At 41.7% G+C, this 114,377-nt stretch overlaps 6 protein-coding genes and 1 long non-coding RNA gene across 9 annotated transcripts; 3 read left to right on the top strand and 4 right to left on the bottom strand.

Annotated features, from left to right (window-relative positions):
- Positions 1-9,201: 9,201 nt before the first annotated feature.
- On the bottom strand, positions 9,202-41,343 carry mybpc2a (myosin binding protein Ca). Its single transcript, XM_068727870.1, has 27 exons — positions 41,283-41,343; positions 37,535-37,618; positions 37,243-37,391; positions 35,525-35,642; positions 35,240-35,288; positions 31,979-32,035; positions 31,730-31,899; positions 31,338-31,470; positions 26,862-26,986; positions 24,450-24,555; positions 23,583-23,752; positions 22,655-22,820; positions 22,044-22,150; positions 21,924-21,953; positions 21,250-21,389; positions 20,840-20,999; positions 20,401-20,505; positions 20,102-20,290; positions 19,827-19,961; positions 17,921-18,088; positions 17,501-17,589; positions 15,745-15,940; positions 14,585-14,724; positions 13,353-13,512; positions 11,467-11,603; positions 9,878-10,064; positions 9,202-9,598 (listed from the first exon to the last, which is right to left on the bottom strand). Exons 1-27 carry the CDS (start codon positions 41,341-41,343, stop codon positions 9,564-9,566), a joined length of 3,366 nt encoding a protein of 1,121 aa, XP_068583971.1. The 3' UTR covers positions 9,202-9,563.
- A 33,000-nt stretch (positions 41,344-74,343) lies between these two features.
- emc10 (ER membrane protein complex subunit 10) lies at positions 74,344-80,092 on the top strand. 2 transcript variants are annotated; one of them, XM_068728009.1, is made up of 8 exons: positions 74,344-74,483; positions 74,625-74,691; positions 75,152-75,264; positions 75,444-75,557; positions 76,426-76,610; positions 76,897-76,990; positions 78,935-79,032; positions 79,526-79,616. In XM_068728009.1, exons 1-7 carry the CDS (start codon positions 74,391-74,393, stop codon positions 79,019-79,021), a joined length of 753 nt encoding a protein of 250 aa, XP_068584110.1. In that variant the 5' UTR covers positions 74,344-74,390; the 3' UTR covers positions 79,022-79,032; positions 79,526-79,616. The 2 variants fall into 2 exon arrangements, with proteins under 2 accessions (XP_068584110.1, XP_068584108.1); XM_068728007.1 differs by lacking the exon at positions 78,935-79,032 and having other exon boundaries at positions 79,526-80,092.
- A 6,997-nt stretch (positions 80,093-87,089) lies between these two features.
- On the top strand, positions 87,090-94,353 carry zgc:195001 (uncharacterized protein LOC567531 homolog). The gene is made up of 4 exons (XM_068727869.1): positions 87,090-87,111; positions 91,994-92,059; positions 92,830-92,969; positions 93,943-94,353. The coding sequence occupies exons 1-4, from the start codon at positions 87,090-87,092 to the stop codon at positions 94,351-94,353; spliced, it is 639 nt and encodes a 212-aa protein (XP_068583970.1).
- Positions 94,354-96,623: 2,270 nt separating this feature from the next.
- On the bottom strand, positions 96,624-99,554 carry akt1s1 (AKT1 substrate 1 (proline-rich)). The gene is made up of 6 exons (XM_068727980.1): positions 99,412-99,554; positions 98,173-98,917; positions 97,814-98,081; positions 97,647-97,730; positions 97,385-97,557; positions 96,624-96,789 (listed from the first exon to the last, which is right to left on the bottom strand). The coding sequence occupies exons 2-6, from the start codon at positions 98,563-98,565 to the stop codon at positions 96,652-96,654; spliced, it is 1,056 nt and encodes a 351-aa protein (XP_068584081.1). The 5' UTR covers positions 98,566-98,917; positions 99,412-99,554; the 3' UTR covers positions 96,624-96,651.
- Positions 99,555-100,983: 1,429 nt separating this feature from the next.
- Positions 100,984-109,262, top strand: LOC137885598 (phosphoribosyl pyrophosphate synthase-associated protein 1). Of its 2 annotated transcripts, XM_068727918.1 has the most exons (11): positions 100,984-101,393; positions 101,540-101,592; positions 102,108-102,174; positions 102,298-102,470; positions 102,638-102,753; positions 102,852-102,907; positions 103,011-103,156; positions 103,984-104,025; positions 105,916-105,986; positions 106,408-106,554; positions 107,090-109,262. In XM_068727918.1, exons 1-11 carry the CDS (start codon positions 101,311-101,313, stop codon positions 107,246-107,248), a joined length of 1,113 nt encoding a protein of 370 aa, XP_068584019.1. In that variant the 5' UTR covers positions 100,984-101,310; the 3' UTR covers positions 107,249-109,262. The 2 variants fall into 2 exon arrangements, with proteins under 2 accessions (XP_068584019.1, XP_068584020.1); XM_068727919.1 differs by lacking the exon at positions 103,984-104,025.
- Positions 105,688-110,503, bottom strand: LOC137885599 (uncharacterized). The gene is made up of 4 exons (XR_011104833.1): positions 110,325-110,503; positions 107,507-107,565; positions 107,219-107,308; positions 105,688-106,061 (listed from the first exon to the last, which is right to left on the bottom strand). It is a non-coding gene; the product is annotated as an uncharacterized lncRNA (long non-coding RNA).
- Positions 110,504-111,502: 999 nt separating this feature from the next.
- On the bottom strand, positions 111,503-112,834 carry rasd4 (rasd family member 4). The gene has a single exon (XM_068727949.1). The coding sequence runs from the start codon at positions 112,707-112,709 to the stop codon at positions 112,083-112,085; it is 627 nt and encodes a 208-aa protein (XP_068584050.1). The 5' UTR covers positions 112,710-112,834; the 3' UTR covers positions 111,503-112,082.
- Between the last annotated feature and the right edge of the window lie 1,543 nt (positions 112,835-114,377).

Genomic DNA, 114,377 nt, shown 5'->3' with positions numbered 1-114,377 from the left:
CTCCTGACTCGGCCTGGCAGCTACTGTGGTGGTGGACTCCACAAACATCCAGCCAGACGGAGGTTTGATTCTAATGCAGCAGTAGGTCACCTTAGTGCAAATCAAGTGAGACGCCACAGATTTGCCATATTTGAAGAGGAGTGCTTTTATTGCGTTTTTAATATTTTTTTTTTTGAGTGAGACGATACTAAATATTTATATATTATGTACAGCAAAAACGAATGTAACAGACCTGCAATAAATCCTCCCTTCATGAAGGTTGTAATGTTTGGTTGTTGCGAATGCACCAGTGTCTCTGTTATTTAGTCTACCCTCACTCATATAAATAGGGTGGACAAAATAATATGGTAATGATTTATAACCAAACACTATAACTTTTACTGCAGCACTTTAGTATTTGACTCCATTCGTCTTAGCAAGGTGTACCTAATATACTGTCATTATACATAACAGGAAGTTGAGGGAATGTGTGAATGTAATCAAGCAAATATATTTAATTTAAAGAAAGAGAAAAATAAGAAAGATTTAAAAAAAAAAAAAAAGAGTTGGATGTCAGTGCCATGGATGAATTACAGTACAGGCCCAGACTCAGGGGCCCCTCTGACCTTCACCTTCAAAATGTCACTCAAAGAGACAAGTACCAAACAGGAAGATACTCAAAATGACCACAGAACTACACTACAAAGAGATGCAAAACAGCTGCAAAGAGACACAAATAGACTCACTACTATGAAAATGGGCAAAACAAACACGAAGAGAAATAAAATGACAACAACTGCAAAGAGACACAAAATTACTACAAAGAGACAGAAAACAACTAAATAATAATAAAATAATAAATAAATAATAATAAACTATAAAGTCTATGTGTCTTGCCCCTATGTAGGGCAGTGTGGTGGGGGCCCATCGTCTCATAATCTGGCCCTGGTAAAGACTCCTGCGCATCAGCGTGTTGGTCTGCCTATTTTGCCCACAGACAGTGGACCATAGACTTATAGATATTGTGCTGCAGGATTCCCAGTTGAAAGGGATCAAAACCTACACCATTCCTTTCCATTTGGATCTGTGAATGCGCCAATATGCATCTTAAAAGCCGAAGGTGCACCAGTTAGCATGAGAACCAGAATATGTTGTTCTAGTGAAAGGCAATGCTCATAAAGCAGAGACATTTTGCTTGAAATGCTTGAAAAGATGTCTTTCACTTCTTGTCATATTTATTCCAATAACCAACTCTGATGGATCCTCTTCAGATGAGCCAGGGATGTATATTATAGGATGTCCAGCAGCACAACAATTTGAGCAGCTCGAGGTTGCATGTGAAAATGTACTGGAGCTTTACCAAAAGGAGTTTAACAATAGAAGTCACAGCTTGACTGGACTGCATGACTACAGTGAGCTGGATCTGACTTATCATCTAAGAGCTATTTGAAAGTTGTTTATTTTTATTTTTTTGAGGTACATATCAGAGTAGCTCCATTAACACAGGGGGCTTTGGATGTGACAGTGCTGACTGAGACAAGAGATGTGAGGAAAACATTTACACAGGATTGCAACCAACAACGCTTTGTGTGACTTCTGTTGTGTGCCGAAAAGAGAAGAAAAAAAACGTGCCATAACTGTGAAATTTAATCTGTCCTATTTTAGATCCGTCTGTAATAATTGATATCTCACCACAGCTCTGATGCGACAGAAGCCTTTGATTTTATCTGAAAGATCTAATTGTCAGGCTGTGGTCATACAAGTACAGGGAAACTAATAACATCACTCTCAACACGAAACTTGCAGATAAAATGATTTCCATCCTTAATGATAAAGGAGGGAGAGCAGATGTGTGGAGAGCAATCTGTCTGCGTCCCTTTAATGTTGAGCTGCCCTTATTGTCTTCATCGAAGCAAGCCGTGAAACATGTATAGAGCAGTCATCACTATTCTGCTTGAATCGTGACCATCTAAGAGTTGTGCTCAGCTTCTCTTCTTTCTCACCTCCTTCATTTTCACCTACTTTTTTTTTCTGTGCTTGCAATTTTTCCGACCCTGAGATTCCTTAAAATAAAACATTTCCTTTTTTTTTTTTTTTCTTTAGCAAGTAAAGTGAAATTAGCGTAATTGTTTTAATGAAAAGACCTCAAGGCATTTTTTTTTTCCTCCACCCTGTGATAGCAGATGAGTCCCTCTCACCTAAAGCGCAATGCTGTCCCCAAAATCCAAGAGGAAGCAAAAAAAAAAAACACAAACCACGGTAACAGCAGAAAAATATAACAAATAGTGCAAAAAAAAAAAAAGAATTACAAAAAACAATACCCTAAAATAATAATACTATTACTAAACATAATGCAGATGAAAGCACAGCCATATACACATGACTATTCCCCAAAGACCTGCTCAGGATTTGCTCAGTGGGGGGAAAAAAACAATTACAGTGGCATGAAATGAATAAAAGGTATATTCAGTTATCTGAGTCCTTTGAAGATGGGTGAGGACGAGTAAGCAAATCTAATTCAACAGCGAGAGTTTTCTGTTGCAGAGAAGCATGAGGGGGGGAAAAAAACTCCCAAAATGCAGAGATTAGCTGGTACCAGTTTCTTCTTCTCTGGGGAGTCAGGGTTTGAGGGGGGGGGGGGGGGTATGTGGTGGGGGGGTAGACTGATCCGGTCTGTGACACACTGAGGAGGCAAACTTCAACAGTTGCAGGATTCTTGTGAGTTAATGATGAGGAGCCGGCAGAGGTGAGGACATTATGATCAAACACATGCAGAGAGAACAAAATGAACACATTCGGGGGGGGGGGGGGGTTGAGGAAATAACAGAGGCACCCTGACAATATGTGAATATCAAGCAGCTAATAAGGAGGACGACCACCCTTTGCTGCCTTTCAGAACAGCTCCAGTCCTCACTGCGAGGCTTTCATGTGGTTTCCTGGACGGCGTGCGGCGGCATCTCTGAGCTTCTTTCAAGGGGGAAAGTGAGGGACGAGGGACGGGAAAACCCTCTGATACAAGTTCACTGATGTTTCTGGTTGAGGCAACGCTGCTGTTTGCGAGTTTTTGTTCAAAACATGCTGTTTCCCCATAACAAAAGTGTTTATGTGTGATTTATTTTTCTAGGAAAGAACAGACTGAAAGTGTTTTACAAGTGTCCTGCAGTGTTTCGCTCGCTGTCTGGCTTCCAACGTGGGAATCAGGCCTTTATAAGTTTGTACAGTGGGACAAAGTATGAACTACTTCTGGGCCTTTTTTAAAAACATTTTTTTATTGCAATCGGTATACAGCAGTAGTTCCCAACCATCTTCGTCTGATGTACTCACAGCCTTGTCAAACGATCAGTACCCTTCGGTCGACACCAGTCGTCTGCCAAATGTCTTCATTTGAATTGATTTTACACTGGATGTCGCGTAAAACAATTCATTATATTGAATCGGACCTCAAATTAGTTGAGCTCTACCACAATCTCTTAAGAGTAGGTTAACCCCTTGCTGGTTACTGCAGTAGAACCTGGTTGGGGATCACTGGTGTAGAGCATCATTGTTTCACACTCACTCATGTGATCACAGATCGGGTCACTGTTTATATGCTCTGAACCAACCTGTGATCATACATCACGACAGATCGGGTCACATTATATTCACTAAGTTTCACCGTGCAGCTGTGTGTGTGGAGTGTGGAGACATCATGATGGAGCAGTGTTTGTACCCGAGGCTGCATCTGCCATTTGAAATGGCCTCGTAGTCCTTGTCTGTTACATGACCATGCAGATCAATCACTAGACATGTATAATGCCGGTGCATGACCGACCATAGTTGCTACAGATCCACCATCATGTCCCACAGTGGTCCACTTAGATTCTTTTTTTTTTAATATATATTGGTTCTATTGTTAGCCATCTTTCTTTTTCATTCTGGAGTTTTGTGAAGCTCAGCGTAACGCTTCATTGAGCTGTTATTCAGGGGTTAAATGTTTGGTCATTTTTTTGGTAGTTTTGCACCATCTAGCAACCTTTCTTTTAGGTGTCTGTCTTCACCACTTTTTTTGTCTCCATCAGTGCAGTTTGTCAGTGTTTTGCATATGTTTTCAAGATTCTCCAGACCGTTTCCTTTCACACTTTGCAGATGGATTTACATACACAATATGTGGCTCATTTATGTGTGCCAACACATTAAACACCTACACATGCATGTGTATGTGTGTGTGTGTGTGTGTGTGTGTGTGTGTGTGTGTCTGTGTGTCTGTGCACCCACACACGTTGCTAATGAGAACCTTCTGTCGGCTATATTTATTCCCTAAAACGGTATTCTCACCGCTACGCAGCAACCTAAAACTACAAAGGGTTAACTTACTTTAATTCCTGAATCCAGTCCTAACTCTAACATTCTCCTCTGCCCTTTGCTATCATATTAATCAATTCTGGAACAAAATTTCCAATTCAGCAGACATGTTCATTACAGAGGGAGCAATCAATATACTGGATGAGACATTTTTGAGAGCAGCCTGTGAAGAGCGAGGAGCAGTGAGGAACGAGGAGCTCTATCTCAAATCTACCGGTGAGACTTTGCTAAAAATAGTCTGACATCTTCCCGGTGTTTTACTGTGAAGGTTGTGACATGTCACCATTCTCTCTTACTCTTCATGCAGTGTCCAGTTTGGTTCATTCTTGTAAGGTAAGATGACTGAAGATTTCGTCTCCCCATCACTTATTTTTCATTCATCACGTAGGAATCTCTATATGTGCCATTATGGAAAAGAAGGAATTATTACAGTAACCATTCACAAATCAATATGTTGTTAATGTTTTGAGACAGACTTGAACAAATGTGGAGCACCTTCACCCTCAAGTTTAATGGAAATGGTCTAAAAAATATATATTTTTTCAGTATCTGCTGAGACAAAACTAAATAGAAAAACGATGGATTGCTTTCTTCTGGTGAAGGAGTTTTAGTGTGTCGGGGTTTTGTTCATAAACGAACGTGGGATCAGTATGGATGGCATTGTACTGGACTGCCATAACAAAGAGGGAGCTGATACAGAAGTCAAGCTCTCACCTTTGATAACGATCTCTGACCAGTCGACAAAACAAGAGCATCGTGGATACAAGTGGTTAATAAGAGTTGTCTTCCTTTGGGGTCTGGGCTCAGTCGTAGGGACTCAGGTTTCCTTGAGAAAAGATCTCGGTGAAGAACTTCTGCTCTTTGTGACCTGGACCTGGACCATGTTAAGTGTTGGGAAACTGTTTGATATACTTAAAAAAAAAGGAAGTGAAAACTCATTTCCAGGTTTTGGGGCTCACTCCTGTAGAACTCTAGCGTCAAAGTTGAATAAAGCTCAAACAAACGCAAATTGTAAGCATATGTTGACTGCTTGAATTTACTGTAGCCTACTTGAATTTCTTGAATTTGCAAAACAGTTGAAAAAAAGTCTAATTTCTTGTTTAATTTGACAAGAACTTCTGTTTTTGTTGTATACCAAAAAGTCTACGTCAACAGTACATATTGAATCTACAAAAATCTCCACACAAAATTAACGACTTACGACTATATTTACTGTGATTTGGAACTTTGCTGACTTGCAAAACACAGACTTTGTGCCTCTTACTTCCACCTTGACTCTAAACCCTACGACCCAAACCAGCCCTGTACGAAAAAAAAAAAAAAGAGGCCCAGCCCAAATGTCCCCACTTCAGAGGATTCTCCTTCATATAGACATCAGCTCAGTGTAGACAAAGCTGTCAGCCACATGCGGTCATGAAGTTGTCATTATTCTTGTGAAATGTGAGGGCAGCGCTCTCCTTTACACCTCCACACCCCCCCCCAGATACATTGTGCTCATTATATGGGTCGTGAGCTCGGGGAGGGTTTGGGCTCTTTAATCATTGAACACGATGACACGGGGCATAAGTCACACCGGTATTCAATAGAGCATAGCATGGGCAACAGAAGAGGAAGACAAAAAGCCCGTGTGCTTACAGTACGGTGGTCAGGAGGTGGATGGACATTGTGGACGGTCCTATATGATATACGCGTGTTCTCCCGCTCTTTCGTTTAGTTCTTATACAGTAATTACATGGATGAGACTCACCGCAAGGCTCGTTCGCTCCAGTGCTCTTCCTCTCTCTCTCTCTCTCTCTCCAAGTCTGTGATTTCATGTATAATTACTTGCATAATTATAGTTCCCTCAATCCTACTGTTTCAGGAGGTCTGTCTCTGTCTCTCTGGTATCTCTTGTCTTTTCTTTTTCCTTCAACACACATCCGCACACACACACACACACACACACACACACACACACACACACACACAGACATAACAGTGCTCTCACACCCTACCGATACTGCCTCCCTCTTGCCTGGTGGTGAGGCTCGTCTTGTCACTCTCTTTTGTTTCGTCTTCGTCGTCTGAGGCAAGCCTGTTCTAATATTGGAAAGACAGCAAAGCAGATACAGTGTGCAGGAGGAAGCCGACGGTTTACTCCTGGGCTGCCATGCTTTCCTTATGAATTATTCATTCAGACATCACAAATTTAAAGAGCCTTAAGGTGTGTCATAGGGAATGAGGGGAAAACAAAATGCTCTATTTTTTTTGTTGTTGCTTACTACTTAAAGCTTTCTGTGTGAGAAGAGGCGGAGGCAGCAGCATTGTGAACCTGCACCGTCTCATGTTTTTGAAAGTTTCATAAGGCTCGCGGATGATGCCAGTAGATACAATTAGTTTGATTGCTTAGCAACTGAACATCACTTTTTGAGAGCGGGGACAGAGGGTAAACCTCAGGTGGAGTATCGAGGTTACACGCTGGTTTTTCAGAAGAATCTGTTTTTCCCAAAACTTCCACGCAAAAGTAGCATGCGGCGTATCTTCAGCGCCGCTTTCATGTGTCAATCAGCGGAGTAACACACCACACTGTGTCTCAGGTTAACTGACAATGAAATCATATCAACAGCACATCATAATCCACACACACACACTCACACACACACTCACACACACACACGCGCGCTGGCAGAGTCGTTTACTGCTCGACAGGGTTCAAAATGTAAGCTTTGCGCTGCGCTGCAGGTTTACTGTGCAACCTATCGTGGCCTACTTTCAGGTATCTGGAGGATTTTCCCTGCTTCATCTGGGCTTTTATGCCCTCACCCTGTTTCAACTCATCTCTTAACAACGCGCTGCAACGTAAAGGAGGAAATGCAATCTGTTGTGCTCAGAAGTGCTGATTGTTTTAAAGTGAGTGTCGAGAGTCAGGATTAGGCTGGCATGTTGTGGAAGGCGTCAGGTTTGCAGCTTCTGTCAGAGACGCATCGGTAATGTAACAGTCCTTATTAATAACCTGCCACTCACGATTACCCCCGAGACCCTGACGATGGTCATCGTGGTCTTTGTCACTGTGCTCTAACCCCCTCTGCTGGACAGACAGGAGACCAGGACCTTATGCAGTCAGTGGTGGGACAGGCCTGGAGACTAAAGTACCCTCGCATCTCCAGAGGACGGTGATGTGTTTATTCTGCACTGAGCAACTCCATAAACTATTTTTTTTTTTTGCCATGTTGATCTTCCTTCCTCTGTCGGATGGTGGAATTAGGGGTGTGTGTGTGTAGGGGAGGGCGGGGTCACCTGGGACGGTGGTCTGGGTTTGCAGCACATCGGTGAGGCTTTAATTTGGTGTGCGAGGCGAGCCGCGGCGGACTCTCCCAGCAGAGACGGTGCCGTGTTTGTTTTGCGGGTGTGTAAATTAGCGGTAATTCGTTTGCTCAATAATGACGTGGGAGAGCTAATTAGGGCAGTGTTGATGGGTGCATTAATTAGTCTCTAGTGTGTGATGCTAATGAGACCCTGATTCGGAGTGTGTGTTTGTGTTTGCATGTGCATGAGTGTAAGCCATGTATCTGTAGAGGCCTACCACTATAGGTCATGCCATGAAGAATGGAATAAGACAGCATGTGGGAATGGGTGAAGAGTGCCTTTCTCATTTATTTTCAAACTCATGGTGTCCTCGCTCCTCGCTCCTCCGGCTTGTGACCCGGAAATTGTTCTCAGGGCTCCATCTTGAAGGACGGCCCACATCCTAAAATGCATCTCGGGGAGCCAGGTGGAGGAGTTGTAAGCAAGGAAACACCAGTGCAGCCTTCGCGAAATTCTGTTCAGCACCTCATCTATCTATCTATCTATCTAAAGGAAAATAGTAAATCTTCAAGTTGTCCTGATCGCCGTTATGCTCATCTGACAGAGACCATTATGTACAGCGTTATGACGAAACAATGGACAGATGATGCAGCTGTGCCACACTTCACATTTAATTGACCGCTCATTAAAATGATGAAGCTCTGTGGCGACGATGTCTCATTTGATAAATGCACGTTGCCGTCGACTCCTCTCCTCATGTCTCTTCCTTGCCTCCTCCGTTTGCATCTTCCATGGGCTGGACCATTGCTATGTTCACACAACAAGCAAGCCAAAAAAAAGCTACATTGTCTGCGAGTCGGCGTTGAAGTGTCGGTCATTTGCTCTTTGACTTTTTATGTCGTTAAGTAGCACTGGGAGCGACATTGATTTGAGAGCGCATGGAACACGGTGAAATACAAATATTTTATTGTTTGACTTCAATAGAGCAGTGAAACAAGTTGAGACCAGCTTAACTGTCTGTGTCTGGCTTCAGTCTGTTGCTTCATGTCATCGGCTTTGATTGAACAAGACTTGTAGCCTGTTGCTCTTTTGCTTGTAGTGTGAACACAGCATAAGAGGAGAGGAGGAGAGGAGGAGGCAAGAAGGAATCAAGGATATTCAAAACTGTGAAGTGACAAAGGCCCTGTGTCTCTAACTCAACGTGTGTGTGTGTGTGTGTGTGTGTGTGTGTGTGTGTGTGTGTGTGTGTGTAAGCATGAAGGACGCAGCAGGTCTCTATCTATATCTGTGTATAAGAACCCCTTTAATCCTGGTGGCTCCATGATGTCGGCCATGCCTTGCTGAATAGTGATCCCTCCACTCAACCATCATGGAGCCGCTCACACACACACACACACACACACACACACACACACACACACACACACACACACACACACACACACACACACACACAGCGAGCACCAGGAGCTGTGCAGCCGGTCGGCCGGTCACACTGCAGAGGTCTCAGTGCTACAGTGCTGCATCACAATCATAAATTCATCCCACCCTATGAAAACATCCCGGACACACAACAGACAACACAGGGAGCCGTAATGGATGGAAGGCTGTTTTATAAGTGCGTTCAGTGACAGGTCCACTTCACAGATAAGAAGGCTCCATCTGTGTGTGTGTGTGTGTGTGTGTGTGTGTGTGGTCACAGCGGGGTAGTGCTACTACACCGCTCTCAGTCAGGACGTGACGAGGTGGCAGCTTGCTGTAAGAATTTATGGCATATTACTGATGTGGCATTCGTCACAGCAGCGGTGAGAGGCAAGCGTACAGGAAGAGAGGGGGGGGGCGGGGGTGCAAGGGGGGGGGTTGATCTATTCTAATCATATTTATTCATGACTATCCCATTATACATAATCCATTACTATTCCTGTTCGACTGTATCCTCTGCTGTTTCGCGCTGTCGCTCATTTCTTCGCCTCCACTCCTTTCTCTTGTACAGCTGGGGAGAAAAAGAGAAATTTAAATCAGCATGAGAGGCCAGTAGATCATCCTGTTTAAAGAAAGTACAGCACTCAAGAGTCATCGGTGGCTCCGAAACTTTAACTGACAAATACAATAAGGTGATTTATTTTTAGCGCAAAGCGGTTAGAATTTCAACTGAAGTTTCAGAGGAAGAGATCAGTCAAAAGGACTGAGGAGATGGAGATTTGTCACGCTGAGCTCTATTGAAGAGTCACTGCTTTTCAAACTGCTGTTATGGAAGTGAAGATCAGCGTACCTCGAACCTCCAGCTTGCACTCCACCTCGTCTTCCCCGAGGTCGTTGATGGCCCTGCAGGAGTATTTGCCCCCATCAAACGCGCTTGGCTTGCGGATATTCAGAGTCAACACGCCCTGGTTGTTCTGCATCAGGAACTTGGGGTCTTCGCCGATGATCATGTTGTTCTTCATCCAAATGATCTTTGGCTGAAGCACAGCGTGTTGGAGGAGGAGGAGGAGGAGGAGGCACATTTTGGCGGGATAGAGGAGAGGAGAGGAGGAGGGAGCGCACAAAGAGAGCGAGGCATGTTGGGAGGGTAGGAGAGCAGAGGGAGAGAGGTGAAATTAGGTCAACATTTCGCTTGACAAATCTTTGCCGGTCTGAGGGATAAAAAAAAATAAAAGTGTGAAAGATCTTTCTGCTCCACCTTCTGTTCTTGCTTCAGACATAAAAATACATTCCTGCTGCAAAAGGCATCAAAATCCTGTCTGACTGTTCTACGCTGGCTGCTTGACACTCAAGCCTTGTGTGCTCCCTCTAGAAACACAAAGCATGAGATCTACCAGCAGCCAACACAGCTATGGTGGTGGTGCTGCAGCGCTGTGATGTATAGCTTACTCATTTGCGAGTTACAGTAGGGACGTTGCCTATAGTCCACAGATTTCTATGCTAAATGACAGTCAATGGTGATAAAAGAGCAGTTTTTAGCTATGGCTGAACCATTTTCTGCCTAAGTACAATTGGTCTGATGGTGGCGGGAGAATGTTAGGGTTGTCCGAGGAACCTGGCATCCCGGTGCCAGAAACAGAAACGGAAGGAAGTTGTCAAGATGAGGGAGAAAACCAGTATGGCTAATGAAACAGCAGCATGGCGGACTCAGTGGATGAGGTGACATGGTCAGCTAAAGCAGGGGAGGTCATGGACTGTATATAAGAAGAGGATGTAGTCTCAGTGACGTCACCCATTCGTTTGTTGAGCTGCTGTTAAGAAGCTTCAAGTTCGCCATCTCGGCTCTTTGTAACCAAGTGATACGAGAGGGTGGAGCTAAGTACAACCGAACGCTGACTAAGACATTTTCATGCTACAGAAATGTTACAATTTTACAAACAAGACAACTTTCATGACACGAAAACACACAGTGAAAGGGTTAAAGTTAAAGACCAGACGACGGCGTGGAAGCAAGCTGTCAATCACAAGTTAGTCTCGCCCTGAAACATACCTGCTCTAAATGCGTCCATCATTTACTATGTGCACATCATGCTGTATTATCATGCTGTACTGATGTTTACAGTGTTTACTGAGGTAATACATCAAGTAGAAGTAGAGTTATTTACTCATAGACTTCCACACGATCAACCAGAGGAGAAAGAGTGCAAGTTTAAGGAAGTTCAGCATTGGCTTCACTTTTCAGACCGCTAAAGTTCTCTATGAATTTCAGCACTAATTATTAGTGGTAGCTTGAGTTTGTTGCAGAAACAACGCTGAGAGCGAATTAGAAGAGTAGTGTCTGATACGTATACATGCTGCTGAACCTCAGCTTTGATTCATACATCATTTAAACAAATAGTTGCAGTGACACACACTTGTTTATGGTAGAGTAGCAAATACCTTGGGGCAGCCACGGACAGAGCAGCTGATGGCTGCAGAGTAACCTGCAACCACACATCTGTCCACCAGGGGCGCTGTGAACCTGGGGGAATGGCTCACATCCTTCTCTTTGAAAGGTGGACGGTTATTGGACAAACCTGGGCAGGTGGAGGAGAAGTGTAACATGTCTCAATTTCTGTCTTTCTTTGAAATCGCTCACACAGCGAGGTACAGACCGGTGTGAGCTTCAGGTCCATTAAAACCCTCTCCAGTCCAGAACGCTTTATTCACCAAACACTCCCAGTCACCCTGCCTTCATTAGGGTGGCGTCGGAGGACGTTTCTAGTTTCCTTACAGAAGGTCAACTTGTTCCATGGTATTCAAAATGGATATTCAACCCTTTTACCCATTGCTGGGTTGTGATGAACGATTGTATTTGCTCAAGAATATTCTGAAAATAAGGTTGTCATATTGTTTTGTATTTATATTTACTGTCTTGTAAATGTGTGTATGTAAGATTTATCAGTAAAAACAATGACGATAATGTTGTTTTTTGTTTTCTTGCCGTCTTTGGTGATTATCAGTCACATCACTGATCAATGAACAACATAGAAGGTCACGCTAATGAAGGACAAACAAATACTGAATCAGAATTAATCATGGGGCCTTTCTCAATTCCCAATTTTGTACATCCTTGATACCTTTCCTCGCCTTGTGTCTTAATCCCGCCCATCGGAGATGCGAGTGGAGGATGCAAGGAAGAGTCGCAAGGACAGAGGAGTCGAGGCAGAAAGTGTTTAGACTTAGAGACTTAGTCGCCTCGGAAATGTCCTTTTAAAGCGACGTCAATTAAGTGTGAAGGTGCAACAGCGGCATCATCTGTCCATTGTTTTGTTCTAGCGCTGGATTTCATGATCTCTGTCAGAAGAGCAAAACAGTGTTCATATCTTACATATTTACTAATATAACTACAACTTATAAATATAAAAGGAACAGTTGCATTTGTAGAGTCCTGCCATGGTTTGACATTATTCCAGCTGTATGTTTCGCCTCTGTTTTTATGTAACCGGTGCCGAAAAGATACACCTTTGTATGCTCACTTACAGCTCCACCAGCAGGCCTCCTCGCATCTCGATCCTCGAGATGAGGAGGCACACAATTGAGAAATGAGAAAGTCCCGTGGTGTCCTGGAAAAGATTTGTGATATGTTTTGATGGACATGTCTCCATTTGACCCCGTACCAAATCATCTGGCTCGTTGGCGTCACCCTTTTAAGGTAAAATGTGTTGAAGGATTTGTGTAAAACGTCGATCGAGATGCTTCACCAGTGACCAACTGGTGTGTCTTTCCACTGCTTCGGGACTGTTTTGCCTTTCATACAACATGCTGACACACTAGCGAAAATTTCAATTTGCAGATTACTGACTTGTGTTTCATTATGATGTCAGGTGGGCACTATAATCAACCATCCTCACAATTTTATAGGCCAGACTAGTGCCTGGAACACAAAAGAGTTGTGTCTGGTTGGCTGCCACATTTTCTGGTGGAGTAAGCAAAGGCAACAACAGCATTTGGCTGGTGGCAGGTGTTAATTTCCCAGCCTAGTTGCTTTCATAATCCGCGGCCAGTATTAAAAGTTATGCAACACTCTGTCAAAGAATATTTCTGTTAAATATAATCAGCGTGAATTAATCTTCCTAAAAATGATGTCCAAGTAATTAATCACAGCCAAAAACAGTTCTAAAGTTATTACTGTGTTCTATAGCTTTTATTAATACCCGCATGTGTAATCTTGATGATTGTGCCCTTTACATAATATCAGGCTCGGTTCATGTTTGAACTGAAGCCCACGTCAGAAGCAACGCTCTCACGTGACAGAGTGCGTTGCCCTGTGGGGATTACCTTACCTGCTTTGCCAACGACGGCGGTGTTCTTGCTGACGCCAGGCTCGACGCTGAGGCCACAGATGTTTTCGCTGAACACTCGAAAGAAATACTCGTTCCCCATGATCAGGTCAGACACAGTGCAGCTGGGCCTGCGGTTGTGCTCCAACACCGTGAACCAATCCTGAAGTGAGAGACAGACAGACAGACAGACAGACGAGAAGCAGAGGTTGAAAGAGGCTTATAGCTGAGGTTGAGAACTATACAAGCTGAAAAATGTCCGATCCCCAGCATCCTTGTTCTTCTGGTAGAACTTCCTGTCCCTTCATACAACATAACGACCATGACGGTAGAGTTTGTGACTAATCTTCTAGCAGCCGTGACTCGACCAATCATGAAGGTCCACTGTACGCTTTCTGCCCCAAAAACACTACAACATGGTCCACACTCATTCGTGTCTTCACTGGAGATTGCACTTTTAAAAGGGTAACTTTGGTATTTTTCAACCTGGACCCTATTTACCCATGATTTTGTCTCTACCTGACTAATAACAGCAACAACTTGGTCCAGTAATGAGGGAGAACGCTGTAGCTACTTAAGGGCTGCAACGTAATCCATTGGGGCAAGCCGGCACCGCCATTCACGTCCACTAGAAGTTCTTCTTTTTGCCACGGCAGGCGGCTCCGATTGCTTTCAAAAGTGTGCGACATTATGGGAAATAAAGTCTCACTCAAGGAGAAATCTCATTCTGAAATCTCGGCTGAGTTTGTTGGAGTAAAGAAAGCATGGCTTGGCGTTAGAGATGTTCAATGACATGGCTGAATATTTAGACGATTTCAACGACGTGGATGAGGTCCGTCACCTATTTATATGAGCCACAGTATTCAGATAGTGACATTTCACAACTAGACTATCTGTTTTATTACCTGGACTATTGTATTATTCTTGTTAATGCAAAATGTGAGCAGATAAGCAGATAATCGTGACAACAAACCATCTGGAAAGTAATGTGAGGAAGCATTTTGGATTTGACACCAAAGTCAGAAACATTGTGGATGAAGGTGAAGCTGAAAAGGAATTGCCTTACTGTAGCGTAATCTTGTAAAGCAGATCTTGACCTAAAATGTATTTCTGAACACTATTTACTGTTCACAGCCTTAGTTTAACAGTTGCAGACCTCCGATATGACTCCCAGTGAATCACATCCCTGAAAGCTCCCTGTACGCTGCTACACTCTTCTCCCCTGCCATGCGTACCTTAGTCTTCTTGTCAGCCTTCTGAATAGTGTAGCCGATAATCTCGCAGTTGCCGTCGTCTTTGGGCGGCTTCCACTCCAGCGCTGCATTGAAACCCCAGACGTCTGTGACGTGCACAGCAACGGGAGGACCGGGCTTTTCTGGTGGAGTTTTGTGAGACGAGACAGAGATCGAGTTGGAGGATTTTGTAATGTAGCTGGTTGAGATAACTAACCGTCTTCCCTTCCTGTGTAGATTGTAGGCAAGCTGTTAGATGGAGAGATTGATAAACTGGAAGCAGGAAAGTCCCAGAGAGAAAGAAATCGACATTCACAGGGGTAGAGATTTGGCAAAGATTGACAGAGTAGCAGAGCGAAAGACAAAAGTTCAAGGAAAGGTGGGGATGCATACATTATAGAAAAAAATTGTGTTGGTATAGAACTGCCAAATGGAGAAATAGTACAGAGCAGAAGCATGCAGTGTGTTTATCATCGATCTTTCTGTGTGGCCTGCATACGCAGTACAGAACTACAGTACAACATAGTAATGTACTTGTCATTAATCTTGCTCTCCTCTGTGGAGTACAGTACAGTACAAAAATTGAGCAGCGCTACTGTTTCTGCCCCGTTAATCCTTCCTGTTCTGTGTTCGGCGACAGATCAGCTGAGAGGGTGCCGATCAGAAGAGCCTGCAACCCTCTCATTAGCTCAACCTTCTCAGCGGAGGAAGTGACAGAGTTAGCCCTCAAAATCCAAGCCTAATCCCAGTCAACGCGCACATAATCCCAGTGGAGCCCCTCCAAATAATCCGCCCGACACCCTGACCCGGAGAGACGAGCCCAAAGATGTGGAATGAGCTGGCGGCCGCGGTGGCAGGAGCAGGAGGAGCCAGGATTAAACCAGAGAGAGGAATCAGCGCTTTGATGATTTTGCTACTTTGAGCCACAGATCCCTGGGAGTATGAAATTAGGAATTATCATCAAATTTAAAAAAAAAAAAAAAAAAAAAAACTTGACATGTCACAGATTTGGGCTCAAGCCATCATCCCCTTCCAACCAGGTTATTAATCGTGTAACTTGTGAAGTATGAACCGCACACACACGCACACGGTGTTCTGATCTAAGTGAGGGAACAGGCAGCACCACAGGTTGAAGCTGAGATCGGCGCCGTGACGGGACTGACCTACGACCTGGATGTGCACGTCGGCGCTGTCCGACATGTTCTCGATCTGAACGGACAGGGTGTACTTTCCGGAGTGGCTTCTCTCTGCCGAGCGGATGAAGAGGATGGTGTCCACTTCGCTGGTACGAGTTCCCACGGACTTGTCCTCCAGGAGAACGCCATCTTTGGACCAGGTCACGACAGGGCGAGGCTTACCCTGCAGTCAGAGTTATCGAAATGAATCAAAATGAAGTACTGGAAGGAATATTTACAGGGGGGAAAAAAAACCGTTGGAAATTACAGAATAACATGGTGCAATAAGTTTGTCAGTTGTGATTATTGAGGTAACATTGATATGATGTATGCCTGGTGTATATAAAAGGAAGTAAACATTATAACAAAAATAAATAAATAATGTATTCAGGAGAATATGCTCCCCCATGTATTGATCCATGGTGCCCCCTTATTACTCTTATTTTCCACATATTACTGTTTGTTTACTTCTTTATTGTATTCATAGCTACATCTTTGTGCCCCGATCTATTTAGTTTTTTACATATTTTTCATTGATCTATTAGAGAAACTTATTTTGAACAATATAACACGCGATCCAATCTCAGAGAACTTTTCCCAAAGGAGACGATGTCTTTCATGTTTTGGCAGTGACATAGTTTGGGGCATCCTTGTCCAGGTAAACATGTCTCAGCACGTGTCTTTAGTTACACCACACATTGCCTCAGTGTGAAAACAGCAGTTGGAACATTCTTGGTCCAGCTCTTGGATAAGATGACAGAGCTGTGGCTGCTCTTTTCTCCCAGGAGAGCATCATGTAGCCACGGTCCTCCGTCTCAGAACAGGCTTTTCATCTGCTTCTTCAAAAGCAAGCAGAGCAATGGCTCCCTTTTTCTTGTCTGTTTGTATTTGTAACAATGCCTTCCCCTTTGCTGCTTATGGTTAGCTTCTTTTTTTTTTTTTTTTTTTTACCAATGTCATGTTGCAGGTTGCTTTCAAGAAGCTGTAATGCTCCCTGTGGCCTCTCTTTTACTGCAGAGTTGAATGATCTGATTTGCATTTCACAAGAAAAAAAAAAAAAAGACCCCATCACATGGCAGCCATGTGGAAATCTTAAGCATTTGAACGATATACAGAAATAAGAAACCATATATCAAAACAGGCTGCTGCTGATATCTCTTACCTGTGCTTTTGGTCCATTTGACTTTTTATACTTCAAATGGATTATGGTGTGGCTTTTTAAGGTTTCTGTCCAAACTACTACTGTCTTTTTATAGTGTTAGGTTGATTAGTTGTAATCAGAGCAAAACTAGGTTTAAAATGAGAAGATACAGATTCCTAAAAACAAATCTCTGTTTAGTAAATCCAAATTTAAACCAAAACTAAATAGAATTCCTTCAATATGGAGATGCTTGCTTACCCAAATCAAAATAAATACATTTGCATGCCATGTCATGCATGTCACTTCCTGTTTTGGCTGTTGGGTTTAATTTAGATCTTTCTTGATTTTAAGATAGTTTCAAAGTTTGGTGCAAAGTCAAACCATGATCAGGTTTAAAAAAAGGATCTTTGTTGGTGCAACCAGGACTTTGTAAATGCAAAGAGTCTGAAATAGCCATTTAGTAAAAGTTTGATGTGGAGGCAACTTAGCAATCTTTAAGCACCTCGAAATTTGTCCCTCTTGGCATAACTGGTTTTGCTCTGCTTTTGAAAATCTAATCCCCTAAAACAAGAAAAGCCGGAGCTTGGCTAGACTCAGACTAACCTGAAAGGGGATGACCAAGTTCACCTTCTCGCCCACAAGCTTGATGAGTTTGGTCCTCAGAAATCGAGGCACGCGGATCTTTGGATTCTCTGGGTGGTGGTAACATGACAGACGGAGGATGAAAAGATAATTAGAATTTGAGTGGGTGGTGTGGGGGACTGTACATATGGAAGATGTACAGCATGCGCAGCTCAATTATTCCTTCATGGATGCAGGATGTGGTTAAGAAATAATCCATGTATAACAGCTAAGACCCACTGCTAAGCTCGATAATTAGATGTTGTTTTTCCACCGATAAGTACTTGAACAGTGGCTGAACATCGTTACTGACTGGTACCAAAACTGGAAAATGTTAGAGCTTCATCATATGCGTGTTCGTTCAGTTGAATTTCTGTAAAACAGGACAGCTTCTTCTCTTACCCACGATCTCTCTGATAGTGACGGCCTGGGAGAGAGTGGCGGGGCGGCTGCGTCCGGCCATGTTGACAGCCGTAACTCTAAACAGCATCTTCTCCCCCACTGGGAGACCCTTCACCCTGTAGTGGTTGTTCTCCACTGGTTCTTCGTTGACTTGCACCCACTGATCACCTGAGGAATGAGCCGTCGACAGTTTAGAAAAACCAAAAGCCATCCAGACATCTCTGGATAATGTTGAGAAACTGATTAGGAATCAGGTGTGGAGAGACCGTGGCTGAGTGGAGAGCGGGGCCGTCCTTCAATCAGAGGATTGGAGGTTTGATCTCCGGCTCCGCTAGTCGCATGTGCCGTTGAGCAAGACACTTAACCCCATTATTATTGCTCCCGTAGCTGTGCCTACGGTGTGTAGATAGATACTGAATTGTAAGTCGCTTTGGATAAAAGCGTCTGCTAAATGACTGTAATGTAATGTAATGTGTGTCTAATTGACCATACTTGTGCTGCACATTATGCTGTTAGCATTGAAAACCACGAGGGATTTAAGGCTCAAAATTCAAAGTGATTTCTGAAATAGTGGGTCCTTGCATTCAGATGGAAGTAGACAGAAGTAGACTTATTTCTCACAGATTTTACCAGCTTTGGGTGAAAACACTGTCTTCAGCAGACTCTTCAATTCCAGCCGGCTGGTTATTAAATGGGAATCTTGAAAAAGTCTTGAATATGCAAATGGAGACTACCAAAAGACTGAGACTGTTGCTAAGGCTAAGACTGAGAAATACTACACTGCAGATATGTAGTCAAGAATGTTGATTTTTTTTTTTACAGAACCTAACCTCACAAACTAATTAGTTAATGCTATGCTCTTTGGTCTTGAAAGTACTGCCTGGTTGCTTTTATACATTTTTGCTCTTGTTTTTTTTTGGTTTTGGTTTAAAAAAAAAGACACCACACTGCAAACTATTGCTCTTTTTTGGAGGTCCTTGACAGACCCGCGTTTACGTCATCACGTTTGCTATGATTTGGCAGTCCCTAGTTGGGGGAGCAGTTTAGCAAAGGTTGCCAGGTTTACTTTGGTTGGTGTATCCTCCTTTAGCACGGCTTTGTCTTGTTAGCGAGCAAAAGAGACTAAAACCGTTACACTGGAGGTGAATCAACATCAACCAAATGCTTTCTTCACAACCTTGAAACCCAAAATACAGGTCTATTTAACATTAATAACCAAATTTCTTTAACTTTTACACTAGTTACAGTGGATAAACTCTCTAAAATGCCTTAAGGCCTTTACACAGCGGTTTGGGGGACAAAAATGCGGAAATACTACGCTGCCAATATTTCACATCAAAACTAGTCACTCCAGCAGCGATGTGAATTTGCAGCAGATTCAGCACTATTTAAATAGTGGGCAGAGGAACAGCTACCCAGAGCAGCCTCTGGCAGTCTGTGTGAGGTAAAGTGTTGCACAGCCTATAAGTTACTGTGATCAACGATCTATTTGAGTCTTCTTTCAGTGAAACGCTCCGAGTGTATTTTCCTCTGGTATACGGTTACACAGTGGAGACGTATAGGGCTTTTACAGTGTAAGGTAAGAATGTAGTGGATCTGGTCTGTTCTGCCTTTGTCAAAGCTGAAATGAGTAATAAAGTTTGCCGTCTTTGTTTGGCCTGCGGAGCGGCCGTGTTGTTGTACACTAAAGTGTACATTTTGAATAACTCCTTCTGGAGAACTTGATTGGTTGATGTCTCATTAGTGGAAAACTCGAAAAATACAACAGTGCATTTTTGCGGTGTAGTATTCCCTCATGACAAAAACAACAGTTCATAACATATTAATGTCATCGCACAAATTCAAACTTCCACTGTGTGTAAAGGTCTTTAGCATAAAGCTCCAAACAATTTGCGTATATATTTACTTTCTTCTTTGCAGTACTCGATGATGTAGCCGTCGAGGCCGCCTGCTCCGATTCTCTCTGGAGGACGCCACTTGAGTGCGCAGGTAGTGTCTGTCACGTCGTCCACCGTGAGACGAGTGGGCTCGCTGGTGGGGGCTGAGAGAGACAGGAGCTAATTAATACGTTAATACCCAGTGTAAATGGGATGGGAGGTAGGTTAAGCTGCCTCAAAAATGAGCCTTGTGTGAAAAGCCTCTGTTAATTAACCATTCTGCTAATGATAAATGGCAACGCACCAATGGGCATGAAGGGCTGCGAGTTTGTGCTGGGCTGAGAGACGCCAATGCCGTTGACCGAAAACACTCTCATCTCATAAAGTACACCTTCAATCATCCTCTTAGCCTCATACGTGTTGGACTCGTAGACATCAAAGTTGAGCTTGGTCCATCTGGGTGTGCCGACCTTCTTCCTCTCCAACAGGTACCCTGGAGGAACGACATACGGGAGTCATTAAACAAAAAAATCAGTGTTCTTTCCTCCGAGGAGGGGAGGCATAAGATGTGAACATTAGCCGCTGTGTAAGTTTCAGGGGTACCTTTAATGGGAACTCCGCCATCAAATGCAGGAGGGTCCCATGTGATCGTGCCAGAGTCCTCGCCAACTGATGTGCATCTGACGTTCTCAGGAGGGTTGGGCACATCTGGAGAGGCAGGTTACAATTGTAAATGGAAAGAGATGAAAGATTAAACAGAGGGAGGAAAAAAAGAGAAGAAATGAGTATGACAGAAGTGAGATTTTTAGGGCAGTTCAAATTTTAATATTCAATACACATTCAGCAATTTTGGATACGCAAATTGTAGTAAGCTGGCATTGGGATGGACCTAAAGTTCAGATGATTTATGGTTTTAAAAGTTTGCAGCAATGATAACAATTTTTTCACTAATTTAATGACAACATTTTCCGATCTCAGTTCAAGAGCAGATTCCGAGGAGCAGGAAAAAGAGAGGTGAAAAAGGGAGCAAAAAGCCACTGACCCACAATCTTGATCATGAGTTCAACCTTGTCCTCTCCGACGGGGTTAGTCACCGTGATGGAGTAACGGCCCTCATCGGCTTTCACCGCCTCGTCAATTACAAAGCTGCTGGAGGTCTTCTGCGACTCTACGCGGACCCTTCCCTCGGCCTCGGACACCACCTACCGCACAGGGCGGGACGGACGGGAGACACGGACAGGACAAAACAGACTGCTGAAGGGAGTCGCGTCGCATGGCGACACAGCTGCCACAGTGACAGGTGATTCAACCTCTCCTCGTGTTGCATTCTTCTTTCATGCTGTTCAGTGACTAACGCCTGGATGCTCTGATTGACGCACAAAAGGTAGCGAGTATCTGACGCGTGTCTGAGTGTGTGTGAGGTGAACGGTGAGAATCCTCTCTATTCCTCACTTCGTTTCCTTTCATCCAGCACACAGTGGGCACCGGCTCTCCTGTGATCTCGACGTCGAGGCGGAGCTTGTTTCCAGCCACCAAGGTGATGGTGTTGTGGTCGCCGGTGGCGCTGGTGTCCAGGTGTATTTTGGGAGGGTCTTTCATTGTGAGCATTAGAGGAGAAGACAGGGAGAGGTAGGTCATTCAGGTGGGAAGCATAACATACTGTACAACCTGTTCTCACTTCCAACTCACCTGATACTGACACTGCCACCGTCACTGTCCCTCTATTTACAACCTCAACCCAGTCTTTGGTTAGTTGATTGGTTGGTTTCCATATATTCAACTAGTTCCTGTGTTTTTGTGAGTTTCCTGCACATTTCTACTTTTTTAAAGACTCATAGTGCAAATATGCTTTTACTTTGAAAACGGCATCATTCTTATTTAAAACATATTTTTAACACGTACTTTCTCCAAGCCTGGTTAGCAGGGCATAGCAGTGTTCATACAGGATTAGCATTAAAGCTAGAAAGTAAATAAATAAAGAAAAGTGACCACAATCACAGTGGCACTAGGTGTCCTGCTTATATCCAACTTCAGAAGCATATTGGAGCTATATATCAACACCCTCACATAGATCTACTGTAAATATGATGAATGTGATTTAAAAAAAACTAAAAAACAACACTTACCTTCTTTGGGAACATATTCAATCTTGATTTCTGAGGGGCAAAATATATGAATTAGTCTCATTCAGATATGGTCAGCTCATCAAATGCTTCATGTTTAGTTTTTTTGCGCGGCGCTCTCACCCAGGAAGTTGAGTTTTGCGGAGAGAGAAATCGCGTAGCCGTCAGGGACAAACGAATAATCTCCAGCGTCCGAAGCCGTCACGTCATCAATCACCAGCTTGTGGATCCTGGGGGGCATGTTACCAGACGTTACCAAGGAGACAACACTCGTTGTGACCAGCAATTATGCATTAGACTGTTGCCGTAGCAACATACTCCATGAGCCAATATCGCAGAGTGAGAAACATACTAAACGGCTTTCACCTTGTGTGACCGCTGTTGTCTTGGCGTATCTCCTGCTCTGATGGAGGGATTACTGAGAGAAACCCCAGACCCCAGGGGTGTGTACGATGTGCAGATGTGTGTGTGTGTGTGTGTGTGTGTGTGTGTGTGTGTGTGTGTGTGTGTGTGTGTGTAAAGAGTGCAGCCTATCCCTTAAAAAATGGGTCAAATAACTCCGAAAACCCTTTGGTAATAGTTTGCCAAGTGCTTATTGTGATAGCTATATGATTATGAGTCTGTGTGTGTGTGTGTGTGTGTGTGTGTGTGTGTGTGTGTGAGTGTGCACATGATGGCTCAGACAGTGAGCTCCAAACAACAGCCTTTTTGACATTCAGACATTGATTTAATACCTTCCAATGTGTGTAATTTTGATGCGATCGCTGGGCAGCACTTCCACGCCGTCCTTGAACCATTTCCCCGTCACTTTTTCATCAGAAACTTCACACTTGAACATGGCCTGTTCATCAGCCTTCACCGTCAGGTCAGCGATGTTCTGCAGAATTTCCAGCTCCTTATCTGAGGCAAATACATCAACATAGATCAGTAACATGCACATATTTGTTCACGCAGACAATTCATCCTACCAGTGTTAGGTGGGAATGTGGATCTATAGGTGACTTCCTGAAATCTAGCTGTTCCCACTGTTCAGTCGTCATGCTAAGCTAACCAGCAGCTGGTTATTGCTTCATATTTAACAAACACACATAGCTAGAAACGGAATTATTACCCACAGTTTTGAACCATTCCTTTAAAATGACTTACATTGTGGGACATGATATTAATGAGGTGTTCCTCCATCATCTTGCTTCAGGGAAGTCTCTGCGGCGATCTATGTTGTAACTACTATATGTTTGTATTGATCACCTGGTGTATGATGCCTGGAGTGTCCTCTGAGGACAGACGTTTTCTCACGCTCTAATCAATTTGAGAGGCTCGTCTGGCTCTTACTGTAACGACTGAGACAGCCTGATGTCTGAGGGGTAAGACAGGACCCAACCACCAATTTGGGAGGTGTAGAAGAAAATTAGCATGACGAATAATGTGATGAACTACTGATAACAGGGGATTAATGAAGCAATATCAATCATGACATGCGTAATGGCTAATTTATCGTGTCCCATGCCTGTCAGGATGGAAAACATCAACACGTGCGGATGTGTAAATTTCCTTTAAGCCGTGTCTGAAATACTTGCTAACAAACTTTAAACGGCAGCTGATGACTCGCAGGTTGCTGCTGCTGCTGTTATGCATTGTGACTTTTAACAGAGGAACCAGTACCTTCAACCTCAAGTCCTGCCTTTGACTCTCCGCCATTGGTGAACGCATAATACATTCCGATATCCTCCTTTGTAGCTTCATTTATGATCAAAATGTGTCTCTTCCCGTCCTTTTTAAACCTGTACTTTGAACCGGCCGTTTCTTTGTTCAGCTCAACTCCATCCTTCATCCTGAGGAGAGACACACACACACACACACACACACACACACACACACACACACACACACACACACACACACACACACACACACACACACACACACACTTCAGTGCACTTAAACACACAGAGGCGGGAGGAAGAGCTGATTGACATGTCTGCAATGTTCTACATGGCTAGAGCCTTCAGGGATCACAAGGCTTTGGCACATTTTTTTTAAACGGTGCAGAAGGTGAACATTTTCACAGATATACTTTTGGGTTTTAGGTGCTGAGTATTACAATACGAAAGTTATAAGAAATGTACAAGTAATTTCATTTGTGAATGGAATCATTGAGTACTGCTGAGAGTGAGCGCTTATTCACTGAAGACTGCATACTAGCTCTTTTGTTTCTCTATTTCTTCATGTTATGTAAAAGTTTACACAGCTAGAGACTAGATTCTCATGGGCCTGTCAAATGCAGAAGACTCTAACGCTCCAACATCAATGTAATAAACTACTGGGCAAATAAATATATTACCTGAACTGAAAATACTACTTTTTGCCAACATTTCCCATCAGACCTTTTATTGTTGATTTACAATAATAATCTACAAGCCATTTTTTTTTAATTGACTATATGTTTACTCATCTGTACAGGATTTTTGTAATAATCACAGATTATTAAATTCTGAATGCATTTCCTAATGGACTATTTTACTGGCTCACCATTTGACGCTGGCTCCCTCCTCGGACACCTCCACCTCAAACTCCACCTTCTCTCCCACCACGGTGTGAACATCATCCAGCAGCTTGGTGATGGTGATCGGAGGCTCTAAAGACAAAACACAAAGATTTGAGTCAAAACTCTGAAACAGCAGAGTGACACCGAGTCGTAAACAAAGTAGATCTAGAGGAAATCACCAGAGTGACACTGAGCAGGAACATCAGAGGAGGATGAAACAAGTGTGGAGGATGAATAGAGCTGGTGTTGGAGTGGAGTGAGTAAGGCTTTTATTTTGTACAGTGCATGAGAACATACATCAATGATTGTTGGAGCCCGGCTAAATTCCAGCACATGCAAAGTCTTGATTTCCAATAAAGTATAGGCTGGCTATACAGTCCAAATGAAGCCCAAAACAGAAGAACTTTACATTAATAATATGGTTCATCAGTGGGGTTCATCATGACAATATCAGTTATGCTATGTCTAGCTATGGTTGTAAATCATTGTGTTAAATGTATTAGCTGTAATTTGGGTATTTTGGTATCTTCCCTCCTCTGTGGATGGGTGGTAGGTGGCATGTATAGTGTTCTCCATAAGTAGGACAGACTAACACACAAAGCACGATGAACTCCTGAAATCTTTATCAGTGCCACCAAACACAGCCGTCTTGCAGAGGTGGAAGGCACCTCGAGTCTCCTGAGGTGGTGGGAGTCACATTGTGTAACCACATGGCGTGATGCTTGACGCTCTGCTAGCCTCAGCTATTTGTCATCGTCAGCATCCACTCCCCCCCTCCGGGCATCTCAATTCTCTTTAGCCCTTAGCTGGAGAGCCCAAAAAGTCTTTGAACCACAGAAACATGTACAACGTGACTGCGGGCCTCGCAAAACGTTTATCAAAGGAGCTTGATGTCTTCAGCGTAATTTGGGGTTTATCTGTGTAAAAAAAACCGGAGAGGAATACTTTTCCCTTTGTTAATATGTGGAGGAGACCAGAAAAACTACGAAGAAACACGGACTTCACAAATGACTTATAGCAAAGCAAATAATGTGAGGCGAAAATTCTCCTAGCTTTCTGTTTGAAAACAGCCTGGGCTCACCAAATAAAAAAAAATAGTGTATGAAGACACCCCAATGTCTTAAGTCGCTGCAGGAAGTGCTCTGAAAGTCAGTTGACCTGGTAGAAAGAGCGCGTAGGGAGGACGGGATTGATGGATAGATGGGTCAAACAAACACAGGACTGTTAACCAGGAGGCCGCTGTTCGTGTGAAACCAAAAGTCAACAGGAGTCACTTTCAGTAAAGACTTACTAACTACTTACCATATGGAAGAGTGAAGCAAGGCGACTACTAAGTTACAAAATCAAGTAACTTAGTGTACGAATATTTACATGACTCTACATCATGAATTTGATGGCATTAACCTCACACCACAACACAGCAAAAGCCAGAGTACTTTTTCTCTTTTAGTACTGTGACTGCTAGTTTATGGTTTTGACTAGTTGCCATCTGAACTCCCCACTGCCTTTAGTAATGAAGATGAATCATCATGAAGATGGTGATGTAGTTGATGTAGATGTTTGCAAACAGCGACACGAATGATGTTTTTTATCGACGCAAACATTCTTCGTGTCGATAAATTAAGAAAAGTGAACACACACACACACACACACACACAGACACGCACTACTGTAGCTGCATGTCTGTGGTGAAGAGCTTACCCTTTCGTTGGGCCTCTGATAATGTAAAAGCAGCATGGGCAGCAGCGAGCACACAAATAAAGCATGGGATTAATGTAGAAGCAGTTGACCCAATTACATCTATTAAAACCTCTCATACTCACACACACACACACACACACACACACACACACACACACACAAAGGACAGAGACTGAGATATACAGTAAGCACCAGAGTAGACGAAGACAAATAATATAATATAATAAAATATAATATAAAGCTTGTCTATTTAAACCAAGAGAAGTGATAGTGGTACATTGTTATTTTAATTTTCATTATTATTATTTTTATCATTATTATTACCATTATTATCATTATCAACAATACAAGAAACATTGAATAATTGTTCTTGGACATTTTGGTATGAAATATAAAATATACCTTATATTACCACATTATGTTAATATTTAAATTGAGCATCACAACAGCAGTGGTATGTGACAATAACAAAAGAAGCATTTCTCTCATTAAGGATGAGTGAGCAGACAACAGGGCGCAGCATGCTGCTGTGTGGCGTAAAAGCATTGAAATAAACAGACGACAAACAGACAACACGAAGGGAACAGAGCTGTCAAGCCTCTCTGCACTCAAATGACAGCATTTGCTACACCGAGCAGAAATAAACCGTCTTCCTGCTGAAAGAAGGATTCCTCCAAAGACAGTGACTCATATACCTTTGACAAAAACCTCCGTGAAGCACTTCTCCTCCCCGACCACGCACTCGTACGCTGCGTCATCAGACAGGTTGCACTTGTTGATAGTGAGTGTCCGCTTGTTGGCCACGCTCTCGAACACATACCTGAATGATGGGGGAAGATTATACGAGGAGGATCAAGAACAGATGAGGGGAGAGAGACAAAGAAAGAGAGAGAAAATAATGAGTAAGTGCTTTCAGCAAATCATATGCCGAGGGGCCTGAAGACGAGGAAAGTGACTCAGAGTTACAGACCAAAACAAAGAGTCCACACAGTATACGCTCGCTCACACACACACACACACACACACACACACACACAAACACACATACGCATTGTGGTTGCTGTACAGACATGGTGACAAAAATCAAAGAACTACCTACAGCAGGGGTATTCAATTCAAATTCAGCGAGGACCATTTAGAGAGAATTTCCTCCGGAACATCACAATGTCTAACTTGCTTGATTTAGTCCAATATATATATTATATATATATATTAAAGTACCCTAGCAGTTGTATTAACATCTGTATGTAGTCTACAGCTGACTGTCAAATCAAGTAAAGAAAGCTACATTGAATAATATCTCAACAATATTTATTGTCAGTTTTCAAATTGAACTGGATGAATTATAAATAACACATAATCTAATAATAAATGAATGTTCTTCTCTTGTTTCGAGTATATATATATATATATATATATAGGGGCTGCATTCAAGAATAAATTACATAACAGAAAGCTTTTGAAAAATGTGACTTTTAAACAAACTACTTAATATTAGAAAAACGTATTTAACTGAATTATCCTGCAGCTCTAGATTCAGTTCATTCAGGTGTGAAGTGATGTCAACAAACTTTTTTTTTCCATCTTCTAAATAGAGAGATTTGTGTGCACGGACTTTATCTGAGTTTATTAAAACCACTTGTTTCAGCTCTATCCTCTCTGTTAACATCAGTGCTAAACAGTGAATTCATGTGTTAGGATTCTGATCATATCGGGCTCTTAGATTGTTTATTTTCTGTGTCTTCATTTTGTATTTGAGTGGGTACGTTTGCTAAAATGTGCTAATGCTTTGTCTCGTAGTGGCGCTTCACAATTACCGCTTTTAATAATCGCCACGGTCTCTGAACACATGAGACACAATGGTTTTGAACTGCCCGTGTGAAGAATGAACATTCAAAAGTCTGTTTATCATTGGTTAAATGTGAAATAACTTCTCTGACTCACGTATTATTATCTAACTACTCGGTCTGTCGCTCCTCTCTCCCGTGTGTGTAAATGTCACTCGAGTTGGGAAGCTTATCAAAACACACGTATTTGATTGGCTGAGCAGCATCACGTGATGTGATTTACAACGTATGTAATAGGTCGGTGCGTTTCCTGGATCGCTGGACGAGTACCGTAAAGGCTAAAAAAACTGCGCAGGTTAAAATAGAAAATGGTATAATTCTCAATTATCTATCGGTTGTACGTCCAGGGTCCAGATACAACGGTGTCTGGGTCCGGATCCGGAGGCCGGTCCACCTATTAGTGACCCCTAATCTACAGTAATGCCACAGGCTCATCATCACAACAGAAGTGTGATGGGAAATATTCAGTGTTCACATCACTGAACAACTGTAGGTCTTCAGAAAAGAAGAGTACTCCTTAATTCAGGCTGTTCTCATGCAGCATTCGTAGTTATAGCTATACAATGTAATAAAGTATCATTTGAAGCCACATAATCAATTTGTATGTAACCCCACATAATGGTGATACGTTGATTCATTTGATTCATTTGTTGCGTAACTTCCGTACTTAAGTAACGCTGCTTCCATATATATTTTATAGACGGACTTTGATGTGTAAAATTGGTAGAGTTCCCCTTTAAAGATAATCCGCAATATTTTCATAAATCCTAGTCAACACCTGCTGATTGTCCTGTTTGTTAATAGGGACTGATGTGTTTTAGTTAGTTAGTTAGCCCACACAGGACTACAATACACCACAATATATCAAACATCACAAATATAACAAGACATCTGCCATTTTATCTACTTCTGTACACTTTCAAATGACTCTTCAAAATGTCAAATACATTGTTCTCCAAATAGCTAGAAAAAGAAAAGAAATGCCACGTGTGTGTGTGTGTGTGTGTGTGTGTGTGTGTGTGTGTGTGTGCCTCCTGTTTCTCCTCAGTGTTCCCTGTCTGCCTGTGACTTGGTTTGTGTGGCTGCTCTCCTTGCAGGTACTGAAGGTGGGCGTGGCAGAGGCTCATCACTAAACAGGAAACACCTGGGCTCATCAGTCAAACGTGTCGGTTGGGTTGGTTGTGTGCATCTCCCTCTTTTGTTTATCACCCTGGCTATTACATAAATTGGGGTGACCATGGGGTGACCGTGGATAAGTGGAGAGCAGGGCCGCCTTTCAATCAGAGGGTCGGTGGTTCGATCCCCAGCTCCTGCTCTACTAGTCTCATGTCAATGTGTCCTTGAGCAAAACATTTAACCCCAAAATTGCTCCCGTAGCTGGATCTACAGTGTGTAGATAGATACTAAATTGTAAGTCGCTTTGGATAAAAGTGTCTGCTAAATGACTGTAATGTAATTGTATGTGAACTGACAACTCTATTGTATTAAAGTACTGCTTGAATCCTACAAACTCAATTAATTTTATTTTCTATATCATTGAGATGGCACATTGAAGAAATCTACATTTTTACTTTTGACATCCTGTCCAATTTCAACATTGAGTGGTAAAATACCAGAGCTTAACTGGGCACATGAAGATCTTTGCTTTTTAGATCAATTATATAATCTCACCATATTCACATTCATCCTTACGTGAGCAGTTTTGGCTTTATATTTAAATATTTATATATATTTAGTTTGAAATGAAATCAGAAAAGACCCAGATCAACTGGAAACCCGTCAACTCTGCAAACCTAAACCCTTTAATTCCTTAGCTCTTGATGGTCACAGTGCACAGCCTGGGTGAAGCTCCTGGGAGGCTCCGTTCAGGAAGAAAAAAAGTCCCGTCTCTCATAGTAACTGTTTAATCAAACAGGAAGAGGAGTGCCTTACTGCCTTACTTTCAATGAACAGCATTAAGCGACTCAAAATGGCAGATGGTGGAGCCATTGAAAAAAATACCACTCACAACAGCTGTACCCTCTTGAATAAAACAGCAAAAGACGCCTTTGAAGGAGAGGAAAGAGCAAAGCGGAGGGCGAGAGACACTGAGGAGAGCTCAGCCGGCTAAAGAGGCTCAAAACCAACATTTATATCTGATGTGAGTCAGAAAGTTTGTTCCTAAAGATTTTTAATAAAATCAATTGTGACTCATCTCAGTGGGTTTCCAGTCCATGTGCAATGCCGATGTGGAATAAGTTTCCTGAACAGCTGAGCTGTATGTATGTTGCTCTTAATGCTGGTTGCTTTGGAAACTCGCTGTAACATTGTTATCAACCCAACACTCCAGTGAACATGTGAAGTTACTGATACAGCTTTACATGAGACACACATGAATTGTGAACTGCACCAGCATCACTTGACTGTGAAACAACGTTTAACTTGGATAAAGTGCATTCTTTCCACAAGACATAAATAATGTTACATATTAACAAAAGGGTCGTTTGTAGGAACCCACAGATAATCAACACCAAGTGCAGTTCCAATGATCTCCAGAGTGTTTTACTGTCTCTTAGTTTCTGTCACGGCCGTGCTCCAGTTTATAGGCCCAATCCCAATGTCCTCCCAGAAGCCTGAAACCCTGAACCCTCAGGGACTTAACTGTTAAATGGTTGAGTGTGAGGGGCTGCAAAGGCTTGAGACGTTGTAAATACCGATGAGACGGCACTTTGCTGCTACACATCACGTTACCCTGGCAACATCATAAAATGTCATGTGCAATTGTGGTTATTTATTTTATACTTTTTACTCCCTGATTTGAACGTCTTGCCTCACGAGGCGAGAAGTAATTGCCAAACGAGCGTTTCCACGCTTCCACTGGCAACCCACTGGTAACGTCTTATTGCTAAACATGATGAATGTCCCCTGGTTGTTAATGAGTGTGTGTTCATGATAATTGTAAATTAGCATATAATATAAAATAGCAACATTTCAGTTGATCATGTTCATTTCATTGTGGGAAGCCAACATTGTGATCAAATTTGAAAATGTTTGCAGTCCTAAGCTCCAACCAGTCTCACTGCTATTTGCTTAATTTTGTTATTTTTGTTTTTCTGGTTGCAGCAACTAAATGTCAGTTTTCGTAGGACATTAAAGACACGTGTCTGTATTTGCTATAGAATGTCTAGTATAGCTAACACCTTTCTGGGCTTCATGAAGCAGCAAGGGTCTCAAGTTGCTGTCAAAGTCATCAGAATTTAAACTGTTTACTGCAATTTTGGTCACTACAGTGTACTCCTTCGACATACACATACTGTTCAGTGCACATAGTGTTAATTTGCTTACTTGGCCGATGGTTTGATTTCCTGTCCGTTTTTGAACCACTTGACTTGAGCGTCGAAGTCAGCCAGTTCCACTGTGAGGTGGATCTTCTTGCCCTTGTCCACTGAGTAGGCTCCTTCCAGCTTCTTCAGGAAAGCTGAAAAAAAGAATCCAGTTAGTAGAGTTCATCCACTGCTTTAACAGCCAAATAGTACATAAGTGCCAACCAGCAGTAAGCATATGCTAACACACACATTCCACCTGTTGTCCCCCCCCCCCTCCCCCGAGGCCTTTAAACGACGCTGGTATTTACAGCATGCTGCATTAAACAGCTCTTGTTTCCTGCCCGCCGCCTCACTCTTAGCGCACAGTCTTTATTTGCCTCATAACACCTCTCCTGTTTCTTCGCTCCTCACCGTCACTTATCTTGGGCTCCACCTTCTTCATCTTCTTCAGCCTCTTTAACAAGCCCCTCAGGTCTGTGATGCCGTACTCAAAGGCGATCCTCTCATAGTCACAGGGTTTGGCCGCCTTAAGGATCTCCCACACATCCACATCCTCCTCTTCTACAACCTTTTTCTTCTCCCTGAGGACAAAAGAACCACATTTAAGAGATCCAAATGTAAGTTATTGTGTATGTCTGTGGCTGAAGAAGATGGTCGTACCTTTTCTTGAGCAGGGCACTGAAGTCTAGATCACCAGCATCCTCACCTGCATCGCCGCTGGAATTAAAAGAATAGAGAACTAAGGTGATAATCTCGGTGTGTTAATAAACCTGAGCTATTTACAACACTGCTGAATTGGGTAGCAAAAAAAAGAGCATTCGGAAATATACATTCATTATAATGCATCCCCTTTTATCCCACATTACACAGAGCTACAAATACACATAAATTACAAGACCGTTATAAAGCAAACAAAGAAAGCATGAACAAATACAGCAGCACATGGAGTTCTAATGAATTGAATTAGTGGCTGTAGTAAAAGCTTACCCTTTTTTCATCCTGTGTTCAGATAGTTGCAAAAATAGGATGAGTGAGAACATAGAGCAGAGCGTTTGATGAGGACTACAAGCTACCATCATGCCCTGAATTCAAGTGACAGACAGAAATGACAATAGACGAGCACATGTAAGCAGGAGACATGATACAAATAAGCTGTAAGCAAAATGTTCAAACACAAACATTTTATAGTCTATATCAGCACAAGTGAGCGAATGATGTGAGGCATGGATAAAGTTGTTGTTTCTGTATGGAAGTCTGAGAAACATTCATCAGTGAAGAACACACTCGAGATTCAACACAAAGCTTGTCATGCAGAATCATATGCTGAGAACTTCACAGAGGGGTATAAACCCTTCACATGCACATCTCCGAGTGATGAGAAGAATTCACAAGGTCTCGTGTCATCAGCCAGCCTCTTGTTGCTCAACAAGGAAACAAGTGCTGTGTGTGGCACACGCCGATAAATGTCTACGGGCTCGAGCGCTTGTTGTTGTTATTCCACTGTGAGCAGTTTTTCCGGGCTTTGCTGAGGCTCACTGAACCCGTCGGAGAGCGAGATAAATGCCAATAAAATTCGAAGCAATTCCGAGTGATCATGTTTGTCGTATGGATGAACGGTTCATCCAAGGATAACATCCATGTTGTCCTTGACAATCCCGTAAGCAAGTAAATTCTCCCAGGGGGATAATATGCCCTCGTTCTCAGGGAACCACCAAGTGGTCGGGTGAGCATGAAAATGATGCTCGCCGTCTACTGAGGCCACAACTGCTGGATTTTACTTTTGAGAGATTCTTGAGCTCTGCATCAGACAGCATAAGATAACTTATACACTAAATTTGTTTAACTGCAATATTTTTTTTCTGAATCCACACTGAAGTTCACTGATGTAAAAAAAAGCCAAAAAAAACATTTTCCAAAGCTGTTGTGTTGGAGTTCACATGAAAATGGGGATCAGGGGATTACTATAATGAGCTCTCTTTCATGGTGCGAGCATGTGCAGTGAGAGCAAAGCACAACACGCTCATCTCTCTCGCTCATACATATTATTAGAAACACTTCATCGAAGCTGCCGCTGCAGGAACCTCCATGCTCACCATGAAAACAAAAAATTAAATGCAAACAGTGTTTTCCTCCAAGTGTCACTGATGCCGGTGCAGAGTGATAAACAAACGCACCGTGATTTAGATATGTGTTGATGCAAACCATAAAAAGGAGCAATATTTGACATCCAGAACATTAATATAGCAGCAAACAACTATTGTCTATGTAAAGATATTGAGGAGTAATGTCTGCCTGAGCAGAGAATCACTGTCCCTCTGTGTGTCTTGTAATCCAAGCGTCTGTGTTCTGTTTCTTGGTGGTGTGCATGTGACTCCCTCCATTTAAAGCAGTTCTTGTCGCCCTGGCTGTAGCTTTACACTGTGTACTACCCAGGCCGGGCGTGGGCGAGAGAGAGCGGTGCTTTTACAGCGGCGTCCTCTGATAATGTTGTTCCAACCCACAGTGGCGGGACAACATCGTTGCCGAAGCCAGGACGCTCCGATGAGAATAAGCTAACCCAAATAAATTAACACTGTTAGCTCTGTCAGCACTGTTGCCATTGTTAGCAACAGTGCTAACATTGTTGCCGAAGCCAGGACGCTCCGATGAGAATAAGCTAACCCAAATTAACACTGTTAGCTCTGTTAGCACTGTTGCCATTGTTAGCACTGTTAGCGCAGCTAGCACTGCTATACCAAAACGTCCTGGTATGTCCGGGATTGTCCCGGTTTTAACTTGGGTGCACCGAGTCCCGACAAATACTGTTGAACATAAAACGTCCCTGTTTTCAGCGTACAGTATGTATTGCACTAAATATTTTCTGTCTCCCTGTGAAGGCTTTTTAGCTGGCCAACCAGTCAGCGAAGCGACAATACGATGAAGAAGAGAAAAAAAACAACTGATATTTCAGATATGAAAGACACAATTAAAAACATAAGGAGTGAATAGGAGTGAGTATTCTAAAGAATGGAGGCAGACCACATGTATTTGCTGGTATAATACATGTTTAGAGAAACACACAGATGAGGATCCCTTACTTACCTTTTGGAGGTTGAGCTGCATGACCTCCACACAACAAGGTGTTAAAAACATTCATTACCTTCCCAGCAACACACTTAAGTTTTAACAAACTTTTCACTTCTCATTCATCACACCAACACCCCCCCCTTCCCCCCCTCGCCCTCTCTCTCTCCTTCATATCAGTATTCTGCAAATAAGCACACTAACATCCTGCCTAAACTAAATATGATGCTGCCTTTTCGCCTGTTGTGTCTCTCATCTTACCTGTGCCTTTCTGCTCGTGCTCTAACGAGGGAGGGAAATTATATATTTAAACACAGATTACAAATACGGAGACTCAAGATCTCACTGTGATGTCGTTGGCTGATTTACGATCACACAGGACGCATACAGTAAACAACCTGAGACCTGAACAGCTGAAATAAATAATAAAAAACTCATTAAAAAAATCTACACAGTCACAGGATACACAGACACACTTCACACAAGCAGAGGCAGAGACAGAAATAGACAGTGAGGGAAAGAGGAATTACATAAAAAAAAAGAAGAAAAGAAACTCCCTTGAGAAACTGTCACCGAGACATGTGACGAAATACATGAGATGCTAAACCATGAGGGACTCCAGGTGAACCAAAACACCAAGGCAGGAGACGCACTGAGACGTGACAGAACGGGAGAGAAAGCAGACAGACGGACTTGTACAAAGTCGGCTACAACTGAGGGATAGGCAGACACACACAGGCGGAGACACTCGTTGAGACTGACAGATGCCCACAGGCAGCGATCTACAGAGGAGCATATGGGAGACAGTGTGACGGCGGGTGACACGTTGAGTAGACCCTCGCCGACACTGACACTCACGATCGCTTAAACGACTCCAAGATGTTGTCCTGCTGCTGTTCTTGTACAGCTGAAAGCAGACAGAAGGAGAGAGACCGGTGTGAGCCCTGCTAGGTTAATTCATGACACAGCAGGCTTGAGCGGCAAAGGAATAATGGACTGATGACCTCGCAAAGGCCACTAAATGATAGGCCCTAATGTGCATCGCACTCACTGAGTTATTGGCTGACAAAGCCGCTTACGTAGCACTGGTGGATATGCTGAATGGAAGATGACAATAATGAGATTTTCCGTCTCTAGACCTACCCTGCACGGTGACTTCGAATGTGCAGCTGTCGCACTTGTCTTTGGCGGTGACCTCGCAGCGGTAGCCACCTGCGTCTCCATCCACTACTTTGATGATGCTCATCTCGTAAGTGTAGATCTGACAGAGAGAGAGAGAGGGATGATGTGCTAACTAAATGAGCGCACACACACACACGCACACACACACACACACACGTACATGCACAGATCTGCAGTACGTGCTCACAAATACGTGCTTAGAATATACAGACAACACAGTTTTACCAATATAGGTTTGCCATCTGGATGATTTTATCTTTAATTAAGCCACATTTCCATCATCAACAACTTCCTGGTAATTCTAGACCCGGGAATACTTTTCAAGGATCTAAAAGGTTCCTTCAGCCCGTTGTGTTCTGCATTCAAATACCTGCGATGATGAGGCAAATATGTATGTATGAAAAGGCAACATGACATGTAAAACAACACTTTGCAGCCTGCAGTTCAGTGTGCCCGCCAATTTCATTTAAAAAAAAAAAAAACACGTTGGAAAAAAATAAACCCTAGATTTTGTCTCACTGCGACGACATTTACTGCTGCAGAGTATTCGCTGATGCATGTCGTAATTAATGAAATGTAGGGAGAAAAGGGGAACTAAATCTGTCTCCGCAGTAAATTATCTGTTGAGTGTTTGATGGTTATTTATTTGTGCTTTAGAAAGTAACCTTGTGAATCAACAATCAGAAAAATGACTTTCCTTTTTCCTCTCATTCACAGCTCCCTAGCTCTCTTTCTCAAGAGCAGAGAGAAGCAACAGCGAAGCCTAATTGTACTTCTCATGTAATGAAACAAAGACAAATGCTGACAATGTCTGGGGTCAAGGGTTCCTGGCAGAGTCTGCCCTCGTCCTAAAATGGCCCGAAATCAATAAACGAGTACTTCCTTGTTTCAAGTATGAAGCGGTACACTAGTTGAAGCCGCGGTGTGTCCGTGTTCGATCCATCATGCAAACCTCATCCCGAGAGTTGCTGTACTTTACTTAAGTACAACACTCTTATTGGGAGGTACAATGTCTCCAGAACTTAATCTAGACCCTGGTCTCTGCGGTCGAAACGCATTAGTTCCTCGTCCTGGTCAAAAAGGAGCTTTAGTCAGCTGGTTGATAGATACTATTTGTTTAATAAAACACTAATCATTCCTTCCAGTTTGTTAGTGCACTTTTTTTTTTGCAAGTCAGAATTTAAAATTCTACAGTTTATTTTGGCCTTTAGTGTCTCAAATTCAACGGATGGGGAAGTTGTTATGTCAAATAAGTGATTAGTCTTAGGTGAGTAATAGTATGCATACCTACAGTCCTTCACAAATTCATTTAAAAGTCGAGAGTCACCGTGAGACACAGGCTCCCTGAGGCTGTACGGAGGCACAGCGCTGCTTTAAGTACAGTATGAGGCTGATGAGAATTTTATTAGTGTGAACGTATTTGGTAAATTAAATCTGATGGTAGTGCTAGATGTAAAGTTAAGAGGATCACCAAAGTCAGGAAGCTTCATCCTCTGGGGACCATGAATATCTGTAGCACTAACAACTTCATGGAAATCTCTCCACTAGCTGTCGATATACTTTAGTCTGGACCAAAGTGGTCGGCGAACTGACATCGCCCTCCTCAGAGCGACGCTGTTAGCTTGGCTGATAACCTCTCTATCAATGAATGCACACAGGTTCTATTAGCACATACACACCTTGGTGTTCCGGTCGTAGACCTCTTTGAACTGCACGTGCTTCCCAGCTTTGCTGGCCAGGTCAAGCCACTTCCCCTTCAGCCACTTCATGGTTGGCTTCCTCGCCAGGCTTGAGGAGTCAACTTTAGCCACAAATGTCACGTTCTTGCCTGCAAGGAACAATAATGAGACACAGTAATTAATTGAAATAGATTGGCTGACTTTATTCCAACAGGAATTTGGCACTAAGTGGGCGACTCCTTTCATTTTTGGATATAATTCAGGACTTTTATGGCGAATCCTCCTGCCAGACCTTTCGTTGCTGTAACGCTCTCCGGCCTCTCCACGAATATGCCGCTCTGCTCGGACAGCTGATGCTCCTCCCCTGGTACATTCTCTGTGAAGGGCGGTTAATAGATGAACCACAGAGGGCATGTTACAGCTGGAAATCATGGTCTGGACACAACAAACAGATTGTAGCCAACAACAGAAGACCAAGCAAACCACCAAATCAGCAGTCTTCTTAATCGTAAAGTGTCAAACCACTGAATTCCACCCTGCTGAGCTCAGGGATCTATTCTGTCTGTACGGTTAATAAGCACTGAAACTGAGCAACAGTCTTTCCGTGAGTCGAAACCATTCAGCGAGTAATTCCTTTGCTGTTACACTGCATAAACCATTTGGGACCCTCTGATAAATGACAGGCGACCAAGGAGCCCCCTTGTAACAGACCGGCCCGAGGGAATAAAGAAACTCCTCAGATCACCTCTGAAGACATCACATTAAGTTTGACTCTGTGCAATCTTCTGCCACCCTGACAGAACATAAGCTGAGGCTGTACACTCTTATCTTAACGATAAAATGCGAGAGGCTCTTTTATCCGTTCACTTGTTTCTTTTGCGAGTAAATTGATGTAACCTCTGTAAGGTGTTTGCTTGTCAGTTGATACGCTTGCAGAGACGCCAACGTATTCATTTCTCTTACCATCAGGAGGCAACTCTGCGCCGGGGGGGGGGGGGGGGGAAGAAAGAAAGAGAGAGAGAGAGAGAGAGCGGGGAACACGTCAGTCTGTACAGTCTCTGTGCTGTGCTGTTGAACACAAGTGTTAATTGGCCCAATGATGCTCTTGACTTCAGGTGAGGAACACTCACACGTTCAATCAACGTGCTCTCACACTCCATAAAACACTCTGACTCTAATTAATAAACCCTGTTTTGTTTTTTTCTATTCCAAAAAAAACAACAAACACACACAACTGTTAATGAGTCTTCAGCAATCAAGTTCAAAAATCACTTTCATTGTGCTGAAGTCGGGAGGTTGTTAACTGTACATAATCTGCGTTGTTTCTCTCACTTCCTGGGTCGGACACGCTCACTTTGTTACAAGAAGAGATGGTTTATGGAGAAGCAGCAGGTACAGAGACAGGCACATCGGACCGCCAATCAAGCAGAGTGAGTAGGGCCCCGGCTGGACATCCATTGGACGAGAGCTGTTGCTGTGAGAATGGATCCAGGGTCACGTGTCAAGTAAGGTCATGCGCCTCCATAAATTCAGAGAGCCACACAGTCGACACCTCTCTCTCTCTCTCTCTCTCTCTCTCTCTCTCTCTCTCTCTCTCTGCTTTTATGGGCTCAGTTAATTTGATCTTTTAATCAAAAGTGCCCCCGAGGACAGATCCAAGTTCAGATGTTCAGGATGATTTAAAAGGTTTTGGTTAGAATGCTAAGAGGGTGAAGCTGATCCTGGAATGGCACCCAGGGGACACTTTGAATGTTTACACTCTTACACTGTTACATTGGACAGTTGCTGTGTCTGGGATGAGGGTTACATAGTGAACTAACTCCAGACACAGTCCTGGACCCTAGGAAGGGACGTTTGGGATTTTAGACAATAGCCTACAGGGATTACTTGACTACTAAAGTACTAAAGTATTCAGAAATGCTTTATTTTATGGGCCCGGTATTCCCTCATAACCTCCTTATCATTTCTAGCAACTGGTTTAGTTTCACAACATATGTTCCAGTTCAAGAAAACCCCTAAGAGAGTCTCGAAATTCAGATTAAATTATTACAGCGGCAAAGGAAGAGTTTGGGGTGGATAGACGGCTCAACAAATTAGTGGACTTTAATGCGGGAGACTGCTGTTTGTTCCCTGTTTCAGCGTTGGTTTCTTTAAACCCAGCTGCGTAGCCACGGGTGTGTGCTTGTGCCATGTAAATTTCAAGCTGGTACACCCACCATAATCATAAAAAATGTATGAAAAGCAGTGCTTTCCATAAGCGCCAGCTGCCAGCCAAACAGTCGACTAATCACATTACGTCCAGCCGGCTACTTTATTACAACATTTTTTTGTTCTAATAAAATCTTTTGATTAACAAGTTGTGATTCACTATGCGTGTACATATAATGATCACTAGCCTCCACTTCAAAACAATGCTGATAAAGAAACCTATGTCAATCTGTCTTTATCGGTCCCCACACTAACCTATAGGAATGTATCTGTGTGTGTGTGTGTGTGTGTGTGTGTGTGTGTGTGTGTGTGTGTGTGCAGGCTCACACGCACAGCCAAGAGGTTGGGTCCTGCTGAGCGAAGAATTGTTTTCAGTGTTTGACAAATATTAGCCAAATAACCGATGACAAAACACAGTGAGAATTGATCGCACAGACAGGGGACATCCTCAGTGAAGGAAAAAATGTATTATAATAAATATGGTGAAATTATTTGTAATTACAAAAGTTCTGACCATCAGTAATAGTTTGAAATATTAACGATTTGTGCGCTAAAATGCACAGGATGCCTAATTCTCCATTACAATAATTCACTACATATTTAAACTCATTAAAATAAGCAATAATTAAGATCAGTGTATAGTATGGAATAGTGGCATTTATTAAACATTAATCCCACAGGCCAACCTAAATCATAATTTGTAGCTCTGTGGCTGTTTTAACCTAATCTCAACCGAGTGGTTATTGTTGTAACCATGACAATCCTTCATATGTCGAATTACATATCAGATGTGAGCTTTACTGACTAAAATGATTCAATTGGAAGTGATTATTTAGTTGTTTACCAACTGAACACAGTCTGTATTTTACTTATAATTAGTCTTTCTAGGAACCTTCTTAGAGAATTATTAGGAAATGATTAGGAATCTATGGACCCCAAGAATAAAAGGTTATCAAATATTCTGTTCCAGGCTGGGTATTACTACACTAAAGTAGTTACTTATCAATCAATCCTATCGATTACAATTTGTCTACTATACACCGAATAAATAGCACCGTAGTACTTATTCAGCATATCATCCATTTATCATCAGAGCACCTCCTGATAAAAACACAACAACAACAACAACTGTATTACAGTGTGGTTACCATTGCACTATAAATTAGCATACTGTGGTATTTCCACATATCACACACACACACACACAAATATGATATATACCCAGAATAAACAGGCAGGATATATCACTTTTTATAAATCAGACCTCAATAGTTCAATGCACATCGAAACACTCTCAAAACGTTCTCTCGGATGCTTTGGTGGAAGCAATCTTTTAATCACTTTGTTTCTATCGCTGTCATGGACTTCTGTGTTTTATTTGTATTTTATTTTATTGTTTCATCTGACAGTTTATCTGATGTGACTTGAGCTGCTTTAAAGTCGCGTCTTTGCCCAGTTGTCATCCTATTCTTGTACGTCCCTTTATTTGCTGTGATGCACTTTGTCACTTTTGTTTGCAACATAAACAAAGATATATTTTGTGATTATTATTACATATTACATGTCCAGAAATCTTCGAGGCAGTATCTCTGCAAACTGCAACACAATCATAAGATATAATGAATCCATCTGCTGTGTGAAAACATTTGATCTTGAACACATTTGATGGCCGTCACCAGAGCAGTCCCAGGCTTCTGTGAGGAACGCTGTCAGTCTGCCACACTCGCTAACAGATACGCATGTCCACTAACACACAGTGGTGGATACGAAACAAGCACATCAACAGAAAACACAGGCAGGCTGGCCAATAGTGAGTTGTGTCTTTTCTTTACCATCCCTGGGCTCATTGTCCGCTGAATGAAAAGAAGCAGTTGGTACATGGAGATTAGTCATGTGGACAACGAAAAGGTTAAAACACTTCCCACAGTACTGCTGTTTGTGTGTGTGTGTGTGTGTGTGTGTGTGTGTGTGTGTGTGTGTGTGTCAAATTATGAATGAAAGAGCTGTTCTTCAAAGATTGGATTAAAGACAAGTGGCGCGAGGAATGAGTCTTAAAACCTCTCCGTTCCTTGTCTAGTAGTCAATGTTTTTTTTTTTATGAGTTTTTGGTCGGATGCCTGAAATAAGATAGTGGTTAACACCAGCTGAAGAGATTTGATCTTTTTGTTCAACGATATAAAATACGTCAGCAAAAACCCTTCTTGTGAGTTTTGAAGCTTTTACAAAATGGCAAAAATGAGACTAAACGTCAAAGCCAGTCCAGCCACACAGCCTCGCTGTGTTCACTCACGTGACCGTGGTGTAGTTCGTTTATAGTCAAACGTTAGCTTTATACTTCTGCTGATTGAGTTTACGCTTCAAAAACATACAACAACAATAACAAAATGTGTTAGTATCATAAACTTGGGTTTGCAACACAGCTTATATTTTCGCAATAATCAAAAAGCCAATGGTAAAATTCCATTGGCTTTTTGTCGAGGGAATCAGTGCGTTGGCCGATAGAAATATGTCATCCCTCTATTGCAGTGTCTCAATTCAGATACTTCTGTTAGTACACTTCCATGTACACTATGTACACTTTGTACTTACTTGCTTAGAGCATACATTTGGACAAGGTAGTTCCGTCTCAAATCGAAAATCACTATTGTGCGCTCACCAGAAATGACGAGTGCTAGCTAGCTGGGTTAGCCAGCTAGCTAGCAGCGTTATCAATTGCGATACCAAATCATTACAGACTGCTACACTTACCCAGTAAACTATATCGATGGCGTCTATCAGACAACAGTATAATGGTACTCAACTAACATTTGTACAGTGTGGTATTCACTGGACCAACCGCTGCTGAAACCTCTTCCGCTACGTAGCCAAAATGGCGACCGTTGATGGTGGGAGGTGTCCATAATGAGTGCACCATCCAGGAACCCCTAGTGCACTGCATTTTGAGTGTGAACACCCTTATGCACTCAACATGTCGGGTTTGAGTACAGAAGTATGCAAATTGAGACACAGTGAGCCTTCTCACAGAGACACCTCCATTAGCTTCAGACAGGCTGGAGCTCTACTCACACGTATACACAGACAAACACACTGATGACAAAGCAAAGCTCTACAGCAGGCTGGACATTTGTTAATGAGGAATGCACAGGTTAAGCAAATGAACAGGACCAAATGATTGCATATAATGCGCTCCAAGTATTTCATATGCAGACTGTACATAGTAAAGACACACAAGAGCCAAGTCTCTGTGAGTTGTATTGGTTATTTTAGAGAGGAATCATTGTGGTTAATTTAACAGATGAGTGAAGCCACAGAGAACACACTAACACACTTATTTATCCAGGACAGAGCACACTCTCTACAGCAGGCTGCTTCTCCGCCACTGAGCATGACATAACACCAGGATACATTGCATAATAATGTAAAAGGGAACAGCAGCCATTTTGACCACTAATTCCCAGGCTAAACCACATAATGAGCCTTTGAAAATCACAACAAATGAAGTTGCTTTCCTGTTACAAATGGCTATTTAAAATGTAATAATATCTCTAAAAGTTGCACCTTTTGTTACTGTCACTGTTCTCTGGAGGTATGAGCAGCTTATGATCCATAACCTTGTTTATATTTTGGATTTTTGAGGATGTTGGATATATGTTTATTGAGATTTTGATACTTGCACCTTTATTGAAATTTTATATTTTTACTCTTTATATTTGCACCCTTTTCCTACTTTGAACTGCAAATGCTGCACAACCATTTCCATCCAGATGAATAAAATTCCATCTTCTCGTATTTTATCTTTAGACAGTTGGTTATTATCCAATACTTAATGTAGGATCCAGAGTCAGACTGGATCCAAAGGATATAAAGGTAATTGGGTCAGGTGGGGTCCCATTGTACTGCCACAGTTTAATTCTGTTAATCATCTGGCCTCAATACTGTCTATGTGGGTGCTGGCATTGTTGTGCTGTCTAATGTCCTAGAAGTTTAGAAAATAATTTGTAAAAAATTAACACCCAGTTTCAGGTACGTTTTTTTTAGGATTTAGGGTACAAGCTAGCTGTTTAGGGCTTCATTAAAATATAGCATGAGCTGTGCATAAGCTTTGTCAGGTTAAACAAGGCGGTGAGACGACTGAGTAAAAATGAGCAGCATTATTAGTACAATGAGCAGCATTATTAGTACAATAAACAACATTATTAGTACAACTCACCGCTCTACCTCATCATTGCACTTTAAAGTTTATATAATAACTAATCTCGAATGATAGCGTCTACACATAAAAACTGAAACGAACACACAAACACACACACACAAACACGTGTACAACTATCTTGCTCAGACCCCGTGTTGCAGTTTCTCCATAATATGAATTGACATTTTATCCAACGAGGTGAACTGAAACTGCGCATAAATAGACTCTACACATAAATGTACAACAAAGTATGTTTTACTCTCTCAGGGGACTCATTACTTATTACTGAATGCGTGCCACTGGCAGAGGAAATCTCCATAAACATGCATTATACACTCTGCAGCCTATAAAATGTGCAGTGTTGCAGCTGCCGCACAGTACATGATTCTACCTGATCTATACATACACTACACATCCCTCACATATTATGGAGCTGCTTTGCTGTGGGCTACTACACCCACACACAATTAGTTCACGCATTGGGCTGAATGCATTACCCTCAGCTATGGGTTGGATTTGAAAGGTCAGGATTTCCAGGCGCACAGTGAAATGAGAGGAGCAATCTGCCATTCTGAATGCATCTCAGGATTCTTTCTCACGCATGTAAAACAGTTTCATCTCGCGACCCGCGGCAGCTTTGAGGAACACATTGACACTCGGTGACTAACTGATCATGAAGCGGCCGCAGAGAGAAACGCACAACAAACATCTCTCTGGCAAATGTCACACACAACCATCCGGTATATCCGTTCACAGAGGGATCGTTGTAGCTGCTGTGTGATCCCACGCTTCACTGTAAAATACATGTTTGTGTCATTTTTTAATACTGTAATTTCCAGGGAAAGATGATAAAATAATGACAAAAAGCTCTTTTAGTTTAGTTAAATTTGTTGACTTTGAGATAAATTAAATTATTGCTGTTGTTGCAATAAAAAATTTAAGTCAGATATTTAAGCAATGATTCAAATATATTATAGGAGATTCATCCTCCAACACAAGGATTTCCTTTTTATCAGTTTGATGCAAACATAAATTTTGGTTGTAAAGCAAATTGAATATGTGGTAAATAAACAGTTGGTTAAACAATGTGTTTTCCCTCCAGTGCATAAAATAATGTCTCAACGTAATGACCACTTTTTTTTTTTTAAATTGCACTTTGTTGTAACCAAGCCAAAGCCCATACGGTTTAAATAAGGAATGCTAACAATGCTAACAAGACACTTTTACAATGGTAGCTGTAGGACAAATGTGAAAGATGAATTAGCATGTACTGTATGTGAGTGAAGATTTAAGTATACCCAAGCTGAAATAGGAAAGTCAAATACACACACACACACACACACACACACACACACACACACCGATACAGTAAATACATACGTGACGCTTATCCATAAATTAAACACCTTCTATTTCGCTCCCAACACCAAATTGAATTAGCATCTCTGGTGCTCAAAATAAACTCATGTCCTAAGCGCTAATAAAAGAATATCGTCGAAACTCTGAGCAGTGATTACTTTAGTGTGTGTCTGTGAGTGTGTGTGTGTGTGTGTGTGTGTGTGTGTGTGGGTGGGTGTTTGTGTGTGTGTGTGTGTGTGTGTGTGTGTGTGTAGCATCATGCATATCCCCACACTCAGTCCCATCACCACAGAAGTTCACTGCTTCTGTGTTTGTTTCATCTGCAAGTCTTACCCTCCTCCTCCTCCACTGTCTCTAAATGAGGGGAAACACACACATTATCTTGTGGATGAGGACGATGACGACAGGAATGATGATGAAAGCGAATGACCTGTAGAGACAGCTACATCTATGGGACACAGACAGACACACAGTGGATGCAATGAGTGTGTTTCTTACCCTGCGTGTCTGAAAAACAGAGAGAGAGAAGAAGAATTTATTAGAGAATTAAACGATCTCTACCAGAAGCTTTTATTAAAATATCCGTTTTCAGTGGTTGGTGTAGTTTAACTGTATAATAGCTGATCGCTGTGTGCGTGACTCAGAAATAAATTGGATTTCTGGAGCACAGCTTGTGGGCTCAGATTAGATGTCATGAAGGCATGTACCAGCAGGGGCTGCTGCAGCCTCATCGCCCTCGGCTGCTGCAATTAAACCCAAATTATCTCAAATAATTTGTACATCCCCCATTATTTCATATCACACAACACAGCCCAGTGTTTGGATAGTCACGGCTTCCGGAGCTGAGACTCGGTAAACTGTTTAAAGAGTTGCATCGTGTGATCTGAACCCTCAGGAGACGGCAACTAATAATCATTTATATACATAACTGAGGGCACTTGTTCTTCGCTCTATTTATCCTCAATAATATGCATCATGTTTAGAAATCAATCACCTTCGTCGACATTTCGGTAACGTAAAGACTCAAAACTACATTCAGGCAGCCTTGCCTAATGCACCTCTTCTTGATTTCTGTAAGGTTTTGCTTCTGGCAAAAGAGAGAATATTGGATTTCAGCAGGGGAACAGCGTATGCTTCAAGTGAGAAATGGTTTACAGAAACAGTGAGGCTGAGATAAATATAAGTACATTTTTCAGAGATCATGAGGAATAATTGGGCTTAAAAAAATACTGAAACGGGCGGCCTCAAGACAAAAATGCTTTTGATAGGATAAGTACATCAAAGTTCCAGGATCCCAGATCTGGGTTACTTTAGAAGCTCAAGGGCGTCTAATGAGATGGCAGATTAGGCAGGAGTTTCTGTCTGCCAGACAAACTAAAGCACACAGCTGCACAGTCATAATTCAACTCCGGCAGCATTTACATCTCAACCATCTATTTCAACCATTCCACAGGTCTGTGCCCTCATTAGGCCCCACTGTTTAAATGCTTAAAAAAGGTTTTCCGTAGCCTCACTCTGCCAGCGACGTTCTGTCGAGGCAGCAAAGTGTATATTAAAGGTCCGAGCCGCAGGAATGAGTGAGGACATCATCTCGACGTCTATCATCTCTCCAAACCACTTCCAACAAGCCACAACTGCAGAGTGTCCCTGTGAGCCTATTTAACAGTGGGTCTAATATATCAGGGTCAGGCCCGGCCTTGGCACCACATGTGCTCCAGGATGGCAAGCTGTATCTGGCATACTGGTGGGGGTGGGAGGGGGGGCGGGGGGGGTAACACTTCTATTTTGGATAAGGTTTGTTTTCCAGGCAGCAATCTGTCTGATCTCTCAGCACCTAAACCCAAGAGGAGCTCATGACGCATCAGGCAGTAAAAAGTTTCTATCGATCAGAAAGTCGCTCGCTGAATTTCAGATAAAGTTTTGTCTGTTTCACGCTGATGTCGAAGCGTTTACAAGCAGGATTTGAGTTCTGACCGGCATCGCTTAGCAGAAGACAGCAGAAGGGTTTGTTTTTTTAGAAACAACAGTCACCTCCGAGAGACAATGGGGCAATAACTGTCATAAACTGGTAAAAGATCCAATTGTCATTGTATGAATACCCAGTCAGTGCCTCATTTATTGTCAGTGGAGCGGCTGCAATTCAATAAAAGATCCCAGACGAGACTTCTCACGAACAATACATGAATATAACTAATATTTTGTTCACACGAGAAAAACTTGCTTATTTCTGATGGATGGTAAAAATAAATAAATAGCCTAATTCATATTCTACCTGATAACCTTTTTCTTTACGTCCAAACGTAAAAAAAATATGATGACTAAACATAATAGGCTAGCTATAACAAACATAGGATATTTGTACTTAAAAGAGGCAAAAAATGAAGATTCTCAGCGATCACTGTGCATTTACTTCCAGCAACATTTTGAATGCAGTAAATTGAGTTTCCACAAAATCATTTTTAGACCGTCTATGTCACTGCTACCTCCTCTGCGGATGATCGGACAGGGATTTATCAGGATCATCCTTTCATATCTAATTTAAAAGCTTTTCACTGCTCACTTTTGCCTATTTTTTTCCCGTTTAAATACAGTGTGAAGTTCTCTACGTCCCAGGTGAGGTTAAGTATTATGCAATATCAAAAATACCACATAGAGAAAATATTTAAAGCCATTCAAAGCACATTTTAAGGCAGTTCCAAGTAACAATGAAAGGTAAGTGAGTGTGAAAAAAAAGTATCTGAATATCCAGAATCCAGAATGTGATGTAAAAGCACAAAAGGATGGCAAAGGGATGAAAGAAGTAAGAGTCAAACAATGGTGAGTCCATCTTCCTCTGAGCAGAGCTCTTCTTCTCTGCTCTGTAAGAGAACATTTGTATTTTAAAATGCTTCCCTCAGAACCACACATCTGAACCTGCTGTTGGTGCTAGAGGAGAAGTCTGTAGGCTTTATCCTCTGGGCACCATGAATGTTTATACAACGTTCCCCGACAACCCATCCATTCGTTATCAAGATCTGGACAAAAGTTAAGGGACCGACAGACCGACTGACTGATTTCCATCCATAAATCCCTGTCGCTAGCGTTACTATAAATACCCAGTATGATGGGAAAGGATGGGAAGCATATGGTCTGGGTCCAAAAAAAGGGCTGAAAGTCGAGTTTCACGAGTTCCATACTCACCGCTCATTTAATTTGGGCTGATAGGGCAAATCTACACCATCTCAATTAGTAAAGGTGTGACATTGTTCTCTAATGAAGCTCCACTTTTGTGATTTAGGTTGATAAGATGTGTGTTTTAAAAAAAAAAAAATACCCATGAGTGACCTGCTTCTCCTTCAGCCCACTCTATGAGGCCCTCTCTCTGTCTGTCGGTCCTGTTTCGTGGGAAAAGCTGTGATGAGCGACCCGTTAAGTCACAACCAGGACGACGGCGCCCCTTAAACCCCCCCCCCCGACGCTGATGGTAATGCACAGCTGATGAACACGCTGTCTGTGCGGATCCATCATTACCGGCCACGCTTCATGGACGGTCCTCTTTGGTCGAGATGATTTCACTCTACAGCTGTCCGTCTCCCTGTCTTCCAGGTATCTGCTAAATGGATAATGTCTCTTGCGGTCTCCATTCCTTCTTCCTCTTCACTTAATGCAAATCCCTACTCTCAGCACTTTTTCATCCCACCGTTTCTTTGTCCTACTTTAATCTGATTCCACTTTTCTTCTGAAGAGGGGGAAAAGAAAAAAAAAAGAAAAGTTAAGCAAGATGGTGAGCCCAAGAGGTGAGAGCTAAAACAGGGAGAGAGAAGACAAATGAGCAAGACCAGCGGGGGTCAGGGATGGCGTGAAGCCTCAGGTCAAGAGCTTATGGATTGAGTTCTTAGGGAGATGAGACACTTATATTTAACAAATATCATGTGAGATGCGTGTTGAAATATGATTTTGCTTACTCGTTTTTCGCTGACCATGCCACAGTCAATACTGCCTTTAAATACCCACGACGTCATGCTCTCTGCATCGTAATTCTAGACCGGTTTTATTTCCAAAAGCTTATCGCTAATATCATTTCAAACTCCAGGGCTTTAATGCTTTAAAATATGACTCTGGCATAAACTGATTAAGATGAAGTAATAATTCCGAAGATTTTTTTGTGTGTAAAATAAGTATGTGTTGGTTTTCAAAGAGCAGAGCAGTGAAACTGCCCTGGTTGGGGAATTGATTCTGACCAAGGATACTAAAAGATGTATGATTTCTTAAATGTTATGATTTAAGCGTCCACTAAATGGCATGGAATGTTATATATATATATATATATATATATATATATATATATATATATATATATATATATATATATGCACTGGATTCCAAGGTTAGACATGTTTTATTCAAAAGGTTGTGCTTTAACATGTCTAATTGCTAAACCAGTCATAAATAACTTAACTACATTTTCTTTAACCCACAATAAAACATTTTTAACCCTTTGTGGCCAGATATTATCATTAATTATCATGAATTAGTCTTTGTGTTTAAGTCACCCGATGAATGTACGTCCAGTATTCTCTCTTTTTGAGCTCTATTTTGGGGGACATAGTTGTCTCTTTAGCTGCTAAATGCTTCATTATGTTCACAGGCTAGTCTCTCACTGCACCTCTCTGCTGTTTGCTGCTGAGCAGGTAGAGCACAGTGAGGTTTTTTTATAGCTTATTGGCTGCAAACAGCTGTCTGCTGAAGCTTAAAGCGATCTTGTGAGAGCAGTGAGAGTGAACCAAATCAGTCAGGTTGGCAGCAAGAAAACCGAAACAATAAGTTGCAACACCTTCTCATCCCAACACATGCTGACGCGTCACTTTCTACTGCACTGGCTGACCGAACTATGACGCTCCACTACGGTCGCAATGAACGTGTGCTTAACGCTGTACATTCAAACAGAAACACTTTTAACTTTTAACACTAACACTGGTCTCCTGGGTGAAAGTCCTGTGGTGTCTGAGACATGAAGGGCAAAGATAAGCTGACACAGCAAACTTAGTTTCAAGTTATCATTTAATGAAATGAAAACATAGTTATGAATATTATACTCTACTTTTGCAAATAGATCCCTGAAATACTGCAGTGGACATTTAACTGTAAATAAATATATATATATATATATATATATATATATATATATATATATATATATATATATATATATATATATATATATCACCCCGCCTGTCTTTCATTGGACTTTCTGTGGATGAGGATAGAGCGAGGTTAAGTCATGTACGCTCCTTTTCTCATCAGCCTCGGTGGCTCATGCTGTTACAGTATTCCATGATGTTGTATACATATTTTATACTGTGCAGCTAAATTCATATTTATCAAGGAATATATTTAGAAATGATTACAATGAGAACCAACGATCTTTGTGATGTTTCTTGAGGATTATTTTATCACATGCATGAAAAACAGCAACTCTTCAGACTGAAAAACAAGCAGTAGATTTACATTTCAGTGCTCATCCTCTCCACAGTCTCTCTCTCTCTCCCTCTCTCTGTCTCTCTCTCTCTCTCTCTCTCTTCCCGTTTTGCTTTTGAAGGGTAACCTCTGTGGAATGCGCTTCGTTAATCTCTCTTGACATTTCCCTGTCTTCCTTTGCTGCGTTCGTCTCCTGCTTGTTCAGTCGGTTAAGCCAAAGGAGTCAGGCCAAGCCGAACATTACACTCTTGAAATCGTTCTCTCTCATCGCTGAGCGAAGCCCAAAAAAGGGCACAATTCCTCATGTGCATTTTGTTTGTTTGAAAGTGCGTTTTGATGCCGAGCAGCTGTTTCTTTAAGGCGCGTCTAATGCTGCTGCTGAGGAATGCACCACTTAAGTGGTTTTGTTTCTACTGGAGCTTGATGTTGGAAGACTGCTGAATACATTAAGTCACTTAAGCGTGTCTACAACCGTAAGCTATGGCAGCAGCAGACGTGCTAACTAGAGAGCGAGGCCCGGCGCCGCCTCTCTCCTCTGGCTGAGCGCAGCGCCAATTGGTGGAAACTTATTCCCGCGGCTCATACTCTGTTATTAAAGCAGCGCTTGGTGCTCTTTTACACAGCACCCCAGTTGCACCCCTCTACACTGGACAAATGTGCCAACCACAGGTGCAACGCTGAGGTCATGGAACCACCCTGTGGTGTGAGTGTAGCGCTATATACATGCTAGATACAGCAAGCAGCAGGATACGCTCTGGAGGCAGAATGTGCCGAGCCAAAGAACCAGAGGATATTTCATCCATGTTTCACTTGCGCCGTAAATATTTCCTTTTAGATGCTAAAAGTTTTATTTGTCGGCAGATGGCGACTCTGAAAAAGCAGAACGAAGGGAAGCCCCAAGGAATACGTTGCAACAAAAAGTCTGTTTCAACCAAGAAAATAAACATCTGCGCATCTTAACTGATCGTATTAAGCTTAAACAATCTCACATACACATCAGTCTGTGTTTACATTCTATAAAAGTTTGCTCTCTCCTAGATCGCTTTCCACAAAGACACAAAGTCTTTGCGTCAATATTCAGTGCCTTTTTTTTTTTTCTTCATGTTAAGTAAACTGAAAAAGAAAAGGAGCGGGAGAGAGTCTTCTTAAAGGAGCACGCCACTGATTTTACACATTAAGATTAGCGGCCCATAAAAAAATGGCTGTAAAATGTCTTCAATTTCTCTGGAGCAAGAGACGGTTGGTAAAAATAAACCCACTGGAGCCATCAGGGTTATCTGGACTTGGCTGTAAAGATTTTTTAAAAGAAAACCTGCTATCGAGTTGCATTGTGGGAAGTGAAGGGTCTGCATTTGTGGAGCTTAACTAGGGACTGCATTGGATTTCATCTTCCTTTATTACCTCGTACGAGTCCCAGACTTTTATGGAAGTGCAATACTAAATTGTTGGAATGCCCCTTTAAGTCCAACTCTCTTGGTACAAACAATTTATCCTCAAGCTGGTTATGTTTTCTGATTTGAATTGTGGAATTTTGTTTCAAAATGAATAATGAAAACTGCCTCCACCCACATAGATTGAACTCAACAGCTCTGCTTCTGTGGGATGTTTTTAGTCACTAAGACTCCAATCCACTCCAATTTCTATGCTTATTTGGCAGCGCTATTCAACAGGGAATCCCCGATGCCTTAAAAGCACCTTAATCCCACTTTAAAAGCAACTCATTTTATTATTATGCCCCGTGATGACATGCGGCCACGCTGCTGCTACTGTACTTTAAACCCCAACTGTGTTTTTGAATTTTGCATAATGTTCAAATACACATCACCATAATTGGGACTATTGACAGCAGAGCATGAAGAGAAGATTAATATTGAAGGGATCTATTCATAAGGCAGAGTGTGGATGAGTATCAATGGTATATTATTGGCACTTGGCTTGGCGTCCATGCTGGTGGCCGAGCGTGACTGATGGAGTTTCACCGTTTTACGATGAGGATGAAGAGCGGTGCTGAGTCGGGGTACACTTGAGCCTCGACCCTCTTCCACCGCTATCATTTGCCAAGTTGATTTGACAGTCTTGATGATGTGACTCATTATCGTGGACTGAATGGAGTGTCACCTCAGGAGTTACGGGGGGGGGGGGGGGGGGCAGCGACGGGGAGCTCGGCTGCCCCAGAAAGCCTCATTTGAGAAATTTAGTGCGAGCTCTAAAACTTCTTAATGTTTGGTGCCACTGTGCTTTTTTTTCTTCTGTATACATGTTTATATCCCTGGATATTTAGGTTCCTGACATAAATAATAGGCTATAGAAGCAAGGTTTATTCACACCATTTTCAATGATTTGTGTCTAATAAACACAACACTGTCTGTTCCTGCAGAGCTGCTCTACTGCAGTGTTCGCTGTAAGAGCTGCCAGTTGTAAACACACTGACCAGGAATGAAGTGTTTGCATATTTGGTTGACCTACTTTTTGTTTTTGGCTGGAATATTTTTAATATTTTAAAGCGTTTCATTTCTCGTCAGCCTACTTGAGAATTTGTTTGAGTTTAGCTTCAACACTCGCTTGTCTTTTAGGTCCTGTGTGGATTAAACTGAGAGGAGATATATCCTTTACCATTTTCAAAGGATTTTTTGGGGGTTGAGGAGATAAAATGTGAGGAAACTGTCTGACAAACCAACTCACTTATGAAAATATGTAGTTTCTTCACTCTCAAATGTGATAAATGTGACTTTAATTTGCTTTTTCAGCAGTAAACGTTTTTATAGACCAAACGATACATCAATTAATCCAGAACATAATAATCAATAATTGTAAAATGTGTCTGTTGCAGTTGTTAGGACACCAAACTGTCAAGGTTGTTCTGTTGTCTTTTTTATAAATCTGATCTATTAAGTGTCACATTCCTTTTGGGTTTTATTGCTGCGGGAGGGATGCAACCCAACATGTATTCTGATTAACGTTGATCTCAGGAGCATGTGCTGAGCTCTGCAGAGAAAGGTCACTAATAATGTTTATCCAAGGTGCTGACATCCCTGTGTTATTCAGTCTATGCTGTAACAGTCGTGCATTAAGCCTGTTGTGGCGAAGGACTGAGGGATTAGACACGCAGGACCGTGGAGGGAATGTGAGAGATGGGGTGGCTGTTTATATCACTGGGTTACAGTGATGATGATAAGAATTATGGCTTGTTTGGATTCCACCAGTAATGTCTCTCTCCCTCCCCCCTCCCCTCTTCCTCCTCCCTGCCACACGTGAGGAGGAAGATTTATGGATTAACAAGGGAGGAGAAAGAAAAAGGATTTGGTAATAGGGCTGGAAGAGGAATAAAAGTGGTACGGAGCTTGAAGATTAGATTTTACGGCAATGCTGTAAACTTTCCAGACGATTTTAATGAATTGTTATTATGTGAATAAAGCAGTCTCGACGCGAGGAAACAATGGCGAAATGCAACTCTAATTTAGGGATGAGGAATCCGTGGTGTTCGGTAAACAAAGGCGGCTCTAAATGCCGTATTAAGCTGTCATCCACTTCAGCTTTCCATTCATTTCCTTTTGTCTTCCAGCTCGAGTCAACACACAACACACACGGCGCTCCAAATAGGCCAAGGCCTCTCTCAAATCACAGAGGAAGCTTTTAGAAGAAGGCATACATTCTGGCTGAGTATCCGCTGGGCTGCGTTTAGAAAGGCTTTGTTAATGATACATCGCGGCTCCGTTCACTTTTCGCACCGTCGTCGTAGGACCTCATTGCGCAGTCGCTTGACTCTGCATCTGTCGGTGATCCATCAAGCAGCGAGGGTAGACCTGTGAGAGCTCGATGATAGCCTCGGTATGAGGTAATGCTACACTGGACCGGTGGTAAGACGTGCGGTTTTTTGGGGGGGTGGGGGGGGGGGGGGGTGGGGTGTGGTGGTGGTGGCAGGATGTTGGTCTCTTTCTAGCCTGCAGCCAGTAGGGTGGAGGTTTAACCTTCCACTGAACAACTGCTGCTCTCCAAAAACAACACGATGGATACGTAGATGCTCAGTGGGCTCCATTTCCCGAACATATTTCAGGCGGCTCTCTCACAAGACTCAAACTAATAGTCAGCCTACAGATAGACGTCTAAATTCATCTGTTGCAAACTATCTTGGGACTAACAGAGTGCTGCAGGAATAAAACCCTGAGATGAGTCAGCATTTTTGTACTTCCAGTTCCCTAATCTCAAAGTCAGTGAGTGTTTTTGTTTTAATGGGTTTTTGGTTAGATGCCTGATATAAAGTCTGTAGTTAACACAAGCTTAAAATATGTTAACGTTTTGCTGCCCCATATGTCCTTTTCTGAAGCCCTGCTTCTGGAGATCCATAAAGGAAAGTCTATCATTTCTAACAGCGTCAGCAGAAGAATTAATTGAAAAAGACAAGGAACGGGGACAAATAAGGAGTGCTGTGTCACCTGAGGTTCATACTGTAAATATGGAAGGAATGGTTCCCTATAATAAACGTCTCGCCCCACAAGGCCATCGATGAACGGGAGGAGGTCAGATCATTTAAGATATTCACATTGATGCTGTAGTGTTATACAAATAGCACCAATCAATGGTGATATAGGCTATATGAATACATTTAGAATTATATAAGCCTGAGTTTTTAAACTCAAAAATTGCTTCAAAGTAATGAAATATACAATCAATTAGTAGAAAGTGTTGTCCTGGATAACAGCAGACTAATTGCACATGACTCTTAAAACATGTCTGGACCACTCAGATGTTGTGATCTTAGAAAAAATTCTAAATACAAGAAAATTGTTGAATCCAGGAAGTTATCCTAAATCACTCAAGCAGGCATCTTAACAAAAAAAATCTGTTCATACGAGTGATTCTTGCATGAGGCCCAATGAGCGGCTCTATTCACACACGGGCTAAATCCGACATCAGACAGACTTTGTATCAGGGAGCTGGCAGGGTAAAGTCTGATTAATATCCGGTTCAACTGATTCAGACGTGTGTGTTCTCACACACTTAGCCTGGAGGATGGGTGGCTGACTATGTATAGGCCCTAATCTAAGAGCAGAATTAGGCCTTATGCTGTGTTCACACTGAACGCTCAGTGTGTAGATTACATACAAAGTCAAAGCAAAGATGCAAATGGCTGCAAGTAAACCTGTATTTGTGCCACGCGGCGCGAATAACGTGAATACGTGAAATTCGCCTCATTCGACGGTGACGGTGTGTCAAAAGCCTATCAGCGATGAGATTCTCCTACTGTCATCACTGACGTCCTGCCGTTGTTGAATCAGAGGAAAAATATATATCGTAGCCTTAGGTGAGCACCCAGAGCTCTACAATACCTGATATTAGTAGAGACCGGACGAAACTGTGTATAAATGTATGTGTATAACCCATAATAGGGTGCAAACAATGAAAACAACGCTGCCATATTTACGCCTATATGACGTTATTTTGAGTCTTGATGAAGCCTTACACCAATTGATCCGAGCTCCATTGAGAAAACAAGCATTTTAATAGTTATTTGCTTGTCATCTTGCGGAGAGAACTAACAAAACATGAATTCAGACTTTTTGCAAATCGGCATCATTATGTAGTTGACTTGGCATCCCTTTTTGGTCCGTTCATTGCAATTAAATCACATCAAAATTGTTTATTTTGAGTTCATACAGCTGTAGTAAACCAGCCGATGTGTGGCTTGCTAGACAGCGTTTAGTTTCCCAGGATATCTGGGACTTCCACAACAAGTACTAAGCAGAAATACTGGGTATTTCTTGCATGGTTGGTGGCGGAAATAAATGGCTTAGTTCATAACGGTTTCCATAGAGATAAACGATAAACAATCCCAAAACTCAAACGCAAGAAACGCAACGCAAAAATCTGCCGTGCGTTTGGTGTGAGCGCAGCATAACACTACAGACTGTCCAGAATACTTTAGATTAGTCTAAAGATTAGTCTAAAGTGAGACAGAAAAGACTTGAATCTAGTCAGGCTGACTCTGAACTAAGAGCTGTTATCACTGAGATCAGGGACACATGTTGACCACTGTTCCCATGGTAACAGGCAATCAGCGACACCTCCTGAACAGCGGCACCGAACGACAAAAACAGGAAAACACGGCTCATAATTTGTTGTTTTCTAACAATGTAGTGGAGCAAATAATGAGAAGGGAAAGAGTTTCTGAGGCCTCAGTAACCTGTCGGAGACATACAGCAGTGAGGACATCGTCAGTCCAAAGAGACAAAGTCCATCTGAAGTCTGACTGTTCTGAGCCATAGTCAAAGTCTGTCTTTGTGAGTCCAGCCCTGCTCTGCCCTGTCCTAAGAGAGAGAGAGGGGGGGGGGGGGTGTTTGGGCAGAGATGTTGGTCTCTGGCAGTGTTACTTGTAATTAAAAATTGGACTGTTATTTCTGCACACGCTCAGCAATGGAGCGGCGCCAGTGAACTACCATCCTGGCACCCTGCAACTATCAGCATCAACACTGGTGCACAACGCTAATTACCAACCGGTTTCCAAAGAACCCACTGGTTTATCACACAAAACAAGTCAGAGCTGTTGTGAGAAGCATTGACAGCCTGCTGGGCTGGTTTTGTCTTTTTTTTTTTTTTTAATGGGTCAACTAGGGGCCAACAAAGTGGACCCACACCTCCAGTCCCAGAGGCGCCTTTCCCTTCGTTGATCCACGAGGCCACAGCTTCTGCGCTTTAGAACTATTCTCGTGGCTGTTTATTGGGATGCGTGCTTCCTCCTGATCCCCAGGGGCTTCTTGAGTACCGGGGGGGGGGCGGCCTTTTTCCACGGAGAGCAAGACGCCACAGGGAGGAGTCACATGAGCTGTGACCAGCTGATCGACAGGGGCAGAGGGGGCGTGAGGAAGTTCAAGAAAGGGCCAGTGATTTGGGATGGGTGGAAACACAAGAACAAGAGGAGCCTGAGAGAAGCTATGCGGTGTGGGAATATGATACATGTGATGTCAGGACGCTGGATTGGTGACACATTGGTAAGATATAATAAGGATGGAATTACTGAGAATGAAAAGGGAAAGCACTCTGGAGGGCAAAGTCGTCAGGTTCATCCAAATCTTTCATGGCTATATTTCATAACACGTCAACACTGACATGTGCCTCCAACGTGAGCTTTTGAGGACCTAAGAAAAAAAAACACCTTTTTGTTTTTAGAAAAACATACTTTTTGATTTTATCCGGTGCAGTTTGGAATTGTTCTATAAGCAAAAAAAAAGGATCACTATCAGCCCATGACGGAGAATGTGACACCCGGACTGAAATCCACAAGAAGTAGAAAAAAGGAGTTGTGACTTTTTCCAAACAATAACAGCGATATGGTGAACTTCCTGCAGATCGGCGAGGGGAGATAGATGCCAGCGGAGGAGACAGCGTAGCAGAATGAGGGAGGCAATCAGGGTCAGATAGATTAGGTGTCTGAGGTGCAGAGATACGATGCAAGGTAGTTACACCTGACTTGGCAGAGGTCCCTCTAACAAATCATCCCCCTCATCTCTAGGCTTTTTATCTGCTACCTGCTCCTCTCCTGCCTTCATTCCCTCCTCTCCTCATGCATGCATTGGTTTGTCAGCTTTCAAGCCTGAACCGCTGATTTACAGTGCTTTGAGGTCACCGTTGACAAAGGCAGCGGGGCATTTATCACAGTGACACTAACATTACGACGTGCACTACAGCCTGTACGCTTTAATGTCACATATCACGCTGTTGTGTCAATACGGGTAGGTCACGCCATTCTGCTGCAATCTCACATGTGTAGTTTACAGTGAAATCACTTCCCTGTCTTTTTTATTTTAGAACTAGATTTTCATTCGTATGAACTAAAACAATAAAACTATGTGTAAAAATCAGCAATATGTCTTTGTAGTAGTAAAAGCTGGGTTCATTTTACAGCACTGGGTTTATTCATTCTATGGTTTAAACATAATATTAATAATATGAATCGTATTAATAATATTAATAATAAAAAAAATATAAAAAAATATAAAAAATATAAATAATATTAAAAATATTAATAATATTAATAATATAACAAATATAAAAAATATAAATAATATAAAAAATATTAATAATATTAAAAATATTAATAATGTTATTAATAATGTAATCAAACTTCCTTCTCTCTTCTGTCTCGTGCCCTACATAAACACCCTTAGAGACAAAACTGGTTTGGATATTTATGATAGTAATATTGTTATATCTACTGTATTTTGTTTAGTTTTTTTATGTTATGCTCAGTTTTTTCAGTCTCATTTCGTCTATGTTCCTGTTTTTGACTATTTGCACCAAAAACAACCACCACCACTGTACGTTTCTATAAATTAGCCATCATCGTTACCATTAGTGGCTCCCTCTCTAAGCTGTTTTTGTTTCCATTACTTTTTGATGATCAATGTGTATACTGAAAACAATTATATTTGTACTCACTAAATATATGAATATTTGACATTCACATGCTGCTTTCCTCATTTGCATTCCTGTCCGTATTCGGTGAAATTACAAGAAATAACAAAATTGTTGGTCCCCCTAAAAGACGGACAGATAGTCCGACTGCAGCTGCAGAACATTGTCAGTAGAACAGAAAGACGCTGAGGTAGAGCTGATGAAGACATGTGCCTGTCACGAATTCAAGTATTTTATCAAGAAGGCTACAAATGTCTTTGTTATTTTCTTTTTTTTAACTCATATGAACATTTCACTCCATCATCAGCTTGTTTTCGCTCAGAGTTTTCTGTTATAATCCTACAGGTTGGACCAGCTTACCTGGCTTCTGTGGCTCAGGCATGTCTCTGTCTGTTTACAGTGATTCCTCTCAAAGCGTCTTCCTCCTTTCTTGTCCGTGGATCTGCCTGCATTTCCTCCTTCATCCCCTTTTATCACCTCAACCCCCCCCCCCCCCCCCCCCCCCCCCACGCACCGCACCCTCACGCCCCCCTCAAACACACACCACCACTGTCAGTGACTTCATCCTCCCCCCACGACAAGTGGAACAAGGAGGGTAGAGAGTGACAGAAAGGCTGTCACTTGAAACCTTGGCAGGAGCTGCAGAGCTTTGAGGAGCAGACGGAAGACACCATTAGGGGTAAAAGCCCTTCGGAGCGATAAAGAAAAGTCCGGCCCTCGAGGAAACCTGCCAGCTGATTAACTCATTAGGCCCTGGAGCCGGAACCGACTGACTGAGGCTAATCAGCACTGACTGACAATTTGATGGAGTGATGCAGCAGCGGCTGAAAGTGCTCAGATATGTTTTGAGTTTAACTCTGACATGTTAAATATCTCTTCACTTGATGTGTCTATCTTTTTTTTTTTGCGGAAGGGAGGGAGAGCAGAGGAGGGTCTTTTATTTATCCTCATCTTGCAGGACTGAAGGATCAGACGGATGCATCAAAACAGTCATGTCAAAAACCTTTTGTGCAACAATGATCGGATGCAGATGACAACGTCTCTGCATCAGTGCCTGATCTTCTGGTTTGTCAGTTTTGAGAAACTGTAGATGTTTTATTGATAGTTAATATAGATTGAACATAATCTCTCTGAAGAGCAAAGCATTTCTTCACTAGCTAACTAGTCTCCTTCCCTTATCCAGCATTGGACCTAACGTTACACATATCATATAGAGTTTATGATATAATGCATGACCCAACCTGTTGTACTAATGGATGAAGCAACAACATGACATTGACAGTGGTGATAACTATTCACTTAGTAGCTCTTTGTTCAAAAAGTCCAGAGCAGATTGACAATAATTCCTTATGTGCAATTTGGACAAAAGAAATATTCAAATATGTATTAAATGATGAAGCTTGAAATCAGGGTTGATTAGAGAATATCCTAACCAACTATTGAAAACCCTGAGGAGGAAAACAAGGTCCCAACCCCAATAACTTTCATATTGTCCCCGATCTGAAGAGGACGAAAGAGAATAAAATTGAGAGCAAAGCGGCAGCGGCAGCCTTGCTGACAATCCCATTTGTTCTCAGTAGCCGTAGAGCTGTCAGCAGCAGGTATTTTATGGGACCGAAAGCCCTCTGCAGCGATGTGAGGAACAAGGTCAAAGACAGTAGAAGGAGGTCACTGACCTTGTGATACTGCAGATATATAGACTCCGAAACCCACTGACATGACTGTCGACACGTCATGTTTATGCTAAGAATTAGATGTGGTATGGAACAATATATATAACAGTATATTTAATATTGTACACATATTGACTGTGGCCTTTATCTGCCTTCCTTTGATTCCAAAAACGGGTATTATCAACATCAGTGTGAAATTATGCATTTATGTAGCTTTTCACTTCCCTTTTTTTTTATTCTGCGCTGGTTTCCTTGCTTCCCAAATTGCCCAGGCTGCCGTAACCTTGGCTGTAACAATAAACATTCTCTTAGACTTTAATTTGGTCAGAAAGAGAGGCAGAGATTGAAGAGCGGCTATTTGAGGCAAGTGCAACTCGAGATTCAGATGTTCAAGGAGAACAAAATACCCTCGAGTAAGATTATGGAGGGCTGTTTGAACAGGACATAAAAGGTCCTTGAGTCTGTTAGACGTACTGTATATTCTAGCTTTACACTACACCGCTTTTAAGCTGAATTATCTTTGATAAGTCTATTATAAGCATTCACAGCTCACCTGTTGTGATTTACGTATACTCTGACTTTGAATAGGTTGAAATTATTGTGGATTTAAGGTGGATATAGGAGACTAACTATAGGTGTCCTCCATGATCCAGTGATCCGCTGTAGAGGTTGCCATCAGAGTTATTTAACGCTTGCATTAGTTAAGCCTCTCTGATGTACACGCTAAGCCAACTGAAGCAGGTCCTCTCCATCTTAAAGGCGCCTTTCTCATCACTGAAACACCAATGTAAAGATGAAAGCAGTCAGTGCTTTGTGTCAAAATCGGTTCGTGTTCAGACTAAACTAAATTCAGCATTGAAACAGATTTGTTTTAATAGATTATGTTTGTTAAAAGAAAGAGAATATAACATAAAACACAAATCTAAATGATGCATCAGATTTGTGCAAAAACTAAGCAAGCTTTCTTTATAGTCAGTCTGATTTAGGCCAACTCCATGCAAAAGTAAAGTTTATTTATGTAGCACAGGTCTAGATTAAATAATTATCTTTGTTGTTGTTTTGCATCTACCTGCAGTTTTGGTCTCTTTGAAGTCTATTTGTGTCTTGTTGTAGTCGTTTTGTGTCTCTTTGTTGTTGTTTGTATCTCTTTGTAGTCATTTATGTTTCTTTATAGTTGTTTTGTGTCTCTTTGTAGTTATGTTGTGTCTCTTTGTAGTTGTTTTGGTCTCTTTGTAGTCATGTATGTTTCTTTGTAGTTGTTTTGTGTCTCTTTGTGGTTGTTTTGAGTCTTTAAGTAATTATGTTGGTCTCTTTGTGTCTCTTTGTAGCCGTATTGTGTTTCTTTGGGGTCATCTTTAGTCTCTTCACAGTTGGTGTGTGTCTCTTTGAGTGACATTTTGTAGGTGAAGGCCAGGGGGCTTTGAGTCTGAGATCAATTGAACAGATGAGGAAAAGAAACCACGAATTCCCTGTACCTTATAAGGACCTCTGTTTTATCAGCATTAAGCTTGGAAAATTAATCATGTAAAATAGACAATGTTGTCATGTTATGGGGATTAAAAGTGAAGAGATATATAATTAAATATTATCTGCATAACATTGACTGGATCTACTGTTAGACAAAGGTATTTTCACTGTATCCTTATCTCAAGACATAATGTTTGATATAATATAAAGAATTATAAGTGGTTTCTATCTACCCATCAACTATATGATCGGATTACTGATGGTGTGTTACAAATGTTGATGTAATAAGGTTTCATTCAAACGTTTCAGATGTGGCAGTCTCTGTAGCAAGAGTTATGTAAGACCCGAGTAGTTAAGTGTGTCCCTGTGGGGGGGTACAGGAGAAAAAGTGGGATATATACGACAATACTGGTTCACTTTTAATAAACCTGGCAAGGATGAGCCATTTTAGCAAAACAATTTTTTTATTAATCCCTGAATTTAAGGAAGACCTCTGACTATACACGCTGAAGAGAAAATGATTTTTCAGTGATTAACCCCAAACTTGTTCAAACTTTATTTTAAAACATTTTGTTGACTTTCTTTCTCATTTTTCCCAATGCTCCATTTTTTAACAGCAGACAGACGATACATGACCGTGTCTTCCCTCAAAGTCCTGTTGCCGTTTCTTATAAATATATATGCTTTCATAATTGACTAAGAATAGTAAGGTGACACCGTTGTTTGAGGCGGTGACAGAGAGTAATGTGCTGTCCCAGTAAAGGGGAATAGATACTGGGCCTGCACGGTTTCAAAGGCAGCGCCCGGGGGAGTTGAATGCCTCAGTCACCATATGCTTCGGTGCAGAGCCCCCCCCCACCTTCACACTGAACAGGAGCCCGGAGAGAGACAGACCGCTTCATACAGACTGTAATGTGATAACAACCATGTGCCAAAAGCACGTCAAAAATAATTAGAGTCACAAACGATATCCATTCAAGTAATTTTATGTGGAAAATCTGAAAAAAAAACCTGCTGCTTTTTATTGATCATCAGCCGTTGTCTTCTTTTACTTTTGAATATTGTTTATTATTATTGACGGGGGCTCAAGAGGAGATGATTGTTGAACGTAAGGTAAATAGGTAAATACAGCATTGGTAGCAAGGAACCGTGGAGAGGAGTTTTTTTGCCCATGCTTTTGACCTCATTGAGGACATTCCTGTCCTTGTCAAAAATGGTTGATATTTTTTTCAGTGAGCTCGCTTGTTATTCTTGTCAGGACAGAAGTTACAGAGGAGAAGGTGCGACACCCTCCAACAAAGTCATTTTGAACATTAAGTCTTGACTTCTTGATACTCTCAACTTTAAAGGATTAAAAATGGATTCAAAACTTCTTCTCAGCACTTTGATCCATAAATGTTGGAGTTTAAAATGATGGATGCCTTTCACTTGTGAGGTTTTTTTGCATGTCAGCAGAACTCCTATAAGCCAGCAATAAGCATTGAGAAATAAAACACATCAATCACATCTGGCAGGAACCTGCTGCTGCTTCTCTCTCTGGTTTGATTCTTCCAATTTTTGGTGCTCTTCTGGCCAAAACCCCAGATAAGTGGAGTCACAGATATGCTGCCCCTTAGTTGACCCTTGGACTGTTAAACAGGGATTTGGCAACTGCAAACATCTGTTAAACTAGTAACTGGAGCCGGGATCCAGTTTACGCAGGCCCAGAGACGTAAAACAACAATCCATGAATTCTGGTCTGTAGGTGCAACATATTGGAGCCTGTTGTCACTGAACCTGTTGAGCTCAGGGAACGAACAAACAAGCGCTGAGTTACTGTCATATAACGAGGAGAAGACATGTCTGTGCAACACTTAGGGAGAGGAGTTTCTGAGCTGATTCATACCTTGCAAAAAAAATAAATATATTTTCTACAAAAGAACCTAGATATTGATGGACAGTAAACCTTCACATCAAGTCAATGTTTTTCAAGCACTATTGGGTGATTTTTTTTGAAAATTCACACAAAATACCAGTTTTAGTGTTTTGTATTTTTGAAATTGTTTCTGAGAAGTAAAAATGCAGCTATAAAAGCCTACCAATTTTGTTGATGTAACATTTTATTTTGAACGTAACTTGAACTTGTTATCTTGAAGTCACTGAAAATTGAGAAATACTAAAAACTTTGCCATAAAATATGTTTATTTATGCAAGTTTAGAATGAATAATTTTGCCTTTGTGTGTTAATTTTTTGCTATCAGTTGATATGACCTTTTCAAATATAAAAACGTGATAATCTTATACACACACTGCCTTTATTAGTGCACAGTGGACTGGAGTAGATCCTGAGATTAGCACACTGACCCTGAGTCAAGAATCGAATCAAATTGAAATCAAAATTATTTGTGGGATCCCGAAAGATTCACAACGTCATGCTACATAAAAAAACAGATTGTCTAGTTTAATGTGAAAACGTGTCTTCATCTGATTACATGTGAGCAGCTCAAAAAGATGAAAAACACAGCAAACACATCAAGGTTCCAATTCTTAATGCTTCATTCAGCGATGCCAGATAAGCTCAACAAAATAAGTGTGCATTCAAATGCATTCCTCCTTTGACAAACAGACAACTTATCAATATAAAATCTTTTTTTTCCTGGTATTTTCTTTTGCCTTAATTCAACTGGGACAGCAGCGCCACGACATGAAATGAGGGGAGAGGCTCTGGCTGGAATGGAACCGGGCTCACTGCCATTACATGGTCAGCGTCTTAAACCTAGGAGGTCCCTGAATACGTTACAAGCCTCCCAGACACACTTGGGTACAGAAGATGTGCCTATATGTTAAAAAAAAAAAAAAAAAAAAAAAGCTCAGACAAGTTTTTGGAGTCAGAAGCAAGAGATCAAACAGCCACTGCAACCCTGCTCTCCAGTTTTTCGCTCCAAGGATTCTCTCTGCTCAGTAACAGTCACAGTCACCCTCAGATAACAAACAAGTCAAATCTGATCACAGGTCTGTCGTTTCGTCCACTGACTTTCCTTTGAGAGCTGTCTCTCTCTCTCAATGGTTCCAGGTTGGCCACGCCCCTCTGAGTGCCTGAATCACACGCACCTGAACTTCATTTGATCGTCAGTGGAGCTTGATATGCCGTTTGTTTGTTTGTTTGTCTGGCTGCTGCTGCTGCCATTTTTGAGTCTGTTACTGTTGATACTACCTTGATACAGGACTGTTAACCCATCATGTGTCTCTGCTGAATAGTTAGGCGATCAATGAAGTTTGATCAATTAGTTTTGCTTTAAGCCTTGTAGATTTTCTCTGCCTTTGTTTGTACTGTTTCTCCTGTTTTGTGGTTAGTGCTGGAGATTAGCGTCATCGTTCTGTTTGATTCTGGAGAACAGTGTTTCCCAAACTTTTCTTTTGGGGACCTACTAAAAAAAAAAAAAGGACAACCCATCGCAGCCCAATTCACAATATAATTCACTATAGAATGTGAGAGGAGTAAATTTGTGCTTAAATGAACATTCTTGACCATTTTTACTGCCATTTCCACATTACTTCATGTCATCTGGAATAGTTCAAAAATATATAAGTTTGATGAGTTAATGAAAACACATGCACTCTAAAAATGAGACCAAATGAATGCATTTAGGCAAAGTTAACAAGCAATCTCATTCTTTTCATTCCTCTCATCAGTTGAACACATAGAATGTATGCCAGTCTTTTTTATTAGGTTATAATAGGCTACACTTATCAGAACAATACGAACATTCAGGGTTCCCTCCTTTGGCTGTTCATTGACAGATATACATGTTAACCAAAAGACTGCATGAAGTTCTGCAGTGTTTTTGCCAACATCTCCTACAAACCACGTGTGGGTCCAGACCCAGTCTATGGGTTTTATTTTCTAGTTTGTGTGGACTTTTTGTTTTTATTTTGGCCTTGGAAACTGATGCCTTATTTGCTTCCATTTCTGCAATATTAGTTGGTTTATCTCTGGGTAAAGACATTACATTTCAGCAGCCTTTTTTTGTTGTTGTTTTTGCAAAAGAATTTATGTTACTCTTTGTGTTCCCCTAGACATAAAGTAAAGGTCGTAACAAGGTAATTCTTGTAGCAGCAGTCCGTCTCAGCTGAAGGCACAATATGAATATATAGATGCTGATCTTGGTCTTCAGATAAGTGCAACTGCAGTTTTCTGCTCTGTTTGACTCTGTATTTTCTCCTGTAAAGGGACATTTAAGTAAATAAAACGCAGTCTGGGGTAGAACATGGAATGCTGACTATGAAGAATTTAAAAACACGAACCACCCTCTTCATCACAAGACATAAATATGCATTATTCAGCTGATAAAATGGCACTTTTAGAGGCTTTTGGAGAGGGGTGGGGGTGAGAGGAAGGCTAAGGGTCTTTTCTGGTCTGTTAGCAGCCTCTGCTGGCCCTGGATGTGTCACATCCAGAATCAAGGGGTGAGGGACATGATCAACACTCACCCTGTTTTTTAATGTCAATGAGAGTGAAATGGTATCTTTGACATATTGTGCTTCGGCTGAAACATATTAAACCACATATTTTACAGTAGATGGTGCTCTAAATATAAAGGGACACTTAGCTTAACAAAAATATATTAGGCCAAATAGATTTGAATGCATAAGTGTTTGGGAATTCAACAACTCAACATGTAAATTATTCATCCTGTCACAACCTTCTTTGTTTTAGCCAAAATATAGGGTAACACTAAGCTGATAGACAACCCAAAATAATAATCAGAACCTCTTTGCTTTGCAAAGAAGAAAATGCACAAGAAGTTGCTTTTGACAAGTAACAAGACAGCAGCACACATACAGATCTGGTTCAATAAAGAAGTACAGAAAACACCAACATGTTAAGAATACTAATTCAAAGCCTAATACTGTTCCTGTGCAGTAGCACTGGCAATGACAGATGACAAGATGAACATGTTCAGAAACGGACAGAAGTGAAAAATAAAGTAATTTGACATATATTGAGTGGGAGGCTATGCATAAACAAACATGCATGCAAAGTAGGTCAGCACATACCTTAAATAGCTCAGGATACGCAAAATAGCTGTGTGTATGGAGGGATGGGTTGGAGTAGTGAAGCAGACTTTTAGCTTGAGACACACATTTACTAAAACCTAGTTGAAACTCGAAAAATATATATAATGCAAATCTTAAAATTCAGGTAACATGGGGGGAAAAAAAGGTGAAATTAATGATTAATGATGAATTGTAATTTGTTGTTCTACTTAGTTAGACTGCGGCTACAAAAGCTCCCAAATCAGCATTTGAAAACTCTGCTAAAATAAAATTAAAAGAATAAACGATTAACATGTCATGCATTTTAAAGACTTTTATTATGAAAAGCTCTCCGGAAGTGCTCAGTTGTAGTAGCTTAGTACACTTTAAATAGTCTTCCGGTGCCTATTTTTGTCAAAATGGCAGTAGGAGCTGGCTCAAATTGTGGCAGTGGCAGCTACATATTATTCATAAAAACGACACGATAGACAAATGAACACTGTAGAAACGCTACTGCAGATGTAAAAACTCAAAATCAGTTAACTTACCACAGCTGCTCTTCACTTAAAAAGTTCACTCAGGTCTCTCCAAACGTTTTCAAAAGCACGTAGCTTGTGGTGTCCTGTCCTGTAGCTGCCTTGGTTAGCGTAGCGTAGCTCCAAACAGCTCCAAACACCAAGAGCTCAGTTGCAAATGAAACACATTCTTAGCCATAAAATGTGCAACGCTTCTCCGCCTCTGTCATCCAGAAATACCGTTCATACAAATCCTTTTCCATGCTGGGTCAGGGCTGCTAGCTGTGGGCTTGACCAACCCTTTGATACGATGTCCAGCTTTTCTGGAAATGTCCTTCTCCAGAAATCCATTTAAAAACGCTAAAAATGTCATGTCAATATCATAACTTCTTACATATGTTTCGACTTGAACTCTTACTAAACACTAGATCTGCTAGCTAGCTTTCTGTTTGACAAAGGTCACGCTGGCCCACTAAACAATCACGGCGCACCTTAATGCTGACGTACTCAGCAGTATACCTGGGTAGCTCTGGCACCAAAGAATACGTCCAACATGTCAAACTAAAGATCTGATTGGTTGAAGATGAATTATAAATTATTAAATTATAAAATAGCTATAACTTTGTGATTCTGTTTAGGCCTTCAGAGAAGGCTTAGCTCGCCCTGACGGCCCACCACTTATCATCTGAAATTGAAAGTCTCCAGTATTGTTTTGTCTTTATGATTATTGAACTGTTAACATCTCAGATAATGTTTCACTTGGTCTGTTTCGTTACATTAGGTTGCTTATATTAGTGGAGCTAGCTCTGTGACGTTAGCTACTTCGAGCTCAATTAGCCTTAGAAAGGTTAGCTAGCTAACAGCATAGCAAGATAAGTTAACATAAATAAAGTTAATCACTAATTACAGTGTTAAGATGTAACGTTAGTAACCTAACTTGTGTTTTCTTGTGCTCGGCCCTATTCAACCGACTTTTGGACCGCAAACGGGACCAGAAATTGCCGACGTGTGTTCAAGACGATGAACAGTTGAGGTAACGGTAACGTTACGTGTGTTATCCCATTAGCAACATTAACACCAGATCAAACTAATTTTTATTGTTGAACGTTAGTTCATTGTCTTAGTTTCCTTACTTCACCTAACGCAATCAGCACATCACATCGGCAAGTCTGTTGATTTAAACGATATGGTATTGTTGTATTAGCTTTATGCAAAGACTTCAAAGTTCAGAACATTGTGTTTCAAATTTTTTTATTTTGTTTGTTTTACAGTCACTCGTCATCAGAGATTGAGGATACCAGCCAGACGCTGCAGTCAAGTCCTCTTTCAAGGTGTTCTCTCTCTTTATTGTTTTCATTCATGTGTGAGTTCATGCAGTTCAAATTAACTATAAAGACTTGTTAACAAGCTCAACTGTGATGCAGTTATATTACAGTTCTTAATACTAATTAATTAGTGTTCATTAACGATTTTATTAGTTTATTAGTTTTCTTCTAAATATGCAGTACATTGTGAGTTTTGTGATGTAATACAAATGTCCCTTTATTATTTGAGAACATGTAATAAACTGCAACAATTATGTATTGAATGTCTGTTGTTATTCTTTTATTTGTTGGGAATTAAATGCACAAGTATTGGGTTGTATTACCCTTTGTAAATAAACGGCAACCTTCTGGCATATACCGTAAAATCACGGTAAAACCCAGTTATCCTACTATCACATACCGTATTCCAAGTAGATTACGGTAGTACACCGTAAAAAAAACAGTAAATTACTGGCGTCCCTGCTCTCTCTGTGAACACACCAACAGAATGTCTGGACAGCAGTGCAGGTACAGATGTGAGGAGTTCAGGAGTGGGATGTGTGTGTGTGTGTGTGTGTGTGTGTGTGTGTGTGTGTGTGTGTGTGTGTGTGTGTGTGTGTGTGTGTGTGCGTGCGTGCGTGCGTGTGTGTGTCTGCTACTTCATACTTCTACTCCACTCCATTTCAGAGGCAAAAAATGTACTTCTTACTTACTAGTTACTTAGCAGATTCAGATTAATAATGCAAAATATATTCAACAAATAAATGATGATGTAATATTATAGATTAAGATACAATTTTATTGATTTCTGGAGGAAGTTACCCAGCAGATAAAAATGGCTCCACCTTTACCAGCTTCAACATTAACCCAGTGATTATAATCCAATAATATAATTGATAATTATTCTGAAATAGGGCGACTGTGTCTAAGTGGAGAGCAGGGCCGTCCTTCAACCAGAGAGTAGGCGGTTCGATCCCCCGGCTCCGCTAGTCGCATGCCGATGTGTCCTTGAGCAAGACACTTAAAACCAGATACACCCGTAGGTCCCCCATTTGGACGCAGAGTACATCAAAACTTAGAGAGTTTTGTGTTAAAAGTAACTGGCAGAGAACCCACGAAGAACGAATATAATGATGTTATAGTTCTGCAGAAACCTCAGCGTCCTGGGAACAACATGAACTAGGTCACTTCTACATGAGACAAACACATCTCCCATCAGCCAAGCAAACAAATAACAAAATATCATAAATCATACTCGATATGACTGGAAAAGACCGGAGAAAACAGCTGCTACACTCCGTTAGCAACGTGCTACCTACGAACATGCAGCATGAAAAAGCACGAGCGCCTGACGGAGATTACGGACATAGTTTCCATTTCTCTCCCCGGTAAACCATCGCAGAGATATTCAGCTTCGAACACAAAAAGTCACACAGCTTTCATCGAATATTGTACTTACTTTTGGTCGAATCTCAGCGAAAAAATGGAATATCTCCGTACTTCCACTTCATGTTTGTCCAGCTGCTGGTGCTCCGTGTGAATCCGTTCGATTCGTGTCTCTCCGACACTCCTCGGATTCTTGGGAGGGTTGGAAGCTCAGCAAATCAGATTTCAGAGCTGGACCTTTTTGAGCTTTATTGGCTAATAGTGCTGTCAATCATCTAGCTTTCAATTCCAGGCAATTCTATTGGCTCCTACGGTTCGAAGGATGTCTCAATGGTGAAAATCGGAGAAGGGGGGGCTGAGATACAGCCCTGAACAGAGAGTCGAAGCAGGATTTGACCTTAAACTAAATAACTAAAAAGGGCATAGAAAGAGCTTAAAACACTCAAAAAAGGTCCAATCTTCGGTCTATTGATTCAATGAACATCATGAGTGATACATAGAAGTGATATAGAGTGTTTTTGAATTTTAAAAATACTTTTTTATTCAAATATTGGAGTATTTGATCAGTTTTCTAATTTGAAATGCTCTATATTTCATAAATGTTTCACTGTATCTATGTATAGCTGTGTATATAGAGCCTATATCAGTTGTTCTAAGAGCCCAGCATATTAAAAGTCTTGGATACCCATACTTTCCAAAAAACAATACCCTAAAAGTGCTGTTTTTCAAGATCGAGCTTTTGAGTTTTCCAAGTTCTGCTGTGTTCCATCCTTATCTTATGTGAACCAGTAACATGTATTCTGATAGTTCCATGATTTTTCTCATCTCAAAAATATATAAAAAAAAAAAAAAATATATATTTTTTTATTTTTTTATTTTTTTTTATACAATTAATTAGGTATTTCTTATCTTTATTCGAGCTGAGGCCTGCAAATAGGCCTCGTTTTTAAAAGGTGCTCCTTTAGCTGCGCCTATGGTACGATAGAATCTGAATTGTAAGTCTCTTTGGATAAAAGCGTCTGCTAAATGACTGTAATGTAATGAAATGGGCCATTCTGCATAATGTATACTTTTATTTTTGGTACTTTAAGTATATTTTAATGTTAATACTTTTGTACTTTGTCTACTCTTTTACTTGTAACGGAGTATTTCTACACTGTGGTATTAATATTTTTGCTTAAGTTCAAGCTCTGAGTAATTCTTCCACCTCTCACTACGACTACGGTGGAAATACATCACATACTAAATGTCAATTTTTGTTTTAATGCAGGAAAAATGTTGAATATCTGTGTCAGCATCTGCCTCAAAGATTCCCCTCTGGTCAGGCTCCAGTCACCAACAACTAATGCTAATTGGTCATTTTATTATTTATTAAAGATGGGTCTCACTGAATCACAGCTTGCTTGTGCCTCCAGATATAAAACTGAGGATGAATGTTGGACATTTTGTCATATCATCCATCATCGTCAGTGTATCCTTTAAACACTATATGTGTGTGCAGTCTTGTTCTGTCCCGCAGAGCGAGACCCCGCTCAGAGCAAGGACGGGGAGGACGACTGTGAGTGGACCATCACTCTGCCGCCACACACAGAAGGCGTGGACGCCATCTCGACCCCTCCTGTCCGGGGCCCTCGGTCTGGATCCGGGGCAGCAGTCAGCCACTGGCTCGCGGTCTCTTGATGGTTCCACCCAGGCTGACAGCTCCACTCTGCTGCACAGGTGACAGCACACAAAGTGCTTTTTAAGAGGATTTATTTTCTACTCAGTTATACATAGTGCTGAAATAATACTTATAATTAATCAATAGAAAACCAAACAGCAACAATTTAAATAATTGATGAAGCGTTTAAGTCATTTATTGAACAAAACATGTTCTTGTTCCAGCTTTTCAAACCATGACAGCTGCACAGTAACATGCTTGTTTAATGTTTCTCCAGTGATTAAGATAAGATAAGATAAACCTTTTTGATCCCCAGAGGGGAAATGTGGTCATTGTAGCAGCAAAAGGACATATAGTCAAATATATCAGCATAAATATAATCAGACAATATAAGAGACAATGTAGAGGAGGAGTGTTGAACTCTATAACTCTGTATAGTCTCTGTTTTGTGTGGTGTTATTGAGGTTTGTCCTTCTATTTGTTCACAAAGTACTGACACTAAAAAACACCCCGAGGCTGACCTAGACAGAAAGCTATTAAACTGAATAAATGTACACACATATAGCGCCCATCACTACTAGATGTTGTTCCCTGTTGTAATGCAGGTGAAGCAGGAGGCCCAGCAGCAGCAGCAGGATGAGGAAGAGGAGGTGATCTGTATCAAGGAGGACCCAGAGGAGGTGCAGGAGGTGATGGCCACCCTTCTGCTGGACTGCCAGATGCAGCATGGTCATCTTCCAGAGTCAGAGATAAGGCTAGAGCTGAAGATCAAATCTGACAATGCCAAGTCAGCACTTCTTGTGAGGGAAAATACTTTTAAGAACAAAGGAGTCTGTCTCTGCGCAGTTTATGTGGGTGTTTCTCAGTGGTCAACAAATCTCTGTGGAGTCAGTCCCTCTTAAAAAATCAAAGTGTCTTTCTACAGCAACTATTTTTCACCAGCATTCAATGATTTAAACAGGGACGAATCAATTTCTACAGGGAAAGGAGTGGGAAATTAACACCAGGAAGAATGAGTTTTTAATTAGGATAGAAATTAAAGGGAATTAAGATACCTCATCACAACATAACTCCGGGAATGCACTGAATATCCCAGACTTTTCAGAACAATCTGTGGAAGAGAATGAATGTTTTCATCTGTTCTTCCAGACTCAACGGTCAGTGACGGGACTTCCAGCGAGCCAGAGAACTCACACTGCAGCCTTCAGCTCAGCCGGACCAAACCGCTTGCAACCGATGCAATGTATGCTGGACTCCAAGTCGAAGCTTATTTGCAGCTGTTGTCCCTAGTTAGTCTTTGATAACTGGAGGCCAACATTGATTTTCTAGACATGCAACCTGATATATTGATCTACCTCTTGCCTGTACTGTAATTTGTTGAAACAGCCCCGTCAATGCAAACCTCTCTGTGTGTGTGTGTGTGTGTGTGTGTGTGTGTGTGTGTGTGTGTGTGCTCTCAGATCTGAAGAATGACTTTGTTTTTGTTTTTAACATGAATGAATGCCTGAGAGGTTTGTATTTAAGAGTATATTGTTTGCATCTTGCAATAAATATTAATATGTTCTTGATCTTTTGAACTTTGTGTCTATTTGCCTTTTCTGTTGAGAAGACTAGTAACGACTACTAACTACCTGAATTAATAATGAATTGCAGTATTAATACGCGTTTATAAAGCATATATTAACATAGTCCCTAACCATTAGTGCATATCTAAATCATCATATATATAAATGCATGAATAATGTACATCTAAATAAGTTCTTAATCATTTACTAACACTTTATAAAGGATGTTATTAATCATCTACAACTCCTTAATAATTGGAGTTGTTTATATATATATATATATATATATATATATATATATATATATATATATATATATATATATGTATATATATGTTGTTTTTAAAGTGTGTTTAATTAAATATCCTTAAAACCTGCAGAAGTGACTCTGACTGCTGCGCTGCCACTATTATTTGTGTCCTCCGTGCCATTCCTGTTACAATATATATATATATGTATATATATATATATATATATATATATATATATATATATATATATATATATATGTATATATATATATGTATATATATATATATATATATATATATATATATATATATTCAAGTCCATAGGTTAGATGGCTCATCATTCTAAACAGTAGAATGCATCTTATCCATATTTACAATTTCAATTCCTCCAGTCCGCTGAGACTGTGACAATTCGGCATTTTTTTACTAATCCAATTACAACTACCAACAATCACACCCTTAAGAACTTAATGCATTGTCTCATATTGTCAAATAACGAAAAATAAAGGCTAAAAACTGGCGACTGCCACAACACCTCTCCCAAAACAGTGGCAACAACCAAGGGAAGTTGTAGCAGCTGCCACAAACAGTCGTAACTGCCGCGAAACGTTGTGTCAGCTGCCACAAAGAGTGGTAACTGCCGCAAAAGGTTGTGGCTCACAATTTGAGCTTGTCCGTTCTCCAAAATGGCCCGTCCACTTCCATTTAAAATTTCAGTTATTTCTACTGTTTTGTTTGTCATATGCACGAATTATGTATATTGTAATAACGGCAGACGGGTAAGTGTGACATTGTTTTAATTCAACCCTCGCATTTGACTGCCGTTAAGCGGAAGCTGCACCTGTTAGCTATGGAATTAGCATTAGCTTGGACCCGGTGAATGCTAACGGTAACGTTATATCTTCTATTTTTATTACCAGGTTGGCGATGTCATGGACACTGAATTCAGTGGTTTCTCCGTACCACTTGAACACTCATTTGAAGTTGGTGAGGAGGTGTTATTTGTATTATTATGGGTTACATTACGTTATTGCTAATGTTGTTAAGCTAACGTTAACTAAGCAGCCTTGTGCTAACAGCACATCAGAATGGAGACATCACACTTCAGAAGTCTGTCAGTTGAATCAGTTATTCATGTATCGATAAATTAATTACGCTGGTTCAATATATGTGGATAACCGCCAACGTATGTAACATTACAGTCAACTGCAACAATTTGCATTGTGAGTATCTGTATCTGATAGACCTTTATCACAGCAGATGGATTGAATGTCCATGTAAGCTATTGCATTGAGCCAGCGTGCACAGGACTCACTAATGATAATAAATAAACCAGCACGTTCCCCACTGTTTTAACGTCAAGATGTCTGCTGTTAACAAGGTCCATTCAGGTATTCATCCATGCCGTCTGCTTTGTTCTTACTGTCTGTTGTCCGCATTGTTTCAGATGATATAGCAAAGTTCCGAGTGCGTGGAGCGCTGGTGTTAAAACCTGGAAGGGAGCCCAGCGTCTCACTGACCCAGAGTCAGCTATCAGAGGAAGACAGAACCAAGCTAAAGGTGAGATGTGATACGGTTTGAAGGATGTGGACGGAGGAATACTGTAGTAAAATAAAGATTACCACAACTACACTGAGATTGTGGGATTGGATTTGAGTATTAGACATAACATCGTTGCTCAGAAGGACTTGAGTGTGATCAGCATGGCGTAACGTCTGTGTTTTTGTTTCGTGCTTCAGGAAGTGGCTGCAGTGGATGGTCTGTACAGAATCCAAGTGCCTCGTGTTTTCCTGCAGGCGGACAGACAGACCGAGCGGCAGATAGAAGGTTACCTCACAGCGTTCGTCAGAGCCGTATGTATTCAACTCACCTTCACCAGGAAATAATGTTCAGAACAACTAAACAAATGCTCAACAAGCTTGTATTATGGAACTGAGGGACAATTAGTACATGAAGAGCTTCATCTGTAAACATCTATCTGCTCTATGTAAGACATTAATGGGACTACTTTATCAAATAATGGTGTTTTAAGGTCTCTCTAGTTACAATATTTCTCAATATTTTTTCAATTTCATCTTTGGTTTAGTGTATTTTTAGTACATTTGTTTTGACTTAAAATATTTCAATGTTTTTCTTGTTGGCTTACAAGTTTAGAACTGTCTCAGAGCCTTATTATAAAAGCGATCACATTTACATGTTTTGTCTTTCATAGTTTATTATTGGTTTCTATTGTTTGTAAAGTACTTTTGCTGACTGGATCCCTACATTTTTCAGGTATTAAAGGTTTGGTAAAGTTTTAGCTCCAGATATACATTGTTCCTAGAGAGGACATTTTAAATTGCTATTGTGTTTATGAACAAGAGTATGGCTCATCAGATAACTAATATTGTTTGACTAAACCTTCTAGCTTTTACTAGCCTACTAGCAGCCAGACAACCTTTTTTTTCTTTTCTTTTTTTTTCATTCACATGATGCCAAAAACATGTATTTATTTTAATAATAATCAATGTTTCAGATTTCTATTCTAAGCAGTGTGTAGCTAGGTAACCGGAATCTCTCCACAAAAAATAAAGACATGCAGGAATAGATATTCATTATGTCTTGTGTGAAATGTGACGTGTCTATTCAGATTGAGGGCTTTTCTATCTATGAGATGAAGCGGCATCATGACTGTGAGCGATACTGCCTCGCTCTAACGTGAACCTCCATCCTGCTCCTCAGTGCGCCATGGTTGAGTCCCATCTGAGCGACGTCATCTCCCTCCACACCGACGTATCTGGTTACGTCATCGGTGTTTCCATAGTGACGTTACCCGGAGCCTGCCGGGGCACCGAGGTGGAGGATGAAGTAGATCTAGAGGTTTTCAACACCACGCTCAGCGTCATGGCTCCTGTCAATGCACCGGGGTCAGTCCTAAATGATGAGTTTGCTCATTTTGCATTTTTACGATCTCAACTGCTTGATGAAGCTCGACTGCTTACGGCAGCATCCGTATCTGTAGCTTTCTGTAACCGTCTGTGCATTAGTGGAATCCTCTCGGGTAGCTGTCTCAGATGTCTTTTGATTCCGTTTTATTTGCCTTTACACCATCTCCCCATGGGGAGAACAAGTCTCTCTGCACTCTTCTGCCTTTTCACATACACTTTCTGTTTTAGGGTTTGTTTGAATTCTAATTGCCAACTTTTCTTCCAGACCTGACACGGCCCTGTACCTTCAACGAATGGAACAAGAAACTGAGAAGAAAGGGAAGAATCCACAAGAGCAGAAATCTTTCTTTGCTAAATATGTAAGTGCTGAAAACTGCTGATAAGCCCAATAAGCTGTGCCTGAAGATATACTCGCTGCCTTCGGTAATTGGGCTCTGATGATTGTAATGGCCCATATAGTTTATGGATACACGAAAATGCTTATTCAGCTCATTGTTTTTTTCCCCCCATCAGAACCTTAACTTTTTCTATGCATGTGTTAAAATGTAGTATACCGGGCGCATCAATACTTTAGTGCAAGGTTTTATTTTTCTTCTATTTCATTTGTCAATATTTATGGCAGAAACGTAGTGACACCTCCCTAAAATGGTTTCACATTCAGATTTTTGTTTCTCTTTTATACCTTCTGGTTTTTAGGGGAAATAGCTGCTCTGTGTTTGTATATCAGGGGTCTCCAAACATCGTCCATGACAAAATGAAAGTGGTCGAGATCTACTCGCAGCACCAAGTGTGACATCACCAATAGCAAACGTAATGTCTGTCGTACTTTTATGGTCCTTTTTAATAACGCTTCAGTCACTTAAAGCCTCTATTCCATTCCCTCCCTGGACGAAGGATTCGCCTCTAAACGAAGCCTCTGCTGCTGCGTTTGGCCTTCGTCACTTTGGTAACGGAGACTTCACCTTCTTTGTGTGTAGACTGCTATCAGACGGTGTTGTGTCCAATACTGCTTTCCTGACTATGTGTTCCTCCTTACCTGATCCTGAACCCACCATTATCCCCAACCGCCAGGGGCGGGGCGGGGGGGGGGCACTATTTAACAGGGGAACAGAGTTCAACGAAACACCGGAAAGTCCCATAAAAGTTGCCGTAGTTGCATCTTTTATTGGCTGACAAATGAGACTTGTTACTAGTTTCCCATTCCTCATGAAACTAGTATATGTATATGTATATGTGTGTATATATATATATATATATATATATATATATATATATATATATATATATATATATATATATATATATATATATATATATATATATATACATATATATATGTGTATATGTATAAATATATATATGTATATATGTATATGTATAAATATATATATGTATATATGTATATGTATAAATATATATATGTATGTATATATATATGTATGTATATACATATATATGTATGTATATACATATATATGTATGTATATGTATATATATGTATGTATGTGTATATATGTATATATATATATGTATATATATATATGTATATATAATTATATAATTTGTAGCCTTTTACTGGACTGTGTGTTCTGCAGGTGGGCTTTTGTCAGTCTAACATTGCCTGCTGTTGCTGCATCACTGGTTTAACCAAACTTGCGAGCAGCATAACTTTGTCTAGCCGACAGCTGATTGGCAAATAATCCTTTTGCGTCAGAAGGGGCGGGATGTCCGAGAATGTCATGAAATTCAAACAGGTTTACGAAGTGACTTTGTGTTATTAAAATGTAATTACATTTTCTCAGAACCCTTTTAGCAAACCTCTGAAACGGGTAGTGTCACTGGTTGGGAGACCCCTGGTGTACATGTTAAATGATCTCGTCAGAATCCAGGCTATACGTTGCTTTGTCTTTGCTTTCACACCATAAACAAACTGGACCAGATCCCCCTCTTTAGGTCTTGAGGCCAAAAAGGGGGATCTGCACCAGAGCTTGACAGCTGTCACACTCGCTCTGTACTGCTGCTGTCATAGTCAGCAGAGATCATTCTGCCCTCAGAGTTCACGTTCAAACTTCGGTAACATGTCCGTTTGTCATCTCTGTGACATTTGGAGCTGTCGGTTGGAGTGAGCTCCACGTCTTTGAAAGGTTCCCACAGAGAAGCCGGGCCTGTGAGCCGTCGCCGGGCTCCTCCTCTGATCCCTGTGCTTGTCTTGTGTATCTTGCTGTGTTCAGTGACCTGTGTTGACTCTGTGCTGCGCTGCATCCAGTGACAGCGTGTTGACTCTGTGCTGTGCTGTGTTCCAGTGGTATTTGATTCTGGGAGGTGCAATCTTCCTCATGGTCACCAACTCAGCACAGCCCCCAGCAGGGGGAGGCAGAGAGCAGAGCTGATTCCCACTGAAGTACTGTTTCCTTACTTGTGGCTTGTTCTGTCCTCCTTCCTCCTCCTCCTCCGACTGATCTATTTAACTTCTCCACGACTAACTGAAACCAACCGCTTTGTTTCCCACTTTTTCCCTCTTTTCCTGGTTTGTTTTTCCAGGGTCAGTGCCAAATACATTCCAGACTTAATAAATGACTGAAAAAGATTCAATTTCTTCTTAATTCAAAAGACATTGAACAAGGAAGCCTCCATGCTAAACCATCAAGGAATCCTAAATGTTAACTGTCAGTGTGAACATGTTGAGCATGTGTTTGATGTTGACTCTGAGATTTCTTCTTTATTCTTCTCTCTCACCCACTTTTAACTTTTCTTCTGTTCAGAAAATAAGTAGAAGCTAATCTGGGGAGACCAATCTGGGACTGATCTCTGTGATCACAGTTAAGAATTGTTGTCTTTTAAATCAACTATTGTTGTATTTTACGTCCCCTTTTCTTTTTTCTTGTCCTCTCCAGTGGATGTACATCGTGCCTCTGGTTCTCTTCCTCATGATGTCTGGTGCTCAGGACCAATCAAGTGGAGGAGCCGGAGGCGGAGCAGCCAATGGAGGAGGCCGATGATCAACAAGCCAACAGCTTCTGCTTCTTTTTTTTTAATTTGTGAACATTTCCTGAACAATAGCTCTGTTGAGATTTGATTGCTGTACATAATGCTATTTAAGTAGGATAAATGTCTGACACACACACACACACACACACACACACACACACACAACTTACAATTGTACAGCACAGAGGAGATATTGTGCCCAGCAGATGACTACATTTTTAATTCTACTGTGAAAATAAAGTATTTATTACTTGACCTGCCTTTTCTCTACGTCACTGGAGAGTTTTACACTCGTAGTGCTGTTTTATTCTGAGGCTCAGATTTAGATTTTAACACCAGTAAAGTGATAAAAGTGATGAGAAAAAGGTTTGATTAGTGAGGGGAAAAACCACATTTATCAGAGTACATGTTGTAAAATAATCATGGTTTTAGATATCGATGCTCCTATTAATAAACTAAATAATGTCACATGATCATGTAGTCATTGTGGTGTTTGTCTTTATTTTATTTTGAATGTGAATACAGTGATTAAAGTCAGCTTTCATTCTCACATCTAACTGGTAAAAACGTACAAAGCCGACAAAGAAATATACAAACTTAATAAACATTTATGTTGAGATGGTTTGATCTAATTCCAGTTATAACTGGCCTGTTCCTGACTGATGGTGGGGGGGGAACCAGAACCACTTCTGCGTGAGTTTGACACATTTGAACTGGAAAGCCTTCACTCAGCGGTTTAATCCTTTTTAAATCCAGCCAGCGGTTTACCAAGCTGGGATAAAAGCAGCTGCTGCTGTCTCTGAACAAGTGTCGGCTATTGTGGCAGTTTAGTTAATACTGTTTATACAAACACTAAGCACAGAACTGTTTTCCTAATACTCCTCCAGATGCTTCTTATCGTCATGTATACAGACCGTGAGCTTCCTGTTCTAAAGCGTCGTCGTCTCTGGTTTTGGAATTCCTTGAATACGACAGTGAGATTTTGAGAGAGCGTAAAGACTTCGTTAAATCTCAGGTGGCAGGAATTCTTCACATACAGTAGCTTTGCTCTCAGAATCAGACCACAATATCTACTTGATTTATGCATTAAGTGTTGAAATGTGTTTATTTGATTATTTTTTAGAATGACTCATCAAAAGATAGAAATTACAAAACACTTAAAAAAGAATGATAAAATCACCACTAGTACACAGTCTCAGTGGGGAATCTGTTGCTGCTTTACTTTTTATTTATGGAGCCACTCAGGACCACACCATCTGCTTTCTCATCACTGTGCTTTAGGCAACAAAAGATTCTTGTACCTTCAACAAAAGAATAAACTCGGATTGAGCCTCATACCTTTAAGACAGGAGCCAATGAAAACTAGAATTTGAAGTCCTACAAAAGCAAGCTACTTGTAAACATCTAACAGACAGACTAAAGTGTGACCAGCAGTCCGCCTCAGATCCTGGCTACCTTTTTGGGAGCCAATGTGAACATTGTGTCTTCACTCCATCCTCCTGCCACCTATCTGTGTTTTATTTTGAATCGTGAGGAATAGGAAGAGAGATCACAGATTCAAAACGGCACGGCTTTAGAAACGTAATGTCCCCAAAATCCTTGTGTCAACATCGCCTGTCCTCTTCCTCGTGTCGGTCGGCTGTTTTTAGTCCCCCGTGTCAAACTGTGAGGGATATCCTTTTATTTTAGGAGGCTCAGCATCGAGCTTCAACACTTTAATGCCCTCTGGCCTCATCCAATCAACCAGCCAGGCCTTTCTCAGAAAGACCCACCCAGTCACACGAGCGCCCCGTCCTGCTCATACTGCATGAGAAATAGGTGATAACAACAGCTGAGGGAAACGGGAGAGTTAGAATGAAGTGAGCCCGGGCGACAAAAGTCATCCATTAGTAAAGAGATCTGCTTCTGTCAGGTGGGGGAGGGGGGGGGGGGGGGGGGGTGTATGCATGTGATGTCATGAGAGTAACAGGTTTCGAAAGGGCTTCCTACCAAACGGCGCAGCTTCTTCTTCAACCTCAGCTATTCTACTTTCAGCAGAAACACTGATGCATCATGGGAGGCCTCTCAGCAGCGACCGTGATGTATGTCCATCTACCAGGAAGCTGGGGGACACGGAGACACATGATTGTGGTGATCTTTGGGAATGGAGTCATGTGTGTCATGTGTGAGGCCACACATACGGTAAACACATGTTGCTTTCAACAAGTGTAGAACAGGCCAGGTTAAAGTTACATCCACCTAAAAATAACAAAATTATAAGTAAAATGAACGCAATGGCAAATTATAGTATTAAAATGGCATGCGATGGGATTTAAAAATGATACATTATAAAGTGCTGGGGGTAAAAACTAAGCTAAGAGACTCAGTTGTGTTTTTGTTTTTCTAATGTATTTTTAGTATTATGTATTAAACTGTTTAATATCATTTAGGAGGAACCGCTAAAGTATCGAGATACATCCCATCCTGTCACAGCTTCTCCTTTGTGCTTCAACACTTCGGCCTTCAGTAACCGTGATAAATCTCTTCATCTACCACATGTAGAGGGTGCGAACCATGCTATCTATTCAGGGTTACTGACTTTATGTCTATCCATATCTCTGAAGCATGTTTGAGTCATTTACACATCGATTGGAGTTGTGCATTTGGCCGCCTGATGAATGTTCTCAACCCACGTGCCGGAGCTCCTGTCTCCTCGGAAGGTCGAACAACGTCAGAATTTGGGGGCCTGATGTTTGCGACATTCCCAACCACTTCACGCAGTGATGGCCCAGCTGTGCGAAGGTGAGAGAGTTGGTTTGAACTTCTCTCTCTCTCTCGCTCTGTTTTCATTCTTCCTGTAACCATTTCTGTCACTTTGAACAATCGAGGGCAACATCAAGAATACCCTCCATGAAGTATAGTCGCTACATTCCCATATTTAAACAGTCGTCTCTCGCCCCTCACTATGACGTCCGGCTTTTCACCTCGCCCTCTCACGTGTGGCCGTTTGAAACAACTAGAAACTGTAGAAGTAGTTGAGTATATCTCCAGCTTAACGTTGGACACATACCAAGCAGCTGCAAAGAGCTGCTCGCCGCACTAAATTACATTTCACTGCAGACAGGAGGCGTGTTCTTTCGGGAAAAAATTATTCGTAACGTGGGTCAACATGTCACAAAAGTCATAGGACTGTGTTCACTGCATGGCAGATACCAGGCCGTACCACTGCTCTGGTGTGTTTCCGGCGTAAGTCAAATGTCCAGTGTGCTTTAAGCTCCGTTTTGGTACCCACCAACTCTTGAGGAAGTTATCTGCCTCTTTAGGCAGTCGGCCTGCAGAGATGGGTGGTGATTCTCAGTGGATTCAGCACTGAACTAACTGCAACCCTTGCATTTGACCAGGACACGTCTTAAAGGTACAGTGTGTAATATTTGGGGCGATCTACTGGCAGAAATGGAGTTTAAAATGACGAAGTATTAGGTAAGTTTTCTTTGAAGCTACTTGTCTCTCCTTCCTGTCACTGCATCCTTGGCTTTACTGAAGAAAATTATACTTTGACCTCCACTCCAGCCACAGGCCATTGGTACACAAATGTCTTTAGAGAAAAGTCAAATGATGATGATTATTGAACACTATTTAATGTGTGTAAACCTGCAGTTAATGGACAAGTTATCCAAACAGAGAGAGGATAATTTACAAATGATGTACGACAGAGAAATGTGGCAGAAGTAAACTTGATGGCAGATGGTGGAGGGGGGGAGGGGGGGGCAGAGGGGAGGTTACATACATGAAGCAGGACGCCGCTTACATGGCAGCCGTGACTCATAAATCTCATGGCTCTCTGTCGCCTGGAGACCACCAATGTCACCATGACAGCATCCCCCCTCTTTTAACATGCCGTGATTTAGAGGCAGCCACAAGGTTTGTGTTGCACTAAAGCTAACGGTCGTTATCACACCGTAAATGTGGACACTTTAACTATGAAGGCATCATTAATACAACTAAAATGTGTTGTTATGTAATCTGGTTTAAATTGTTCAAATTCTCAGAGCTGCTGTGGTTTCAGAAGGTGAACGATCAGTAGTGGAAAGCAACTCTTTAGTACTTTAGTTCAAAGGGAAATATTGCATTTTTTACTCCACTACATTTATTTCACAGCTATAGTTACTGCTTACCTTTCAGATTAATAGTTTATTTAACACATTGTTAAAGATTAAATCAGTGGTTCACAACATTCATGATTTGTGACCTCTCACAAGAAAGCAATGTCTAGTTATGTCATGTTTTAGAGTTGTGAAAAGTTCCACCAAAGAACCTTTTCTCCTCTAAACTTCTCACATGGTTACATTTAATAACAGTCAAAGGGCCTACAATTGAAAATTATGAAATGTTTCACAAAATCAGCAAACAAAGAGAGAGAGAGAGAGAGAGAGAGAGAGAGAGAGAGAGTCCATCAAACCGTTTTTTCTTCTTCTCTGCCATTAATCATGACCCTTCAGATTTATCTGGTGACCCTTTGGAGGGGCCCGCCCCCTAGGTTGAGAACCACCGGACTAAATGAGTATAAAGTAGTTCAAACGGGCTTCACCTCGAGCAGCTCCAGCATCATCATGCTGCTGATGCATCAGTATTAACAATCTAATATTTGATAGGGAACGAGTAATTACACTTTTGATACTTTAAGTACATTTTACTTGATTTTAATAAACAACCGTTGTTTCTGAGACTTGAGTCACTGTGGAATAAACACACTCCACAATGTTCATCGCCGAACACACCAGGACAAAAACAGTGTGAGGGAGGAAACACCTGCCTTGTCAATCAGAGGAGAGCCAAGAGAACTTCAAGGAGAAGTCCCTGAGCAGCATCCCAGCAGGCCTCCACAGATTACAACCTCACACTTATTGTGTGCAATCATGCTATACATGTCACCACAGCACCACCATGTTAACATGTAATGAAGTAACATGACAGGATGTTTAATAGCCCGGCTGGGAGGTAATGTACACTGGGATATTACAGTGATCGTTGACTGTATAATGTTAGGCATAGCACCCCTAAACACACCCAAGGGTCAGGATACTCTTTAAGCCCTCTCACTGACAGCAGTAAGCAGCAGGTGTTGAAATTACTTTTCATGCTTCACACGGAGCATATCTGGTATTATAGGAGCCGGCGCTAAGCGGGCGCTTACACTTCATTTAAATTCTTCTTCTGATAGCAGTGAGACGCTGTCTCGTGAGAAGGAGGTATTTCCTATTAACTCGCATCAATTAAGACGCATCAGTAACGGAAACCCTCCAAACATTATCTGATTCATAATTGCTTTTCATTTGACGAACATGTTTACCTTTCTATGGTTGTTAATAGCGAGGGGACAAGGCATTTATTTAAGCACTTAAATTGAAGGGGGGGGGGGGGGAATAACTAATAGATATCACCCAGTGGATCACTTACAGCAAGACAATATTTTTTAGTATTACAAGTTTTCTGAAATGTCATGTTTAAATATGCAAATGAGGCATTATCTAATGTTATGTTTGGGTGTATTTAGGAGAAATCTACAGACAAAAATAGACAATGTAGTAAAATAAACACCTATGTGTGTATTTTTGATGTTTTCTGTCCACTAGTCTGAAAGAAGACATGTTATGGAGGAAAAATAGACTAAAATCTCTTAATTGATCAGTAAATGTAACAACAATGTTGAAATATCTGTACTTTATTTGAGTATTTTCATTTCATGCTGCTTTATATTTCTGCTCCACTACATTTACCAGATAGTTACTAAGGATTTTACATAAATATATTATATGGCCATATAGTATAAATGATGATGCAGTGCTATAGATTCAACCAAACAATATATAAAGTAGTTATAATGAAACGACCACCTATACAACGATGAATGCTGCTTACAGTACATATTAAAGTTGTCACAAAGTCCGCCCCAGGAGTGTGTATTCCTGACACATTCACCTATACCAGCCACCTCTCCAAACACACCTAGAAAGTTTCCCAGTCCACCTCATGCCCCTCTGCACTGCAATCACCTCCTTCTCCTCACCTGAGCTTCTCCCCACCTGCAGCTCATTCCCTCGTCGGCCCTGCAGGCTTTAACCGACTCTTCTCACACATTCTCTGCCAGTTTGTTAAAGTTTCAGTGTTTCTATCTCGCAGTGAGCTGTTGCTTACTATCGATTGCCGGAACTGGAATCTGGACCTGTGAGTCCATATATAACTTCTCTTAGTGATTAAATAATTGAACTGTCTCTGTCTGTCTCAACAGCCTGCGGTTGAGCCATACTTTCTCTCTGCTGCCTGAGTACACCCCTGTGACAATCGAAGAGGCCTAATATAACTTATATTTTTTTTTTATCGTGTTTTTTGATGTGGTTCACAAACAATATGGATGTAGTGCACACAAGATCTATATCTGATGCCAACAAGATGTATGTACAATGTATTTTTGGACTGGGCCTCCACAGAAAGCTCTGATATACATATAGAAATATATATATATATATATATATATATATATATATATATATATATATATATATTTCAGGCTGTACTGCCCCTACCCTTGCATTAGATTAGAGTAAATAAAGCAAATTGAAGACGAAAAAGATTCACCAAAAATCAATCTCATTACTTTGAAAGATGTTTAAGAATTGCTCGTGGGAGATAAAAGACAAAATGGCGCGTGCATTACAAATTAATCTTGTGCTCAATTGAAAGTGGTCACTTGAATGTCAGCAACATCTGCACACACAGACTAGTTACAAGCCATTTATTTTCAAGCCCTGACCACACCAACACTTTGCCCCAACTTCTCTGAGTGCACTTGCAGCAGCTGCTGATTGATGGGATCTGAAATTGACGACAGCTCACCGGTGAGTAGCTGGCTGCCATCTTAAATACTGACCACCCCTTTGCAGACACACAAACCTATAGCTTGTGTCAGGGTCAGTTGCAGTTTTAAAATCAGTGGCCGTTCATTATTGACTCAGAGGTCTTCATGTTGCCAAGGTGACAAAACAAAGCACAAGTCCCGATACTGCTCGCATGTGAATTCAGGCACCAACATCTCTAAATATTCCAGATACGTGGACTCCACCTTTGACCCCCACTGAGCGACAAAATCATCTGTCCATAACTCAAATTAGTTTATGTCACTCCACATGAATGTGCCTGTCAGATGTGGAGTGTGTGCCTCACGCACATGCTCGGCCCATGTGTATGCATTCTTAGGATATACTGGGTATTTGCTCGTCTCCAACTATCTGAGCCCTAGAAAGGATCTGCAGTTTCATGTGACAGGACCATCCCTTTGGGTGACCGCTTCTTCCAACCAAAACGTATCCACACACACCCCCCTCCACCTCCCCTCCTCATTTGGAAGTCAATAAGAGAGACCCTCCAGAGATGCAGCCCCTCACTATCACAAGACCTCCCCATTTGAACAGCGCTGTGAGCAACAAGGGAATCATGCCTGTGCCCAAGAAAGCAGGTAAGAAACCCTGGACACCTGAGTCCCTATGGGGGCCTGTGAGGGACATTACACAATGAGAGTGAAAGAATCACCTGTTTGTCTTTTATCAATGAAACCATATTACAATTAGCCTTTGCTTATTCATCAAATCAAGTATGGGTAAATTGCAGTTGTATTTCTTAACAAATAGAGAAGGTAAAATCTGTTATACTATATATATACTACAACTATATAGAAAGATACAATTGGAATTCGTGGTTCTTTGCTTTTGAGATGTGGCCTTAATGAGTTTTTTTCTGCTCTTCTGCACTGAAATGCATTTTCAAACTATAACTTATTTCTTACTATTAGCAGCATTAGAGGGTTTTCATAATCAAAATCATATTTTGGTTTCTTTATTTTTCTCTATTTTTAGGCAACGCTATTTGTAAATGTCCAGATTTCCCATTAAGATCAATAAATGCACAATAACTACAGAGACATACCATTTTGTGTTATTTTGGCCATTTTTAGTGTGTCACCATTCAAGCAGATACAACTTGTTTATTACTTGTCGTGGTGTTTTATTATCTGTTTTCATCATATGCTTCAAATGGGGTTAATTTGCTGTTGAGTTACCTCATGTTGACCATCTCTGTAAGTCAGCACCTCACCTTGGACTCTGGCATTCTTCTCTGGATCATTAGTCATGTCAACAAGCTGCATGAACGATCCTCTCACGGGGCGGTTATGGTTACTTCTGAGCTTGTGGCGTCTCTTTCCGAATTCCCCTTAATGTCACAGCCTCATCTGTCTGTCTTCCTCGTTTCTCTCCCGAATCGACAGGCCTGTCTCAGCTCTGTCACTCCTGCAGGTATTGTCCCTCTCCTGCTTCTTTCTGGGTATTTCAAATCCAAGCTTGGTGTTTCCTGGTCCATAATAGCTTCCATAACTCAAACCTCCCTTACAGGAGGATTCACAGATCAGTCCCTTTTCTTTTTATACCAGCCCTTTTTAAAATACTTTTCCTCTTGAATTCCTTTTCCAAGAATCCTTCATCCATCTGTCCCTCCTTGTGTTTTTATTTCCTTCCCATCTCCACCTCCCATGTGCGCAGGGCTTTCAACCAGGGAGTCTTGACAGGAGGGATGAGCTGGGGCACACGCCAACTATGCTCATCTCTCTCCCATCTCTCACTATTTTCTGTTCTTGCTGTCTCAGTGGGATGTTTTGAACCTGATCTGCAGAGGTAATGTAGCTCTGTCCCACTGAAAGGGGAATCTGGGGAGGGAAAATGTCTAAAATCGCCAACCAAACCAAACAGCCCTCATCAAGATCCACCCTTGACCTGTTGGCGACGTCACTTCTTTAATAAACATGTGCTCCTATCATGTTGTGTGTGTGAAACCTACTAAAACTCATCTCACTTAAGATCTTTGGAAGTTATACACTAATCCAACTCGGTTACTTTTTCTGTTCAAACTCCCAACAGCTTCATCATCCAATATCCCTGACTTGATTCTGAAATATTTCAATGCCTCACACCTCACTCTTGCATCGCACTCCATCTCCTCCGCCTCTCTATCGCTGTGATGTTAAGTCATCAATCTTTTTGACTATCCGTTTATCTCCGCGGGGCTTTCCTGTTGATCCCGCTGGGTGTGGACAGGCATCAGCCGGGGCTTAACCTCCTCAGAGCAGCCGCAGAGCTGGTCTGTCTCCAATCATCCACCACACTTCTTGCCAGCCTGATATCTCAATCCAAGTTAACCCGAGGTCATGGTGACCGCCTCGGTCCCCTCAGATAGAAGCCAGAAACATCTAAGAAATTTGAAAATGGATATATTATATACGTCCATCTCCTGATCTGTCCTCAGTAATTCCTCTTAATGCCCGGGTGAACCCAGCACTTTTCCACAAGGATTTTCTTTCATCCTGTCTCACCTGCTGTGTTCCTTTATGGACGAGACAAATGAAGTGATCTGTCACCAGCATCTCTCTGCTCCAGCGGTTTCCAAACGCTACGTAACCTTCACTCTCTGTCCTGCCAAAAGTGTCTTCCTCTACCCATGCTCTGTCTATCTGCTGGTCAGATGGACGGCGCTACAGCAGGCTTGCTGCTGAAGTCAGTAAGGACATGTGGACAATATCCAAACTCAAATCTGCTCTGTAATTAGACTGCAAGCCTCGGTATGGTCCAAATAATAATCCTGCATGCTCAGGAAATTATCATATTTTCTGGTTTTCGTGGCTGGGAGTTAGATTTTTAATGACAGTATGGTAATTTAGACTTTAAAGGAGGAGCCAAGGAACTCTGCCTTAGCTAACCGTTTTAAAGTTGGCCCTCTCACAACACATTAACCACACTTAAAAGAACCGCAGGCCAACACGATTCAGGGAAAGCAATGCCACCCACTCCATCTCATCCAAACGACTGCAGACGTTACACCAGCCTCCAGTCTGTCCTCCTGGTTGCTATGCGGCTGGCGTCCCCAGCTGAGGGTCACGCAGGCTGGATTTGTGTTTCCTCGGGCTCACAAATGACGCGGGATAAATCGTCCCACCTGAAAGAGCTGACTCTCCTCTTCAGGCACATGTTCAGCAGCACCGCTGTGATCCAAATGGAGTGAGCATAACAACACAGACTTGGCTTCCTTCTAAAGCGTTTAAGTTACTGCGGTGTGTTCAGTGTAAACAGTGTAATGTCTATCTATTTCCCCTTTGTTTGCTATACATATTTCAAGACGTTAATAGACTTTTGATTACTGCAACATACTGCTTTGCTTTGACTACTACTGTATAATAATATGGGATTTCACTGTGAAACTGGGACTTTATAGCTTATTTCTTCCCACATTTTTCTACAGTAGCTCAGAATGGACAAACCAAACACTGGTTCTAGAGAGAGCCTCTAGCGTTCTTACGTTACCTGAAGGCACCGAAGTTCTCCGACACGCTTGTGAAACTGCGGTACCGTGAGCTGCAGAGTGCAAAAACCGTCGTACCGCCAGCCGCTCTCTGACTGCCATTGCTTGAAAATAGTTTTTTTTTTGGTGTGAATGGCCTCTGATCAAGGCCAACGGCGTTACCACGGTTTGGACCTCGGCAGCTCAAGGGAGGGGTGAGCAGAGGGGTATTCAGTTGGTTGCAATCTGCAACCACACCACTAGATGGCACCAAATTGTACACAGTGTCCCTTTAATAGAGTTCCCAAAAATATCAAGTACGTCCAACTGAATGAAAGGGAAAAGAGTATAAAAGAAACAAGATAATGTAGAATTTTTCCATTTGCTGATATGATGAAGCCATAAAAACATGCCATGTTGGGTTTAAATATTTCTCTCAATTTAATCGACACACATTTTCAATAAGTGGAGCAAGCTGACAGAATATACACTTGTGATATTCTCAAAATCGGTGGGAAAATGCAATTTTTAAAAACTAGTGGTTATAATACGTCTTATAATAAGTGTAGAAAGCCTGTCCTCAGGCCCACTAATGCATTTACTACACGGCCGTGATCTGTATGAAAATCACACTTTGAAGCCTCCTTATATGGAATCAGGAAAATTGAAGCTGTTCTGTCTAATTTTGGCAATAGCAAAGGACACAGTAAATAAGCTCATGTGGTGATGTAACAGTATGAACGATGAGTTGGTTATCTGTGTGAAATGTGAGAAAGCGTAACTTTAGCAAGGATGACTTATTTGCGCTGAGGGGGGGGGGACAGATGATGATGACCTGACCGGCCAGTATTGGATCACAGTTTTCTCCGAATGTTAAAAGACACAGTGACTCACGAACTGGAGGAGGAACAGATAAACACCAAATTGTAATACCAGCCCACAACATGACAAACGGGCCCTCGGCGGTGTGAAGTAACGGCGTCATACAGAGATGTTCTTAGAATACGACTCCCTGCTGTCAGGGGCCGTGATGTGTGTCCTTCTCAGATGTATTCTGTGGCCTCCAGATTCCTTATGTTGAAACCTAAAACGTCATGAATCGGTGCTGAGCCGACACAGCACACACGCTGCTCTGCTGATCGACTGTATGTTGAGCGTAGAAGGGGATTTACTGTCAATGAATGGCAGCCTGACAGAAGTGTTGATGGAGGGAGAGGCTACGGAGAAAGATGAGAAGCTCTGAAGTTGCTGACAGCCATGGTTGGTGCCACCTTAAAAAGTGTTGTGTATTAAAGAAATGTGTTAAATGTGTTCATATATGGCCATAAAATATATTCTATATATATATACACAGTGGTTGAAGAAGTATTCAGATCCTTTACTTTATCTTTGATAAAGGAATGATTTTATTCACTTACTTTATTGTATTTAAGTTGTATCATTTGATCCTATTTAATTGATGTTTTCACATTGTTTTACTAATATTGCTGTTGTTATAGCTTTTATGTTATTTTATTACACTTTTTTGGGCTCATGTAAATGCATTGGTCTCAAATGTGAAATTGCTGACTTGATCTTGTTGTATTTTCGACTTGTGAGTCATCTCTGAAGAACATCACTAACCACAAATAAAGGTTGATTGATTAAGAAAAAAATGAAATACCATACTCTAAAAATCCTCCATTACAATTAAAAGTCCTGCATTAATAAAGTATATATATATATATATATATATATATATATATATATATATATATATATATATATATATATATATACAGTATCTCTTTGTCTTTTCACATAATTGCAGCGAAATGACACTTTTTTACTTTTTTCTTTTGCAGGAAGAAAAAACAGCAATGCAGTAGAAGGTAAAGAGCAACGTTTGCTGTTTGTAAGATAAAGAGAACCATTGATTACATGAAATAGATAGTGTCATGTAAATGTGACTATCCACTGGTCCATGAAGTATGTCCTTCTAATTCTCTTGTTATGTCGCCTATCTGTCACCTCAGAGAAGCTGCCGCCTCCGTATGAGCCAAATGTCCCTGAACCCACCACCAGGGCTGACTTCATGAAATGTACGGTATTTCTTATTGTTTAGGAGCATTTAACCATCTTGTGAAAGAATTCATAATTAATGCCAAACATGAATTCATTAATGTATTGGCATAAGGTGTGTAAAGAGACAAAAGTAATTAAAACTATTTCGTAATATTTTTCCTAATTTTTCCTAACAATTCCTAATTGTAATAACTAATAAATTAAGTTAAATCTTTTATTTACACATTTACCAGTAAATGTAATATAACTTTTGTTTCTTGGGTCATTTATACATGAATTTTATAAACCCAGTTAAATTTTCAATATATCTTTTCATTACCAAATACAATGAAACAGTGGACAAGTCTGATAATAAGATGAGAAAAGCTCTTTCTATAGGAGGTGAAAGATTTTGTGCTTAACACATTTTTTTAAAGAATACAACAAGCGACAATAGAAGGTCTGCATGATTACAGTAGTATTTTGTAGTCTTCTTTTTGTAATTAACAAAACCCTGTATTCCCCATTTGGATGTGCAGATATTTGTGCCATGTGTGGAAAAAAAAAAAATCTACATCCTGTAACGAAGCAAAAGTCACCATGACCACTGTTCTGTGGATTTTTTGGTCAGTTTGGTCAAATTCAACTTAAAAACAAGATATTCAATTTAAAATGTGTATTTAAAGATGATACTGATAACTATGGGACTGATTTATGTTGCTGAATGTTCTCTGCTTCCTCCTCTTCAGGTCCCATCTTCATGTGAACTGCCTCTTCATCTCTGTCTTTCTCCTGTCTCTCCTCTCAGATTGGCTCCCGCTCTCTCTGGATGATAAAACTGCACAGAAGCTGTTGTGGATCTCGGAGGGCGGGTCCAAGGTGGCCCGCACGTCTGATGCCGTGTGTCCGTATCCCAACAGGCCTGAGAGATATGAAGACTCACCACAGGTAGAACGGCTGTGGAGTGTTTACACTGCAGGAAACTATACGGTAGAAAAGAGTTAGATTGACTCACGCTAGTCAATCTAAGCGTGAGGATCTGCCGGCTGTTAGAGGTTAAAACCAGTCTCCTTCAGTGGTGGAAGAAGAACCTCCTAAGTACTGTTACAATAATGTGAGAAGTATTACAAGTAACTAGTAACTACGCCTGTTTGATAAGTGTAGTTTATAAAGTGTCGTACAATATTTCCATTCCAAACGTACTGGAGTAGAAGTATAAAGTATACTTAAGTAGAAACATCTCAAACAAACAAAAAAGAAATTGAGTTTAATGTTAAACTCTTTTTGTCTAAAAACCAAATCTATTCAGTTTACAATCATATATGACAAGGAAAAGCAACAAGGCTCCCTTTAAGAAGACTGTACCAGGGAATCAAGTATCAAAACAGGTGCAGATTAATTTCATGAGGATTTAGTGATATCGATAAATCAACTAGGGACTTGTTTCTTTTAAAGGGGACATAATGTCTTTGTCATTTTCTTCTTTCTCTTGTATTTTGGGTTTCTACTAGAACATGTTTACATGCTTTAATATTCAAAAAACTCTTTATTTTTCTTTAACTGTCTGTCTGAATACACCTGTTTCCCCCATCTGTCTTGAGGCGCGCCGTTTGAGCTCCTGTTTCTTTAAGACCTTTCAGCCCGGTCTGCTCTGATTGGCTTACAGGAACAATATGATGCACCTTTACTAAAGCAAAGGGAGCAATACATGCTAATGAACCTGCTACGTGTGATAGGAAGGGGAGCCAAACCTGATTGGCTTGTTTCATCACGTTGTTTGATCTAGGCCCAAAACTGACTGGGTTGTCTTATTTTCCGTTTGTGGGTTGAACTGTGGAACTCCAGACACCCACATCTATGTCCCCTTTAACTTTGGACTGCAGCTCACCTCATTTCCCACTGTGCCTCCTCCCTTCTTCAGGTGCTGTGTAAGGAGAGTGTGATGGGCTACCGAGGGTACTGGGAGGTGGACTACGACGGCTGGGTGGTGATCGGGGTGGTCTTAGAGAGCGCTCCGAGGAAGAGCCAGGACGCCCGAGGTCCCTGCGGCATTGGGGAGAACAACAGCTCCTGGGGCGCCGGCTGGTCTGGTTCCTGCTTCCAGGTCTGGCACAACAGTGACAACGTGGACGTCCAGCTCCCCATGGCCTCCGCTATGGGCGTCTACGTGGACCAGCCCGCCGGCATCATAAAGCTCCTCACGGTGGAGGGAGAGGGCGAGAAGGAGGTGCGGCTGATTCACAAGTTCAAAGCCAACATTCAGGAGAAGATCTTCCCCGCGTTCTGGGTTGGCACAAATTCGTTCTGCCTTCTTCGGAAAAAGGATCAGTGACACAGTAAAGAGCTGAGCATGAAGGGAGAGAGGGTCAGTCGTGTAAATCTAAGGGAGGGAGGGAGATGCAGAGCTTGTGATGTTTGGGGAACAAAGGTTGTAGTTATAAAGCAGAACTGAAGCACGTTGTGACATTTGCTTTCTCTGGTTGCATGAAGAAAGCTTATTCATCTCATCAACAAAGACGGCTACCTATTTTATTTACTATTCTGTCTGTATTTATGTATTTTATTTAACTTAGAGTTTTAGACAAGGTATTGTATGATTTTGTAAGTCGCATGTAATGGAGTGCTTGTTTAACTCAAGCATCTTTTTTATGCCAATAAATTCAACTATTATGTAATAACACTGGCATTGCGTCAGCTCCTTTTCTTCACTTCAGAAGAGTGCTGAGGCCCTCTAGAGGCCTTTAATAGCATTGCATCCACACACACACACACACACACACACACACACACACACACACACACACACAAATATACAAAGACAAGTCTTTCTTTCTCTTGGTGTTGCTCCTTTATTTGAAACAGAAAAGTAGTCAACAGAACATGTATTTGTTTTGAAAATGTCAGAGATGGACCTTTTTGTTTCTCTTAAAATCAACCCATCACTCTCTCTCATACAGTCACTTTCTCACTCAATCAGTCATTTTAACAAGATATCTGGAGCATCAGAAAAGAACAAGAACAACCTTTAACTCAGTGTTGATTTACAATCATTCTATCTGTCATTCATTGGCAAAAAGTCCAAGTACGCGTTATGAGGAGGTGCCGGTGTCCTCCACTCACATGTCGAAAAGCCACAAGCTTCGTGTTAACTCAACCATTTCTCTGGTTCCTAATCTTTAAAGGAATAGATTGAGTTTTTTTTTTGTGGGGGATGGAAAACATAAACAACTGGCTTGTTGGTCAATTTCCTCAGTAAATGATCGGAGCATGCAGGAGAGACACCCATGTGACCCTGGGGGGTGGGGGGGGGGATCACTGGCTCCTGTGCTAATGCTACAACTTCAGCAAACACTGTGCTGAATGAGCTGGCAGACGCTCAGCTTAGCTTAGCTTAGCTTAGCATGAAGACAGGAAGCAGGGGAACCCGCTAGCATGGCTCTCTCTGAAGTTCAAAAATACTAGCAACACTTTTAAAGTTCACTGATTAACAAGTTGTATTTCTTTTGTTAAATCTCTACACACGCAGAAATGTAAAAACATCCATTTTAAGGGGTAGTTACACACAAAGTATTTTTTGGCAAACAACACCCAGGACCACACACTTGCTCTCCTCGGTTAGTAAACCATGCAGCAGTGAGTGGATGGATGAGCTGCTGGTTGTCAAGAAATAGTTAGGAGACGTAACTTGTTAGTTTACACTCCCACATGTGGACCAACAAGTGATGTAACGTGAGTATCAGTCAGCTTTAGAGGTGTTGGCAGGTGTAACGTCAGAGAAAGCCAGGCTAGATGTTTCCCTTTGCTTCCGGGTCTATGCTAAGCTAAGCTAAGTTAAGCTAGCTCCCAGGTCTAGCTTCTCGCAGAGAGAAACATTTTTTTTAAACTGTTCCTTTGAACGAAGTCATGTTTCAAGAGTGCCTAAACTGCCCTCTTAGCCACATATATACCGTTTAATGTAACGTAGCATTTAGCTAGTACACACCATGATAATGCTGCTGAAGCGTTAGCATGCAGCACTGGAGCCAACGATCAGCTGGGCACAGATGGCTGCTCTCCAAACTCCCATCACCTCCACACAGGGAAAACTTTCCAAAAGCTTTATTGGCACACGAGGTGCGTCACGATTAACAAGAAGCCAGTTAGACTACTATTCACCGTTTTAGTGCCCTTGTTGGTCAGTGCTGTGAGGCAATACACACACACGTCCTGATGTCCAATCCTAATGTAGTGTTGTGGGATATGAAGAAGCTGCTATTGTGGCATGTGTAGTGACAAGGTGGGGGGGGGGGGGGGGGGGGGGGGTATAGTGTTGAAAATGTTAGTGTTCACCACATTTCTTTTTTTTCCTCAAAGCAAGTGCCGTTAATTTTGGTTAGAGGGAAATAAACGGAGCAGCTAGCTTTAACACTGTTTCACATCCTGCTCGTCACGCCTGCCAGCCAATCCGTCATGACGACCTGTATCTCTCCCTCTATCCCTTTCTCCTTCTCTCCACTGGCCTCTCTCTCTCTCTCCCTCTCCCTCTCCCCCCCTCCCTCTCTCTCTCCCTCTCTCTCTCCCTCTCTCTCTCTCTCTCTCTCTCTCTCTCTCTCTCTCTCTCTCTCTCTCTCTCTCTGTCTCTGTCTCTGTCTCAATGCTTGAGGGAGAAGTCCCCTGTGTTGAGTCGGGGCCGAGGCAGGGCCCCAAACATTTCAGTCCCGTCACTAGCTCCGGGGGCCAGCAGGGCCTTCATACTGGCAGCGATGTGCTCCAGGTCAGCAACGCCCATCTGAAAGAGAAAAACACGTTAACATGGATCCAGAGAGAGATGTAACATCCACACACTCTCATATACAAGGTGGTTAAAAAGAAGAAAATCTGGACTGAAATGAAAAAAAAATAATAATGATGAAATGTACTGATGACTTCTTGTAAGATTGTTTTTCTTTCTCTTGGAAAACGGTGTTTGACATTCTGAAATGTTATTTGTAAAATATTTGCCCGGCACAACCTGGTCATGGTCACATGAACTGATGGAGCATCAGAATACTGAGAACTGAATAGTTCCTTTGTCTTGGTCTTACGACAGCATTCAATATGTCAACTGACATAAAGAAATATATAAAAACAACAGCTTGCTTAATCATCACTTCTTTCATTTTCTAACTTTCGGGATGTCTGCTTTTGATTTTAAATGGAGGATGATGGAAACTGTTTATAAAGTCAAACGTTCTTCCATGATCTGATAACCTGCTCCAAAGCAGAATAGGTTGCAATAGGATCAAACTGCAGCCCGAAGACAGCTGGCTAACCCACTAATCCCCCAGAACATTTTAATCTCTGCATTCAAACCAGCCGGCTCTGTCCTCTTCACGTGTGCTCACCCGTTCTCCGCTGTTGCCTTCTCCTTGAGCTCTGGTTCCTCTGCAGCCCCACACCGGCACCGACACAGGCAGCGAGCGGGCCAGAGCCATGGAGTGGGCGTGGCGGGAGGAGAACGAAGCCTGACTCATAGCCATGCCGCGCGTCGGTGGAGGAGCGTCCTCGCTCAGAGAGCCTAGGACAAGGTAGAAAAATGCATGTGGATGATGCACTGATGTGGATCTAATGTGTGACTTCTCTCAAGTCAGCACGCCAAACTCCTACCATCGGTGCTCTCCTCCTCCCCGTCGGACTCGAAGAACGGCTCGCAGTCCCGGGACAGAGAGTCCTCATCCATGGAGAAGACACCTGAAGCCAAACAATGAGAAATCCCTTATAATGGACGCACATCAGAGCATTTAGGAATACAGATGAACCGGGTCGCTCCTCACCAGCACTTTCATTCCCATAGGGTCTCCTCTCATCCATGTCCTCCTCCTCCTCCTCGTCCTCACACTCTTCTTCCAAGTCCACAATCCCAGACCTTTGCCTGCCCTCCTCGGCCTCCAGGGAACACTTCTCCCGTTCCCCGTCTCCGTTGCCGTTCTGCACGCCGCCCTGCCCGCTCACAGGTCCTGAGCTGTAGATTGACGGGTAGCTTTGGGAGTACAGTCTGTTATTGGGACTGACTCCGCCCGCCACGCCGTCGCCCGTAGAGCTCTGTAACGACAACAAAGACGGTATGAATGGGAACTTTTTTTTTGGGGAAAATGGCACAGTGAAGCAATGCAGCACAAGCAGGTCATCTCACCCCCCTGCTTCCGGGGTCAGAGGTCAGGTCAACCACCAGTTTGGTTCCTCCCTGTCTCCCCGCCTGGCGTATGTGCTTCTGGGCCGTTAGCATGGTCGTGGAGTGCAGCACGCCGATGTCGTCCATGTAGCGGCGCGCCGACTCTGCCAGAAATCCTTGACCCCACACGTTGTAGGAGAAATCGCACTCCTTCGGAAAGGCACTGCCGCTCCCCAGCTTCCTCGTCCCGTCTCCGCCGCCAGCCGACAACCGGAACTTCTTACACGCCGTAAGGATGGCCAGATCGCAGCCCGACTTTTGGCAATACGACTCCGCAGCAGAAAGTAGCACCAGCCAGCTCTCTTTGTGGTTGTCTGGGATGTCCGGCTCGGATGACTGGGTGATGGAGGCCATAATGGTGCGAAGTATGGTGTTGACAGTTTTCTAATATGACCTGATGAGAGAACTGAGTAATGCTGATGATGAAGAGTTTTGAGGTTCAGAAGCTTGGATAAGGTTGGATTTCGGGGGCCACTGAACTTAATGCAGTATTAACAGGTCACTTTGGTAGCTGCGGTGGATTTCACTTTGCTCAAAATGTTGAAAACAAAATCACTTAACTTGTCTTTCTCCTGTCCTGCTGGTGTTAGTGTTAGCACTGGTGAAGATGAAGGGCGAAAATAGAGAGGCACTGGGTGACTACAGATATGATATATTCCTTACACGCTGGAGAGCCAGGGGAGAGAAGAGATGGTGCTGGTGATACCTGCACAAAACAAAAATAAATGAACAACATCAAGGTTAGCTGTACAAGTTTAAACGGCAATACATATAATTATAAATGGATGATTTGAGAGATTGCACATTTAAACAACCTGCTAAAACTAATCTGTCTGCCTGTCGCAGCCTACACCACCTCCATGAGCTGCTTTTACACCAATCTGTGCTAACTAATGCTACTGTAGCTACTGTACCGTTAGCTGCTGTCGCTTTATAATGACCCTGCTCTCTATTGATCCCCATTTACTGCCATATCTGCAGTCGTATCTCTGTCTTTGTTTTAGTCTGCATGCTGCGAACTTGTTTTTCCTGCACGGCTACTGTCGCCGCTGCAGCTGTTGTTGTTGATCTTGTTGTTTGTTCAGTGTTGTGTGCAGCCTCCTCATGACAGGACCACATTTCACCTCCATTTTTCAGGCTTTAGCAGGAGCCGAGACTCGCGAGTATAAATGACAGAAACGAGGTCAGCCGTTCACCTACCTGTTCGGTTTCTTTCATCCACGTTTCCAGGTGTTTATCAATCATAAACTTTACTTCTTTATTGTCATAGGTATTCTACATTCCCCCACGGTTTCTCTCCCCTAGCTAGGCTCTACACCAGCAGCAAACTAGCAAAGATTAGCAACGGCTATTCCGGCTAAGAGTTTCAAAATAAAAGCCGTGTCAAAGACACAAAGTTCTGTGAGGAAACTACATGGAGTCTACAGAGGATTCACAATCTGTGTATAAATATTTATTTTTCGTTCAATGTCTCCGTTTATTTCAATGACAATCAAACATGTAGACGCAGTTAAACATAAAATGTACTGAATGTATAATGTGATTATTTTATTTTGTTTTAAATCTGCTCTTATCCGGTTTACTTGGCAGGCTAATTTCGCGCAGCTCTGACGTCACCTGTTTACTGACTTCCAACGCACGTTGCAGACGTGACCGAGCTCTGTGGGCGGGCTCGTACTTGCCTTGTTCTTGTGCACGTGTACGCTTCACCTACTCCTCCTCACCGAAACCCTATCCAGAGCCGTGTAAAGAGAGAGTCGCGTCAACAGAAGTTCAAACTGCCTGATTGACGTGATTCACGAAGACTTCAGATAGATCCTAGTTCCAGGAAGTACCTGGCGGTCAATTTGCATGCCTCGAGGTACCTGCCTTGTTTATATATTTTTGGGTAAAAGTTCCCTTGTTTAAAGAAACAGAGTGACATGTAGTGGCATCTAGTGGTGGGGTTGCAGATTGCAAGTAACAACAAACCCCACCGTTCACCCCTCCCTCTCCCAACATGTCGGAGAACTACGGTGGCCCTCTGGTAGGGATAGCTTTAGGATTGTATATTTAAAAAGAACTACGCTTATCAATATTATTCTCTGCTGTTCTTTTTCACGACTAAATAATTGCTTTTAAAAACCTAGAATTTTAAAACTTTAACTTCTTTTTTTTTTTTTTAAAGAAGTTAGTTATAGTTTAGATAAACTAAAGTAAATATACTAAATATTGTTTCTAGAGCAGCAACAGTAATGCTTACAATTGTTCAATTGTACAATGTGACTATACAATGTCATTCATACCTCACTGACAACAAATCTGAAATGGCAATAAAATAAATAACATTCTTGAGTGAAGTTATAAGTTATACATTTTTGACAAAAAATATGAGGTGACTATTTCCAATGCAGTATATTTGTGTGGACATTAACACTATGGCTTAAACTCAACGTTTTTGGGCTTTGCTGTAAAAAGCCACCTCAATCGTTGTCGTTCCTCAGTTTATGTAATGTTTTTAACATTTGAAATAAGACAAATATGAATGAACTTAAACACATATTTAAAGCAAATGATTTTACATGGACACAATGATATGAAATCAGCAAGAAATATGAAATACCATGTTTCAGTGCAAAAACAACAACAATAATGACAACAATAATACTCTTTATTATGATCTAATATTCTTTAAATGAACAGAACTGTCATAACGCCATGTTGTTACACACTCCCTGACAGTAGGTGGCGGTAGTCTGCCGTTAAATTGAATAAGAAGAAGAAGAAGACGTGACTCTCATTAGACGGCTCTGGTGCTAGCTACCTAACTAACAGGTATCAGCCGTTTGTCCGCAAACAATTGGACAAATTGGTGGAAGAAAGACCGTAATTAAAATCGGTTTTGTAGCTGTGCTGTAGCTTAAGTTAATGTCACACACTGAAGGACATTTTGGGGTAATTAGCTCACTTAGCAGGCTATTGTGCGGTAGCTAGCTGGCTAGTTAGCTCAAGACAACGTCATAAGAAAGAAAGTCGGAAACAAACGTGGTGGTCAACTGATTAACGGTGCTGCCGCTGCTGCTGTCTGTGTCTGTGAAACAAACCACCAGCAGTGCGACAATGAATATCGCTAAAAGTGGTTATCGCGTCTTTTCCGCAAACTCTTCCGTGGCGTGCACAGAATTGGCCAAGAAGATAACGGAGTAAGCACGACTGGTTTTCTAACGGTTCCTTTTAACGTTACTGACTGCTAATATTAACTAGTGTCTTTGCAATGAACAAATGAATGAATCGGTACTTTTCACAATTGGTTGCGTTCTGTCTGTAAACGTGTGCTCGTGCTTCACAGGCGGTTGGGAGTCGAACTGGGAAAGTCTGTGGTCTTCCAGGAGTCTAACAGAGGTGAGGGGGATATCATGGCTCTAAAGGGGGAAACACTAACTAAAAACATACATTAACTTTTGACTTACATCTGTATTACAAGAGCCAAGTAACCAGAGGTGTGTTTAGAGAATCACCTCTTTCAACAGTGTGACATGTTTGAGCATTTTGTGCACATAAATCCACCACAGAGTGTGAGGAACAAACAGACTGATTGTTTGAGCATGGTATGGAAGTTCAGTTATTCTGGAGGTGAAGCTGTAGCATCAGGAAAATGCCCCTACTCCATTTATTAAGCAAAGTATCGGGCCATATAATTAGAATTTTTGGATTTGCATAGTACACGCTCCGTTATCCACAGCAGCACACGACTGTGGATATCTTCCCTTTAATCGTTCTATCGCGTCATTCTGAAATCTAAAGCTCTCATCGGGCTTGATAAAGATCTGAACACCCAGCTGCCGCCGAGCTCAACGTGACGAGCAAAAGCCCTGATCCAGTAACTGATTGCGACCTAATTCTTTCCATCGCGACAGAAACTAGAGTGGATGTGAAAGAATCGGTGCGAGGGCAGACTATCTTCATCATCCAGACCATACCGCGGTGAGTTTAATGTCTTGAGTTCTGCTCAAATCACCACCTGTAAAGGAAATCTTGTGTCCCGGTCGTTATGCTGTCGCTAGCTAAAGTTTAAATGGTTTTTATTCTTCTTCAACCCCTAACCAGAGATGTCAACACGGCCATCATGGAGCTGCTGGTCATGGCCTACGCCCTCAAGACGTCTTGTGCGAAGAACATCATCGGGGTCATTCCTTACTTTCCCTACAGCAAGCAGTGCAAGATGAGGAAGAGGGGCTCGATAGTCAGCAAGTTGTTAGCGTCAATGTTAGCGAAAGCAGGTAAAGAGAACGACATGAATGTCCGCCTGTGATTTGTGTGTCTTGGTCAGTGGCGTTGTGTTTTGCAGGGATTTCTTTGATTCGTTCACTCAGAACTTTGATCTCGTCGTCGTCGACGGTGAAGCACCTCGTTAGCCGTGCTGTTAATCTGTCTTCTTCCCCCGAAGGACTGACGCACATCATCACCATGGACTTGCACCAGAAGGAAATCCAGGGCTTCTTCAGCTTCCCAGTGGACAACTTGCGAGCCTCTCCGTTCTTGATTCAGTACATCCAAGAAGAGGTGAGCAGCCCGTTTTGTGTGTGTGTGGGCATTGGTAACCCCACCAATTAACCCAATCAAGCTGATTATAAACATTTGTTTGTTCTTTGTCCCGTCAGATTCCTGATTACAGAAACGCCATCATCGTGGCAAAGTCCCCCTCAGCAGCTAAGAGGTAACCAATGGAATGTGTTTTTTTTTTTTTTTTTAAAGTATGTCATTTGCAGTTTCTGTGACTAAATATGTGTGAATGAGCGTGTTTTCTCTGTTGTCTCTAGGGCTCAGTCCTATGCAGAGCGCCTGCGTCTGGGTCTGGCTGTGATTCACGGCGAGGCTCAGTGTTCAGAGTCAGACATGGCCGACGGGAGACACTCCCCACCGTGTGTACGCAACACCACAGGACACACCGGGCTGGAGCTTCCTCGTAAGAACAGCGACACCCACTCTGTTGATTCTTTACATTGTTTTTGGTTTCTCACAGATTCCCCTTTTTCTTTGTCACACCATGGTCAAACTCAGCCCGACATTTCAGATTATTCCTGCTCGTTTTAACTCCTCAGTGCTTCACGTTTACGAAGCTCCACTGCGCTCATGATACACATCACAGCCCGACACGGCTTTCCGTTTGTGCTAACCTGTTTTCGAGCCGACGATTCTGCCGTTTCTCACTCGTACCATCGGCCATACTCTCAAGAAGTTGATTTCCTGTGTCACTGCATGTCTTTAATTACAACGATACACCACATCCACTCATGCTGCATCCTCCGCCAGCTGCAACTCCTAACATGCAAAGAGTGACGTGCTTAAAAACCCTAGAATCACAGTCCATGCCTATTTGTTGGCACATGTCGTTATCTATATTTAGTGAGAAATACTAGCGTGACTCTGGCTCATAGCTCTGAACATATTCACGGTGTTAACTCCCGGTTCAACGGTTCAGTGTGAGAAAATATTGAGCGATTGTGTCGTTGGCAAATGACGTATTTGCGTCCAGTGTTGATTTAATTATTCAGTAAAGGTATTTCTTGTGTTTCTATTCCCACCCTTGACTTAAAACATCCTCCGATGGAACAATGACTTGCTTATTAATTGATTGAAAGCATAACGAGTCCGTGTTGTTGCTGTGACACATTTAAGCTTCCTGTCAAACTAGTGAGAGGATTTTCCAAGTCTCGGCCTCATGTGTTTTTTTTTGTCATGTCAAATATTTGTGCATTTTGTGTTAACGTGGTGTTTATTTGTTGGCAATAGCAGGCAAACAACAAGCTCCGTTCCCCGGCATAGAGCTCCCAAGTACGACCGTAAACATAACTCGCATCTGACTATGAAATGATTCCTCTTCAAATGGTTCTTCAATTGGTGCATGTGCAGAAGGGTTTGCGTTGCATCTTGTGGAATTACAGTCTGCATTCTTGAGGCGCGAGTTGATGAAAAAAAAAAGTGCACAAACTTGATTTAGTGCGCAGACGAAATCTTTCCAATCAGTGTGCCACACACACACACACACACTCTCTGTCTGCACGGCATGCTGACTCACATGTTCACTGCACCGTTCTAAGATTCCAGACAGTCCTTCTACAAGATGGCCAAACTCCTCCTATTTTTGTTTTGTTGTGATTTTATTTTGAAATCCATGAATCAAAACAGCCAATTTTTTGTTTTTTTATTTACTTTCCTTAAATATCTGGACTCATCTTGCCAATCAACACATGGTGCCTCCATATGACACCCACTGTTAAACAGCTGCTTAACGGTTGATCCTCCCTGCATGCGATGAGGACGAAGCATGCTGTTGAAAGCTAACATCTAACGGTGGGAAGAAGAGACGCAACGAATGGGATTGTTGGAATGTCTTAAGCATTTAATCAACGTTTTAATTTGCTAATTCACTGATAATATTTACTACACTAACATTGTAATAACTTGTTGCTGATAAAATCATTTAAGGAGAGAGAGAGAGAGAGAGAGAGAGAGAGAGAGAGAGAGAGAGAGAGAGAGAGAGAGAGAGAGAGAGAGAGAGAGAGAGAGAGAGAGAGAGAGAGAGAGAGAGAGAGAGAAAATCCAGCAAGGTGTCCTGCAAGGCATGCTCCTCCTGTCTCTGCTTCTTTATACTTCCTCCTCCACAATGGGCTTGACTGGCTGATTGTTTACCAGTTGACTGTTTCCTTCTACCCTTTGAAGAACTACATTTACATGCACAACAAAACCTCCATTGCTGACAATCTCATTATGTGCCCAAAAGAAGTATTTAAGGGGTCACTTAAAACACGCTAGACTGAGCTCAGGAGCTGGTGTGTAGAGCACCAGGTTACACACACACACACACACACACACACACACACACACACACACACACAAAGTCTGTCACAAGGTGGAGACTGTTCATGTTGTCTTCAACATGTTGTGTTTTAATGTCTCTAGTTGTGACAGCTGATGTATAATAAATGTCTTTTTTCAGCAACTAAACTCACAGGACACCAGAGTGTTTACAGCTCGTTAAAACAAAGCAACATTTGGGTCTGATAGGATTGCATTGATAGATGTGTAGATATGAATAATGAAGTCGTATTGTGTGCATGTAAAAGTAGTTGCTGCCAGCAGTGATGTTCGACTGAGGAATGACCCCAGAACATTACCAAGTGTGTTTTGAAGAAGCCCTCATCAGTGCTTGTCAGCCACTGTGTGTGTGTGTGTGTGTGTGTGTGTGTGTGTGTGTGTGTGTGTGTGTGTGTGTGTGTGTGTGTGTGTGTGTGTGTGTGTGTGTGTGTGTGTGTGTGTGTGTGTGTGTGTGTGTGTGTTCAGGCAGCTGATTGGGTATCCTGGGCAGAAGCCCCGGTCATTTTGATTTTTGCATGGCATGTGCTGTACTAAGTTTTTGGCATTTCAGTTCAACCTCTTAGGGGGGCATAGGTGGGGTACAATGGGGGGAAATAATTGAAAGCGTTGATTGCCATTTTAAATTTATTACAGCATGGTGTTAATCTAACATACATCCTACAAAATCATGTACATAATCCAGTAACGGCCCCATAATTAAAGGGTGCAGATTCGCCTAAATCGCAGAACTTTTTTTCTCAACCCAATTTACCCAATCTACTGAGATTTTGATTTCATCGAGATGAAACACACGTGAGCGTCCCAGAGCTGCTCTCGCAGGTAACGCCTTCTGCTTTCCTCTTTCAGTAATGATGGCCAAGGAGAAACCCCCCATCACGGTGGTCGGAGACGTGGGAGGGAGGATCGCCATCATTGTGGTGAGGCGCTGTGAACTCGCCCTCGGCTGCTGCTCTGCCGTCTCGTGATCTTTTAGACTTAATGACACTTTCTTCCTGTTGGATATAAGAACGTTTGAGTCACAGGCAATAAAACATACAGATGCTCAATTCGGTGAAAACGAGGTGCTTTGCTGCTGCAGCCTAACGGGGTCTGGTGTGACCAGCTGATGGTGGCGAACATGTTTAACAGACAACACTGAGTCAATCCGCTGACTTGATGTTTTGGCATTTCCTTTTTTATCCCTTATTAATTCTTATTTATGGCCACAATAGTTCATATGCTCCTGCCGTTATCCTCATCTACTGCATGATGCTGTGAGTCCGCCCACTGATCAGAGACGCCATGACAGAGAAATGACCACAAAAAAAAAATCAGAACTCTCTTTTCTTCTTCTTCCAGGACGACATCATAGATGATGTCGGGGACTTTGTCGCCGCTGCTGAGATCCTGAAGGAGAGAGGAGCGTATAAGATTTATATCATGGCCACGCACGGCCTGCTGTCCGCTGACGCTCCACGCCTCATCGAGGAGTCGGCCATCGACGAGGTGAGGAAAAACCTTCCTGTTCATACTGTGCCTGATCAACAAGGAAGCTAAAGAGCCGACGAGTGACACCGTTCCCCTTTAGCGCTCGTCTGTTCTCTCTGAACACGATGTAAAGGATGATACTTCCTCCTGGTGGAGGAGTTTTCAGCTGCATTAACTTAGCTTTTACTAGAGGATCATTATATTGCAGTTGTATTTCTGTAAACTTTTAGTTTCTACTATCCAGTGTTCAGAAAACAATCGTTATAGTAAAAAAAAAAAAAATTGAGTGCTGGATTCAGAAGTTGTAAAATTTCTCCTCCCATCAGTTTATCTATCTAAGATTTAAATTCTGTAAGCACACTAGGAGTTCACAGGTGAAGGAGGCAGGAAACAAGTACACAAGTGTAGTTTTTAAACATAGCGTCTCGAGTTTCCTCCTGACTTAATCCTGGTGTCACCTTGCCATTTTTAAAAACCCTTTCAGTAGCTTTTTAGTTTGAAAGGACACCGTCTCATTGAGTCTGAACATTCTCTGCGGTGGTCCATCCCTCAGGTGGTGGTGACCAACACGGTCCCCCATGAAGTGCAGAAGCTGCAGTGTCCCAAAATCAAGACCGTGGATGTGAGCATGATACTGGCCGAGGCCATCCGCCGCATCCACAACGGAGAGTCCATGGCTTACCTGTTCCGCAACATCACGGTGGACGACTAGAGCGAGCCGGAGGGGGCGAGGTGGGTGTGACCGAAGACCGGTGAACTCCTCCCCCCAGTGCTGTAAAGAGAAACATGCTAATGTCATGCTAATGTCATGCTAATGTCTTTGTGTCCTAATTCATTGAAGGAAGTTTAAGTAGTAAGAATTGCCCAAAGTTATTTAAGTTAAAGGTGTAAAATGTATTGAGTAGGTTGAGAAATGCATCTTGGGTCTTTTTGAGAAAAGATGATAAAGAAGCAAACGAATGACTTTCACCTTTTTTTGATGCATTCTGTCATGTTTCGAAGCCGCTCCTCGTCTCGCTGCTCTTCCAACTTGAACAAAAGATTTGTATTAAAATAAAAGTTGCTTAGTCATACACTGCCGTACCTCATAACTAATGACTGAGAGGAACCCGTCTGTAATAACAGCGCCGTCTGTGGGAGTGTTTGGTGAAATGACCTGTCTGACGCAACACGGTTCTCAACACCTGTAGAAATGAATGAATCATCATTTTATATTGTGTGTGTGTATATATTAGGGGGTCAGTTCAACAAAATGAGAGCAACACATATATATATTTTCCTACCTACTCTTAGAGTTATCTCTGAGGAGAGTTTTGGTTTAATGCTGCGTCTGTGGTTCCTGCTGTTAAGTTTAATGTCATTTACTTTATGATGCTCAAATTATCAACATGCTTTGTTTGAACAAGTGAAGACGTGAGGCTTAAATAATTGATGTAGCTCTACGATGTTCACAGCGAGGTAACTTTGACATTTCTGGAGAGGTGAGTAGTTAAAAGATTAGAACGCCACAGATGACGTTCTGTGGTTGATGTCTACTGTAGCACTGTTTGATTTACATCGTTTACTATTTCCTTTTCTTTGGATGGACTGACCCTATAATGATCTCTAGCAGTAGACTCAATATACCTATTCTAACGTAGTGCTCATTGAAATGGCTGATGACATCACATCACATAAAAGCCTAAAGGACGTTCCTCGTTGTAGCCAATGAACTACTCCTTACTGCCGGGTTCCTTCATGTGCTTCTTTAGTTACTGTGTTTCTAAGCAGTCAGTGGATTTCCTTGTTTTAAGTGCTTGAGTTGACCTCCGGCTGGATCCTCCTCATCATCACAGAACTCTTGATATCTGCTGATGTGACTGAAAGGCTGCTTGTGTACTTCTGTGCTTGAAACTTAATTCTCCCGGCTGGAGGTTAGCGATGAATAAACCACAGAACCCGACCTTATTCCTAAAGCTCTCCATCTGATTTTCTTCATTTTCTGCCGCGCTCATTTTTTTGACATTTGTATTGCTCGTGTATTAAGTGCATTACAGCAAACCAGCATTGACTTCTAGGAACCCGAGTGTTACTCCAGCACCAGAACGTTCTAGACGAGTGGACTGACTGGCTCCTCGCTTTAGGTCCCTCTACAGCTGCTGCTGCTGCCGGGCTGCTTGAGTTGTTGAACTGATGGGACATGTGTGCTAAAATAAATTGGCCAACAATAATGTGAATTATATGCATGTTTAGTAAGTTGTCACTAACCCTCAGTATGGTGTTGATTATCTTGCTGTTTTTTCCCCATTAAAAACAAACGCACCTGTTTGCTGTTACTAAGAGGAAGTTGGTGTGTTTCTGTACTGATGGAGCCTTTTGCTCAGAAAGATGTACTTAATAAGCCAGTTCACAGTTTTTGATTTTGTTCTGATTCCGCGTGTTGAAAGAACGTCTTCCATTCAGCAGCACTGTTGGCCTCTTTCTTTTTACCGTATATTTTTAGTTGTGGACACTGGATTTCTCCTGAGGCCTGTTTCAGAGCTACATGCTCACGCTGCTGTTGTGGTGGAGGTTGTCGGTGTCACATGCCGTTGCCGGCTCTAATGTTCCCTGTCATTGGTTCTTCATCGCGGCTTCTCTGTTTGCTTGTCTGTGATGTTGAGGACGTACGATTCAGACGCTCACACGTCTCTGTGGAGCTCTGCGGCGTCTTCTCCATGTGTGTCCAAATAAAACCGTTTCCTCTTGCTGTGCCTCGTCTCTACTAATCAAGAATATATATATATATATAATATAATAAATAAATATAATAAATAAATATATATTATATATTATATTATATATTATATATTATATATTATATTATATATTATATTATATATTATATTATATATTATATATTATATATTATATTATATATATATATATATATATATAATATATATATATAATATAATATATATAATATATATATATATATATATATATATATATATATATATATATATATATATATATATATATATATATAATATATATATATATAATATATATATATATAATATATATATATATATATAATATATATATATATATTATATATATATATATATATTATATATATATAACTACATTTTATTAGGCTGTAGTTTGGAATAAGGATCTCTTCCTCTCTTTAAAGAACAAATTAAATTGTAGATGTGTTGCATTAATGTGACAGACGACATTAAATCTTAAACTATTTAATCGTGTTTCTATCAAATATTGATTTTGATCAGAAGGTTTAAGATTTCAGAAAGATTCATAGTCAAAATGTATTATTTCAGTGCAGATAAATTAGCTTTTTGGTTCCAGTACAGGTGATGTTAAGAAACTAATTCAGCTTGGAGTCTGATCGTAATGTCGATAATGTTATCTGCAGATATTTGATGAGCAAAGCTGAAAAGGTAATAAGAGTCACATGTAACTCAAAATTTAAAATACTGCATATGTATATGGGAAGTCCTACTTTTTGAGGTAGACATTCAGTCCTACAGCACATCGTCATGAATGAAAGCAGCGGATGCAGTGACAGTCAGAGATCTTATACTTGTTCAGAACTTCTCAGGTACCTGAACAAACACTGAGGAGCTTTGACCAAGTCTAGGAGCAGAGACGAACCCGGAAGCACTCATTCATGGCAGTAATTCAAAACTCTGCTTCAGTCGGTCTCTGAAACTCATCTGTTGACTCCGTTCCAGCAGAGTTGTCTGAATGGCTTTCGTTCTGTAAAGTGTGTCTGTCTGTGAATGGATAGTTTGAGTTCCCACCTGAGCTTTAAGAAGATGGTCTGCCTCTCCGTCCGTCCGTACGCCGTGTTCCGAAACGACGAGTTTGTGTTCTGCTGTGGAACCGAGCGAAGACGGCAGTTTAAACGGGACACAAAGAGGAACCAGAGGTCTGATAATTACAGGTCACTTCCTCGTCTGATTCTGTAGAAACAATGCACCTTGTATCTGAACGCTTCTGGAAAGAGGAAGCATACCTTTTTCTTTTTTTTTTGGTCTCCCTTTCTGGGCCTGTGTGACTTTTTATCTGGAAATGTTAGTCACCAGCACTTATGAAGGGCTCTTAAGAGAACATCAGTACATCATTAACAAAATATACTGATCCATTTAACCATGTTTCATGGCAGGTGGAAAGTGTTATTTTTATAAATGTTTTCTAGTAACTTATTTTTTCAAAACAGCATTGTCAGAGGTGCTTTAAGTTACTGTAAAGAGTTAAATGAATCATGTTATTTTATCTCGTGTATTCTAGCAGTCGCTGGAGGCACAAGTGGAGGAAGCATGTCTAGTTTTATTGGTTCCCTTGTTATGTTTTGTGTCATATTGTTTGGAAAGACCTGCTTCCTCATATTGACGTACGGAGAACATTCATCAAATGCCTGCGCTGTTTGTAAATGTTGACCACCGGGGGGCAGTACAACACAGAACAGAGCGATGTGTTGGACCAATACAATAATCTATAATTTACTTTATTTCACCAGGATAACCCACTTGTTTTAAATGCTGCTGGGATTTATTTGGTACGTACATCACAATCACCACCAATCATTTTAAATACAGTGATGCAACACTTCCTGCTTTTATACTTTTTAAAACTTACATTTCTGGTCAGACCAGCTCAGTTCTCAAGATAAGAAGTGTTGTCAACACTCTGAAACTTGTAGTAGAATTACAGCCATCCAATATGGCGTTTAAAGAATGAACGAATACCTCCATATGTTGTGACATAACCCCCCCCCTTCTCACACACACACACACACACACACACACACACACTTCCTTTTTTATCTGCTCAGAAAAGCAAAGTGAAATAACATCGATGTGACTGGAGGTATTAGCAACATTTTATTTATTTATCTTGAAATAAGCACTGAATAAGATCATCAAATATCCCCTTGGTCTTTGCTTTTATTGTGGAAAATAAAGAAATACCCTTTAACTTCTCTTCACTACAAAAAACAATATTTATTAGTCAGACACAAAGAGACAGAAAACACCAACAAGTATGCATTTAAAAATGTCCGAGTTGCAGGACAGGCTGCACAATAATTCACGACGTAGTGTTTGATGTGCTTTCACACTATAAACCGTTCTCTGTTGTTCACTTCGTAACACTATCTCACGTCGACACGCTTTTTGCATAAACACCCATCACTTCACAGTTATTGCACATTTCTAACACCAAGAACGCTTGAAGATGAAACCTGACATACATCTGAGCATCATTTTTAGACATTCACAGTAAGCAGTTTCACTATTTTCATTATTCAAACAGATGTTCAACCACTCCTGTCACATCTGGTAGGTGGTATCTGCTTCCATGGCGACGTGCCCGTCCTCACTGCAGCGTCTTAATGCCTCCAGTGGTTTTGTGGGTTTTTTTTGTGCCAAGTCAACAGACCTCAGTGTTTCAGAGTCTTAACACTATCAACACTGTCTCTGGGTAGGTATCTCCTCACCAACAAAGCCCTCTCAGTCTCTCCTGGGCGGGTTTCCTCTCCGTCTCCTGCCTCCACATCTCTATGCGATGAGGCAGCTGTCGTTCTTGTTCAGAGGAGGTCGTTTGGCGCTCTCCTTGGGGAAGGTTTCCCGTCTCCGGCACAGCGCTGGGCTGAACCGACTGGGCAGGTTGGCCTGCTGGAGCAGCTCTCTGAAAGCCTCCAGCACGTTGATGTTGTCTTTGGCGGAGGACTCCAGGAAGCTGTGGTTCCAGTCCAGCTCCACCGTGGACAGCACGTCCTTGCTGGACACCTGGCGCTCGTTGCGGCGGTCTATCTTGTTGCCGATCACCACGATAGGCGTGTACTTGTCCTCTTTTACCTCCAGGATCTCGTCTCGCAGACTCTTGACCGCGTCCAGGGATTGGGGGTCGTCCACGGCGTACACCAGGGCGAAGGCGTCGCTGCTCTGGATGGAGAGCTTGCGCATGGCGGGGAAGGAGTAGCTGCCGCTGGTGTCCATGATGTTGATGGTGACTTTGACACCTGCCACCTCGTACTCCTTCCTGTGGAGCTCCTCCACGGTGCGCCGGTGCTTGGGCTCAAAAGTGTCTTTGAGGAAGCGTTGGATGAGGGCTGTCTTCCCAACTCCAGCCGCTCCCAAAAACACGAGACGCACCTCTGTCTTCTCTTTCACCTCAAAAGACATGATGAGCTCTTTCTGAAGAATTCTCTCCTCCCTTCCTGTGGATCCTGGTTTGATGTCGGTGATGGAGCTGGATGCAGTTTCTGTTGAAGAGGATGATGGTAGCAGACGCTTGTGAGTGTGCCTCAGTCGGGGCTGCACTTTTTTATTTATGTTCTCACATCACCTGCCCCCTTCTGCTCTCAGCCAATCAGGAGAGGGCAGCATCTCCCGCTCCCTGAGCTTGCAGCAGCCAATCACAGACACTCATGCAAAGCGAGACGAGTAAGAGTGGAAAAAAAATGGACGAGAGAAGAACTTCTACTTTAAGATCTGTGTGTGTGTGTGTGTGTGTGTGTGTGTGTGTGTGTGTGTGTGTGTGTGTGTGTGTGTGTGCGCAATGCAGACTTCAGAGTTTGTGAAGATCAGCGATGATGCAGTCTGTTTATTACTTAGTCATACATGAATCATCCATTACACACTAGTTAATGAATTATGCAGATGTTTTAACACGTGCTCTAATATTGATTTTTTTTCTTCAGATCATTAAAGGAACTACATTGAAGCCTTTGTTTGAATTGATTTGGTTATTGGTTCAATTTAATGTTAGCAACCTGATCAGCAAAAGATAAAAGAATGATACGTTTAATTAAAATACATGAAAGTATTTTAATAATAATGCATAATCAATTGCTTTTGTTTCGATCATGAAATACAAAATTCTGTCAAAACTCCACACTGATGAGGTAAATATGATGTTACCTTTTATCTGGACACAGCCGCTGATGAAACGTCCTCGGTCTCATTTCGTAGCTGGTCTGAGGATCTTCACGACATGGTCTTCCTCCATCTGCTGATGAAGATCTGGTGGTACGATCGAAAGCTCCAGAAGAGCTGCAACGTTTTCTTGCGGAGGTTGTTTTGTCAAATGAAGAGAAATCTGTTTCCCAGTCACCGGCACTTTTGCATTTTAAGAGTCAAATTTAGGAAAAGTAGAAAGTATACAGAATAAATACTCCAGAACAATTACTGAACCGTGTCTGAAGATGTTGAACCAGCTTACTTTTACAGTTTAATACAAATATAAGAGAGAGAATCGTTCAGTTTGAATGACATAAATGCGGGTCAATCATTTGCTGTTGACCGTTTAGTTGAATATAAACAATCTTTCTTGCTGGTTTCATTTGCATTCAGTCCAAACGATCACAAAGGGAGGTGTGTTATGTCATGTGATGCTCTGCAGAGACAGATGTTCTGATCCTCTAAGAAAGGAGTTCAATACCGTTGTCTCCATCACTGTTCTGCTATAGGATTCAAATGTCAACAGTGTGGACAGCTTCATGGTTTGCATTAAATTCAGCAAAGCGATAATACAGTTCTTATTATCGCACAGAGATCTCTCACATGCTCTCTGTGCCCAGACGTTGTCACTTGTTGCTAAGATACCACTGAAGCCATTACCCGAGCTAAAAGGGATTTATGAGTAGAAATGTGCGCGTTATTAGAGCTGTCGTTCATTATGAGTCCAACTGTTCACTGTGGAGAATGGTAATGACCAGTAATGGGGTACATTGGCTAATTAGGCCAATCAAAAGCTCACTTCATGTCCCCATATTTCAACACGTGTGATTTTTTTTTTTTAAATTATGGCCATAGTTTCATATTTCAATGTAGCTGTCTCAAAAGATGTTC

This window comes from Cebidichthys violaceus, unplaced genomic scaffold (genome assembly GCF_023349555.1).
Source record: "Cebidichthys violaceus isolate CVI_PGR_0920_01 unplaced genomic scaffold, fCebVio1.0.p SCAF_40, whole genome shotgun sequence".
In the NCBI taxonomy this organism is placed as follows: domain Eukaryota; kingdom Metazoa; phylum Chordata; class Actinopteri; order Perciformes; family Stichaeidae; genus Cebidichthys; species Cebidichthys violaceus.
This window is presented reverse-complemented; position numbering and strand designations above follow the sequence as displayed.

Bases quoted from the DNA above. Each gene is read 5' to 3' on its own strand.
- akt1s1 (XM_068727980.1), bottom strand. From the start codon at position 98,565: ATGGCCTCCATCACCCAGTCATCCGAGCCGGACATCCCAGACAACCAC. The intron at 98,082-98,172 runs GTGAGATGACCT...TTGTCGTTACAG, and splicing joins CTGACCCCGGAAGCAGGGGG to AGCTCTACGGGCGACGGCGT. The intron at 96,790-97,384 runs GTGAGCACACGT...TTTCTCTTTCAG, and splicing joins AAGGCAACAGCGGAGAACGG to ATGGGCGTTGCTGACCTGGA.
- rasd4 (XM_068727949.1), bottom strand. From the start codon at position 112,709: ATGTCTTTTGAGGTGAAAGAGAAGACAGAGGTGCGTCTCGTGTTTTTG.
- zgc:195001 (XM_068727869.1), top strand. From the start codon at position 87,090: ATGCCTGTGCCCAAGAAAGCAG. The intron at 87,112-91,993 runs GTAAGAAACCCT...CTGTCACCTCAG, and splicing joins GCCTGTGCCCAAGAAAGCAG to AGAAGCTGCCGCCTCCGTAT. The intron at 92,060-92,829 runs GTACGGTATTTC...CTCTCCTCTCAG, and splicing joins CAGGGCTGACTTCATGAAAT to ATTGGCTCCCGCTCTCTCTG.
- emc10 (XM_068728007.1), top strand. From the start codon at position 74,391: ATGGCCCGTCCACTTCCATTTAAAATTTCAGTTATTTCTACTGTTTTG. The intron at 75,558-76,425 runs GTATGTATTCAA...CCTGCTCCTCAG, and splicing joins TCACAGCGTTCGTCAGAGCC to TGCGCCATGGTTGAGTCCCA. The intron at 76,611-76,896 runs GTCAGTCCTAAA...CTTTTCTTCCAG, and splicing joins GCTCCTGTCAATGCACCGGG to ACCTGACACGGCCCTGTACC.
- LOC137885598 (XM_068727918.1), top strand. From the start codon at position 101,311: ATGAATATCGCTAAAAGTGGTTATCGCGTCTTTTCCGCAAACTCTTCC. The intron at 102,754-102,851 runs GTGAGCAGCCCG...TTGTCCCGTCAG, and splicing joins TTCAGTACATCCAAGAAGAG to ATTCCTGATTACAGAAACGC. The intron at 104,026-105,915 runs GTACGACCGTAA...TTCCTCTTTCAG, and splicing joins CCCCGGCATAGAGCTCCCAA to TAATGATGGCCAAGGAGAAA.
- mybpc2a (XM_068727870.1), bottom strand. From the start codon at position 41,343: ATGACTAATCTCCATGTACCAACTGCTTCTTTTCATTCAGCGGACAAT. The intron at 32,036-35,239 runs GTGAGTGTCAGT...TTTTAATTCCAG, and splicing joins TTGGAGTCGTTTAAGCGATC to CGGCGATGCAGGTGAGGATG. The intron at 10,065-11,466 runs GTATTTGCTACT...GCTGTGCTTCAG, and splicing joins CTGTCCGTGGCTGCCCCAAG to CCAAAGATCATTTGGATGAA.